The sequence below is a fragment of the Peromyscus leucopus genome, chromosome 7 (genome assembly GCF_004664715.2).
Source record: "Peromyscus leucopus breed LL Stock chromosome 7, UCI_PerLeu_2.1, whole genome shotgun sequence".
NCBI classification, from domain to species: domain Eukaryota; kingdom Metazoa; phylum Chordata; class Mammalia; order Rodentia; family Cricetidae; genus Peromyscus; species Peromyscus leucopus.
In genome coordinates, this window is record NC_051069.1 from 28,187,034 (window position 1) to 28,329,888 (window position 142,855).

Genomic DNA, 142,855 nt, shown 5'->3' on the forward strand with positions numbered 1-142,855 from the left:
GCTGTGGGGACAGAAAGGGCTTAAGAGCAGAGGTGGGGGATCTCTAGACCTGAGGGTACCTTGGAGACTGACACCCTTGGACTTCCCCCAAATGTAGCTAAGGAGCCAGGCTGCAAGGATCCTGGTTCTCCAACTGTTCGGTCCCACAAATCTGCTGGCCCCACCCCCAGAAACAGAAGTAAGGCAGCCTGCAAGCCACGAAGCTAAGCCTACCCAGAGCATCCTTCTGCTCAGTACATCCCTGCAAAGGCCCCACAAAGCTCAGAACTTAAGGACAGGAGGTTCTATGGACTGCTGACCGGGAAGGTCCCTCCAAAGCCTGGATGGGGGCAGACGTATGGACCTCAACTGCAGGGCCAATGACACTAGATGAGCATTGAAATGCTCACAAGGGGACCATCAGCTGGGGGAGCTGATGGGGCCCCTCCCAAGAGGAACAGCACCCAGCTCCCGGCTCTTGCACTTTCATATCGAGTCTAAAAGTACCTGGACCAGTGCCAGGCAAGGAGGAGGTGTGCAGAAAATATTAACACCACCCCCATGCTGTAGAGACTGAGAAATCTGAGGGAAAGAACTGATGGAGGTTTGTCCTGAGTTTACCTCCTATGCTGGTCATCCCAACCTCTCCAGCCCCTCCCTTGAAAGGGCTCCCACCTTCCAAGTCCCACCCCTGTCCCCCAAATGCTCTGAAACTAACTGGCTCTGTAAAGACCGCCCTCTCCAACCTGTCCCACCCCAGCAGTTGAATTTGAATGTCTGATTGACATCTCATCTAGAAAGATCCGGTCGAGCGGCAGAATCAGAGGTGTTTTCAGGCTGGTGCCAGCAGACAGGGAAAGGTGCAATGCGGTTTCCCCTGCATGCGCCCTGCAAGAGGCACCGGATGGGATTCGTGGGCCCTCTAGTGGCCGTAGAGGCCAACTGTCAAGTCCCATCAGCAAAGAAGAAGGGGGGGGGGGGCAAACTAAAGGAAGCCAGAGCTAGGGATCTACAAGCCTCTCAGGTTGTAGATCGACTGCCATCCTTTTATTGTGAGAAGGAGGACTAGGAGATGCTCCGAGAACAGGGACAAGCTGAGGCCAGGAACATGGCTCTCCCCTGCTAGTCTGAGATTCAGCCCGAGACCTCATGAGAATCTCAGTGGTTCCAGGCTGAGGCCTCAATCTCTCAGTCAGTTTAGTCCCTCACTAAATTCAGGAAAGCGTTGGCCAAGGTCAGAACTGACTGTTGATCCCAGTGCTTCTGGAAAGGATGGATCCAGGCCCACCAACAGGCCTTCCATCATAACGGCCCGGCAGTGGTGAGGCCATCTCCGCTTCCTCAACTGAGCACACACACCCGGCAAGAATGATCTACCGCCGGTCGCTTTCAGATGAAGAAATGAAGCACAAAGAAACTAAGTGGCTAGCCCAAGTTCACTGCCAGGAATCGAAACTAGAGCCTGATTCCAGGCAGGGCTGAGGTGAGGATTCAAGCTGTGTGGGGATGTCATTATCATTCCGAGGTGTCCTAATGAGTACACAGCAGCTCCAGTCCCCAGCTCCAGGCAGGCCCCCAGCAGACAGTGTTCTGTTAAGAAACTCCACAGTGGGAATCCATGGATTTCCTAATGTCCTCTTTGGGACCAGGTCTGAGGTCTAGGTCTTGTGATTTCCAACTCACTGAAAGGAGGAGGTGATGGGAAAGGGGGGTGTAAGGATGTGACAACCCAGGACCTGACCCAGTTGGGTTCTTCAAGCCCTGGCCCATCCTGCAGAGACACTAAACCTGGGCTATTTATCTGCCAAACACTGTCTCTCCTAAAGACTGGAAGTAAATTCCCTTTACTCCTCCTTCTAGCCCTAAAGCAGTCTATAAGTTTGTTTTATTCTTGAGGAAAAAAAGAAAGAAACAGAGGGGAGGAGGGAGGATGGGAAGGAGGAAGAGGAGGAGGAATCATCCTCTGGGGCAGCCCCCGCCTCCCAGGCAAATGAGGCATCTCACCCTACCTCCTCCCCTGCCTTTACACTCAGATCCTCCTGCCCAGGTCTCCTCCCCAAGCACCCAGCTGCACTCATGTTCCTACCTCCAAGACTCCAGTGGCTCCCTGCTGTTTTTAGGGCCAAGTTCTGGCACCCAGGTGCAGCTCCCAGATGACCCAGCTGCACACCACAGCCGCATTTCCTGCCGGCTCCATCCCTCCACGTGACTCCGGGGACTCCCAACACTGACGTTCCTCTTCCTTCCCCTGCACAGGGCCCTTGTTCACACTTGTGCTTTAGGTTGGGAAGTTTGCTCATCCCCCTCCCTGGAGTTCTTCCACAGAAACCTCAGACCCCATTCATAAGGCACAGCTCGGTTGACATCTACCCAGTGTCTGGTTCTTCCCCAACCAGGTTCCTATTTCTTCCAGTGACTTGGGGGCCCAGTGGTCAAGAGATCTTGGGACTCGAGAGATCTTGATATGATCTGAGGCAAGGTCATGAACCCTCCAATGCTGCAATGGCCTCGCCTGTAATTCGAAGGACACTAATGCTGCTGAGGCTATGGTGACAATTAAATGGCATGTGATGTGTACAAAGCTCAGCACAGTGTCTGTCCAGCACACAGCTACTAGCGAAAGATGAATTCTAGCCGGGCGGTGGTGGCTCGCGCCTTTAACCCCAGCACTCGGGAGGCAGAGCCAGGTGGATCTCTGTGAGTTCGAGGCCAGCCTGGTCTACAGAGCAAGCTCCAGGACAGGCACCAAAACAAAAAACAAAACAACAACAAAAAAGATGACTTCTAGCACTATCCCTATACCTAACATTCTTACAGTACATACAATGCTTAGTTGCTGTGGTTCATGTACCTTTGTCTCTCAAGAGGCCCTGGAAACTCCTTATTCATGTTGGTATCCCTGCATCCAGAAAGCCATGTAGCACCTAGTAAGTGCTCAATTAAATTTTGTTGCCGGGGGTTGGGGGTGGGAAGAGGCATTCTCCTCCACATCTAGGTCCCACCTTTAGCTACAAATACGTGTGGTCAGACCGATAGAGGACCATACTCCACTCTCTATGCTCCAATATAATCCAGACTTTGATGACCAGGGTAGCCGCTAAAGAACTGATGGTCTTGAGAAACACTGGAATTTCTGTCATGGGAATAGCTGTTTGCCACCTTTATAGCCATCCCCACATGCCCCTCCTAATATCTGTGACATCCCTCCATCCCAGTGATTCATGCCAGCCCAGCCACCCAAGTTCCATGGCAGAGGCATGCCTCCTCACAGCTTCAAGATCATGGTCTCACTCTCACAGGCCTGTTGAAATAGCCACTTCTTCCCACTGCCTCTTACAGCCCTGGCACACAGAGCTCTTCATCCATGGTACCATCTCTCCTAAGCCCAGGTTGGCTGGTCCTGTTGCCAGGGCCCCTGGACTTGTTCACTTAGATGTGGCTGGTGTAGGCAGCCATCTGGCATGAGGCTGTGGCTAACTTCTGAGAGGAGACTCTGGCCTCCAGCTCTGGTGTGTGTGTGTGTGTGTGTGTGTGTGTGTGTGTGTGTGTGTGTGTCACACAAGTGTGCAAACCTCTCAACCATCTCTTTGTAACCTGCACTCGAGAGTCTTACAATTAATGCTAACAGAGCAGTACCGTTTCCTGAACTTTGGGGGTGGCAGAACTCCATGTTAAAGAGAATGTGCTAAGTCAGTCATGTGGGAGTTCAAATCTCAGCTCCCTTATGCCTGTCACATGACCTGACTGGATGAGTTACTTAACTTCTCCATGCTTCTGGTTCCGCCCTGGAGCACGAACAGAATCATAGTGTTTACCTCTGATAACTGCTGTGAGGGCTAAACAAGGTGGGCCATGCCCAGGCTTGAGGAAGAACTCAGAAAGATTTGCCACTGTTGACCCCCTGCTCTCTGTCAAGTCACAAGTTCACCAAGCAAGAGACGTCTCCAGTCACCCATAGAGGTGATGCTCAGGGTGGGGAGCCTCTTGCCCATGGTTATGAAGTAAAGAACAAAGATAGCTTTAAACTTAGGTCCAGTTTCACAAGAAGGAAGAAGTTAGATCCTAATCTTGCAGGCTACGAGAGAGAGAGAGAGAGAGAGAGAGAGAGAGAGAGAGAGAGAGAGAGGGAGAGAGAGAGAGAGAGATTTGTAGTGGAGAATATCCCCATCTACAATCCTTGGACTTGACCCTCAGGCACTGCTGAGGGAGTTTTAAGATCAAGAATAAAACTGTCCAGAAAGCAGGTTTAGAGCCCAGCATGGTGGCACTTGTCTAGACTCCCAGCACCCAGGAGGAGACAGAGGCAGGAGAATCACCGAAAGTTCGAGGCCTGTCAGCGCTACACAGTGAGACCTTATCTCCTGGAGGGATGGGGGATGGGTGTAGAGGGAAGCAGGCTTATAAACAACCTAGCCCACCTGCCTGCCTGGCATGAAGTCTCTGAGTGTTCAAATGTGAAGTTGACTTTAGGACCATAGGACAGGGTGGTCTGAAAGGCTAGGACGGACTGTTCTGAGTCGGGTTTTAAAGGACCACACCTTGTTCATCCATAGGTGCCATTTATATTTTTCTCCTTTTCCCTGGATCCTGGACACCTGACCTCTCCATCCTGTCCACACCAGGGGTGCCCTGTTCCAGCAGCAGCTTCTCCGGTGTTTCTCCCTCCGCCAACCCAGAACCCATCCTCAAGCCTCATCCCAATTCCTCCCACATACCTCCCAACAAACTGGTGGGACAGGCTCAACTTTCTGCTCCCCCACCCCCCTCAACTCTCCAGAACACTCTCTCTCCTAACCCTTTAGATCCACCGGATTCCAGGGAACAGGGCTCACAGGAGACTTTAGATAAACCAGCAGCTCCTAGGAGCTCTCGTCAGAAGCAGCTAAAAATGAAAACTATACTAATAAAATAATAATAATAATAATAATAATAATAATAGGAAAAAGAAAAACCCCTGAAGAGACTGAAGAGCAGCCTAGCTCTGCCCCACCCCCCACATAGGTCCACTTCAGGGAAATCCAAAGGGGGAAAAAAAAACCACCTCTTGATTATTTTGATCATTCCCATCCCCAGGCAACACTCATCCCTAGTCAACATCTCCGTGACCAAGTCACCCAGCATCCTGCATCCCAGCCAAGCCCCAGATCCCCAGCGCGCCCCTTCCCACCCTTCCCAAGGACACAGAGGGACGCTCCCACTCTCCCCTCCCCCTGCCCCTCCTCCTTCGGCTGCAGCTGTGCTTCTGACCCTTAGGAGCATGCAGATGTGGTTCTAACTTACCCAAAGTGAAAAACAGACTGAGCCCCGTGAGACTGAAGGCAGGGCGAGGTAGCCAGGCATCCCTGTGCATTTTCAGAGACTGTGATGTTAGGCGGGTGGGCTATGGGAGAGGGTGATTGAGGGACCAAGGACCAGAAGGGAGGAATGGTTGGATGCTAAAAAGGAAAATGCACGGATGTACTTCAAAGACATGTACAACATTAAGGAAGCTTTATTTCCATCTCTCTAATATGGCCGACTTGTATGTGGCTGCTAAAAAGAGAGGGGGGTGGTGTGTAAGGGAAAGGGAGAAAAATGGGGAATGGAGTAAATATTGTGGTTGGTGGATTTCAAAAAGCAGGTGGGAGGGCACAAAAAAGGTATTTCTGGAAGAAATTAAGTTGCCGGAATTTTTTACCCTCTAAACTCAGAACTAAATCAAATCTTGCCTTTCGACTGCACTTGAAATAATTTTTAGATTTTGAAATTTCTTAGAGAAATGTAGGTGAGGAGGCACATGCCTGTAATCCTAGGGGTAGGGAAGTAGAGGCGGGATTGCCCTGAGTTTGAAACTAGCAGAGGCTTCAAAGCAACACCCTTCGGAGAGAAAGGAGAAGGGAAGAGGGTAAAAAGAAAGGAAGAGACTGTTGGAGCCGTCTATTTATTCCAAAGGCCTGTAAGGAAGTCCTTCTTACCATTTAAAACCACCACGAGGCCAGTGAGATGATTCGGGGGTGAAGGCGCGCAGCACGGCCGAACATGATGACCCCAGTGTGGTCCCCGGAATGCGCCTGGGGAAGGAGAGAGCTGCAGGTCGTCCTCTGACCTGAACACACGTGCCAGGCACCTGTGCACTCAGACGCTCTCTGGCTCTGGCTCTCTCTGGCTCTCTGTCTCTGTCTCTCTCTCTGTCTCTGTCTCTGTCTCTCTGTCTCTGTCTCTGTCTCTCTGTCTCTCTGTCTCTGTCTCTCTGTCTCTAGCTCTCTCTGTCTCTCTCTCTCTCTCTCTGGATGGTTGGTTGAATGGATGGATGGATGGACGGACGGACGGACGGACAGACAGACAGACAGATAGATAGATAGATAGATAGATAGATGCATACACATAGATAGATAGATAGATAGATAGATAGATAGATAGATAGACAGACAAACAGACACACACACACACACCAAGAGTTGCTTTGTATTATTTGAGCAGGGTTCAAGGAAGTGGGCAGGAGGCTCTGAGAAGTATGACTTCCTCGTCACTCCAGCATTTCAGCAGAAAGCAGACCATGCCACAGCAGGCTGACACACAAACACCTGAGAGGTTTGGTTGGTTGTTTGGTTTTGTTTTTTTACAAGGGAATAGAACATGACTTTGAGGGACCCTGACTCCAACAAATCAATGGAAAGGGACCTTTTTTGAGACAACAAGAGGAGAGTAAATATAAACTGTGCATTGATTATATCAACAGATAATTCTGATGTTGTCAGCTGCCATAAAAATCATGATTTTGCATGGCTGTGGTGGTACACTCCTATAATCCCAGCACTCGGGAGGCCGAAGCAGGTGGATCTCTGAGTTCGAGGCCAGCCTGATCTACAGAGTGAGTTCCAGGACAGTCAAGGCTACAACAGAGAAATCCTGTCTTGAACCCCTGCACCCAAAACAACAACAACAACAAACATCGTGGTTTTGTTTTAACAGCCTGACCTGTTAGAGATGCAGCTACAGGTGAAATGAAATAGTGCTGGAATAGACTCTTAAATAGTCCATAAAAACACAGAGGAAAAAAAAGTTCTGGGCGTCACCAGAGCGGGCAACGTCACTGATGGTCCTAGATGTTTGGTGATGTCTGAGGTACATTCTTTTGGCTTTGGTATATGTTTGAAACTTGTTATTTCAAAGGAGGGAAAACAGAGAGGCTTTTCACAAGTACAAGAGCTTGGGGTAGAGGCGGGCCTAAGCGAGAATTGGGCAGAGTCAAGTGATCGCAGGCAAGCGATCGCAGGTTCTTACACAGCAATCGCGTGCCTTATCTATGCACAGTCAGGGATCACAATCTGATTGCCCGATTTCTATGTGATAGTTCAGGGCCAGGATTCAAACCCAGCTCTTTGTAAGACACCGACCCCCCCCCCCCCACACACACACACACCAGTATTCCACGTGATTTAACACTGGTTAAGGAGGCACAGAGCCCGCTGAAGTTGATGCAGTCAAGAAGAAAGCTATGAAGGAGCAAGCTGAGCATTCTGCATAGTGCCTGGCTGAAACTTGATATTCACTAACCCAGAGGTGACTGACCATTCGGGGGTGGGACTGGAGGAATGAATGTATTTAGAGAGGAACCAGTGGGGGGGGGGGCAGGGGGAACGTGGGAGGGGAGAGGGAAGTCCAGCCAGGTCTCTGAATCTTTCCTAGGGGCACAAGACCCAAAGGCAAACGGAGCTTCAAGGCAGGGCTGTGAGAAGGCAGAGGAGTGACGTCCAGTTGGTGCACAGACCCTGTCCCCAGTGCCCCTGTCACACCAACACAGCCCCAGCACAGAGCCACAGTGCGGGAGTAGGAATTTCAGGGGCGTCTCCTCCAGTGCCCACCCCCGTCACCCTAAGGCCCTGAGCCCCCTTCCATGGTGCACAGATCACAGGTGTGCACCCAGAGGGCTAGACTGGCACCACTCAGGCCACCTGCTCTGCTCAGGCCCATCCAGCCAAGTCCTGGTCTGCAACACCAACCAGGCTGCCGCAGACACTTTTCAGCCTAGACCGGCTTGCCAGAAATTTTTAGTTTGACGTAGCCGGCCTCCTCCTTTTTTCTTAATGCACCGTAGGGTGCCTTGTGAGGCCCAGAAACGGAAGGCAAGTGCTTTGCTGTTTCACTTGACCCCATGCTAAGTCTGGAAGCTTCTATTTAATAGTCAGCTGAGGCAAGAAATAATCCTAAATTCTGCTTCTCCCTAGAATTGAATTTGGCTAAGGGTCACTAAGTACTCAGACTTTAAAGAGTTTTGGTCCGGCTCAGACCTCCAGAATCAAGGACCAGGAGATAGGGGCTATGTCAGAGCCTCCCATAGCCCACTGGGGCCCCAGTAATCATCTGCTGCAAGGGGACGAGCCTCCCCTCGGAGCCACGGGAGGCCAGGAAGCAGAAACTCAGAGGTGTTCTGCAGACAGATGACACTAGCAATCAAGACGGGCTTTTTTGGATGTAAAGCCCTGTGGTTTTGGCATTTCTGCCAGGTGCCATTTATCACTGAAGATTTCATTGGACAGCATTCAATTACCTACCCTGCTGGGAGAAGTCAGGTTAGAAATACTCCAAACGAAGGCAATTTCCTTTTTCCTTTAAAATGCGTAGTCCAGGCTACAGGCTCTTACCTGAGAGGCTCATTTCCCCAGGTAGGGTCCTCTCCTGGCCTCTTTGGTGCCACTTGGGAACTAGTTAGGAGACTAGAGTCCTAGCCCTCATGCTATCTCAAGAAGTCAGGATCTGCATGTTTCACAAGATCCTTCTAGGAGATTCTTAAGTGTATTAAAGTTTTCAACTTGACGGGTTTGCAAGCAGCAATGGGAAGCCAGATTTGGAAGAAGTTTCGAATCAATGCCTACATCAGTCGATCTGCAGGACACATGGCAGCTTGTGAAGTACAAGGTAGGGATTCGTTTTCTGAATCTCTCCTTTGCCCTATCCCTTCTCACCACAGTCCACATCAGGGGAGGTTTTTTGTTTGGGTTTGTTTTGTTGTTTTTGTTGTTGTTGTGGTGGTGGTTTTGTTTTGTTTTGTTTTGTTTTGTTTGTTGTTGTTGTTTTAACCCTGCACATCACTTACATCTCTGCCTTGGTAGTGTCTTAGGATAGCCCTTGCTCTCCCAAATACTCAGCAAATCCATTGACTCAAAAGTTGGCTCCAAAGCTGGAGCTGCAGCTGAGTGGCAGAGCAGATGCTTACATGCTCCATTCTCTGAGTTCAATCCACAGTGCATGTACACATTCATCTACACACACACACACACACACACACACACACACACACCTGTTCCAAAGCCATCTACTCCTGATCTTCTAATGACCTCTTCATTCTGTGCTCTGATGACTCTGGACACATTCACTAATTCAACACCACAGAAGATAAGACCCCCACTCCCACTCCTCCAGAACCAAACCACTTTGGTACCCATACAGAGAATCTAACAGAGCTAGCGAGTGAGTAATGAGGGGATGACTTGCATAATAAGATGGATACACTGGACAAAGGAAAATGGTACATGCCCAGCCTGGGAAGAAGCAGGAAAGTGCAAGATGTCATCCTGCAACTCGGCTTAAAATTTCTTAAATGGAAAGTTCCAGAAGCGAACAATTCATAGCTTCAGACCCCAGATGACCTGAAACCACAGGAAACAAAGCATGGTGCCGTGAGACAGCTGCTGCCTTTACTTAACGGCCCTATGTGCTAGTCAGTGGGTGTGAAACTGGAGCCCCAGAAATAAAGGAGATGCACATGCCTTTGAGAGCACCCGTTCTAGACAGGGAGACAAAGGTGCAAAGCCACAGTTGAACATGAGGAGTGAAGTCCCGTCTGCTTGGGGGCACAGGAGCAAAAGCACCCCTAATTTTTTTCCATCTCTGGGCTAACAGGAACATGGCCAGGAAGTATCCACACTGACCTCCCAGGTAGACCGTAGCACTTTTAAGTGTGTGCTGTTTCTCTGAGTACACCACGGGCCTCTGCTGATCCCTGAGCAGATGAGAAGTAGTGGATATCTATGGGTATATTTGTGGAAAGGGTGGAAATTCCACCAGCCTGACTATCCAGCCAGGTTCCCCGTGCAGATTCCTCCATTTCCTTGGCATTCTCGTCAGCAAAGACTTGACCCACAGGAGTTGAGGTGCAAGGGTCCCAGGAAAAGGCCTAAAGCAGGTTGCCTAAGAGCATCAGAGCTCTGGGAGAAGATAAAGCCTCCCATGAAAGAGAGGACAAGAAAAGGATCTGACCAAGTCTAAAGACATCTTGGAAGATTGGAGAACTAGACTGCCCAGGGGAGACTCAAGCAGAGCTTGGAGGGAATGTGGATTGGGCAGGAGGGAGTGTCCCAGGCAAGACCGCCAAAGGAGCGGGCTCAGGAGCTGCAGCGGATGAACGCAGCGGGTGCATGGCTGCTTGTTTGGTTTTTAAAGAGAGCGGCACTGTGGTACAGCATCCATGAGAAGAAAAGACAGGCAGAACCCAGAAGCCACAAACAAGCAGTGTGGAGTTCAGACAGGGGCCTTTCAAAGTCCCAGAACCTTCTGCTCCTATTCTGGAACAGGTACATCACCACTATTCTTGACATTATGACATGCTGGCTTTGTGGGAAAACACTAAGTTCCCTTAATATATATGTTTTTTTCTCAAAGAAGAAAGTTTCTGTGACTCTGATTTTACAGAAGTGGTCACAGATGGCCTGACCTCCCTTGAAGAAATTCTGACCACATCTGCAAACTAGCTGGCCAAGTCAGCAGCCCTGAGAACTGTCTGCCACGCTCAGGAAGGAGACTACCAGGTTGGGTTAGAATACAGCATGCTTAAAATCTAAGGCTCTTTGGCTCTAAGAAACTGGGGTGTCAGTGTTAGCATATCACCCCAAACACACACACACACACCCCACACACACCACACACATCACACACACACACACCACACACACACACACACACACACTCACACACACACACACACACCACACACACACACACACACACACACACACACACCACACACACACCACACACATCACACACATCACACACCACACACATCACACACACACACCACACACACACACCACACACACACACATACCACACACACACACACACACACCACACACACACACACACACACACACACCACACACACACACACACACACACCCCACACACACCACACACATCACACACACACACACACACACACACACACACCACACACACACACACCACACACCACACACACACACACACACACACACACACACACACACCACACACACACACACACACACACACACACACACCACACACACACACACACACCACACACACACACACACACACACACACACACACACCACACACACACCACACACATCACACACATCACACACCACACACATCACACACACACACCACACACACACACCACACACACACACATACCACACACACACACACACACACCACACACACACACACACACACACACACACACCACACACACACACACACACACCCCACACACACCACACACATCACACACACACACACACACACACACACACACACACCACACACACACCACACACACACACCACACACACACCACACACACACACCACACACATACACCACACACACCACACACATCACACACACACACCACACACACCACACACCACACACACACACACACACCCCACACACACCACACACATCACACACACACACACCACACACACACACCACACACACACACACACACACACACACACCACACACACACACACACACACACACACCACACACACACACACACCACACACACACACACCACACACACACACACACACCACACACACACACACCACACACACACACCCCACACACACACACACCACACATCCCACACACACACACCACACACACACACCACACACACACACACCACACACACCACACACACACACCACACACACACACCACACACACACACCCCACACACACCACACACATCACACACACACACCACACACACACACCACACACACTACACACACACCACACACACACACACACACTCACACACTCACACACACCACACACACACCACACACACACACACCACACGCACACACCACACACACACACCTAGCATTTTGGGAAAGATAACTGCTCATATAGATGCATGATCATACTAGCCTACACAAGGTCAGGGTAACCAAAGAAGAACAGAGAACGGAGTGTTGAAGACTTTATTTTTCTTTTTTCTTTTTGGTGATTTTCAAGACAGTGTTTCTCTGCATAGCCTTGGCTATCCTGAAACTCACTCTATAGACCAGGCTGACCTCAAATTCAGAGATCCACCTGCCTCTGCCTCCCAAGTGCTGGGATTAAAGTCATATGCCACTACTGCCTGGCTAGAGCTGGAGCCTTTAAAGGAGGTCCAGGAATTGCCTCCGATTTCAAGAGTAGCTTCTAGACTCACTATTGTCTCCATTATTCATTCACGGGCAGCCCCACCCCCTCAAACCTTGGGACTACTCTCTCGGCAAGGGCCTGGATGTTTCTGGAAGCCTTCAAACATGGTAGCATCTAGTGTTCTAAGGGCCAAAACTACTGAAAAGTCAAACAGAAAACCTGGTTGTTGAAGGATGAGGAGACCCAGCTCACTTGGTCTCCAGTAGCCTCGTGCCCTCCAGGATCATCTCCTCTCAGCTCCCCAAAGCCCTTGCCTGCTCTTGGTGCCCTTACATTCTCTTTCTTTGGATAGGAAGAGGAATTAAGGTGTCTGGTTAAACGGCTTTGTGCTCACAGAAATAAAAATTAACAAGAGATTGGGACCAGAAGACACTGCCATCTATTCCATTCCGTTTTTCTATTCAGACTGAATGTTAGGGGCCTGGAGAGATGGTTCAAAAGCTAAGAGCACTGGCTGCTCTTACAAAGGACCTGGGTTCAATTCCCAGCACCCACATGGCCGCTCACAACTGTCTGTAACTCCAGATCCCCCAGGATCCAATGCCCTCTTCTGGCCTCCATGGGTACTACACATATGTGGTACATAGGCAAAACATCTACACACATAAACATACAAAATAAACAATATTTTTTTAAAAGAAAGGGATATTTATTTTTAAAAAATGATTGAATGGCTAGCATCGCATAAAAAAACAAAAGAGTCAGTTGCTGGAGGAGAGAGAATTAAATTGGACAAACAAAACTTGACAAGGTTAGAAACCTCAACCCAGGCACAATTGCCTAAGCTGTTCATTTAGTCAGTGGTGAAAAATCCTGGGCTGGAGAGATAATGCACTGGGCAAAAGCACTTGTTACTCTGCCTGATAACCTGAGTCTCCTGGTTAAATTTTTACCAACGGGACCCACTGACATCACCTGGGAAGAGGAAACCTCAGTTGAGGGAGTACTTCCATCAGACTGGCCTGTGGGCATGTCTGCAGGGCATTTTCTTGATTAATGATTGATATGGGAGACCTAGCCCACTGTGGGCAGTGCTACCCCAGGACAGGTGGTCCCTTTGTACACAAAGGCACACAGAGCAAGCCAGTAAGCAGCACTCCTCTGTGGGCTCTGTTTCAGTTCCTGCTTCCAAGTTCCTGCCTTGGTTTCCCTGGATGACGGACTGTGAAGTAGAAATGTAAATCAAGTAAACCCGTTCCTTCCGCAAGTTTCTTTTGGTCATGGTGTTTACCACAGCAACAGAAAGCGAACTGGAACACGCGAGGACCTGCACAGTAGGAGAAAACCAACAGCTACAAATTGTCCTCTGACCCTACAGACACACAACATCAATTTTAAAAAATTAAACCCCATAAATCTCCACTTTTATATAAGAAAGCTTCAATTTAGCATGGCTTGCCATTTGATTTTGTTTTCCTATTTGGTGCTAATGTGAAAGCCATATGCACTCGCTAGAAGCTATACTGTGAGTTCTGAAATTTGATTTCATCTCAGGCTAGTGGCAGGTGATAATATCCTCTCTCTCAGTGCTGAGCAATGGCATGTCACCACTCCCAGGCAGCCACATGATCACATCAGCTAGGGAACACCCAAACCTGTATAGTGTGGTGTTGGTAAGTTGGAATGTTGTACAGGTTAGCTGTGTTCGATGAATTTTGAAATCTGGATTTTTTTACTTCGTGATGACTACAACCCTTTCTAAGCTAAGAGTATTTGTGTGGGAAAATTGTCCCAAAGCATCCACATAAACTTTTTGGTGTGAAAAGGGAAGAGGCAGGGTCAAAGCTTGAACACAGTCACTTAACTTCAAAGCCTTCTCCCTCCACTGTGTACCTGCTGCATTTTGCTGGACTAATAGTCAACCCTCTGTAGAAGGTGGCTCTGGGACTGCAAACAAGCAGGCTTCCCTGTGATCTCCTGAAGTCCTGTTTTGGTTTTTGACAACATTAGTGTTTGATAACTGTGGATCTACCTCAACTTTGAAACTCTGTGCCTGTATATAACGAAGGTTTGTGGGGAGCTGGGGCTGGGAGAGAGACGAGGGCTTGCTCTTCCTCTTCAGTTCTCGCTACTGAGCCCAGAATGGAAGCCAAATGGAATGGATCGAGTTCTATGCTTCTGCAGAGTGCTCTCTGAGGATTAAGAATACCACCCAATCTCAAGCTTCTTCCCCAATCAGTCTCAGGCCCAGAACAATAGATGTAAAGTCACCATCCATCCATCTGATTCTGTGTCCTGAAGGCCATTCCCCAATGCACACACTGTTTAAGGAAGTAGAAATGCACACCTCAGCCCAAGGGAGAATTTAAGCTAATAGGCCGTGAATGGAGCCCCTTCCTCTATGAATACTTCAGCTATGGGAAGTCCCCAACTCTGCTATGTCCCAGATAGGACGCTGCCTTCAACATATGCTGACACAATCCTTGTGTCCTAAACAGATGCTTTCTGTGGCCCCTAAGAACAAAGAGAAGCAATTGGCGACTCTTCTCCATGGTTAACCAGAGTAGATGGTAGAACGGAATAAACTTAGAGCAAGCATGTCGTTTTGGAGAGTTTGGGGAATCATTTACAAATGTAGCCCTACAAGAATGAATCAGAAATCAGAGATTCAAGCTCGTAGAGTGGATTTAATCCAGCACTCAAGGGCCTAGGCAAAAGGACTACCCATGAGTTCCAGGTTACCCTGGGCTACAGAGCAATACCCTTCATGTCCTCTTTTTAATTTTATTTTTTTTATTGTTTAAAACTTTTTATTTTATGTGTATGAGTTCTTTGTTTCCATGTATATCTGTGCGTCATGTGCATGCCTATGCTCGTGGAGGCCAGAAGGAGCCCTTAGAACTGGAGTTACAGATGGTTGTGAGCCATCATGTGGGTGCTAGGAATTGAACCCGGGTCTTCTGGAAGAGCCGCAAATGCTCTTAACCATTGGACTCTCTCTCCAGCCTGAACAACTAATGCTGTTCATGTACACATATACAATGTAGGTGTGCAGTCATCTAGTGGAGACATGGATGACCCATTAATGGCCACACTCTGAAGAAAATTGACTCTCCCAACAGTCATCAATAGCTCCTCAGATAGGGGCGGGACTTTATGAACTTTCCTCCCAATGGTGCTGGGATGTTGATTGGCTAGACCTCCTGTAGGGACCCACAGCTGTTTTCAAGTCCAGAAGACATTTTACAGCAGCTTTTCCATCCTCCGGCTCTCACTTTCTTTCTGCTCCTTTTGGCAATGTTCCCTGAGCCTTGGGGGCCTTGCTACAGAAGTCGGTCCCATGCAGCGCTCAGCACTCAGTAACCACTTATTTGCAGCACTTTGACCATTTATGGATCTCTGCATTAACTGTTGACCAACAGCAGCACTCACCTATCAGTAAAAACACAAATACACAGAAGGCGGTTTCACAACACAAACATCTACCAGAACAATAGTAGTAGGTTTCCCCCTAGAACCTACCACCGCCCCCCAACCCCAGCTACAGACTTCTGGCCAGGTTTACAATATCAGGCATGAATCCCCTCCTGTGGAGCAGACCTGCAATCCAATCAGAAAGTGGTTAGTTACCCCCATAACAGTCACATAACTACTCTACCAGAGGGTTCGATGTGCCTCAGTGCACGGTCCAGCACTGCGAGATCATTGGTGTCTCCTCCCTCCACGGTCTACACAGCACCTTCTGGCACTATGAAAGCTAGCTAACAAGGAGGAAGATTTCCAGTCAGTCCCAGATTGATTTCCCCATGTTTACCAAAGTGTGTGGTGTCTTCAGCCATAAGTCTTACCATCGAGTTATGGGCAACACCCTGTCTCAAGCCAAGAAATCAGTGACCCAGGGGCTAAGCCAGATGTGGCTCAATAATAGAGCATTTGCCTGGTATGAACAAGACTCCAATCCTCAGTACTTCAAAGAGAGGGAAGGGGGAAGGGGGAAAGGGGAAGAGGACTGTCTTAGAGAAGACTTACCCTGCCCCTGATTGGCTGAGTGAGGAGGAAGATGCAAAGAATGAGGAAAGGCCTGTGATAGTCAAGGAAAGGTAGCCAGAATTGGAGCCCCCAACTGACCCCAAGGAGCCATGTATCAAGTTTGAGAAAAACAAAGGATTTTAAAGATCAACCTTTCTATCTAGTTTTTATTTTTTGACATTTATTTTTATCTTATGTGTATGGGTGTTTTGCCTGTATGTATGTCCACACACCATGTGCACGTACTGACTACAGAGGCCAGGAGAAGGTTTCAGATCCTCTGGGTCTGGAGTTACAGTTACGAGCTGTCATGTGGGTGCTGGGAATAAAACCCGGGTCCTTTGCAAGAGCAGTCAGTTCTCTTAACTGCTGAGCCATTTCATGGCCATTTCACCAACGCTGCCGCCGCCACTGCCGCCACCACCACCACCACCACCAATTTTAAATAAGATCAACCCTTTTAAATCTCATGATTACAACCCAAAGTCTAGGAACCACACATTTCAGACCAAGAGTTCAGTCATCAGCTGTTGCTTTGGCAAGCCTGTTCAACACTTTTGAAAAAGACATGCCCAAATTCCATAGGCCTAGCTAGCAGCCACCAATGCAGATCCCCAGCATGAGGAAAACCACTAAGTTAAATCCCCCACTTCCAACACATCACCTCCTAACCTTCCCCAGAACCAATCCAGTCCCCATGTGCTGAGTCCTTTGTAGCTCTTCTCTAGGGACATCTCTCAGGAGTTCCACACTTCAAACTCCACCTCTCACCCTTCATCCAGGACATAAAAAAAAGGATGGTTCCCACAAACCAAATTTATTTGGGGATAATTCATCAAAAGAATTGTTTTTTTTGGTTGGTATCTCTGTGAGCCTCTTCGTAGCTCATTCACAAAAAACACTGTTCACATTAAAGATCCAGTCCAAGGGACGGCTTGAGACCATGGGTAGACCAGCCGGCTTCCCAGCCCCACCAGCCAGCACACCACTTCTGGGAGAAGCCTACGGTCTCGTTCCCCTCATCAGTGCCTGTTTATCTGGAGCAGTCCAGTCTTCCTGCCAGATTCCAAACCCTCCATCTTCAGGCCTCTGATGGAGGTCGAGACCAGCGAGAAAGCAGAAGTCTAAAATAGGCGACCCAGTGGCTCAGGGGCCACCAAAAATACAGTCTGTGCCGCTGCCGAGACGAGGTACCTCTCTTCTCTTCTCAGAGAGCTTGCTGTTTTGGGGAATTCCCGAAGCTGACTTTTTTTTTTTCCAACTGGATTATTTGGATCTGACTGGAGAGAGGACCAAACTGGGTGCTTTGGAGGGAGAAGGCCAAACTGGGTGCTGTGAGGAAGAACAGAAAAAACAAACACATCTGTAAGGAGTCAGGGGCTTGGGGTTGAGCTCAGCAGTGAAGTGTTTGACTAGCATGTGGAAAGTCCCAGGTTCAATCCCCATCACTGAAAAAATAAAGTCTATCTAAAAAGAATAGTAGCAGCCACTCACTGAAACGGTCCTCGTATGCTTGGCACAACACTGAACTCTATATGAATTGCCTCATTTGTCCTCACCCCCAGTGAGGCAAATATTACTTTTCCCCTTTTTTGAAACAGGATCTCGAGTAACCCATGCTGGCCTCAAACTTATTATATAACAGAGAATGGCCTCCAACCCTAAGATAAGAAAACAAGCTCATAGAGGCTGTTATCTACTTCTAAGTATCATCCACTAAGTTAGGGAGGCAGGAAATGGGTCCAGCTATCTAACGCCCAAGTCTGAGATCTGAACCACCATCCGAAGAACCTGAGAAAAGTGTTGTCGGTGGGAGATTGGGTCTAGGAATCCTGCAGATATCAAAATCCATGGATGTTCAAGGCCCTGGAAGTGGCTGGACATTTGTATATAACCTACACACATGCTTGTCTGTACTTAAAATCATCTCCCTGTTTCCTTTGGTAGAATGCGAATGCCATGTAACTAGGTGTTCTGATGTAATACCTAAGGAATAACAAGAAAATGCCTGCACACGTTCATTGTAGACATTTGACAAATATTTTCCATGTGTGGTTGGCTGAACCCATGGATTCTGGATGCAAAGTTACAGACTACGTTAAAGCAACCCAATCAAGTCAACAGCAATAAAATGACAGGCTCCTTATTGACATTTCTATCAAAGCATACCTCTGCTGTTAAGGTTTCCAACAAGAGCCTGGAACCTGGAGTTTGGCCACAAAGGTGTGTGTGTGTGTGTGTGTGTGTACATGCCTATACACATAGGGATCAGAAAAAGATATTGGCTTAGCCCTTGGAGCTGGATACAAGTGTGTGCAGGACTCCCACCTGTTACATCACACTAGGATCTGAACTCTGGTCCTCAGGACTGCAGAGCAAACACTCCCAGCTACTTAGCCACCTCCCAGCCTCCCACAGGTTCATTCATTTTGGCACACAGCGTTTCTTTTATCTATCTATCTATCTATCTATCTATCTATCTATCTATCATTTATCTATTTTGAGGCAGGGTTTCTCTATGAAGTCCTGGCTGTCCTGGAACTCACTCTGTAGCCCAGGCTGGCCTTAAACTCAGAGATCCACCTGCCTCTGCCTCCCAAGTACTGGGATTAAAGGCATGCACCACCACGCCTGGCACATCTTTCTTTTTTTTAAGAGATTTGCTTTTAAAAAAAAAAACTATGTAAATATGGGGGAGGTGTGCATATGAGTATAGGTTCCCACAGAGGCCAGAGGCATCAGGTCCCCCTGGAACTGGAGTTACAGACACTTAGGAGTTGCTTAACATGACCGTTGAGATCCAAACTCGGGTCCTCTGCAAGAACAGTATGCACTCTTAACTGCTGAGCGGTTTCTCCAGCCCAGCACGTAGTGTTTCTAAGTAACCTGGCCAGCCCCGAAGACCTCTGTGTTTATAGCCTGGGCCTTACCTCACCCACACTTCAGCAGACCTGAGGCATCAAGGGGACAGAGGCACTGTTTTCCTTGCACAGCATGTGGGTAGCTGTGAAGAGCACTGTGGCTCCAACAGATCTCCACTGCAAGACTTCCTACAGTGCTTGCAGGGGACACTCCCACCAGTAGTCATGTCGGCAGGTCTCTAAAAGCCGAGGTGAGGCCTGGTCCGTTGCTGGAGTATCACATGGCAATAACGGAAAACCGGATGTAGAAGAAAATGACTCTATTCATCCACAACTTCAGAAGGGCTAATGTTTTACTTGATGGAACGGGGCCAGATCTCTGATCTCACACTGCCTAGGCAGACCTTTCTCCACGGCCATCAGCTGGGAGTCATGTGTCTTCTGTACAGTAGGACAGGGACAAACACCCCAACATTCCACATGCTCTGGAGGCCTGCCTTGCTGAATTCAACAGAATACAGCTCCATCATGGGGTGAGGGCCATTAATTAGTCTATAAAATAACACAGTGCCACTGTCAGCCAATTCCTTCGTTCCCACCCCTACTCGGTGCACAGCAAGGAGCCCTTTCTGGGTGCCCTTCTTCCATGAGTTGCCTTGGTAGGGCGCAGACTCCATCCTGCCTTGTGAAATGCAGCCTGTAGCCTGCACGTCAGTTAGATTGTGAGAAGGTAATAACAAAGTTCAGAATAACCAAAGCCAATGGCCAAAGGGGATCCTGCTTTTACCTTTTCAAAGATTCTGTGTGTTTATGATGTGTGGGCATGCACGTGTGTATGCATGTGCATTTGTGTGCAGGTGTGCAGGTACATGCATACAGTGCTGTGCATCTGGAGGTCAGAAGACTTCCACCTCCTTTGAGACAGGATTTCTTTCTTGTTTGCTGTCGCCTACACCGGGCTCTGTTTCCACCTCTCATCTTGCCGTCTGAACTGGGATTACAGAGGGTCACGCTGACAGCTGGAGATTCACACTCAGTCCACACGCTTGTGCATCGAGCACTTTGCCAAGCCATTTCCCTAGCCCCACACCTTGTTTGGAGACAGGGTCTCACGTCAGTCAGGTTGGCCTTAAACTGGCTATGCAGCTGAGAATGACCCTGAATTGTTGTTGTTGTTGTTGTTGTTGTTGTTTGGTGTTTGTTTGTTTTTGTTTTTCGAGACAGGGTTTCTCTGTGTAGCCTTGGCTGTCCTGGAACTCACTCTGTAGACCAGGCTGGCCTCGAACTCACAGAGATCTGCCTGCCTCTGCCTCCCGAGTTCTGGGATTAAAGGCGTGCGCCACCACCGCCCAGCGACCCGGGAGGCCCCTGCCTCCACCTCTTTAGTGCTGGGATTACAGGCATGTATTACCACAACCAATTTACATGGTGCTGGGACTCAAGCCCAAGGCTTCAGGCAGGGAAGACATTACTCTCCAAACTGAACTGTATTCCTACTCCTCTACCTTCACCTTTTACTCTCCTGCAAGCCTCATCTGATGATCTAAGATGCTTTATTACATCTATTTAACCAGAGCTGGGCTAATGAGAAAAGCACCCCCCCCCTCCGCTGACTACTTTCTCTGCTAGTACTCGCTATCAGTGATTTTAATCCTAAACAGTTTATTCTCCCTGCTTCCTACTGCTTGGGGGGGGGGGGCAAATTTGTCCTCTGCAAACAACGTCTTCAGGTGGCCTCGTCACACCTGCCTCCCAGAGCCTGGGCTATCCTCCTCAACATATGCTCCCTCTCCAGAAACCTGGCCCAGCTAGGGGCCCAGAATAGTCCTCACCATGGTCATGTAGGTGGCCTCTGATTGTCCACTTGGTCCTTCATCCATCGCCTCCCATGTAGTTATTGAGGAGTAGACATGTTTCTGGGGGGTTGGGGAGAATACAAGATTCTTAAGGGTCATCCAGGAAAGAGACTGTTCACAGGAAATCAGCGACCAAAGCCATCAAGTTCGGGGGTTATGGAGAGCTAGAGAATTGTCATCAATGATGATAATTCCGACTTCAGTCTTCCTGAGTTAACTCACGGGAAAGGGTACCAGCCTCAAGAACCAACCTGTCTGCTTCAAGACCAAACATCATTGCATCTCTAAGCACTGACTTGGCAGTAGGGGACCCTCATCCTGCAGAATAACTTGTAGGCTGGCACTAATTATCAGCTGTTATCATCTAGCAGAGGGTTGATATGGCAAGGACAGCCTTCCCTGAACCTCACAGCTCTGAGGTCTGGGGACTGTGATTCCCCATCACGTCACTCTTAGGAAAATGACACATTCTCGGCTTCTGAGGATTGAACCAGGTTGAACGAAAATTCTCCTCTTGGGACAAAAGCAACCCAAAACTCAGGAAGCCGATCAAAGAGAAGTGTGTAAAAGTTAAAAGGGGAAAGGGAGAAGAAGAGAAGGAGGGGGAAGGAAGGGTAAGAATACAGGAGCTCGGGGAAATTCACCTCTCAGCTCCTGTTTATAACTCCACTTCAAAGCACTATGAAGGGGGAAGTCCTTGGTCCCCTCTAAAGGTTCCTGAATACACCTACTCTTAATCATTAACTCCTTAGCTCATGAAGGTAACAGAGTTCTCCGATTCCAGGTCCAGGGCTCTTTCCTGTACCTACCCCCAAGATCTGCTGCCCAGGCCTGATCCGACCCAGGCTACCCTGCCCCAGCCCATTCCTCTGCCACAGTGATAAAGGCTTTCTGAGTTACTGCTTTGCACAGAGCCCTGGCCTGTGGGCTGAGCTGAAACTAATGAGTAAGATACTGTTCCGAAGTGATGGCCCCCACCCTCCACCTCCCGGTACTTCCTGCTGGAGTGTGCGGCCACTCCTGTTCCCCCCAGCTGGCAGGCTGTCCTCTCACCTCTGGATTAGCTTTCTCTTTGCTCTCCAGGCTCTTCAAGGAAGGGGTAGAATTCACTGAACTGTAAGGCATGAAAAGTACATGAAATTAACACTCAGAACCTCACAAGGTACACGGATTCACGTATACCTAGAAAGGACCCTACACTAGATGGGTCTTTTGCATCCAGTGGTACACCCACATCACATAGGACCCTTGCATTACTTTATGGAGAGACCCTCGGGGGGAACTAAATACACACAGAACAGCTCCTCTGGTAGGAAATGGGAAGGTGCTCTGAGTTTAGGCTGAAACATGACTTCGCCTTCTCTGTTTTCCTCTAACAACCTCTGTCCCACAGTGGGAGGCAGAGTATAGCGGGGCAGAGTGGCATCTTGAAGTCCCAGCTAATCCTGAAGCATGAAGCCAGGACTTCAAGACCAGCCTTGGCAACATGTAGAGATCACATTTTAAATATACTATCATCATCATCATCATCATCATCATCGTGTGTGTGTGTGTGTGTGTGTGTGTGTGTGTGTGTGTGAATGTGAGCGTGCTCAAGTTACAACATGTATGGAGAGGTCAGAGGACAACTTTTCATAATCTGTTCTCTCTTTCCACCTCGTTGAGACAGAGTCTCTCTTGCTGCCCGCTCTGCATGTGCCAGGCTAGCTGACCAGCTGGCTTCCAGGTAGTTCTCCTGTCTTCATATCTCATCCCACCATAGGAGAGCTGGGGTTACAAATGCAAGCTATGGTATCTGACTTTTCATACGGGTTCTGGGAACTGACCTCAAGGCATCTCACTGGCCCAAGAGACCTCATTTTAACGAGAAGAGGGGAGAAGAGGGGAGGGGAGGGGAGGGAGGGAGGGGAGGGGAGGGAGGGGAGGGGAGGCGATGTGAACAGAGGAGGTAATATAATTTTAAATGACTGAACAGAGAGAGCCCACGGCATTTGACCTCACCATCTTGTTCTCAGTACTGAGAACTGGAACCGTCAATGAGCCGCGCACATCCAGCAAGACCACATTTCCCGGGTCTGTGACCTCCCCAGTGACCTCCCCAGTGACACCTGAGCCAAACGCCCCAACACCCCCCAGGCTGTGCGCTCTGACCCTTCCCTGACAGGCCCTTCCACTTTGCTCTCTCGGCCAGTTGCCTCATGCATTTGTCAGTAAATGTAACTTTTTTTTTTTTTCCTGTTTTGATCTAAGGCAGATCTTTTTTAAAAAAGGTATGGGCATAAAAATAAACCATGTTTGTCTCAAATGGAAATGTTTTTATCATATGATTGTAAAGTTGTATATTCTCACTGTTAAATGAATCAAACACTACAGAATTAGACAGTTGGAAGTTGAGTAGTCCCCTTAGGCAACAGGATCATTATCTTCAATGTCTGATAATGCCTCAGAACTATCCTTCAGGACCCCTGTCAATGACTGCTAAGTCAACTCCCAGACAAAACATATCCAGTGTACAGGCGCCTGCCACGAACACTGTAGTGCTTCTTTTCTATAAAATCGAGATCATACTGCGTATTTTCCCTCACAGCCTTCTTGGCTACCATCCCATGCCCTCACATGCTGGCTCGTATGTAATGGTAATTCAATAGAATGTCCATTCATCCAGTCATTGCCTTCCTGAGAGATGCTGTACTCACGATGACTCCAGATTTTTATTAGCAGCAAAGTGGCAGTGACTGTATTTATGTGGGAATCTCAGAATAGTAATATTTCTTTAGAATGACTTTCCATGACACGGAGGCCCAGAGTATGGACATAAATTGGGAGCGGAAGTCACACTGTCTGGCTCTTAGTCTTACGTTCAAATGCATGCCTGGAGCAATGACCCTTAGAGGTGCCAAGGAAGTTCAATGCCGAGTCACACAGCTCTGGGAGTAGTGGTGTACCTGAGCAGGCACAAATGCTTTCTTTAGAATCTACATATCCCCTGGGAAAAGTCACTCAGACATCAGTGTTGTGAGGCTAGAGGTGGTGTGACTTAGTGATAGAAAGCTTGTCTAGAATGTGCAAGATCCGGGGTCCAATCCCCAACACAGTAAAAGAGAAAAAAGCCAATACTCTTTGGTCTTTATGGGTCTTTCCCACTGCTGTGATTTCAACTGAGGTATTAGCTTAAACTGTCAACATGTTTCACTAATATTCTGTAAACAGAGACGCTCAGAGCTGCTGATAGTGAAATACTAGCATCTGTATCCTGGCATTTGGGCATTTCTAAGAGTCTGGGAGAGCTCCTGATGAAATCCAACCCTTTAACACATTTCAAGCCAGGCACAGTGGTACACACCTGTAATGCCAGCAAACGAGAGATTGAGACAGGGGGACCATGAGTTCAAAGCCTGCCTGGGTACATAGGGACTTCTGTCTCAGTCTCCTCCCCAGTTCATAACTTTTTTTAAGCAGTCCATGGGTACTATCACAGCCTTTACATGAGGTCTATATCTGAATTGTGTTCCACGTAAACCCCCATTTGTGAGGGAGCTGATAATCTTTGTATAACAGCAAGGAGAATGAGCATGGTACAGCAATGTCCAAGCCTTTCTGAAGTGTGGTGAGCAAGGGGGGCAGAGCCACCTATAATGACATCAAATATAACAATCAATGCACCATCACAGGGCACTGGCACTCTCTCCCTCTTTGGATTAGATGAGGTCAGGCTCACCTTAGGGTGGTATGGCTACTCTTCCACTTTCATTTAGAAACAGACTACACACTTGGCCTCCCAACTGAAAGGGTGGGTGCCGATGCTTTCTTGTAACACGATGGCCCTGGCAATTCTTCTCTGAACCAGCAGCAGTAAACCCTTCGTCCCAGGTAGCAGCATCACTGCAGTCACCAACATGATGAGAAGGAGCTGGCAACGTGGAGCAGTAGCCACTGCTTCCATGGTCCCAACACTGTTTGTGGCTCAGTCCAGGCCAAAGCTTCTCCCAAGCCTCCTAGGCCACCTCAAACTCGGGATCCTACTGCCTCTGTCTCCTTCAGCAAATCCTACCGGCGTGTGCCACCACAACCGCCTGAGTGTAGCTTGGGCCTGAGCTGGGGCTCACAAGGCCACAGGCAAACAGCTTTTTCATGAATTCGTAACACGAATGTTGGGGGCCAGATATAGCAGGAATCTTAAAAGTTCTTATTAATAAAATCAAATCCGGGGCCAATTATTGGGGTGAAATGCTGGAAGGTCAGAGAGACCCAACAAGCCACAGCTAACCTAACCTGGCCAACTTCTCAGCTGATCTTGTTTCCTCAGACAGGATGTTTCTGTGTCCTCATATCTGAATGGCTCTCTGCTGAATTAGTGCTCCAAAGCCTGAAGCTTAACCAGGCCAAATGCTTAACCAGCCAAAATGCTTCTAGTTTCTGGTCCTCACGCCTTATATATCTTTCTGCTTTCTACCACTACTCCCTGTTATTAAAGGCTGGCTTTCTGGGATTAAAGGCGTGTCACCATGCTTGGCTATTTCCAATGTGGCCTTGAACTCACAGAGATCCAGAGGGATTTCTATCTCTGGAATGCTAGGATTAAAGGTGTGAGTGCCACCATTTTCTAGCCTTTGTATTTAGTGGCTGTCTGTTCTCTGACCCCAGATAAATTTATTAGAGTACACAATATTTTGGGGAACACAATACCACCACAGGTGGGGATGGTCACATACCTCTTATTGCACTGGGTTTTCTTCACAATCAGTATCAAAACAGGGAGCAGCAAGAAGGTGGCACAGAGAATCCCCACAATTATCACCAGCTGATTCCCATCCAGGATCGTCAGCTGATCAGTCTTGGGTCGAGGAGTTGTTGAAATTGACACTTGGGAATGAAGAAAGCATTGAGGATCTCAGTATTCTAGAAGAGTGGGGAGCCCCCATAACCCCATGCTAAACAGCAGCAGCCAGGTCAGGAAGCAGGGAGAGAAGGCCAGGCTGCATCCCATATCAGGACACAGGGACACCATTCCCTTTAGATTAAGAGCCAGGCCAACCGCCTTGCTTAGCCCTAAAGTGTGGGTTAAACTTGGCAGAAGCGACTGCCTTCACCTATTCGAGATCACCCTTTTACATCAATAATTCTATGTTAAAACTTGCTTTACCGAATGACTAGATATAACAGGCATTTTCAAGGCCACTGACATTTTTATGGGCAATGATTGTCTCAGAAAGGGTATATGCTACAAGACCCAGATGCACAGTCACAATGCTAACTAGGGCCTCCGGGATATTTCCACTGGTATAATACCCGTCCCTCAGCTCATCTATTCACTCTAAAGACATATATCAGCATTTCTTTGGCACCAGAGATCTCTAGACACAGAGGATGCCTACAAAGACAACTGATGGCCACTTCTTGCCTCCGAAGAGGGAGACAAACATGACAACATAGACGTCAGTCTGTAGGGGGAACAGAATGGCACAGAGAATGGGGTGCGCAATTCTGTGAAGAGCATGGGAAGGAACTTCTGCTAGCAGGTGCTAAATTTTAATGTGAGTTTTTAAAGAAGCATTCCGTTTGATAGTTTGGAGAAAGGCCAAGAGGATGTCACGCCCAGGGTCTGGTGGCCTGACGGGGTGTTTTGAGGAAGTGGAACCAGCTCCACAGGTGCAGGTCAAAGGTTGAAGCTGAGGATGCGGAAGGAACTTAGGCTGGAGAAATAATGGGGTCCAAGTCAGGAAGGCGCGTCATCGCCTCGGCAAAGCGGTTGGCCTTTTTTTTTTTTTTTTTGGTACAAGTCCCGGAGAAGTCAATGTGAGGTGGAGTGCTCTAACTTGTGATTTAGAACGAAGGCCTTGGCTAAGAATGAGAGCAGAGGCTGGATAGAGGCCAAAGTCTAAAACAGAAGAGAAAATGGCCAGAAGTAAGCCTGGTGAAGGCCTGGAAGGACGGTGGCCTCAAAATCAGCCAAAGAAATGACACGACTTGTTAGGAAAGAGAAGACTCAAGGGCCACTCACTCCCTGGCCTCCAGTTACCTAACCGTATCCATGGTGGTGGCATTCCCCAATGTTGGGAAGATGGGATGAGGAAGAGCCATGCATATTTGAAGGATCTGTAGAAATTTGGTGGGAAGTTGAAATATATGCATGCGTATAATAACCCCGCTACACACACACACACACACACACACACACACACACACACAAAACCAGCCCTCATCTCCATGTGTTCTCATGCTTAGATCCAGCCAACTGCAGAATTGTTATCTGTGTTGAATATATGAAGACCTTTTTTTCTTGCCATTCCCTAAGCAATGTGAGGCAACAATTACTTATATTAGGTATTATCAGTAATGTAGAGGTGATTTTGAGTGTAAAAGAGGCTATGTGTCTGTAATAAATAAATACCTCTTTTTAATATAGCATTTTTATAGAAGGAGCTTACACACCCACAGATTTTGATGTTTTCAATGGAGGAATAAGTCCTGGAGCCAACCAAATTTCCTCAGATATCAGGGGACACATATGGCTGTTTATAAACATTTGTGCCAACCTAATTGTGACCAATACAGAATGTAGGTTAAACACAGCGTCTGAGATCACTGTGCTGAAGAAGGCTGGGGGTGGGCGACTCGCATGCCACCGGGGACATAAGCTAGAGTAGACCTGGCAGCACGAGCCTGAATTACAACAGAACCATGGGACGGGAGCTGGGGGGATGCCAGAGCACAGGTACAGATGCAGCCAGCGCAGGAAGGCGTTCAGCTGCCTCAAGATGGCATGCGGAGATAAGAATGGGGTGGGTGTAGACATGTCTGTGGGTAGGGTGGCCTCAGAAGGAGGTGAGCCCCTGCTCCCCACTTTGGTGTGTGTGTGTGTGTGTGTGTGTGTGTGTGTGTGTGTGTTTTCTGTGGAGTGGAAAGAAGGCTTGTGAGAAGGGAGCGCACACAGGGATGAAGAAACTTCTTGAAGAAATCCACCTCTCATGCTTCCCTCTTCAGCTGGGACCATTAGCACTGACAAGAAGGTGTCTCTGGCCTGAGACACTGAGGTACTTCCCTTTCCAGTCATCCCCCACCACCACCCTTCGCCAACCACAGCCAGCTCCTTCAGGCCCCAGTGAGAGGCGAAGTCCACAGGCCACATCCTGAGTGCTCACTGAGTTATGATTTAACCCTCACCTCACACTGCCTGCCTCAGACAACACAATTAACACTTTCTTCTCCTCGGTGCACACTGTTTGCACGGAGACCCCTCTGCTTCTCATTCTGGAACCCTCCTTTTTTCTCTCTGTTGCTTGCTCTCTCTCACGGCTTAGGATTAGTTTCCCTCCACAAGGATGTGCGACTCCCTCAAAGTCAATCAGGCGTGACACGGGACCTCCACTCCACCCCACTCCACCTCTGAGCTCCCATGCCTTTGCAGCAGTGGACCACAGCGGCCATGAGTGGGGTTTGGTGGAGACTCGGCGTTCGCCCTGTGGGCACCCTTTTCCATGCCTACCACCAAGCAGAACTAGGGCAGGGCGAGCCCAGGCATCTGGTGAGCCAGGTGGATGGCGGCATCATCACTCTCAGGGTAGTGCAAGTCCAAGACCAGCCCCTGGGAGCCCTGCCTCCTCCCCCTGGGCATGCCTGGAGCCTCCCTGACTCACTCCAGAAATTGTGCACGGCCCCTCCACCCTCTTCACCCAAATATTGGTTACTTTGAGATCTCTCCTGGACCACACGCAGCTCAATGGTTTTCCTGGACTCCAGGTTGCCCAGGTAGATGCGACAGGTGTAGACTCCCTGGTCAGACTCCTTCACTGTCTGAAGCATGATAGAGCCGTCGTTTCGGGAGATGTCGCCCATCAGGTTTACCCGGTTTCGGAAGCGGCCCTGGTTCTGGAAGAACCCACTACGCTCCTTGAAGTCATAGCTGTCGAAGTCATAGCGCCAGACAACCTCCTCCTAAGGGGAAAGGTCAAAAGCATGAGGTTTGGAGGACTGCAGGGTGTGTACTGGAGGAAACCTCAGAGCTGACAGGGCCCTGCCATGTGAGGGCAGGGAGAGTGTTAGATAACACAAAGTCTTGCTCGCATGCACGTGAACAAACAACACGTGTGTACTGGTGAGGAAGATACCAGACCACAAACAGCCGTTCTGTCGGAAGAAGTGGGTTTAAGGGGGGGTGGGGGGTGGCTCTGGCCTGTAATCCTAGCTACTCAGAGGCTGAGGCCAGAGGATAGCAAGTTCAAGGGAGTTATTTAGCCAGACTCTGTCTCTGAATAAGGAGTAACAAGACAGAAAAGTTATAATTCTGCAGCAGAATGCTTGCCTAGTACACATGAAATCCTGAGTTCAATGCCCAGCACCGGAGCTAAAGACAAGAGAGAGACAGAGACAGAGACAGAGAATATAAAGTAAAAGTAGTTCATTCTTTTCCAGAAAAGGAAAGGAAAGGAAGGAGGGAGGGAGGGAAGGAGGGGGGAAGGGAAGGAGGGAGGGCGAAGGGAGGGAGGAAAGGAGGGAGGAAGGAACATAGGGAGGGGAAGACAAAAGCACACTTTAGTGTCCCTGAACTTCCAGTTGGATTTCCAACAGGCAGATACAGCTTGTCTAAAACTGACTGTTGCCCCCTAAACCAGTTCCTTCCGGTCCATCCCACTTCAGTAACCGGCAATGTCTTCTTCCAGATGTTCAAGCTAAAGATCTTAGAGTCATCTTTAATTCCTCTTTCTTTTTTTAAAAAATTTATTTTATTTAATTAACATCTTTTCACTTATTTTACATACCGACCAGTTTGCCCTCCCTCCTAATCCCTCTTTCTTAAGCCACTTGTATCGAACTCTCCAGAAAATCTGTGCCCTCTCAGCCACCCTTCTGCTGCCAGGCCAGACCCAAGCCATGGCTCATCTCTACCAGGGGCATCTCTCCTGCAGGGGCCTTCTCACCCATCTCCCTGCCTGCCCTTCCCCACAGTCTACCCTCAGCGGATGAGCGGATTGAGAAACCCAAGATCCAGCATGTCATCCTCCGCTCCAACCTCCCCCGGCCCCTCATGTCTCCTGCAGGCCTTTACGATCTGCCCGGTCCCTTCCCTCTCTCACACCCATTTTCAGTTCCTTCACTAGCTGTAGTTACACAGACACCCAGCCTGAAGGCTGGTCTCAGGGCTACTGTTCTTGCTACTCCCGTGACTGGAACCCTCTGGTTCTCTCCGCTCACTGTCTTCACACCAATCCCTAAACACCGCCTTGATGAGGCTTTCCCGACTATCTACACAGAACGACAACCACAGAGCTCGGCTTCATGGTTCTGCCTGGCTCTTTACTTCTTGTTGTTTTAGATAGCCATCTTGTCGTTGTCTCGCTGTGACTCCCTCCTCCACCTTTACTGCTACTGCTCCATCAAGACAGGGGCTTTGTTTTGGTTGTTTTTGAGACAAGGTTTCCCTGTGAAGCCCTAGCCATCCTGGATCTCACTCTGTAGACCAGGCTGGCCTCAAACTCACAGAGATCCGCCTGCCTCTGCCTCCCGAGTGCTGGGATTAAAGGCGTGAGCCACCACAGCCAGGCCAGGACAAAGTCTTTAAATGAATGGATATTGAAATGTTTTACAAAGGTATGTGGTTATTTGGTGATGGTGGTCATGGTAGAGGTAGTGGAAAGGACTGAAACCATGGCCTTATGCATACAAGGCAAGGGTTCTTTCTACTAATGAGCTACATCTCTAGCCATATATATATTTTTTTTTTCAAAAAAGAAAAAAGCCACTGGGCAGAGCCAGGCAGATCTCTGTGAGTTTGAGGCCAGTCTGGTCTACAGAGTGAGATCCAGGACAGGCACCAAAACTACACAGAGAAACCCTGTCTCAAAAAAAAAAGAAAGAAAGAAAGAAAGAAAGAAAGAAAGAAAGAAAGAAAGAAAGAAAGAAAGAAAGAAAGAAAGAAAGAAAGGAAAGCCTTTGAGCAAAGGAAATGAGTTATAGGCAGAAACACAAATGTAGAGACTTGACCCCAGCTCCTCTTTCTGCCGTGAATCATTTGATGCATGACATACAAATGCATGACAATGGGGACTGGAGAGACGGAACCAGTGTTGAGGGCTGGACTGGTCCCAGGCTTTCCCTGAAGCCCTGATGTGTGGGGGAGGCACACAGCTCCTCTAAAACTAGGAGCTTGCCTGGCAGAGCCTGCAATGGCCAGGGGCCAGGGCCTTGGGTGAGCTGTGGCTTCAGATCCTGAGAACTCAACTCCTCCCACTCTAAGGGGCTATAGTTACCAACCCCAGGGCTGATGGTACTCAGTCTATAATGTCCCTGAGACACCCTGTGTCCCCTAGTGCAACACTGCCTGATCAGCTTCCTGCCCACTTTGCCCCATCCCATGATAGTTTCTGAGGACTGTCCCATCTCTCCCCTAGAAATGCTGTATAATGTGCTGTACTTCTTAACAAACCTGCTTGTGTGAGCCATGAGCGTGTGCAAGACATCCAAATGCCAGACTTCCTAGCCTTTTCTTTACCTTCATCTGAAGGCCACCTCCCGCTTAGGAGCCTGCCAATAAAGAACTATCCACTGGTCCAGTCAGCTCAGTAGTGAGAAGGACTTGTTCTTTCAGAGGGCCCAGGTTCAGTTCCCAGCACCCACACAATGGCTCACAACCATCTGTGACTCCAGTTCCAGGGAATTAGATACCCTCTCCCCACTCCATGGACATCAGGCGTGTATGTGGCGCATAGGCACATGTGAAAGTAAAACACTCACACACGGAAAACAAAGAACCAATCGATAAACAAAAACCTAAATGCATGACGAGCTCTTAGGAGCAAGCTTGGGGCTACGTACCATCCCCCACCCTCTACCATGATGCCACCCCTTCTGATGCCCTCAGATAGCATCCGAGAACCAGGTAAGTGTGAGTGACTTTGTTAGTGAGATGGCCTGGAACACATTTTAATTTATAAAACTGAAATCATCTATAAAACTTCTCACTTTAACTTCTATCAGTAAGTCAACTAAGATGTCGCTCACAACACAGTTTTTATTACATTTCTTTATGGAGGGGCAGCTGCATGGTGTGAATGTAAAAAGTCAGAGGACAGCCTGTAGAACTCTGTTCTCCCCTGCTATCATATGGGACCCAGGGGCTGAACTCAGCTCATCAAGCTTGGTAGCGAGGAAGGGCCATCTCACTAGCCCTCAGTACACATTTTGACCCCTAAATACCATGTCATCGTTGAGATCTGTTAGTCCAGTGAACTAGCTTGCTACCTGCTGCTTTACAGGTTACAGTTCCTATGAATTATCCTTCACTCTGGCTCCCAAGGGTCTACCAATCCCAAGCCCTGGAAAGTCTATGAAGATGTAAACAAACAAAAAACAAAAAAACAAATCTCATCACACAAAGTGAGTCACCGAGTACCAGGCAAAGCTCACAGAAATAGCACACATTAGGACAAGAATGTAATTGTGTTCTTAGGCCTGGCCCACTGCTTTCCTGGTTAGGCCACAAAAACCACCCTGCCTTGCTCTGACAAGGATTGTACAATGGAGAGGAGGTAAAGGGAGTCTCAAACGCAGTGGCCACATCATGTACAAAGTGCTTCCCGTGTCCCATTGCACATCAGGGTCTTAGAAACCTTAACATTTAGGCAATCAGCTCTTCTTCCCCCTCCTCCTTCCCCTTTCCCTCCCACACTTCCTCCTCCTCCTCTTTTTCTCCTCCTCCTCTCTTCACCCTCCTCCTCTTTCTCCTCCCCCTCCCCTCTCTTCCATCTTCTCCTCCCTCACTCCTTCCCCTTCTCTTCAGTAGAATCATATTTCCCACCAAAAAGCCAAAGTTGTCCAGACAAGGGGCTAAAGCAGGAGCCCAGGTCTGACAGACTCCCAGGCCTGGGCTTTTCCAGTGTCACCCACCACATGCCCACCACATGGTACCTGATACCTGATTCACCTCTCCCTGTCCTTCTCTGCCTCCAGCCAGGGGTCTCTACAGTGAGGGCTCTTCCCCCTTACCTTGTTATGCTTCCCAGAAGAAAACATCCAGTCCACCTTGGTAACATGTTTCTCTTTTGTGCTCTGGAAAAAACATCCCATCGGAACTGAATCGCCTACATGGACTGTGAGCTCTGGGGATAAAATGATAAATTGAGTCAGACTTAATATAATCAAATAGAGTTTCTAGACAATAAAGTCTGGGGGCTGGGGAGATGACTCAGTGGGTAAGAATGCTTATTCTGCAAGCCAAAGAACCTGAGTTCAAATCCCTAGCACCCACATTAAAAGCCAGGCACATCGCTTTGGAACCCCAACATTCGGGACCAGAGACAGGTGGACCTGAGAGCTCTCTGGCCAGTCACCCGAGCCAAAATGGTGGAGTTTCTGGTTTAGTGAGAGACCCTGTCTCAAGACAAAACAGTAGAGAAAGGTGGAGGAGGGTAAATATAACTGCACCCTTGAGTATATGAAGAGCACAGAAAAAAAAAAGAAAGAAAGAAAGAGAGAGAGAGAGAGAGAGAGAGAGAGAGAGATGGAGGGAGAGAAAGAGAGAGAGAGAAAGAAGGAAAGAAAGGAAGGAAGGAAGGAAGGAAGGAAGGAAGGAAGGAAGGAAGGAAGGAAGGAAGGTCTGGCTAAAGATCCTCCACAGTAAAAGGTCACTGTCACAACCAAACATGTGGACAAAATATTCAAGAGCCCTGTCTCTGAAAGCAACAGGGCATCCTAGCCTAAGAGAACACACTCACTCTCCACAGACGCCAAGTCTGGGGTTCCTGTTGTTTCTACACTGAGTAACCACTTTCTGCTTGCCTTTAACTCCTCTATCTTTCCCCCTTTCCAGAAATTCTCTCATATTTGAAGTCCAGATGAAGGACTGAGAGTCCTAAAGCCCTCGCTTCCTGTTCCTGGATACAGAGACCCTCATCAACACAGCACAGGCAGCGGACAGTCAGAAAACTCGTTCTCATATTTAACTTGCTGGTTCTTCTAACTGAGGGGAAAAGACGAACTGTGGATAACTTTCTTCAAATTCTTTTACTCGTTTTACAAGTTATTTTGGGATTTGCTTGGGACATAGTTCTGGCTTCCACACAGGTCATGGGACTCCTTGCAAACTCGGCCAAGGAAGCAGCTTTCCCTTGGACTGTTCCCCCTCTCTGTTTCAATCCTGGCCTCTCCAGAACCCTACCTCCCCAGCTGACACACCACCCCCCTGCCAGCTCTCCGGGCCTTCCACCTGGTAGGGTAGGAGCTTCCTCCCACTGGCCTGTGCAAGCAGCCGACCCCGCCATATTCCCTCTGAATAAGTCATTCTAAGAGATCCCTGAAAAGAAAGCAAGTGGAATAACATTGCTAATTTTTCCACTCTGCCCTCCACAAAGCATCCACGAAGTCCATTAAGAAAGCAAAGGCGGCATGGGGCACAGGGAGCCCGAGCCTAAGTCTTGAGTAGACAGAGGTCTTTCAAAAGAATGTCAAGCAAAGGTCCCAAATGAACAAATGCAGTGCATAAGCAGACCTTTCATCCAAGTTGCCTCCCTGGGAGAACTTGAACTTCCTGCCCAGTAAGAGAGCTAGCTACACAGTAGGAAGAAAGCAAAAGAAAATATTATGAACTTAAACTCAGGGGAGAGAATTCTTCTGCAGGCAGTGAAAACCAGCTCCAAAGGGCATCAGTAGGGAAGGAAACTCCCTCTCAATTACATCAGCCCGTTAAGAACGGAACACTAGCTTTTAAGTCAATAACAACTGAACAGTCTGAGTCCTTTTAATGCACTGAGCATGTGCCAGTCACCTTATAGGCAGCCTAGCAATTAGTCATTATAACATGCATGTTCAGTCCCTAAATCTGAGTCCATCCACTGCCTCATATATGTTAAGGACACACTCGACCATAGAACTATATTCCTAGCTGAAGTCATTATAATGTTTCTAGGTTCTTATTATATTGCTCTCCATTTCATATGGAAGAATAGAGAAAGGCACTCGAAGCACACAGGTGCTAATTAAGAGAAAAATCAGAATTCACAGCCAAGTCCAAGGGAAAACAAACCCCGAGCTTTCTGGTGTACTGTACCCTATCACGTCACGTGAGAAGAAAGAGGCCTGGTTCCAGAGCAAAAGGATGAGAAACGTGTTATTTTCACCTAAAATATTTAAGAACTATGGAAAAGGGCATTGACGCGGTGGAGTTGTAGGAGGATTATAAACTGGAGGGTATACCTTGCAACGAAAAGTCACAGATGGTTATCAACATGGAGTTTCCACATGAACAGAGACAACCTCTATAAACAAGTGGACCACAGTCCACTCAGCAAGGAGGCAAACTGTGGGGGCTTAGACCTGTTCCTGCTTTGGCTGGACAGGGAAGTGAATATGAGTTGCCTCTGACCACCCCGAATGTGATTCTAGCCCATTTCCCTGGCCTCTTCAGCCCTTGACATTGGCTCCTTCTTTGTATCCACAAGATGGGAAGGAGCAACCATCTTGTGGGCTGCACTTTGAGGAGGGTTTAGGTACGCCCAGCAGAGACTGGGGGTAGAAAGGGGACTCACAAGGAGAATCTTTGGGGGGAAGCAAACATCAGACTTCCTCCCTTTTCCTGGAGGGCCACAGCTTTGGAATTAAGGAAAAAAGATACAGGGAAAACGAGGAGAGGTGCCAGAGGCCACTCCTTATTACTCCATACTCACAAACTGAATTCACAAGGGACACTAGTTCGAGAATTTCATCCATTACACTAATGTGTATTGATTGCCTACACTCTACCAAGATCTATGCCAAAGGCTTGTCAGAGGCAAAGGGCCGAAACCCAGACAAGCAGGGAAGACACAGTACGTGGGTATGACTAGCATCATGAGAGAGAAAGGCCAGGTGCTGGGGGAGTTTGCTCAGTAGCTAAGGATGAAAGCTAGCAGGGGAGAGTAGAGGCCCTAGATGACGGCCCTCCACTGGCAGGCCAGCAGACCTGAGGCCATCTACTACCCCTTCATGCCATGCTCACTAAGGATTCATTTTCATTATTTTTTCATGATGAGTATGTATAGTGAGGGTGGCATGTGCAAGTGAGTGCAGGTGCCCAAAGAAGCCAGAGGAGTTGGATCTCCCTGGAGCTAGGGTTACAGGCCATTATAAGCTAGGAACCAAACCCCAGTCTTCTGAAAGAACAGTATGTGCTCTCAACCACTGAACCATCTCTCCGCCCCTATCCCACACTCTTGTTTTTTCATTGAAAAAGTTTTTTTCATGCAACACATTTTGATCATGTTTTCCCTCACCCCCAATTTCTCTCAGATCTTCCCCACCTCTCTACACACCCGACTTTATGTTCTTTTTTCTCTCTCCCTCTCTTAAAACAAAACCAATAAACCAACAAAAAACAGTCAACAATAAAAATAATAAACACCACACACACACACACAAACAAACCCCACAAAACCACAAAAATGAAAATCAAAACAAACAAGCAGAAGATTGATAAGACAAAAAAATGCTCAAACAAAGAAAAATGAGACAAAAAGTTTTCAAAAAATACCACTGGATTTGCTTTCTGTTGATCAAGTAGGGCATGTGGCCTGCCCTGAGGTGTGGCTGGATATACCCAGTAAGACTCCATTGGATAAAACTAATCTTTCCTTGGTAATAACTGGGAAATCTTCTTGGCTAGGGGTGAGAGCCCATGTCCACCTTCCCCTCTGAGCTCTGGGACCCTGACTGGCTTGAGCTTGTGCCGGCCTTGTGTGCTTCCACAGTCTCTGTGAGTTCAGATGGGCATCAGTCCTGTTGTGTCTGGAAGATGCTGTTCCCTTGGTGTTAGCATCCCTTCTGGCTCTTAGACTCTTTCTGCCTCCTCTTCCACAGGGTTCCCTGAGCCTTGAGAAGAGGGCTTAGAAGATGACATCCCATTTAAGACCGAGTGCTCCAAAGTCTCCCACTCTCTGGACATGGTGCATCTGTGGCTCTTTGTGTTAATTCCCATCATCCCACACTCTTAAAGAATGCCTGTATACTGTTTTCTTCTTGTTTTTTGAGGCAGGCTAGTCTCAGACTTTCTGTGAAGCTGAGAATGAACTTCAGCCTTTCAAGTGCTGGGATTACAGGCATGTGCCACCACACATGGCTAGGCATGAGATAGTTTTGTGGTTTTCTAATCGTTTTCATTTAACATTTTGTTTGGGAATGTTTATATGGATATGGTGAGCAAATTTTAGATGCTCTGGATGTGATTAGTTTGGATATCATTAATTTATTAGAAAAGAGAGATGTGGAAATTGTTCACACAACAAAAGATTTCAGAGCGTCCTTGGAGCGGGCAGCTTCCTGTGCCGCCATTTTTAGTTCAGTCTAACTGCAGTCTATGAATGTCACCGTCTCTAAGTAAAGAATGGTCTTTGCCATTTACAATTCCTTTGGTGCCCTCCATCTCCAGGGGACTTTCTTTCCAGCAGCTGCCTGACCCTCCAATCCTTTGCCTTCGAGACCAATCCAACACCCACCACCGCTGCATGTGAGACTTGTTCTGGAGAGTTCTCTGGAGTGTAACGCCTCTTTGGGTTACAGTCTTGGCTGCTAGCCTTTCAGCTTGGTCAGAGAGAAGAAAGAACTTTCTAATGTCTGGCCTGCCACAACTCCAGGTACCTCGGTTCAAACTGTCGCTTGCAAACTGTTTGAAAGCGGCAGAACCCTGCTGTAAACAAAGCCTGGCCTGACATTATGATGAACAGATCAGCAGCAAGGAAGATGACTTTGTTGGTAGAAAGTGGGGGGGTGGGAGGTGGGGGGGGTTGTCCCTCTGTGAGGGTGGTCTTCGGCCAGCCCCTGCCCTGTCCTCACATTCTGCCTGAGATTCCTGGAAGTTCGTGTTTCCACAAAAGGACAATCTTAAAACCACTCAGCAGGGCTGGGGCTACGGCTCAGTGAGAATGTGTTTATCTCACATGACTGAGACCCCGAGGTTCAATCCACAGTACTGTAAAACTAAAGCTACCAACCTACTGATGTCACTCCCTGCATTTACAGACAGGAAAGTGAGATGCAAAGAAGTAAGAGAAAGCTGCTCACCTCCACCAGCCCCAGAACTCCTGACATGGATGCTTACAAAACACAGACAAGGTGAGACATCCATGTGCCTAACTGCTAGGAAATAATCAGACACAGCAAAGAGAACACAGAAAAGGAAAGATTCCAGAGCTCAAGTGTCAGTTCTGTGGTTTATCAACAGGTGTCCTTAGACCCGTGGCTCAGCCTCATCAAGTCTCGGTAACCTCCTCCAAGATGGAAAGGACAATACAAGCTTCCCAGGGGTTCTGTGAAGAGGGAGTGTGCTCAGACTAATAGTTACTGCTTATTGAAGGGAAGCACTTAGCCTAAAGGCTGGCAGTGATCGGTTCCCCTCCCTCTTCCACCAGCAATCGGTTGGCTTCTCACCCCTCTTTGAGTAAGTGACCCCTTACCTTTAGGCTCCTCTGGCAGCACGCGCAGTTCCACAAACTTTTTAAACACCATGCTCTCACTTTTGCGGCGGATTTCACAAGTGTAGGTCCCCTGGTCGGCCTCTTGCACATTTTGGAGCAGGAGAGAACCGTCATTTCGTAAGATGTCCCCCACCAAATGGGAACGGTTCTGGAAGCGTCCCGTAGGCACGCTAAGGTTGGAGTAATAGTATAGCACGTATTCATTCTGAGAATAATAAACGTTGGAGAAAATCAAGAGAGGAGCCAGGCCTGAGAGTCTGGATTGAAAAGACCATTACGTGGAAACAGTGAAGTTATCATCATAATGATGACCAAAAAGTACTCGGCTAATAATATTAATAATGATAATGTACCAAGCAACTGCCTAGCTTGTACAAGACTCCATGACCAACTTCCTATACAGACAAATGAAACATAGTATCCATATTTTCATTTCTTACAACATAAGGAAAAATACAACACCTCCCATAATCACCCTGGGGGATTAGAACTCATAACTTTTTAAAAACCACTTCCTGTCTTATGACAGGGTCGGCGAGATGCCATTCAAATGTATGACCTAATCCCTTGGTATTGTGGGCTGGTGTTCCCAGCAGGGCAGGCAGGCTGCCGCTCCTCTCAACTCCGCCCTCCTCCAGCCAGCAGTATCATAAGGAGTCCTCAGCAGGAATGGTGGCAGGCTGGGAAGGGGAGCCCTGGGGAATTCTCAACTCCACTTCCACCACAGCGCTGCTGCTTTTAGAATAGCAAATAGAAGTGCAATTTTGAGTGAAAGTATAGCACTGCGGGGATAGCAGAGAATGCGCTCTGAGCTACAAAAGCAGCCATTGATCTGCAAACATAAGCATTTCTTTGCTAGCAGCAAACTACTTGGGCCATGTTTCACAGATGATCCAGACACCCACACATCTCCGTGGACTTTGTGATAGAAGCTGAAGACAGTTTCCCAGTCAGAGCTCAGGAGAGCAAGCCCCCTGCCTGGCTGCTAATCCCGACACTTCAAGCAAATGCAAAGAAGCAGCGTATGGTCCCCCAGAGTAGAATGCTTAAAGAATTGTCCCAACACAGAAAGACACCTGTACCATCATTCTTTTGCCTAGCTCATCTGTCTAGACTACAGGAAATGCCTCTCACGTCCATCTTTACTACCCTGTAGGGCAGAAGACAGTAGAAGCTAACTGAGAGAACTCCATGTCGCCCATCAGCCCTCAGCCAGTTAAGCACTGGTATCATTACGGTCGTGTTTCCTCTCCACAATGAAGCAAGGTTGGATAATCTGCCCTGCTGATGACACACAGCCAAATAGCTAAGCTAAGAGAAGACCCAGTGATGACTCCTTCTGAAGCTCTTGCAATACTACCTTGAGAACTCAATGACTGATTCTTCCACACCCAGGCTGTCCTGACACCATTAGCCAGAGGCTTGACTACACAGTCAGGCCACCTCCTTACCTCAGCATATTTCCCGTTTGAGAGTATCCAGTCTACTTTGACCACATGTTTCTCTTCTGTGCTCTGGACAACACATCCCATGAAAGCTGAATCACCCACATGCACGGTCAGCTCAGGGGAGACAGTCATGTCAGCCAGGCCCCAAGGATCACCTACAGGGGTTGAAGGATAGAAGACGTTACTTAGACAAGTAACTTCAACAAGAAAACTCAGCATCAATCTCTAGAGACCATGCATTTCCCCTCCATCCATGATCCAGCACTTAGAGGCCCCTCACTCAAACCAGCATGGCAAAGGAGAGCAATCCTCTGCTTATCTACATGATTCAAGTCTGAAGGATTCTGCAACCTTCAAACCGCAAGAAGAGTTAGCTAGCTGGTTCCCTTGGCCTCGCTGGTCCCTTCCTCTTTTCTAGAATTCCTCTGCCTTACCTTTCTAATGAAAGGAAATCCTGAAATCCACATCCACTCACTCACTTCTCCTAGCTCTGCGTACAGCGTTCTTAACGGTGAACTAAACAGGAAGTGGGCTCATTCTCGCTGCTCGTGAGCTCGCGGGTTCCCTGTCTGAATGATCTGAATGATCAGTTGCTTTCTTCCTCTTTTCCCTTTATTTAATCCCTCACGAAAAGTTTATCGCTGCATTTGCTGGCTGAGTCTCTACAGTTAAGTAGGCCAGAGTGGAGCACAGCTTTCTCTTTCAATTCCCTTTGTGTCTGCCCTCTCCCAGCCTCACGCCTCCCGAGTCCCCATCAACTCTGGCTTTTAGGAGGCCTCTGCAGGCATAGATTCCCCTCACTCCCTCATCGGCCTGTCACTCACAGGATTTCACTAAAAGAGAAAACTATGGCAAGGACATTTCTGTTTCCACAAGATATCCTCTGGCACAAAGACAGCAAAATCAAGAGACAAATTTAGATGCTGCCCAGTTCATATCGAAGAAGAGCCAAGTGAACACATATGGGAGTGAGCAGGAAAGGTGCCAGCCTTTTCATCCAAGCTGTCTCCTGAGAGAAGAGAGAACTTCCTGCCCAACAGCAGGCTCACACAGTAGGGAGCATGGAAAAGAACACAGGAACTCTCAACCCTTTGGACAGAGGTATTTTGAAAGAAACCATACTAGCTCCAGTGACTACTGGAATTTTCCTGTGAGAAAGAATTGAGTATACATATGCGTGTGTACGTGTGTGCGCGCGCGCGCGTGCGTGCGTGCGTGCGTGCGTGCGTGTGTATTCTATGTCACCTAGAATTGAGCAAAGGCAGCACTTTTGTTTATTTTGTTGAGTAATGGTTCACTGTCCTCAGCTCAAAAAAAAATAAATAAATAAAGAGAGCCAGTGAGATGCCACCAAGCCTGATGACCTCAGTTCAATCCCCAGACCACATGGTGCAAGAACCAATTCCTACAAGTTGTTCTCTGACCTCCATACTCGTACCCCACTTGAAAAGTACACTAATGAATAATAATAAAGAGGTGGGCGTGATAATGCATGTCTGTGATCCTAACACCCAGGAGGCAGAGAAAAAGGAGATACAGTGTTCAAGGCCACCGTGGGCTACATAGTGTCAAGTCCCAGAGAAACTCTGGACGAATGGCCAGCTGTGGTGCCTATTTAACATAGCAAAGCACACTCTGACCGCCAGGTCCTCTCAGCATTGCAAGTACCTGTTACAGAGTCCGGCTCCTCTCAGCACTTCTCACACACACACCCCTCACCGCCCTAAACCTCTCCAGGCCCTGAGCTCCCTTCCCTCAGCTTCTGATTCCTATAGAACCCTGGCATTTTGGCCACATGCTAGAACCTGGGCATTTTGGGCACACGCTTTAGAACCCAGGCATTTTGGCCACACGCTACAGAACCCAGGCATTTTTGGCCACATGCGGTCTTTGTCCTCTTTGTCCCCTTGTCCTCTCGATTCATCTCGCTCTTGGTTCCTCTCTTGATCCTCTGCTCTTGGCTCCTGGCCCCCTCTCTTGCCTCTCTCTCTCTCTCTTCTCTTCCTCTCTCACTCTCTCTCCCCTCATGGCCTGGTCTCCCCTGCCAGCCACATTCAGTCTGGACTCTTCCAGACGCCTCCGGCTGCACTCTCCCTCGTATCTACAATAAAAACTTCTCTTCGACCAGACCTAGGAGCAGTCATAGCCCCATTTTCATTCACATAGAAAGACCCTGACTACAAATTAAATTAGTAAATAAGAGAGCAAAGCATTAAATTAATTTCTTCTTTCCACAGGTCTGTTTCCACGGAATAAGGAACAGGATAGAGGCAGAGAAGAGAAAGAGAAAGGAAGGAAGTGGAGAGGAGCAGCAGGAAGCTGCCCTGGACACCCAGGCAAGGTCTGAACAGGAGATTCCCACCCAGTCTACTGAGGCCAAAGCAGGCTTCCCAGAAGGAAGTAAAACCCGGGGGAAGCTTGTGGAATCCAGAAGGCGTGAGCAAGCTTTTTGGGGTGAAGTGCCGGGGGGAGGGGTAAAAATGGGAGGAACCCAGAGTTCCAGGCAGAGAAAAAACTTCAATTAGGAAAGAGTTCCCTGTGTTTAGAAACCACAAAAGTATCTGCCTGACTGAGGCATAAAAGGTTCCTCCATTTCCCTTCCTATCTGAGACTAGCTGTAATTGACCGACCCCAGTGTCAAGCGTAGGGATGCCAAGAGAAACTTCCCTTCACACAATTATGTTCTAGAACACCCAAGATGGACCCAAAGACATTCTGTGCCCAGTAGAAACAGAAGGCGGCAAGAAGAACCAACTACCTGCTCCTGAAACAACCAGAACCGAGAAGTTCCAGCCCAGCATTTCCATATCTCACAAACCAAAGGGAATGAAACATACATAAAAATTGACTTTTAAAAACACACAAGACCAGGGCTAGCACAATGGCTCAGTGGGTAAAGGCACTTGCCACCAAGGCCGAAGACCTGAGTTCAAGTCTAGGAAACCACATGGAGGAAAGAACGGGCCAGCTTCTGCAATTTGTCTCTGACATACCCATGCCCTTCCCCCACAACACAAAATAAATAATGTCCAAATAATTGTGGGTACAAGCCTTCAGATACCGGCCTCAGTCTCTCGTTTCCACTTACCCAGAATCACTGGAATCACAATCAGTTTCAGGAGGCAAAGCATACTGCTTTCAAGTTTTCGATCTTAAGATAAAAGGAAAACCAGAAAATTATGAACAGAGAACATTGTTAGCGGAACAAACCAACAGTGAGCCCCAGTGTGGGCCAGCGCCCGTGTGGACCAGCGCCACTGTGGGCCATGTTCTGTCTGAGGCACCGGCACAGCACTGAACATGGGAGGCAGAGCTCTGGCGCAGCCACACTTGACATATGAGGAATAGCGGGGAGAAAGGAAGCACAGGAGTTTGTATGAACAAGACAGCATCAGGATGCTGAGGGGGGATAAGGCAAAACAAAACCAAGTGATGTTTGGAGAGACCCTTGGGGTCTGCTTCATGCCGGCCAGAAGGGAAGGTCAGATGAAAGTCACTTTTCCAAACAAAAAGGGCCAATGAGTCCTTGCGGAGCCCTTGAGACAACTACCCTAGATATTCTACAGCCTGGACGCTTCACATAAACCAAACACTACAGGGATCCGCAGCCTCAACTTTTTACCTGTCCCTCCAGCTCAATGGGAATGGCTGCCTTGATGAAGGCAAAGGACGTTCAGTCCATGTGGGAGAAGAACTATACAAAGAACAGAAACTGATTGATCAGTGATTTGCATTTGGACATTACACATGCCCAGCAATCGCTCCGCTAACAGAGTCACAGCCTCAGTTCACAAAGGGGAAATGTTAAGCCTAAAGGTTAACATTTAACATAATAAAGGTTAACATAATAAATGTTAATACTAAAGGTATTAGTTATCAAATTTAACATACAAAGATACCACAGGAAATACTTTTTTTTTTTTCAACCTTTAAAGGCAGGACAGTGTGGTTAGAATTAAGAACTGAGCTGAACATGTAAAACCATTTCTAGTGTCTTTGTTCAATGTCTGTGCTATTAATTTCACGACACCCTCCAGCTCTTGGAAAATGACTCACTATTCTATACCAAATCCCCCCCAAATATTCTTAGCCAAAGTGAAGAACCCTAACACTAAGAACTTACAACTCAGTCCATCTTGGGGAGCACACCATCTCCCATTACTATAACGATCTCAGCTGTGACCCCCAACACCTAATGGCTCAGCAACTAGAACCATTCTACCTCAGAAGTGCTAAGAAATGCCCCTTATTGCATTAATAGCAAGGGCTCAGGCTAGCTCTGCTGGGATATCTGGCACTGGTCATTTCCTTTCTAAAATGCAGTTGCCTGGAACTGGAGATATGGCGCAGCAGCTGAGGAGCATGTACTGTTCTTGCAGAGGATGAGTTTGCTTCTCAATCCCACTTCTAGTAGCTCACGGCTGCCTATAACTCTAGCTCCAGGGACATCTGGTGCCTTTGACCTCCAAGAGTACCTGCACTCATGTGCATATACCCACCCACAAACATACACACATACACAGAATTCTAAACATAAAATTAGAAATACATATTTTTAGGTGGCTGCCCAAAAAGATGCCTTACCTGTATTCCAGTCAACAAAATCCACTTGGAAAATGGAAACTACTCAAGGAGGTTCCTTCCCTGGGTCTTCCTCGACTCACTACACCTTAGCTATGCCTACAACACAGGATGACAAAGCAAGAATCAGATATGATCATATAGATAACAGTGTTTTCAAAAAGAGGAAACATTGCTAGACAGGATCCCATTTTCTAGAACCTAAGAGCCAGACAGAGAGCAACCTGTGACTTTAGAGACGTCAGGCTCTGAGTTTCTGCCTTTATAGGAACAGTAAGCTATCAATCAAAATGAACTAGAAGCTTTGACTACCACTGTTACTATGTAGACAATAATTACACTGTTCCATCTGTATCAGGAGTCGAATAGAAAATACAGATCTGCTCTATGCCGACCACCTCCCCCAACACAAACACAGTTGGTGGCCATAACAGGCTTCTCTTATAGCATGACTTTAGCTCATCACATTCAGACATCCAAGATCCATGTCACCTTCTCAAGGAGCTACTGAGTTCGTTTCTCTGCTCAGCGAAGAGTTCTCAGCTCTCACAGGATTCCCCAAGAGAGAAGAGCAGACAGAGGAGTGATGGCTAATTTGCATGTCTGTCGCCAATGCCTATTGAAGTCTGTGCAGTCCCAAGGACAAGACCACGTACGTCTTGCTTGTATTTGTGCTCCACCAATCCTTGTTCTACAGGATCTATAGATTGCTGGGAGCGTGCCAGCTAAATGCTTGTCACCAACAATGTGACCATTACCTTGAAATCAGCTTCGAGGCTTCCTGCAACCCCTTGACACTATTCTGTGAGGAAACGAGCAACTTGAAAAGGACTGACTGACTCGCACAGAGCCACACCCAGCCTCCTTCAAACCAATTCTAGGAAATGTATACTGTGATGGATAAAAAAATACCCACTTTCAGTCTTAAATACTCAAATACACTGATGGAGTTCTGTGTGAATTGGAGAGAAAAAAAAACAATATTTTTAGCAGAAAGAGCATTGAATTTTTTTTTTTAAGTTATTTTCCAGGCTCAACGTCTGGAACTCAGCTTTAACACTATAGCCTCAGACTTTTTTTTTTCTTTTTTCTAGTTGATAGGCAACTACACTAAAAATTAAGAATTGATATGCAATAAACAGAGAAAGCTTTAATGCCAGGGATTATCTGGGCCATTTACATTCTAACTCACTCAATCTTCACCACAGCCATGAGACTCTTTGCAGATGGGGAAACTGAGGCACAGGCCAGTGGTATGTTTTGCCCAAGAACACATAGCAGATTGGCACAGTCAGACAGGCATTCTGGATCTTTCAGCCCCAGCCTGTATCGTCACGTTGAGGTGTTTCTCCACATCTGTCAAAGCAGCTGATGTTTTAGTGTGTTTACTCCCTGAGTTTTATTTGAAGAAACAATATTAATCCCCCTACACACACACACACACACACACACACACACACACACACACACACACTGGTTGTTCTTCCGAACTTCATTGCACATACTTTCGCATACATGGCACATGCCCTTCACTCCTGTTGATCCATTCTTCAGATGGCAAGTTAAATGTCATTTCCTCAGGGAAACCGCTCCTCAACCACCCATCCTAGGCCAGACCACCCAGCTGCCCCTTCATGGTGCTCTGTATCTTTCTTTCAGGGCATTTGTCACAAGCGGTCATCATCTATCTGCTACGGTGCTCATCTGTAAATCCTTGTTCCTGGTCTCACTCCCCAAGACTCTCAGCTCCAAGAGGCTGAGAGGGCACCTAGGAATCTCTCTACAACTCCAGCGCCAGCATGGTGTAGGGGGCAGGCAATCCTCAGTTTACAGCTTCTCAAACAAGCTCATGACACCTTGGGAACTTACCAAAAATCCTCTAGTTAAGTTTCAATTTCCTGAGTAGGTGGCAAACATTCAGAAATTCTTTTTTATACACACATCATCATCATCATCATCACCACCACCACCACCACACATCACTTAGTGAGGGGGAATTATCATCAGGAAATTCCATTGTCTGAGCATCCCAGAGTGCACTTACACAAACTGAGATGGCTATAATGCCTCTAGGCTGTATGATCTTATAAGACCACTGTCTATGCATTATCAACTAAAATGTTATTTAGTACATGACACATACTTATCTATACATACACATACATTTTGAAACATATACAATAACCCCAATTCTGAATTCTAAACACACAGATCTTGATTTTTAAAATCCCAGCCAGCTGGCACATTCAGAAGCACCTTGCCAATGGGTCTTGTTTTTAAACTCTCCTCTCTACCCTGTTCCCTTCCACACACTGGCATAGCTCAGCTGTAGGTTGCCGGTTAATACCACACAGCCAGTTATTTCATGTGCTGGCCAAGCTTTCTGACCCGCACTCATGGCTTTCTCACGATAACTCCTGGCAAATATCTCCTGTGAGTCCTAGGGTGTGTGTGACCACCAGGGTTACAATATTTATTCACATATTATTACAATAGTGCAAGGCAGTGGAAGAACAGGGTCTTGCTGTCTCCTGGCCAGTTCGCCCCCGGTAATAACAAAGACCGCAGAAACACAGACAGCTGGACAGCCTTCCCGCTCTGCCTCACTCCACTGTGAGGCTAAGTTCCTTCAACTCCCCTGTCTGCTGCTGTACACCTTTGGACTCTCAGAAATGTGTACACATCCAAGTCCTCATGACCACTCGGCGACACCAACCTCTTAAAATATGCCCTTGCTTTTCCTTCTGAGACCATGAAATACAAATGGGGGCAGGGGATTGTGCTTCTGAAGCACAACCCAGATTACATGCTACTTAGATGGGACCTTGGGAACCATCTCCTGCTCCCTCCAGACTAGCAGGTAGCTAGTTCTAATTCAGCTTACGTCTGTCTTTCTGGAGGTCTGGGCTAAGCCAGGGTAGTCCAGCTCTCTTGGGAGACTTGGACTTGTTACCTCGGTGACATGTTGATTTATCCAGAACAGAGAGAAGACAAACGGAGGGAGGAGGGCTGCCATGAGCTCCAGGACGGCCAGTCGTAACTCTGTCTAAAGCCATAGGCAGCAGGAGAGTGGAAGCCCATGGATGACCTCGCTCACGCTTATTACGGCAAAGCTGACTTCTCTTTTCTCTGAGAACCTTGACGTAAAGTACACTACTAAAACTAAAGTTGCACCTACTTGTCTACCTCATGGCAGCCCCCGCTGTGGAGAGCGGGGGCTCTGTGCATGGCCTCCTCAGTCTACAGCAGCTGGACCAGCTTTCCTTTGAATGAAAACTAGCCACCTTCTCAGAACAGTTCAATGGCTCACAGCACTCCAAGTCACTGCTTACCCAAGATGACAGCGCCCAGGAAAAAGCAACGCTTCACGATCTCGCGCCACAGCATCCCCCACACCAACTGAGAGACGTCTGCCAGCCGAGTAAGGCGAGCTCAAAGCAATCAGATGTCTGCGTGCCTTCTGAGGTGGCTACAGAAACACAAACAGGAACCTCCAGATCAAGCTTCTCCTTTCAGTCACCGGTCTCACTACCCAATCTGCATTTACGTTTTCATTATTTTTTAATTAATTTTGGTCAATTTCACGAATGCTAGCCAATGTATTGGGATGGCCATATTCACCCCATTATCTTCTCTTATTCCCCATCTTATCCCTGCCGATCCCCCTTCTCTTCCCAACTAGTCCTATTCTTGTGTGTGTGTGTGTGTGTGTGTGTGTGTGTGTGTGTGTGTGTGTGTGTGTGTGTCTGCATGTACATGCGAGTGTGTGTGTGCATGCATACAGGTCTTATGCAGGTAGCCACAGCTTTCGTGTGCACATGATTACAATGGCCATGTCATATCCAGAAGCATAGTACTCCATTATCTTCTGGCTTTTATATCTTTTTCTGCCTCCTCTTCTGTGATGTCCCCTGAGCCTTAGAGGAGGTGGTACACATGTCCCTTTAGGGGCATTTGTATTTTTATTCTAAAATGAAGGACTGTATGCAGTTTAATAAGTTGAGCCTCATACCCTGGGTCCCTGCAGGTTTTACTTCCCCTTCTGGATTACAGACTCTGCAAGCAAGATCTCAAATGGGCCAGGTGGAGAGGTGTATGTCTGAAATCTCAGCACCCGGAAGGCTCAGGCAGGAGAGGACAGCCTGGGATGGACAGTGAGCCCCTGTCAAAATGAAGCAAAACAACAACAAAAATCTTGAAAAGTATGAGGCATTTGCTGAGTAATCAGCTTTATGTAAACAAAGCACAATTAATTTAAGATGAGTAAAAAACATTTGGCTGTGTTTCAGATACAGCGGCTTTTCTTCTTCTTCTTCTTCTTCTTCTTCTTCTTCTTCTTCTTCTTCTTCTTCTTCTTCTTCTTCTTCTTCCTTCTCCTTCTTCTTCCTTCTCCTTCTCCTTCTCCTTCTCCTTCTCCTTCTCCTTCTCCTTCTCCTCCTCCTCCTCCTCCCTCCTCCTCCTCCTCCTCCTCCTTCTCCTTCTCCTTCTTCTCCTTCTCCTCCTTCTTTCTCTTCCTCTTCTCCTCCTCCTCCTCCTTCCTCTTCCTCTTCTTCTTCTCTTATCACAGAGATATAGCCCGGCTAACCAATCATCCTTTAGCTGCTCCCAAAGATTCACCTGCTGGGTGCTCCAGCCCACCATGTTGCTGTGTAGGTTTCCTCTGACTGTGAGGGTTGCCAGCACACAGGGAGCAAGTTATTCTCCTAGCAAACACTTAGAGCAGCTTTGGCATCCTGGGGAACAACTTGGGGTTTCCTGACTGCAAGGTACCTTTCCATTTTAAGTCACCACTTCAAAGTTAGTGTTCTCACGCACACACATTCACCCTTAGCTCTACTGAATTGACCCAAGCCTGGGTATGCTCATCTTTTGGAATTTGTCCTGTCCTGAAAACTATTGACTGTTTTCTCACCTCAAGGACCATGCTGCACAGGCTGCATGTAAATATTTCCACTACAGTCTATTTCATGCCAACAGTTTGCCACTTGGCTCACAAAATTTCTAGAAATGCAACCCTCAGCTCCTGCTGCGTGAGCTGGTTCCATCGGGCCACTGGATCTAGTCAGTCTTACCGGCATACAGCTCAGACAGCTTTCTCAATGCTGAAAACCACAAGCCCCTCTTCCCCACAACACTTCTCATTTTAATGCAGACAAACATGAGAAGGGTAGCCACAGGTGCAAAGAAGTTTATTAACTACAGTGGAGTAAGGAGTCCACGAGTCACGATGTCTATGTGCACGTAGCATACATACATACTTACAGCTCATACCCTCCGACGAACAAAAAGTTAAAGTTTAAAAGTCGATGAGATACAGCAGGGAAGAGTTCAACACCGGAGTGGACTCTTCTGGCAGGAAAGTTTTGAACTGTGCAATTACACAAGAGTCTTGGTCCACTCTATGGATCTTCTTAGAGTCTCTCTTCAGAATGGGAACTCCGTGATACAATAGAACATTCTGGCTCAGGATTTGGCCTCCAGGTTTCACCCCCACCCCATCCCACCCCCACCCCCACCCCCACAACACAAACACATACACATGGGGGGTGCAACTTTCCATTCCCAAGCACCATTGCCTGACTCAGGAGCTGCAGACAGTTAAGATGTCCCCAAGTAGCCTGAAGTGACAGGTCACAGAGGAAAAATAAAGCACTTTATAAATTCACATTTTGTAACAGTTTTAAGAGCCCAATGCATAAAACTCAGGTGACAGAACCACAATGAAAGACTTACATCTCTTTCCAGACAATGCTATAATGCCATGTGGTTTGAGGCCACAGAGCGGCAAAAGGGGAGAAAAGAAGTATGAGAATGGCACCTTAGATGATATTAAAACAGGAAGTCAAACAAACAAACGCCTTTATCTTGCATTCATTCTTAAAGAAGGCAGGGTTCGGCAGACTGCCTTATCGTCCCTAGGATCAAAAAGCTATCAAAAGTTAGCAGCGCAAACCTCGGCAAAAGGGTGAAGAGGGACTAAGAGGGCAGCCTGAGCCTGGGATGCGACCACCAACCCACAGAGCAAATAAAATCACTGCCTCACTCCCTTACAATGAAGGACATCCATGGTCTGTCCTTTAAAAGAGAAAGGACCACTTCAAAACAGGGTACACAACAGTGTGTGTGTGTGTGTGTGTGTGTGTGTGTGTGTGTGTGTGTTCATCAGGCATCAGTCACCTAACTCATCAATGTCTGAGCTAGACAACGCCTCACAATACACTTGCAAGAAAATCCTAAGACACCAAAACTGGTCCCTCGTTTTCACGGGGTGATGGTTTAAATGGGTTCTTGTAACCCCTCTGTCAGAGGCCCACAGCATGCCCCCTCATAACTGGATCGCTCTCTTCAGATCTGCAAGAGCCCAGTTATTTGTGCCTGGTACCGGAATGCTTTCTGCTCTGTTGATCTGTCAGAAAGGGTCTCACTGGAGTGGCCACAGGCAGACCCCAAAGAACCATGGGGTCTAGCCACCAGAGATGTAAAAGGCCAGTTCTTCCTCTTCCACGGGCTTCCATGAGCAGAGCTAAATCACAGTGCTTATCAGCTCATCAGATTCATGAATCAGCAGGCTAGATTAACAAATCTTTAAAGCAGAGTTAATGATCCCAGTCTCAAAAACAAGATCTTGGTGGTAAGTAGAATGGCTTTTATAAGATACATAACCTATAACACTAATATGGAGCCCTCCCAAGCCACTTTAGGAAGAACCATGAAGAAGATCACCGTGTTGAAACAACCAGGGCTGGGGGAGGGGTCATTTGCGACTCTCACAATCGAAGTGGGCCCTATAACTCTATAGAGAGGGCTGTTTGCACACACGCTCTCAGTCAGTCCTTCCTGACACGTCAGGTACGTCTTAATGGTTTATAAAAAACCTATTATAAATTAAAATTTTACATAAGCTGCTCCAGGAGAGTAGAGGTGTGGGTTGCAAGAGAAGGGAGATGTCCTGTGCAACCTCACTTCCTCATCTCCGGGGCTGAGAAAAGCAGCTTGCAGACAGAACTGCATGCCCACCACTGGTGCAGCTTAGAACTAGCAAAGGTTCTGAACAACAACACAAGAAAAGTGACAAGACTTACAGCAAAGGACGACAAAACGTCTTTCAGAAGTCGCCCCTAGAAACCTTCTTCGTAAGAGGCATTTCTGGCCTCTGACTTGAAAAACCAAGGAGGAAACCACAAATTAGTCAGCTGTAGGAACGCAAAAGAGCAGACTCTTGGGCCCAAAGTGTACCTAGCAAGAAAAATGAGGAAGACTCTTCTACCTCAAAACTTGTTTCCTTAACTGTGAATGGACAGTAACACTTTAATACTTAAAAGACCCCGTCAAAGCAAGCCTACAACTTGTGAGCCTACTGAGTCTAAAGAAATTGGGGCCAAATACTCCAAGTCACCCAAACACAACTGACGACGACGACGACGACCATTAAACCACGTAGGGCACACTGAGTTCTCCCAACAGAAAACATGTGTGAAGAAGCAACGGTTACCCATCCCAAACAGGTGTGTTGTTCATTGGCACATCATCAGGAAGCTACAAGCTCCACATCATTAAAAGTACAATTTTGGCAGCCGGGCGTTGGTGGCGCACGCCTTTAATCCCAGCACTCGGGAGGCAGAGCCAGGCGGATCTCTGTGAGTTCGAGGCCAGCCTGGGCTACCAAGTGAGCTCCAGGAAAGGCGCAAAGCTACACAGAGAAACCCTGTCTCGAAAAACCAAAAAAAAAAAAAAAAAAAAGTACAATTTTGGCATCAGCAGAGAGACAGGCATTTAGTGTTCCCCTTCAGGCAACTGGAAGAAAACACGAGCTACATTCAAGAGCGAAGGGAAACCAAGGGGTGTGTTTCTGTTCAAGATGAGAACTTCTTTGTTCAATCAGAGTGTGTTAAGAAGGGAAGGCATGAGTCCCTTCTGGAAGTTTCTAAACAGTTTATAAATACAAAGCAAACACTTCTTCAATAAATAAATGGTCCTTAAAGTCTTCACCGATGACCTTGGGGATCTTCTGTCACTGCTTCCCCGCCAGTGGCACTCCTGGCCAGAGGAATGGGGTATTTCCTGTGGTTAGGTAACACTTCTTCCATCACACACACACTTCATCAGTACGTGTCTTCATAGTCCGAATCCTAAAGGGGCAAGAATAGCAGATGTTTGTGCACTACAATGCCACAGTCAGATGTAGGCAAAGACCATGTGTCTGGGGTCTCCAAATGAACCTACCTAGCTTGGGGTAACAATGGTGGGATATCCCTGACAGCACACCTAAGTTCCATGGAGCATCACAGGACCTCCATACAATGTGTCTAGTGGATTGATTACTGCTTTGAAGCCCTGATGGTTCTCTTTTCCTTTATGACTGTACTTTAGAACCTAAACACACCAGAAAAGATGCTTGCCTACTGCAGAACATGCAGGGCTGAGGTTAGGAGCTCGTTTACCTCCTTCCAACCTTTCTCGCTAAAGCACACTGAGACCTGCACAGTTATTTCATTTCTCTGTGACAGCTTCAGCATCTCTGAAATGGGGATAATAAAAACATACCTCCCAGAACTGCATGAGACAACAGTTTCTCAACACTCTTGACCAGCACTCCGGAACATACTTTTGAGTGCGGCTCTACTTCTTCTTCTCCTTTTTTGTTTTTGTTTTCTTGGTTTTTCGAGACAGGGTTTCTCTGTATAGCCTTGGCTGTCCTGGAACTCACTGTGTAGACCAGGCTGGCCTCCAACTTAGAGAGATCCACCTGCCTCTGCCTCCCAAGTACTGGAATTAAAGGTGTGCGCCACCACACCCAGCTTCCTCTACTGCCCGTACGCCTTCGTCTACAGCTATGTCCTCCTGTGACCCCTCCTAGATAAACTCAGCAATTCTCCCCTCTCTCTCTCTCTTGCAGCATCAATTTTCCTTCTCCTCTGGATCACCCACAACAGCATAGAAATGTGCTCTGTTTTGCCCAGCATAGAAAGCAACTCAGCACACAGCATCCTCTACCCACTGCCCTATTTCTCTGCATCCTGCCTTAGAAAAGCTGTCTGCACTCACTTCCTCCAATGTAACTTTGTGATGATTCTTGCCCCTTCCACAGTGCCTTTCACCCTCACTATCCCAGTGGAGCTACTTTTGCCGAGATCACCAGTAACCTCCACATCACCAAAACATCAACAGTGAACTCCCAGTTCCTTGAAAAATTCTTCCCCATCTCCCAAGATACCAAACTCTCTTGGTGGTCTTCCAACTTCAAAGGTCATCCCTTTTCGTCCTCTCTTGCTAATTCCTCTTTGCCTTTCTAATCTAGAAGCCTTGGAGAACTCCAGGCTCAGTCCTTTGATCTCTCCTGCATACATAAATCTATTTTCTTGATGGGTATATCTTCATCAGTCTCTATCTCCTAATAGCTTCTAGGTCATATCTCCAGACTAGGCCTCTGTTCTGAAAACATAACTGTCCACTGCACATCTCAAACTTAATATGTTCAAACTCAACTCCTGATTTTACTCTTAAATCTTGCTCCGGGGCTGGAGAGATGACTCAGTTGTTAAGAGCATCCTCTGCCCTTCCAGAAGACCTGGGTTTGATTCCCAGCACTCCCAGGGTGGCTCACAACCATCTGTAACTCAATTTTCAGGGTATCTTACGTCCTCTTCTGGCCTCTATGAGCACTGCACGGGCAGGGTCCACAGACACACATGCAGGCAGACACTCACACGTCTAAAACAAAAATCTTAAGGTTTAATTAAAACATTTTCAATCTTGCTCTAGAAAATGTGAATTCTATTCTACTAGTTGCCCAAGACCTCTGGAATGATCCTTGCTTCTTCTCATTTTTTTTTTTAAACAAATGCCAGTAAATTCTTCTGACTTTACTTTCAAGCCAGAATAGAGAATACAACCACTTCTCACCATCTCTACCACGGACTTCTCTCACTCGGATTCTGGCTGATGCCGACTGACTAGGCTCCCTGATCCTGCTGTGGTCCCTGACCACCATTCTCAACACACAAACTAGACTGACGCTCTGAAAACACGCATCAGTCCACAGTGCTTCTCTTCGAGTCCCCTCTAAAGCACTCCACTTCATTTAGAGTCCAGGGTGACCAAACCCTCTACAAGATCTAGATGCTGCATTAACCCTTTGACTCCAACAGCCTCCGTTCTTGCCCTCCTCTCTTGCCTTCCACACTCCCCCCTTGCTGCTCCTAGACAGGCAGGTCGTGCTCTCTCCTCTGAGCCTTTGCACCCACAATCTCTTCCAGAAGCCCACCCCCCCCCGAGAAAGCTGTGTGGCTAGCGGTTGACTTCTCTTAGGAGCGCTCTCAATGCCACCCTTCTGAGGCTGCTCGTAAGCATCCTATCGAACACCACAATCCTTTGGCCATCTGTCCTTTCTCTGCTTTGTTTCTGCAATATTTGCTGGAATTAAATATTGCCCGATATACTAAATAGTTTACTCATTTTCAAAAAATTGTCAATGTTTATGCCCCAATTTAAGACAAGATGCTATTTAAGCTGCATGTTAGAGAATGTGAGTGAGTTTTTCAGGGAGAGAACATTCTCCTTGAAGAGCAGGGATGTTTATCTTTTCACCTCTATTTTCTAAGTACCTAGAATGGTACACATGGCACACAGCAGATGCCAATAAATAATCATTAAACAAATTAATGCAAGAAATGTGGATAATAACTCTCTTCCTTTGTGTTATCAAAGTATTCAAACCCTGGAGAGTCGAGACGAGGTCCTTCTTCATAAACTAACAACTTTTTCTCATCTCTCATAAGAGCCTCAAGCTCACAGAAGTCACAGTAATGAGAGGCCCAGTGAGCGATGGGACTGCACTCATCTGGTGAAGTACTGGGTGGCAGTGAGGACAGAGAGGACTCAGGGACGGGTGCACTTCACACCCAATCACAAGCTGATTTGGAGGCGTCTCCAGCTGCACCACATCAGAGTCTTCCCCGCTCCTTAGATCCCAGGACAGCCACAGAGAAGCCTGAGTCATTGTGTGTGCTCAGAGAGGGACTTGGTCTTTAGAGATTTAAACCAAGATGAGGACCTGCCAATACAGTGTTTCTTGGTGATAAAAGACGTCAATCAAATCACCTAAAGGCTGTACATCCTGATTTCCCGTAAAATACTAGGGTTCATCAGAGAAGTTCAGTTCAGGGTTCTGAGTCGAGAAACTCGAAATCCCCTTATAAAAAATCAATAGGGCTTTTGGATTTTTTGTTTGTTTGTTTATCAGTCAGTAGCTTACACCGCCCCCTTTTCTACACCCATGAAACAGAGAATAAAATCACGGAGCGATGAGATGGCTCAGCGGGTACAGGAGCTTGCTGTCAAGCCTGATGACGTGAGTTGGATCCCTGGGACCCACATGGTAAAAGGAGAAAATCAACTCCCATAAGTTGTCCTTTGACCTCCATGCACGCACTGTAGCATAAATAAACAAATGTAATTTTTAAAATGAGGGCTGGAGAGATGGCTGAGCTGTTAAGAGCACTTGTTACTCTTACAGAGGACCTGGGTTTTGTTCCAAGCTCCCATATGGTAGGTCGCAACCATCTGTAAGTCTAGCTGCAGGCAGTCAAACACCCTCTTCTGACCTCTGCAGACATCAGGCATATTGGTGGTACACAGACATACATGCATGCATAACACTCTTATACTTAAAAAAAAAATCTAAATTTTATTTTTCAAAAAAAATCAAGTTGAGAATTGGCAGAGGTTCCCAGAGACCCTGGTTCATACTTTCCTGTGCTGGCTGGCATGTGTCTGTTTGTCTTGAGAGCAAAGGATCGTTCAAATAGGCAGGAAGAGGAGCAAACACCAAACAAAAGAAACAGGGCACCTACCAGACACTCGGCACAGCGGACACAAAGCCTTGTCATGCAGTCATTGTTGTCCTCCTGGTCAGTGCTGTGGAATGAACACAAAGCAAAACTCAGCTGTCACTGTTCTTAGCAGGAGACAATTCCAAGCTCAGGTACTGAAATCACATGATTGGTTTTATAGCCAACCCTGAAACAGAGTCCTTAGGAATAAGTAAGAAATAAATGTGCGTTAGACGTGTATCAGAACACCCAGCAAGTGCTAGAGAAATAGCAGCTAGTCACCATCATTCACTCAGAAAAGTGCCAAACACCAGCCATGGCTGGAGCACAAACAGAGGTAAAGAGGACCTGGTCTGTTGATGAGCTCCCAATGCCATGCCAGCGAGAACTGTGAGAACCAATGTGTACTGTAATACAATACCATAATGTTCTAACAGGGTGGAACTGCTACGCAGCACCGGGCAGGGAGGGACCAGCTGTCTGTTCAGGAGGAGTGTAAGAAAGCTTCCAGACAAATGAGAGAGGGAAGGGGTGATTCCAGGAATGTTGGGGTCAGGAGGAAAAAAAATGGATGGATGAATAGATGGACGGACAAGTGTGGCAGGCCACAGGAAAACGTCATGGAATCCAGCTACTATGGCAAAAGCTACTGCTTGGAAAGGTCAAAGACTTTTCCGAAGGTCAAGCCATGGCTGAAGAAGTCTTGGTGATATTTTTAGCTTTTGTATATATATTAGCTGGTTCCTACATGATTTTCTTATATGCTATGTGTGCTTCCAAGAACTCCTAACAGTGTATTTATCTAAAATACCTATCAAGCATCCAAGGCCAAATGATCTCCTGAACTAAGGTAACACCCTTATGGAAACAACGCCTGTCTCCTAGGTCAGGAGGATAGCTTTATTTCTTGTGCAATTTAAGCTGAGACCCTCCTTTCTTATACAGCCTTACTAACATTATGGACTCCTAACGTCTTACTTGACCACTTCTAGGGATGTAGACTGAGCACATAAATCCCCTCTTCTTGATATACTAACCGATCGTTAGCTCACAGTTGACCTCCTCCTTTACTACTCCCTTTTTGGGTTGTAAAAGAAAGCCTGATTTATTTCCCTAAGGAAAACTCTTATCTGCCTTTATGGCCCTGTAAGAATTCAATCCTGGTGACCTTGCTTGGCCAGAGGATTGCTATTGCTTGGTTTTATAACTGAATGACAGAGAGATGAGGGAGTGGAGAGGGATAAGGAAACTTAGAGGAGGATTTGGAGGAAAACTTGAGGACGAGACGGAGAAGAGAAAAGAGAATGGAAGAACTAGATGGGTAAGAACTGGAGAGGAATGAACTACATGGGAAGAACTAGATTGAAGGACTAGAAGAGAGTACTAGAGGAACAAGATGAAAGGTGAGGAAGAGCAAGATGGGGAGGAACAAGATTAGGAAAAACAAGATGAGAAAGGAGATGGGAGAGGAGCTAAGATGGGAAGGAACTAGATGGATGAGACCCTAGATGGGGCAGAACTAAAATGAGAGAATTAAGATAGAACTTAGAGAGGACAGCAGATAAATGTAGAGAGAACTAAGGCAAGAAAGGAGCTAGGCATGAGAGTGGAATAGAAGCTTATATAGAGAGAACTGACTCAGAAGAATAAAGTGTATGGATTAAGGCGTTCCGTGTACGTAGATTCATTTCCTATCATCAAATATTAATTATCAGCTGGTTGTAGATTCTTCCCAGACTCTGGGAGGGGACTATCAAGGGGTTGAACCCTTATAGTTCCAATTAGACAGGTAGAGACAGACAGACATGTACATATACACAACTTACTATAGTATATCTAGGAGAAAAAAAAACACAAGCTGACTATAGCTGGACTATAGAGTGAGTGAGAGCAAATGATAGAAACAATGTGACCTAGGAACAGACCACAAAGGGTTTTATATACCGTGCTTAGAAACAGACACTGGTATTTTTGCCAATAATTCTTTCCGTGTGTGTGTGTGTGTGTGTGTGTGTGTGTGTGTGTGTGTGTGTGTGTGTGAATGTGTGTGTGTGTGTTAGTTACAGATTCCTTGAAAATGGAAGTCTTTCTCCAGTAAATAAATAAACACACAGACAGAGAGAAAACTTTAGAACTTCCCAAGGTAAAACTCCCTAATCCATAGGTTTGTTTTGTTGAGACAGGGTCTCACTATGTATCCTTGGCTGGCCTAGAACTCATTATGTAAATCAGGCTGGACTTGAACTCACAGAAACCTGCCTGCTTCTGCCTCCTGAGTGCTGGGATCAAAGGTGTGCACCTCATGCTGGCTACAGAGCTTTAATGTACATTTTAGTTCCTTTTAAAAAGTAAATCTGTTCCTGGGAAACTACTGGATGGTGCTTGTCCACTGTCAGAATGGTGATTAATAAATGCTTTTGATAACTGTGGTGGTTTGAATAAGAATGAATATATGAATAAGGCTCATATATTTGAATGCTTAGTCACCAGAAAGTGGAACTCTTTGATAGGATTAGAAGGATTAGGAGGTGTGGCCTTATTGGCTGAAGTATGTCACTGGGATGGGATTTAAGGTTTCCAAAGCCCATGCTAGGGCCAGTGTCTCTGTCTCTCTCTCCAGATCAGGATGTAGCTCTCAGATCTTTCTCCAGCACCGTGCTTACTGCCATGTTCCTACCATGATAACAAAGGACCAAGCCTCTGAACCTGTAAACCAGCCCCCAGTGACATGATTTCTGTTACTAGAGTTGCCTTGGTCACGGTGTCTCGTCACGGCACCAGAACAGTGACCAAGGCAGTAACTACACCCATTTGGCCCTGTCAGAGCATCTGCTGACCATGCACAGGACATCTTATTTAAATTTCCTTTGCCCTGTTCTCAGGACTGTTCTCAAAGCCTCCTTCATTGTTCATGCATATTCTGTCAGGAGACATTAGCTCAGAGCCAAAAAAAAAAAAAAAGGAGAAAAGAAAAATCTGCCCCAGCTCAGAGCCGTGAGAAGGAAGTAGGCCCACGGTGGGACTTACTCGTCGGAGACTTCAATGGAAGACTTCTTATAGCCAGACCTGCTCCTCTTCTTCACCCCCGCTGCTTTCCTCCCCATCCTCACCAGCAGCAGGATGACCACCACTGCTGAGGGGATGAAGACGAGGATGGAGAGAAGGGCCACAGAGGATAGCATGGTGCCAAAACCTGTAGGAAACACAGAGAGAGGCTGTGCTCATGCAGTCTTACTTCAGATCAGGCCCAGGCTTCTTCAGCTCCATGCCTTCGCTCATGCTTCTAATCACAAAAGGAATAAATTCATCACAGAAAACATAAAGAAATGCAAGAAGCATAAACACATACACATAACTCCATCGCCTAGGAGTTCTTCTTTCCAGGAGTCTAAAAACACATATGGGGCAGGATGCATATTTCTAAGAGCAGAAGTCCTATTTTTCACACTATTTTGGCTTAACACATGATATAAATATATACATATTTTGATGTGATGATAAAGGTCCTGATTATAAAGGTCTTTTCAGCCAGAAGGCAAAGGCAAGCGATCTCCATGAGTTCAAGGCCAGCCTCATAGTTTACAAAGTAAGTTCTAGAAAAGCCAGAGCTACATAGTGAGACTCTGTCCAAACAAACAAACAAACAAAAATACAATACATAGTATTCTACCATACTGAATCAATTAGCAAATCAATCCTCTAACTTTGAACATTCAAGTTATTTCAAATTCTTTGACTCCACAAATCATATTAAAATGACCACTCCTAAATCCTGGTGTTTAGCTCTCTCTCTCTCTCTCTCTCTCTCTCTCTCTCTCTCTCTCTCTCTCTCTCTCTCTCTCTCTTTGGTTTTTCAAGACAGGGTTTCTCTGTGTAGCTTTGCACCTTTCCTGGAAGCCCAGGCTGGCCTCGAACTCACAGAGATCCAACCTGGCTCTGCCTCCTGAGTGCTGGGATTAAAGGCGTGCGCCACCACTGCCTGGCTAGCTCTGTCTCTTAAGATGAAATTTTAAAGTAGAATTGTAGGGACTATATTTTTAAGAGAATATAATTTTAGGAAATATGACTTCTACTACTAAACTGCCTTCTAGAAAAATGAACTCTACTCCTGCCAGGGGTATGATTATGTAAATGTGGAGTGAGTTATTGCCAAACCAGATAATGATTATGACAAAGAAAAAGGTGGGGGAGGGGAGGGGAAGAGGGGAGAAAATCAGGGCAGGCAGGCAAGAGGAGATAGAGGAGGAAGGGAAGCCCCAAGAAACGATAAGGCAGTTATAATGACTCAGAACGTGTCTCTGTGTCTTTGGTTCAAATTCAGTTTCAAGTGCAAATGAGCATGTATTAGTTCGCCAGAGGGACATTTTGAAAAAGGGCATTCACAACCTCATCTCCATAGGGGAAGGAAACTGCTGCTCTTCGTAGCCTAAAAGAAATGTAATGCTGCCCACTCTCAGAGCGAGCGCCTTTCCACGAACAGTCTCCTAACCGAAGCCTGAACCTGACCGGACAGCTGGAATGACTCCTCATCACTCCCAATCGCCCTTCATGAACCTGGGGGATTCTCAACATTCCACAACACATTCGGCCACCTGAAGACAACATGAAAGAGACAATGCAGAAACTTTGACAACGTTGGAAGAGAGTATTCCGTTTTCAAAATCAAAACTGAGAGAGCTCAGCCTACGGTAAAGGCTCTTCCCACCTACAAGTTGTCTTCTGACTTCCAGACACACACTGTAACATGCATGCCTACACACCAACACACATACAAAATAAATCAATGGTTTAAAATTTAATCTTAACAGGCATACGAAGACAACAACTTTGACACAGTGATCCAGATCCTCTAAGCCAACTGGTAAGTCCCAGAGGAGTCACAGCAGGGCAGGAGCCTGGCAGGGAGCAGCTTACCCCTTTCTGTGACCGTGAGCTCTGTCAGGGGGATATTGTGGTACACGTCTGGAGGGTTCTTCACAGCACAGCTGAATGTCCCATTGTCCTTCAGAGTGGGTTTGCTGATGCTGATGGATGCATCCCCTTTGTACACATTTCCAACCCAGGAAATCCGGTCTCGGAATGTGCCCGCTGTAGTTGGGTACTGGAAAGACTGATAGTGGAAGATCTAAGGAAGCAATGCCACGAGAGAAAAGGTTAACTTGGAAAACGCAATGAAAGGAAAAGCTGGGCAGATCCAAAGTTAAAAAGAATTGTTAATCAGGGTTTTCTTTTCCCCGGTCGGCGTTGTTTTTTGTTTTGTTTTTAATGCTTTTCTCGCCTCTCTCTTAATAAAACTGATCTGAAAAAGACCGAAGAGAGTCCTGGTATCTCAACCTTTAAATCTTTCCTATGGCTGAAGAGATGGCTCAGCGGCTCAGAGCACTGTCCTTCCAGAGGACCTGCAGTCAGTTCCCAGCACCCACATCAGGCTGCTCACAATCACCTGTAACTTCAGCTCCAGGGGATCCCACACTTCTGGCCTCTGAGGGCACCTTCGCATGTTACAACACACACACACACACACACACACACACACACACACACATATACACACACACCCATAAACATATGTACACACACAAACACACATACACACCCATACACATATGTACACACACATCCGTACATATACACATAAACACACACACACCCATACACATGTAAACACACACACACAAACATACACACACAAAGAGAGAGAGAGATCTAAACAAGAACTTTCTTCCAAATTCTCCCTAAAGCCCCCAGGTAATGACTCTCAAGCAGGGGCACCTTCAACTCTCCACAAAACATTTGACAATGCGGACAGATTCTTTTTCCCACCAAGTTTTAAACTGTATTTCTTTATTTCTAATTGACAAATAATAATTGTGCATAACATTTATGGAGCACAATGTGACTTTTCGTGTGGTGCTGAGACTTGCACTCTTGGCCTTGTGCCTGTTAAGCTCTACCACCAAGCTACATCTCCCAACTATTTTTGTTTTTGAGGAACTGCCATGCCATTTTCTAAATTAGCTGTATTATTTACATCAGTAAATTTCCATTTTCTTCAACCTGGAGCAATCCTTATCATCATTTGTCTTTTTAAGATTTATTTTTATTACTTTTTCATTACGTGTGTATCTGTGTGTGCTTGCATGTGTGTGCATGCACATGAGTGTAGGTACTCACAGAGGCCAGAGATGGCATCAAATCCCCTGGAGCTGGAGTTACAGGCCCCTGTGAGCCACCCAATATGGTACTGGGAACCACACTCAGGTCCTCAGCAAAAGCAGTGTACACGCTTAACCTCTGAGCCATCTCTCCAGCCCCATCTCATTTCAGTTTTATTTTTACTTCCTTTATAATTAGAGGCACTGAGATTTTTTCATATATCTGACCACTGATATTGCTTCCTTTGAGAAATGTCTGCTCAGGTCTTCTGCCTAAGCTTAATCGGGTTATTTGTTCCCTTGGTGTACTTTGGTTGTGGCAACTAGGGATGTGACTTCAGGCACCCAGTGGGTGGACGTCAAGGGCCCTGCTCAACTTCCCACGATGCATCAGACATCCCCGTAGGCTTAAATGTCAACAGTGCCGAAGTAGAGAAACCGTACTCTAAAGTGACACCCAATGTTTGTTTTTCATGGTTTGCAAATGACTTTCACTGTTTACTCACTTGGCCCTTATAACATCACCAAAGCATGTGAGGCAGGTGTAACTATTCTGAACTTACAGGAAGAGAAATGAGACCCAAATCAAAATATGAAGCAAGGTACTCAAAGGCACACAGTTAGCAAGGGACAAGAGGGAGATTTTCATTTTCCAAATCTCTGGGCAGGTGTAAGACAATCCAGTCTCTCTCGGGTTGTCTCCTGTGGCAGTTAATACAAGCTCACATCAAATGCCTGAGACGTGCACAGTGAGTATCTGCTGTATTAAGGCGACACTGCTTTGGACTTGGTGACCAGACACTTGGTCACCAAAAGCACATATTTATGCCTGAAGGTGTGGCAAGCAGGTAGGACAGTCAACATGACTCTTATGCAAGACAGAAGGCTTCCCTCTTCCTCTGTTTACTTGCTACCTTCCCATTTAGGACGGCAGGCGTTTCCAACCACCGAATTGCCTAATTGTGAAGAAGAAATTCCTCCAAGAAGATGCTGCGTCACTCACTGGTTAATTTCATCAAGAATTCCCTTCACAGACACTTAGCACACCTCCCATGTTCCAGGCGTGCGAAGGAACAGGATACAGTGAGCGCCACACAGGCATGGCCTCTGTTCTCATGGAGCTTACATGTTGGTAAATATAGACAGTAAGAACTAATGTATATGTGACGAGTGTTCCAGAGGGGGGGACAGAAGAGGCCTACCAAGCCAACATGATGGCGTGGGCCTGTACTCCCATACTCAGGAGGCAGAGGCAGGAGGGATGCTGTGAATATACTAACTGTATAGTATATGCTGGCTGATATACTAACTTCAAGAGCAGAGCAAAAGCCTGTCTCCAAAAAACAGGCCTCCCATCAATCAGCAGGATAAAAGCCTTAAAAATTCCTCGTTGAGCCGGGCAGTGGTGGTGCACGCCTTTAGTCCCAGCACTCGGGAGGCAGAGCCAGGCGTATCTCTGTGAGTTCGAGGTCAGCCTGGTCTACAGAGCGAGATCCAGGATAGGCACCAAAACTACATAGAGAAACCCTGTCTCAAAAAAACCAAAAAGAAAAAAAATAAAAAATAAAAATAAAATAAATTCCTCATTGACAAAACAAGGCCTGCTGTGTACCTTCCAGATTAATCTAATTCATGAATTACACGTTAAATTAGTGACCTCCCCAATCCTCGCTCCTTGGTAAGCCTGACAAACTAAGCACTTCTCCACACACAACCTTGAGCTACAAGAGTCTTAAATGCCACGGATTCCAACTCAGATGAGCTCGCTGCTTTCTGACTGGGTTCACAGAACAGTGCTCCAAGAGAAGCACCGTCTGCATATAGGGTTTCTGACCTAAGAAGCTCCCTACTGCTCACTCTGTCCTACTTTCGGACAAGGAAGCAGAGCCGAATAAGGTCAGCCACGGCCTCCTGACAAGTCAGAATAAAGTGAACTATTTTAAACCTAAAGCGACAGGAAGCTCGACTCCAGCCTTGTCTCCTTGGCCAGTTACCCGACCCACTCCACACCACGGCACCCAGGAACAGCTCCTGATGAACCAGGCAAAGCGGAGTCACTAAGATGAAAGGCAGTTTTCCTTCCAGTGGAGGAGAAGGGAGAAAAGAACACTCTCTAAAATCCAGTCTGGGGACAGCGAGACGGCTCAGTGTGTAAAGGCGCCTTGCCACGCAGCCTGAAGGCCTGAGCTCACCCCCAGAATCCAAGGGGTGGGAGGAGAGAACTAGATTCTGCAACTTGTCCTCTGTCCTTCACACACCCACAGTAGCACGCCCACAAAAATAAATAAATAAATAAAATGTAAAGAAAACAAATCCGATTTACAGATGGCTGTGACATTCACATTTTTAAAGATTTTTTAAAGACTAATTTATATGTATGGGTGTTTTTCCTGTATGTATGTATGTCTGTGCATTCGTGCATGCCTGGTACCCAGGGAGGTCATAACAGGGTTTCTGATTCCCCTTGGAACTGGAGTTACAGGAAGTTGTAAGCCAGCATGTGGGTGCTGGGAATTGAACCCAGGTCCTCTGGAAGAGCACTCAATGCTCTTAACCGCTGAGCCATCTCTTCAGTCCCAACATTCAAATATATTCTTAAATAGCACCCATCCTGAACTAAGGCCACGGATGGAACTATAAAGAGAAAGGGTTTTTACAGCATTGTAATCTCTAATTAAACATCCATAATGGGACTTGAACCATAAATGTGTTTTATATGTGTGACTAAAGTATATTGCTTCTAATATTGCATGACCATCTGTCACCGATGACATCTGTCACCAAGACAAGGTGCCACCGTTTCCTTCAAAGGCAGCTACATAAATCACTGCAGATATTTACATGACCAGAGGAGCAGCCAAGATAAATCTACAGACTGTGGGGTTCTCAGACAGGCACACCCACTGAAACAGCAGGATTGGAGCAGCTTTCAGAGAAAGGATGCAGTGACGTGAGTGGGGAATTCCTCTAGCCCACGTCCTGGAGATGCCCTTTTTAGTACATCAGATCTAAAACGAAGCTGTAACGCCACACCGAAGGAAACAACAAGGCAACCAAGTTAAACCACATTTCCTCTTGGTTTCTGATCATTTTTTTCCTTGAGATAATGTGCAAGAGTCTTACATGGCAGAGCAAAAGGTTCTGTGTGATTAAACAGATATCATACGGGGCAGAAGACTGACTCACTCCAAAGACCTATTTATTTTTATTGCTTTTTCTAAATTTAACTCTGAGTGTGTGTGTGTGTGTGTGTGTGTGTGTGTGTGTAGGGGTGTGTGGGATGTCCGTGTAGGAATTTTAGTGCTATGGTTCACACGTAGATATCAGAAGACAACTTTAGAGAGTTGACTCTCTCCTTCCCCCATGGGTTTCAGGAATCGAACTCAGGTCATCAGGCTTGCAGAACAGGAGCCTCTGTGTTCCCTGAACGAGGGCACGGGCTTGCTTTCTTTTCTTAAGGGTAGATCAAGCTGGCTTTGAGCCTGCTGTGCTGCTGAGGACGGCCTTGAATTCCTGATCTTCCATCCTCACCATCGCTGAAATGACAGGTGTGTGCCACCATGCCAGGCACTCAAAGAACCTTTCTAGAAAGTCTACACTTACGGATTCTGTGCGACTGCTGCTGGGGGGGCGGTACGTCCAGTCTATGGTCAGTTTGTCAGTGACATCGGAAGATGACTTGAAGGTGCATTTCAACTTGATATTTTCTCCAACATATCCTCGGACGTGGGCATCGGCACTGATCTCCAAAGAAAGGACGGTACGCGCACCTAACGGAGGCAAGCCCAAACACTTACAATGCAGTCTCAGTCGTTTTGTTGGATTATGCAAATGTGAGTGAGCACTATAGATGCTTTGTATCACTTTCAGGGATCTCTCCAAAAGCCAGGGTCCTCAATGTATTTTCAGACAAATCCATGAGGAACAAGGAGCTAAGTCCCATTAATCTTTAATAACATTTTATCATTTTATAGTCTCAAATCACAGTAAATAGTTGAGTAAAAATTAAAAACCTAATCACACTAGCATTTTTTCCAAACACAGGCTTGTGGTTAAATTAAATACAAACAAGGAAGGTTGCCCATAATAACTAAAAGGCAACACTACCCACTCCTTCTCATTCTGTGCCCTCCCCCAACACCCCCTCACACACACATGCTCCAGGAATACAGCAGCTTTTATGAGGTCTAAGAGACTCAAGCAGTGGTGACACATGTCTTTAATCCCAGCACTCTGTAGGCAGAGGCAGAGGCAATCAGATCTCTGTGAGTTCAAAGCCAGCCTGGTCTACAGAGGGAGTTCCAGGACAGCTAAGAACAGCTAAGGCTATACAGAGAAATTCTGTCTCGAAAAAAGAAAAACAAAACAAAAGAGAGAGAGAGAGACTCAACCAAACACAATATGATCACAGCACGATGAAGCTACTAGTGCTTCAACCAGTATCAAAACGAGGATAGAAAATACAAATAGGAAATTTATGTTTTAAACTATCTTAAAGGGTTATATCTAGTCTTCTCCTCCTCCCCCTCCTCTTTTTTAAAAATTATTTTTATTCTTTTTAATTGTGTGTGTGTGTGTGTGTGTGTGTGTTCATCCACACAAGTGTCAGTGCCAATGGAGACAAGAGGCCTTATCCCCTAGAGATGGAGTTTTGCGAGCCGTGTGATGTGGGTATGAGGAACTGAACTCTGGTCTTCTGGAAGAATAGTAAGTGCTCTAAACTGCTGATCCTTCTCTCTAACACCTCTTGCTCCTCCTCTTTTCCCTCTCCTTCCTCTCCTCCTCCTTTTTCTTGAGACAGGGCTTTGCTTTGTTGCCAAGTCTGGCCTAAATTCACCCTCCTCCTGACTAAGTCTTCTGAGACCTAGGATTACAGGCCTGTACCACCACACCCAGCTGTGCTTGCTCTCAAAGCTGGGTAGTGAATCACACACCTATTAAAAGTAAATTACGGAGGGCTGGCTGGAGGTGTAGTTCAAGGGCAGAGCACCTGCCTTAACTTGGAAGGCCCCAGGTTCTATACTTAGCATCCAAAAAAAAAAAAAAAAAAAAAAAAAAAAAAAAAAGAAAAAAGAAAAGAAAAAAGAAAAAGGATGTAAATTATGGAGAGGAAAAATATAATTGAATGTGTTCTACAATGTAAAAGTAAGATATCATTTTTAAAGCCTGCAGAGTGTGGTCTTTCTAAAACCATTCATTCCAACTTTGACACTCCATCTCTCCAAAAGAAAGGAAGGAAGGAAGGAAGGAAGGAAAGAAGGAAGGAAGGAAAAAAGGAAGAAAGGAAGACAAAAACCAAAAACCGGGCACTTTCTTCCAACCATGTGCTGTTGGGAAAGCAGTGAATAAAAATCTGTCTCCCGCCGGGCGGTGGTGGCGCACGCCTTTAGTCCCAGCACTCGGGAGGCAGAGCCAGGTGGATCTCTGTGAGTTCGAGGCCAGCCTGGTCTCCAAAGCGAGTTCCAGGAGAGGCGCAAAGCTACACAGAGAAACCCTGTCTCGAAAAACCAAAAAAAAAAAAAAAAAAAAAAAAAAAAAAAAAATCTGTCTCCCACTGGAGAGCACTGTTTTAGGAAGTTAAAACACTATCCTCTGGTTTTCCTGCTTCCTTCTCTACATCACTAATCCAAGGTTCTTCTGGTAGCCAAGGGCATAGAGCATAGCAAGATTTCAGAAAAGAGTAAATCCACACCCTGCCTCAAAATCTAATCTATCTGGCAAGGCAGGATGGTGTAATGATTGAACACAAAGATGCCTAAGCCAGAAGATCTGAGTTCAAACCCCAGCCCTAACGCTGGCTCTGAGCAGCTCAGCAAGTTACCTTACTCCTTCAGTTTGCTCATCCTGGCAGAAATGGGGCTTCCCTCTAGGTCCCTGTGAGGACTACATGGGTTAAAACACGTACACCACCCAGAAGGCCAACCTACCTCGAGCAAACGCCCCACGCCTGCTGATATCGCCTCCTCTTTCTCCCACAGACTCTCGACCTTTCCTACTGCTGGTGTATCTGAGTCACTGTCCCAGTACCTTTACCTCTGCCGGCTTTGAATCATTCTCTCACACCTCTCTGAACAATCTCGTCTGGTCACATTCCTCCTGAAAGGAGGAGACCAAGACAGAGCTTGCTAGTAAGGCCTTTAGTAAGAATCCGGCCCATCTCAAAGATGATGGCCATCTGGTTCCCTGAACAGCATCCTTTCTGATTGCCACACTAAACTTGCCATTTCTTGCATGCCTTTGTAAATGCTCATTCCTCTGCCAGAAAAAGCCTTCATTCTCAAGCCCTCACTCACTCCTGACCCATGAACTTGAAGAAAAATCCTATTCAGCACCGGAGAGTCAGGTCTAAAACCTGAAAGGTAGAATGAACCCACAAATTACACAGGTTCCTCATCCTATGTTTTTTGCCTAAAACCTAAGTACAATATAGAGCTCGAAGGGGTAATTTAGAGTTAACCAGAAATGCATCAAGCTCTAGCCCACCTGCCTTCGGGCTGTGAGGCCTAGGTCAAAGTTTCCTAACCTGCGCAGGCTTCAACTGTTCCATTGGTGAATGGAAAGAATAACCTCCTAGGATCACTGTGAACATCCAATACACTTTAAACACATACAGGCCTGGGTACAGCTCCGTGGTGGAGTGGGTGAGCCTGTGTTCTCTCCCTAGGACCACAATAAATAAGCAAGCAAACAAATACATAAATACACATAGGATGTTTCGTAGAGTCCTCAAGATAAAAACATTTAACAAATATCAACTATTATTATTAAAGTGGACACCACACATACTAAAAATTCTGGGCTGTGAATTAAAATCTAAACAGGAATAGTCTGTCTCAGACACCTGCCAACTACCCATCCTAACCCATTCACTATGTCTGGACTGACCAGTCATTTTCCAAAGATATTACGTCTTTTCATGTCTCTATGCTTTTCTTTAAATATATCTTTGTCTGGAAGGATCTCCCCATTCCCACCATCCTGCCAGAGTTGCTCCCCACCACACCCCAACATTCACAAACCTTCACCACCACTCAAATACCAGCCCATACCTCCACCACCAGCTCAAATACCAGCCCACACCTTCTCCACCACCTCGAATACCAGCCCATACCTCCACCACCAGCTCAAATACCAGCCCACACCTTCACCATCACCTCGAATACCAGCCCACTTTCTGATACCCAAATTCCCTGAAGTTCTTTGCTCTTCCTCTGAAGTTCCCATAATACAATACTACCCAAGCACATATGCCATGACCACACCTGATTTATAAAAGTCCTTTCCTCCACAAAATACAAGCACCATCAGGGCAAAGATTCTGAGGGAAGAAGGCAGACAGGGAGAAACTGGGAGATCACCATGATTACTAGTGTTAGAACATGTGTTCACTGCTCACTCACTCTCTCCCTATCACCTTCCTTATGGAATTCTCAACACCTCTGTCGATGCGTCTGACTGTATCCATTCAGGAAAAGATCAGTTCTTGCTAATCACTTCTAGATTGGGCTGGTGTACTAAAGGAGGAAAAAAGTATCACCCGAATGTATAGACAGTTCCCATAAGAAATTAGCATGAGAAGGAAGGAAGGGGTCAAGAATGACTCTCAGTTTCTACTTAGAAAAGCCACTCACTCAAAGAGGGAAAGTAGGCTTGGGCGGGGGGGGGGGGGGGGGGGGGGAGTTTGAATCTGATTCTGGGGAAGTTCAGATGTCTTTGATACCTAAGGGATAATGTCTAAAAAGAATCATACGTCAGGGGTCAGCAATCTACGACCCATGACTCAAGTGGGAGCAAATGGCTCTTGTGAGAAGGGAGCAAACTCCTAATAATTAGCAGTGACCCTGTTCTCAGCTCTGCAGGTAACCCAGATTGTCCAAACCAATCCATCTCCAGTGGTCTTCCAGCAAACAGCTAAAACATTTCAACATCTTCACGTAAACGGAGTTTTATTAAAATACAACCACATTAGTTTGTGGCTGCTTTTGCACACTTGGCATCTCCTGCAGGAGATGCAGGAGAGAGCAGGTGCGTGCACAGTCTGAAATGTTCACTCTCATTCCATTATTGGGAATGGTTACTAACACCTACTTTAGAGCAAAGACAAGGTCTGGTTAGAGTTAGAAATCAGAACCTCCATGCTTCCTCCAGCCAGCTCTCCAGAGTCCTAGTCTCTCTTCCTCTCTTCCTCCCCACTCTCTCCATCTCTTCCTTCCCTCTCCCTCCCTCCCTTTCTCCAACTCTTCCCTTCAGTCTTCTTCCCTCTCCATATTTCTATCAACTCCCCTCTTTAAAATCTTCCTAATCCTATGTTATATACATTCAAATCTCCCCATTTTAGCATAATATCCTTTCAGATTTAATTTTTGTTTTATTTGGTTTTTTTCTTGAGAACATGCTATGTAGCCAAAGCTAGACTGGTCTCTAACACCTGATCCTCCTGCCTCAGCATCTCAAGTGATGGGATCACCATGCTCTGATTTGATATTTATTTTGGCCAAATAAAAACCATAAAAAAAATTTAAAAACCAATTAATGGAGGTGAGAAAAGAAAATCACATTCTAACACAAATAATTTTACAGCTGGTAGAAATTAAACATGACAAAACATAGCCCCTAATTTTATACATCCCATTTTCCAAAATTTAAATCTCTCCATCTTGAATTTACATAGTACTTGCACTTACATGAAAAAGAGAAAAGTATAATACTGGGCTGGTTCTCTATCATTATTGCTTCCTCATCCTCCCGCTCCTTCTTCTCTTGTTTTTTTTTTTTTTCAGACAGGATCTCATGTTTCTCAGGTTAGATTCACATTCACTACATAGCTGAGGATGACTCTGAACTTCTTATCTTCCTTCCTTCACATTCCTAGTGCTAGGATTAGACATGTGCCACCATACCCTGTTTTTGCAATACTAGGGATTGAATCCAAGATTTCATCCAAGCTAGGCAAACACTCTACCAACTGAGCTACATCCCCAAGCCCCCAGTCTATCATTACTATATACTTAGCCAACTAAAATAAGCAGGATTAGACTTACAACTTCAGGCCAATTCAAACAAGATAACAATTTAAGGGGTTCTATCTTTGAAGAGGGATAGCAAATAAACACTTGTGGGGAAGCAAATTCTATCACCTAAGATTCAAAAGAGACACAGAAAACAAAAACAAACAAACAAAAAACAGATGACACACTGAAAGCATGCTAAGTGAAAACAGCTAGTCGCAAAGGGGCACACCTGGTTTACAGTGTATGAAATGCCCAGGACAGACAGAGGCATAAGTAAAGACAGTAAATTGGTGGTTTCCAGAGCCTGTGGGAAGGTAGGAATGGGTGTGGGATTTCTCTTTAGGGTAATGAAAATATTCTAAAATTGGTTGTAATGATTGCATAATTTAGTGCATACTAAAAATTATTAAACTGTATATTTAATGAATGAATAAGCATGTGAGTGAGCTACATACCAACAAATTTGTGCTTTTTTTTTAAACCTTTATTTTTATTTTATGTGTTTGAGTGTTTTGCCTGCATGTATGTCTGTGCAGAACTTGCATGTCTGGCATCCTTGGAGGCCAGAGAGGGCATCTGATTTCCTGGGATTGGAGTTATAAAGCACTGTGAGCCACCATCTGGATATTGGTAATCAAACCAGTCTGTGGAAGAGCAACAAGTGGCCTTAACTTCTGAACCATCTCCCCAGCCCCCTCGGTTGGATGGTTGGTTGGCTGACTGGTTTTTAAGGCAAAATATAAATCTATTCAAGAAGACTTGGAGGAGTGGCTGAGGAACACAAATCTATTCAAGAAGTAACCAGGGATCAATAACTTAAAAACTATTATTAGAGTGTGTGCACACATGTGGAGGTTAGATGCAATTCTGTTGAGCTGGATCTCTCCTTCTACCTGTATGTAGGTTCTGGAGATGGAACCAGGTCCTCAGGATTACGTGGCGAGCACCTTAACCCACCAGTTCATCTCACCAGCACCCCCCACAAATTAACTTACGTTGAACTGTTTGTTCAGCTAGATGTGACATCGGCTCTTCGAGGTTTACAGAAAGACCACCATTTCTAGAATTTTTTTCTTTTTATTTATTTATTTTTTTTTTTGGGGGGGGGTTTCGAGATAGGGTTTCTTCTCTGTATAGCTTTGCGCCTTTCCTGGAACTCACTTGGTAGCCCAGGCTGGCCTCGAACTCACAGAGATCGGCCTGGCTCTACCTCCCGAGTGCTGGGATTAAAGGCGTGCGCCACCACCGCCTGGCTAGAATTTTTTTTTTCTTAATGGGACAATATTTGAACATTTCTCCCCAACACCCATGTTGTGTGAAAACAAGAGAGAGAGAGAGAGAGAGAGAGAGAGAGAGAGGAGTTTATGGGAAGTGACAGTAAGACTCTATTGCAAAAAGAACTCAGATGAAAATCTGGACACTTATGATGACACAGGTAGCTGGGAGGGAGCAGGGAGTGTGCTGGCAGTGTGCAGATTAGTCACCAGATAAGTAAAAAACCTCCTCACCTTGCCTGATGAGACTCCGCCACCTAAATGTGTTCATATTTATACAACTACTGAAGATCCCCTTCAGAAATGACCACATTTCAGGGACATGTTACAACAACTCATTCTAATGCTACCTATCCTAGCACTTTATTTCTTAGGAAGACACAAACAGACACAGAAAAAATAATCAGGAACTATTTGCACCTCAAAGTGAAGTTAATTAGTTTGGATTCAATTTTAGAAATTTGGAATAGCACGAAAGCAAAATTATCCAAACTTCACAATATTGTCATTATGTCAACACTGTACTGCTGACAACAGTCAAAAACTAGACTTTCAAAAGAACTCCCGTGTCTTTTATACTTTAGAATGTTCATGAAGTGCTAAGGTAGCTGCCTTTTCTTCAACAATATGCCTGCTCTAAGAAAAATCACACTATAACGCTTCTCGAGAATGTTTTATTTCAGAGCCCCTGAAATAAAATTACCAAAGCACGATTTTCTTCTCCCTTCTCCCCTCCCCCCGCCCCTTTCTTTCTCTCTTCTTTTTTCCCCAGCCTCTAATCATGACTGTGTCTCTCAAAATAACTGGGACAAACAGAATCGCCCATCTCTGGCCAGGGTGCCACAGCAGTACAGAGTCCCGGCAGACAATCACTGACGATCTCGGACACGAACAGCGAGCGTCCGCAAAGCCTGAGCTCGCTCCGGTTTCATCCGGTCGTGGCATCACCCAGGGAGAGCCAAGTCCCACAGGTCAGGCTCGGAGAGCTCCGGACGGACCCGGGACCAACTCTCCGCAGTGGGTGGCACCAGCCGGGGAAAACCATCCTCCCACGTCCCCTCCCTCCCAGCAACCGAGCGGGGGGTTTCTGAGACCCCTCAACCCGGAACCGGAAGAGCGACCATCTTTCCTGACCCCCCCCCAGGCCGGAAGTGGAGCCCAGCCAGCTGGCGGACTCACCTTGGACAAACAGAATGCTCAGGAGTGGAAAGAGAGCGCAGCCACGGCCTCCTGCTGCTCCTCTTGGCTGCTGCATCCCGACAGCTCCTCCGACACTTGCACACCTTGTGTACAGCTCCCGGGGACCACGCAGGTGGTGCCGGAAGTGACGTCATCGCGGGAGACACCTTTGAAATGGCCATCCGGATTTACCTCAGGGGCACGGCTTGTTACCAGAATCTTACCTGGTTTCCCTGATCAGCAATTCTCAAGAAGGACTCTCAAGAAGGATCTTATTGCTCTCTTCTGCTTCAAATTGGCTACGGACTTTGGGGAAACAATTTCATTTTCCTGGAATTCTGCATGACCAGGCTTGATCCTCTGACTGTAATCCAGAAGTTCTGTCTCCATAGAGGGTCTAAATTGAACCTTCACAATAGATTCTCATATGAAGTTCAGGGAGGCATAGGCGAGTGTACAGGGTCAAATAAATAAATCTTTATTGGGCTCTGCGGTAAATACACGCAAGCCTCATCGTTCCTGTTCCTTTTAATGTAGCCATGACATCATCCAGAATTGGATGCTTATTAAATGACTGCAGTGACAGTGATGATGAAATCACTACAGCGTGTATTCGAGGTGAAGGGGAACTAGGGTATGTGTATCAATCGTTCCAAAAGTAAGGAAATGAGATGGTCCGACATCCTCTGAAAATAAACGGTCCAGGACCCTGCTTGACTGATGTAGTCACCCAATTCTCCTGGAACTGCTATGGTCAATGAAAGTGGAAGGGAAGCAAAAGCCTCAGCTTTTGGAAATATTTCCTAGCTGTGACATTCTCAACTGGTACACTTTACTAGACTTGAAAGTTGGTGGTTTTCTCTATGAAGAGAGTAAGCATAGAAAAACTAGTACCAGTGCCCCTGAAGTCCCCCAAACTAAGCCAGGCAGGGTGGCAAGTCTGTAGGCCCAGGATTTGCAACACTGAGGCAGGAGGACCAAGATCAACGTGCGCTTCATAGTAAGACCCTGGTAAGGTTTAGGATTAGACTCAAGAAATGAGTCTTCCAAATCTGTGGGATCATTTTGCCCATTTCCAGCTCTCCAAAGCAACATGAGAAACCTATAGAAATCATATATATCTACTAGAAATTAATTCCATCCATTATTGATTCTACTGTCTCTACTAAGAAAACTGCAGCAAAGATAAAACACATCCCTTTGTTTGCTATTAACTGCTATGTGAATTTGGCAGATTTGTACGTAAGCAAATAATAAAATCCATAACTCTTTATTACTAAGGGTTTATTTACACAATGCTTTAGACATAATAAAAAATAAGTTACAGTACAAAAGTGCTCGTAGGAAGGAGACACTGAACAAGGCTGTGATAGCCCATGAGTATTCAGACAAGACACAAGTTGCAAGTTCACTGGAGAGTTTTTAACTACTTCAGTACACCTATGGAACATACATGGGTCATTGTTTAAAGAAATATCCAGTTGTTGTATTCACAATGGTGAATTATGAAGAACAGGAGAAAACACAGATCTAACTTGTAGCTTCAAAACTAGGTATCAAAACATTTTTAGGCCAGGATATGGTGGCTCACGCCTTCAATCCCAGCACTAGGGAGGCAGAGGCAGTGGGGCTTTCTATGACTTCAAGGCAAGGCCAGCCTGGTCTACAGAGAGGTCCAGAGTAGCCAAGGCAACAAACAGATCCTGTCTTAATTAACAGAGAGAGAGAGAGAGAGAGAGAGAGAGAGAGAGAGAGAGAGAGAGAGAGAGAAACAACAACAAAAGAGAACATTTTAAAGGCAGTATGAAAAGCAAAATGAGATGTATGGAATGAATTTCAAGACCAAGGTTCACATGGAAATGATGTCAACTTGTTTTAAAGACTGGGTAAAATGTCAAGGTCCTGTGTCTAGAAATACAATCTATTGGAAATTCCAGTTTGTTAGAAGAAGTAATCTGTGCAGCAGTCTAATGAGGATTAAAACATCACATTGTAAAGATTCACTTTTAGATGTTCTCTGTTCTCCCAACAATGCTGTTGTGACTTGTGTGCACACACCAAGGAACCAGATGCAAAGGAGAAATCCATCCCTCTTCTTCCCATAGCCCACTTGAAAAACTTGCTTTATACTCAAATTAAGGCAAAAATAAAATTGATTCATTACCTTTAAGTAGTTTTGGTATTTCTTTGGTCCCTGCCAAATTCTCCTTAAAACAAGGTGAATTAAAACCAAAAGAACTTTAAAGAATTTCTTTCAGTTCTCACACTTACATAAGACTGTGCAAAATGGTCATTTGCTTGGGTTGGCCTTTTTCACACGTCCAAATTAATTTTAAGTTGTAATACAATGATATCACAAAGTCAGCAAATGAGCTGAGCTCTGCTGAGGGAGACAGAGCACAGTAAGCAAGCTGTACTCAGTACAAAGCTGCAGTGAGCTGGATGTGGTGGTGCACCTTCAACCCCAGCACTTGAGAGCTGAACTTTAAGGCCTGCTCCGCATAGCTAGTTCTAGACCAGCCAGTGATACATAGTGAGAACTTGTCTAAAAATAAATAAATATAAAAACGGCCATGAGCTATTCTTCTGGTAGCATCTGCTGGTGTACTGGTGTTCTCGTGACCTTCTGTAGTTACTGTGGTTAGACTTGTACTGTTACCTACAAGCCTTGGATTAACTGTCAAAAAATCTAGGATACTGAACAAATTCAGTCAAACAAGATGTGGCTACTTCTTAAGGACAACCATGAAAATCAGACTTCCAGTGTGAATTTGGGGTTTGCTATTCATCAAAAATGGCTGGGAGGAGGAGGTTTAGCTCACCTTTTTTATGATTTATTTTCATTTTACGTATGGGGGTTTTGCCTGCATGGATGTACATGTACTAGATGTATGCAGTGCCCCCAGACACTAGAAGAGGGTGTCACATGCCCTAGAACCGGAGTTATTGATGGTTGTGAGTCAACATGTGGGTGCTGAACTGGGGTCTTCCATAAGAGCAACCAGTGCTCCTAAAGGTTGAGCCACCTCTCCAGACCCCTTAGCACACTTCTGTGCTGTTCTAAAGAAACTCAAATGTGAGAAGAAATATCACCTGGCAGGCAGGCTAGCTGGCTTTTCTGCCCCTTGATGCCAATACACACGGGAGTACAGGAGTCACACCCCACAGGCATATGGAAGGACAAAACTGTAACTTCCCAGTTTACAAAAGCTAATACACACCCGCACTCTGGGATTAGGTAAAACCCTAGTAATGAAGGTACACAAGAGTCTAGCAGCATCTGCTCAGGAAGAGTCCTAAGCTGCTCGGCAGGGGCGTTGCTCATCTGGGCAGGTTTGTGCTGCAGAACTTGCAGGATGGCAGGTCATCACTAGAAAAGTTTCCATTGACTTCAAGAGGAACTAATGTCCTTGAAAATCCTCAGCTTCCTGGAATACAAAAGTTTAAAAGGATAATGTCCATGAGAAGAGTGTAAGAGGAATACCTGGCAGTGCCCATCACACACCCACAACATCCATAACCTGCTCCTCATGGAAAATATTCTTAAGCTTACTCTCCCACTAATTCGATTTTTAATTTCAAAGGACTTACTTCCTGCTCTGTGTTACATGGTTCTCAGATCCCGTGTCTTTTTTGTGCTGTGTTTTGTTTTCTTGAGATAGGATCTTACTATGTAGCCCTGGCTAGCCCGGCACTCACGGGTGTAGCTAGGACTGGCCTAGAACTCACAATAGTCCTCCTGCCTCAGCCTCCCAAGTGTTGGGATTATAAGCATGTGTCACCACGCTAGCAGTGTCTTTTCTAAGAGCCTTTCGTGGACACATGGGTAACTACAGGTCATTCACATGCTTACATCCCATGCCTTCTTCCCCCATTGATTAAATCAACATAAAGGAAAATAGATTAGTCAATGTGTAGAATTCATGCACTGCTTACCTTGAAAATTTTTCCTTTCTTTTTGGCATTGTTTATTATTTTGTTTTATGACAAGTTTTTTTTTAAATTATAGACTTACCTCTACATATTATAACATACATTTTTAAAACTTGTTTTCCTTTGTAACCATAATACCATTATATACTTACTAAGACCTAATAACTCCCTAATATCCACACTCATGTTCATATTCAAAATCTTAATTACAGCCTCCATTATTTTTTTTCAAACAAGGTCTCACTACGTAGCCCTGGCTGCCCTGGAACTCACTATGTAGCCCAGGCTGGCCTTGAACTCAGAAGTCCACCTGTCTCTTCCTCTTGAGTGCTGGAATTAAAATCAAGTACTATACCACCCTGCCAAGCCCAACCTCCTAACTTTTTATAATTTGTTTAGATTTGTATCTTCTATCAGAAACCACAGGCTACACTTGATGATGTTAGTTTGTTAAATTTCCTTTAAACTTTATTCAGATTTATTTATTTTACTTAATGAGTGTTTTGCCTGCATTTTTGTATGTGCACCACATGTTTGCTGTGCCCAAAGAGTTCAGAAGAGGATGTTGGATCCCCTGGACCTGGTTATGGATGGTTGTGAGCCACCATGTGGGTGCTAAGAACTGAACTCAGGACCTCTGCAAGAGCAGGAAGTGTTCTTACCCACTGAGCCATCTCTCTGATCCTTAGGTCACTTACCACCATGCCATAAATGACTTATAATAAAAACCAAACCATCAGATATAAATCTTTTCATTAAAAATGATTTATTGGGCTGGAGAGATAGTTCTGTTGGCAAAGTGCTTGCCATACAGGAATAAGGACAAGTTCTGTCACCAGAACCCATGTAAACAACCGGGCATGGTGGCACATGCTGAGAACCCAAGCACAGGTGGAGCAGAGAGAGGCTTTGGTGGCCACATAGCCTAGCTCAAACAGCAAGTGCCAGGCTGTCGAGAGATTGCCACACAGACACACACACAAGAAACCATCATCAACAACAACAACAACCCAAGGGAGATGGCACCAATTGTCATCTGATCTCCACATGCTTATGCACATGCGCGCGCGCGCGCGCGCGCGCGCGCGCACACACACACACACACACACACACACACACACACACTGATTTATTCACCTGTTGGAAGTTCATCATTGGTGGTGGTTAATATAACCCCCAAACCTCAAAATGTAGAGTTCTCTCATATGCACAAGCACCCTGAAAGGCGAAGTCATCTACGAAGCTAATAGGAGACCAATCTGCCTTCTAAACAGGAATGTCATCGGCCATGTACAGTGACCAGAGAGATCCATCCATGGGGGTGATGGGCTAAACAGCTGGGCAAGCTGAAGACAGAAGTCACCCACGTGTGACCCTTACCTCACAGTGCTAGTCTTCCAAATATACAGAGACCTTGTTCTCTTGTTGGAGTTTTTCCTCTTCTTTGCTGAAACAAAGGAATAGGAGCCAAACGTCAGGTGAGCAAGACAGGAAGCAAAGGTGGCAGGTCTCAGAGCAGCACCAGGTAAGGTGCCCGGCCCCAGGCCCCGTGCTTTAGGAAGAAGTACATACGCCTGGAGTCCGTTCAAGCTACAGAGAGCTGAACCGCCAGTGCTGTGTAAGGAATAATACTGATGCCCCCACGTGTCCTATGAGTCTGAACGCAGACACTTCAGAATGTGAGAGAAGTCCCCTGAGATCTAACATAGTACAGCGGAAGTTTAATGTGCACACCTGTACTTCACCATTGTGTCTTACTTCTAATGTCTACGCTCCTCTGCAAAAAGGGGAACTTGGTGGGTTTTTTTTTTTTTTGGGGGGGGGGGGGTTGGCTTAGAACTCCTCTTTATTGATTATATTCTCTTCAAACCAGACTGCCATCAATGGGTTCCTTAGATGCTTCCCAAAGAATTACATGTATTTCAGTAAATATTTACTAATTAAAAATAAATAAGTGATTCTGAGGTAATTATAAATCCATATGCAAAAGAATGGAGACTCTAAAATTATATCCAAAACTTAACTCAAAATACACCAAAGATATATGTAAGAATGTGACTGAAAATATAAAATTCTTAGAAGAGATGGACTTCATCAAAACGGACAACTTTTGTGTCTTAATGGATAATATTCAAGAAGGAGCAGAGAGCACAGAATGGGAGCAATTTCAGGTAACTGAAATTGTAACTGAAAGGGGACAGGCACCCTTATAGCTCAACAATAAGAAGACATCCATCTTAGTTTGAGGTTGGGCAGACTATCTGAACAGACACATTTCCAGAGACATTCTATAAACAGCCACTAAACACATGGGAGGAGGAGGCGGGCCATTAGTCATCACTAAGATGCAAATCAAAATCTCACTGAGACAACACCTCACATCCACTAGAGGGCAATAGTCAAAAGTGAATGCTGGTGAGAATGTAGAGAAATTCTAATGTCCATACATTGCTGATAGGAATGTATTGACTGTTACGGGAAAATGGTTAGTCAATTCCTCCAAAAATTCAATAGTTACCAGTGACTTGGCAATGTCCCTTCATTATTGGGAGAACTGAAAGTATTTGTACACAAAAATTGGTGTAGAGTATGTTCATTGTGATTGATATTAGTTTTAAGAGCCAAGAAGAAGAAGAAAAAAAAAAAAACTATATGTCCATCACCTGAAGAGAAAAATGATGTGATGTGCCCACTATAGTGGAACATCATACAGCCATAAAAAAGAATGAAGTAAGATGGGGAGACAGTTGAGTGTGTAAACTGCTTGCTGTTCAAGGATCTAAGTTCAGATCTCCTGGTGCCATGTAAAAAGCCTCAGGTGTGGCAGTGAACCCCTTTAGTCTTAGGTGGAGACAGAAGGATCCCAGAGGCTTGCTAGACAGCCAGTCTATCCAATCAGTGAGCCCCAAGCTCAGTGAGAGATCATGTCTCAAAGAACATAGAGAGCAATCGAGGAAGACACCCAATGTGTACCTCTGACCTCCACATGGGCACACACATGCACTTAGCACACACAAAAACTATGAAGTAGTGACTATTTTACAACATTGACAACTTTTGAGAACATACTGAATGAAAGAAGCTAGATACAAAAGGTCGCATATTTCAAGGTTCTACTTACGTTAAATGCTCAGGATAGACACAGCCCCACAGACAGAGAGCAGGTGAGTAGCTGTCGAGCCGGTGGGAGGAGCGAGGACTAGAAGATAGGGGTTTCTCTAGGGGCAAATGCTTAAAAGGTTCTAGAATTGGTGATTATTGCACAACTTTGTGTATATTTAAAAGGGTGCATTTTCTTTCTAAGGTTTATTTTTATTTTATTTGAGTGTTTCGCCTGTGAATATGTAAGTGCAGAACCCACAGAAACCAAAAGAGAGCATCAGATCCCCTGGATCTGGAGTCACAGGCAGTTTTGAGCCACCGAATGGAAGCTGGGAACCAAACCCAGGTCCTCTGCAAGAGCAGGCAGTGTTCTTAACCGTTACGCCGTCTCTTCTTCCCAGATGAGTGCATGTTATAGCTTCTAAACTTTATCTCATTTTAAAATGTGCAATGAACACTTACAGTCAGCACAGCAAACTTGCCCAGCCACCAATTCAGTGGCTGCTGAGTGTCTTGCCCTGCGGCTCTTACAAGCCCAGTTCCCTTCACAGAGGAGTCTTTTAAAGCTGCACATGTTCGCTTTTTTATGCCACCAAAAATCCCACATAATGAATGAATTTCTTTGGTGAGGTCTTTTGTAAAATTAAGAACCCTTTCGGATTTTGTTATTGTTGCTGTTTAAAGATTTATTTTGTTTTTAAGTTATGTGTATGTGTCTATCTGGATGCAGGTTTGTGCACATCAGTGCAGGTGATCACAGAGGCCAGAGGTGCTGCATCCTGGAGCCTGTGTCAAAGGCTGCTGTGAGCTGCCATGTGGGTGCTGGAAACCGAACATAGGTCCTCTGCAAGCGCACTCTATGCTCTTAACCACTGAGCCATCTCTCAAGCCCCATTAAGAAGCACTTTGTAAAGTTACTACCCATGTCCTAATTTATCTGTCCTGTGAAGTGGAACTTCTCACACATTTGGTCAAAAGCAAAAGCGACTGTTCAACAGCTGTTTGGCCCCGTTGAAAAAAATCCCAAGAGCCACCCCAAGAGTACGAGCAGGCACTCCCACCAGGGCTCTCTCAGCCTTACGATTTTATCCCCTCATCTTTCTCAGCCCTTTTCGCCCATCGCCTTTTCCGGAAGTGCTGGAAGAGGACCACGGCGATTACTATTATGATCATCACTGCGCACGCAGAGCCAATGGCCACAGCCAGGAAGAAGATCTCAGAGAAGGGCACTGTGGGGAGAAAAAGACAAGACAGAGCAGTGAGGTGAAATCTAAAGACAGTAACAGTGCAGCTCATCATCAACCAGACTCTCCCTTTCTCCTACTTTGGAGAATAAAATAGCACATCATGTTGTAGCCTTTGGCAGCAGGGGAAACCTGCTCAGACTACATCAGGGCTTCTCTAGTGTGATTCTAGAAGCAGTGACCTCACCACTGGAGAGCTTTGAAGGGAAATTCTCAGGCCCCACCCCAAACACGCTGGACTAGAAGCACTGGGGTAAATCCAGCCACCTGCGTTCGGACATGTCCTCCAGGTGCCGGTGACGACACCCAAGCACTGAGAACCACTGAGTCAGTTAAACTGCCCGGTAATTCAAGTTACTGCTAACCTAGTCAGAACTATGTCCAACTCAGTCCTGCATAACTCTACTCACCCCTTCATTCAGTCAGGCTTTAAAGCACCTACTGTGTTCCTGTCACTATGATAGAAATGAAAGGTCACAAGCATTATACCCACGGCACTGTGCAGGGGGTGTGTGTGTATGTGTGTGTGTGTGTGTGTGTGTGTGTGTGTGTGTGTGTGTGTTTTCCATCCCCCAGAAGACAGACAAGTAAAACAATAACCCTAAGAGCCAGAAAGGACATCAAGAGAATGTCTATGCCAGGAGTTTCCAGCCTAGAATCCATCAGGAAGGCTAAAAAAAGTTCCAGGGGATCCAGTGCCTTCTTCTGGCCTCTGTGGGCACCAGGCACACAAGCAGTGCACAGATATACATGCACCAACACACATATAATAGACAAATGGAGTCTCTGCAAGCGTACATCCATGTCTTGTTTTTTGTTTGTTTGTTTGTTTGTTTGTTTTTCCTTTTCCGGAGCTGAGGCCTGAACTCCAGGGCCTTGCATTTGCTAGGCAAGCGCTCTACCACTGAGCTAAATCCCCAACCCCCATCCATTTCTTAAAGTAGGGAAACAGGGCCATGGCTTTCTGTAGGCTCTCAAAAAAATATCGATTCTGACTTGTTAAACCACTGCTTTTTGTGTGTTGGTTTTGTTGTTATTGTTGTTTGCTTTCTGTTGTTTTTGTTTGTAGTTTGGGTTTTTTTGCCTAACCTATCAGAAAAAAGCAAAAACAACTGAGGTCTGAAGATATTGCATTGTGCTCAGATGATTCATGTAGACCACACAGCTGTCTCTTGGTAGAGCCTGGAAAGACGGCTTGAGGGTGATCTGGGTAATGGTGACAGGAAACAACCTTGACACACAAAGATGTTTTAAACAATGCTGTGTGTTAGTTAAGAACACACGCCTCCTCAGCTCTTAAGAAGCTGAGTTAGGAGGATCTCAAGTTTGAGGCCAGGCTAGGCTACATAGAGAGAGCTTTTCTCAAACACACACATGTGCATGAGAGCTAGCTCTATCTTATTAACTGTGTGACCTGGGTTATTTATTATTTATTTTTATTGAATCTCAGTTTCCTCCCATGTTAAGACATAACAATATCCATTTCTTGGATGCTTATATAAAAAATTAGCCAGGCAGTGGTGGCGCATGCCTTTAATCCCAGCACTCAGGAGGCAGAGACAGGTAGATCTGGGTGAGTTCAAGGCCAGCCTGGGCTACAGAGTGAGTTCCAGGACCAGCTCCAAAGCTATACAGAGAAATCCTGTCGGGGGGAGGGGGGTTTGGAGGGAGGAACCAATTTCTATAAATTGTGCCTGCCCATAATAAATGAGTCTGGAGAGATGACTCAGCAGTTAAGAGCACTGGTTGCTTTTTCAAAGGACCTGGGTTCGATTCCCAGCACCCACATGGCAGCTCACAACTGTAACTCCAATTCCAGGGGATCTGACACCCTCTTCTGGCCTCCATGGGCACCAGGCACTTAAATGGTGCACAGACATACATGCAAGCAAACCATCCATGCACATAAAATAATAATTTTAAAATTGTTGTTAAAAGAATAAATAAAATGCATCATGTAAAGCTCCTGACAGCCAGGAGCACAGAGTGAACACTGGTAACCATTATTGGTAGTGTGTCAGGATTAAATGAGATAATGTGTGCCAAGCACTTTGGCTTGTGCCTGGCACACAGGTACTCAATATGCATCTGGAATAAATGAGAGAATGAACTGACCTATTGTGAGTCTTTTTTATCAGAGTTCCTTCCTGTCCCTTTCAGGATCCCAAGGCCATTCTTGTCACAGATTCCTCAGATCTCTTTACTTTGTTTCCACGACCAAACAAAGCCTGTATTTTTTCACCCCAGGATCTCTCAGTCTCTGAAGTTCCCAGCCCTGAAGCCCTGGGCCCTCTCTCCCTTTCAACATCACAAAAGACGGCACTTTTTTTTTTTTAATTTACTTTTTTTTTTGTCAGCCCTCACTTCCTAAAACCTACCGGTGTGCACCACGCTGAGCCGGATGGACCCTACCAGACCATCGACGTCAGGTGGGTTCTTCACCTGGCAGGTATATGTCCCATTGTCATCGAACTGCAGCTTCCAGAGGATGATGGAGACATCATACCGCTCAGGGTTCCCATCCCAGACCACCCGGTCCTTGAACCGTCCGCTCATGGGTCTGAAGGGATCCATATGATAGTAGAACACCTACAGAGAAGAAAGGATGATCTCTCCCACTCTGTACGGGGCGGGAGGCTGAGATGGGGGGGGGTGGAAGAGAAGCCTCAGCAAGTCCCGGAACACTCTCTGGCTTCTCCTTTCTCGGATCTATCACTCTCTGTCCCAAGAACTGGTTCCCAACTTAACCCCAGGCATGTGGCCCACACAGTAAAGGCAAGGGGGAAAAAAAAAAGGATTGCGTTAATACAGTGGTTCTCAACCTTCCTAATGCTGAGACCCTTTAATACAGTTCCTCATGTTGTGGCGCCCCCCAGCCAAGCTACTTCAGAAGTGTAATTTTGGTCCTGTTATGAATCGTAGTGTAAATATCCATGTTTTCCTCCGATGGTCTTAGGCGACCCCTGTGAAAGAGTCCTACGATCTCGAGGTTGAGAGTCGCAGCCTGACTACATTCCTAGTCAAGGGTCTGCTGGAAGGTGACAAGAATGTACTTACAAACTGCTCACGGCCCCCATCTCGAGGGCGGAAATTCCATGTCACTGTTAGGGCATCGCCCACAGGGGCAAAGCTGGAGAAAGTGCATTTTAACCGCACGTCTGTCCCGTTGACTGCCTCCAGGGCCCCGGACGTGTAAATCTCCACAGCTGCTGTAGGGCGAAGGGCTGCAAGGAAGGAAGGAAAAGGTTAACAGCGGTGTAGCGTTGAAGAGAAAAAAAAAAAAAAAAAAAAAAAAAAAACAACCCCGCTGACACCTTCCAAATAAGCCAGCCTCCAAACTCACTTCACCTGAGGTCTGCATACACTCCTACCTACACACAACCTTGACCCTCCCATCCCGAGGGCCAATTAAAAGTTCTGCCCAGCAAACTACCTGGTGCGCTCACTTTCTTCAAAGCCTCACGGTACCAACTTCAGAACTATAACCACAAACTACAAAGATCAGCCAATAAGACGGAAAGCAGAAACAAAAAAATCCAAACGTTGGTCAGACATGGAGTATTAAGATCAAGCAATAAAGCATATGTTTTTTTTTTTTTTTTTCAAAAAAAAAAAATGTCTCCAGGCAGGTACGTTTCCCAGCCTGCAGACTTGGGACTGCTATGCTACTAGCCTGCAGGTTAATCCACCCCAGCAGCTGCGCTTGCCTGCACCCCTGGAACACTTACACCACGTGGAGAATTTACAAGTTCGGTGTGTGCATTGGGGCCGCTTCAAAACCACAGCGGGGCTCTCGCTCTGATAATCTATCTAGGTTTGCTCGGTGGTGCGGCAGACAAAATCCTCCCACAGAAATCCAAGGGGCAAATCTAGCCAGCAGACCGAGGCTGAGAGCCGCCACACAAAGATGGTGTGTAACCTGAGATCAGAAAGCCCTGTCTGTGCCTGAATCACGAGCGGCCAAACACACCTAAACCTGTTTGCCCAAAGCACTGCCCCAAAGCAACCCACCGAACTGAAGTTTCGGGGCAGTCTGGACTAGAACGAACTGCAGCCGGGTCTGGGGCTCCCCACAGCGCGTTTGAGACTTCTTCAAGCCATGAGCGCTATCTTTACACAGAGTGGGCGGTGGAGGAAAAAACTAGAAGCCCGCCAGTTCTTACCTGTGAGCTGTAAGCCCAGGAGAAGTGGAAGCACTCGCGCAGGGCTCTTTCCATACATCAGGGAAAGCCAGCCGTGGCCCCGGAGGCCAGACCCGGCAGACCCAGGGCTCCAGCACCCTGCCAAGGCCAAAGCCAGGACGAGCGGGCACCGCAGTTTTTCTCCCAGAGAGGTCCGAGTCCCTCACCTACGGGAAGGTGCACAGCACAGCCAGCCAGCCGTGACTCATCCCGCCCCGGCCGGTGCAGCGCTGGAATGAAAGGTGGGGCCTCCGCACCCAGCTCCCTCCTCCCGGTTCTCCCTTCCCGCCCTCCTCCACACTCCAGCCCTCTGCGCAAAGGTCTCAGACTCCCCGGTCCTCTCTTTACTTTTCCGTTCATCTGACCGAGGCCTGGCCTCCGGATGGCTTCAGAAGCAGCCAGAGGAGGTGGTGCCAATTTGAAATGTCCCAAGCTGCTCTGGGCTTGGCCACACACACCCTTTTAAAATAAGCTATAGTCTTGCCTAGGAAGTGAGCATAGAAAATAGCTTGCTGTGATTCTCGCCCTCGGGGCTACATAACCTAGGGCCTGGCTCAGCGCAACTCCCAGAAAGAATGGGAGTTCCTTCGGCCCCTCTGGGAACCCAGTCCCACCCATGACGCCGGCAGTCTTTCCTAAGATCTCAAGGCGGGATCCTTTCCCTGATCAGCACAGCTTGTCCACCTCAGCACAGTTTGCAAAGTACTTCCCTGGCTGTCCTTTCATCTCCACAGCCCTCTGGGAAGAGAGTAACAGCCCAGGAGGTAAGCAATTGCCTGGAGTCTTTTTGAGTTTTATTTTACAGTTTGAGACAGTCTCATGATGTAGCCCAGGCTGGGCCCTGAACTTGTCATGCCATTACCCAGCTTTGGCAATCAATACTCAGGGATTAAACCCATGACCTTGCGCTTACTAGGCTAGTGCTCTGGCACTGAGTGAGGTACACCCACAGCCCTATGGGACTCTTTCTACGGGCATGTGCTCCCTGCCCACAAAACAAAGTCTGACACGGGTGATCAGACAGTGAACTCTCAAGCAATTAGTCATTCAGAAGGAAAACCTTTCCTGTGCCCACTTTTAGGACAGCCACCTATGTGAGAGGGTCTAAGACACTGAGATAAAGGGCTTCCTCCTCTAAGAGTCCCAGATTCAGGACACAGCAGCAGGCTGACCAAAACAGAAGACCAAAGACAGCATGCAGTTAAAAAGTGGGCGGAGGCAGCTCTGTGAGTATTGGCGCCACCAAGCCAACAAACTGGCCACCTGAGCTCTCTCTGGAACCCACACGGTGGAAGGAGAGAATCAATACCTGAAAGCTGTCCTCCGACCTCCACATGGATGCTACGGTATGCAGGCGCACATGCACACACACACACACACACACACACACACACACACACACACACACACACAAGTTAAAATGTAATTAACATTTTTTTTAAAAAGTAGGCCAGACGGGGGATGGTGCCCTGAACACAATCGGGTTGCCCTTATCCTTGGATTAGCTATCTAGAAACTTTTTAGTGACTCATGGTCTTCTAGCTGAGTCCTGGAACAAAGGGTACTAGGAAGGGAAACAAGGGCCAGGCTGAGTAGAAAAATAAAGAACTATCAGGCTAGGGGTACACACAGTTCGAGGACAGAGCTTGTGCACAAGACCTGTCAAGTGGGCGATAAAATAAAAATGACGAAATTCCACCCAAACGAACGTACATACGAGGAAAAAAGGAAAGCAGGGGAGAGAGGTGGAACAAAATGAGTAGCCAGACACTCAAACCTACTCATTAACTTGAGGGGCCCAAGGGCCGCCCCAGAGGGAGGTCAGTTGCATGCTAGCGCCGATGTGTTACTGTAATGAGTGTTTCTGGAAGAGAACCTGGCTCCTTCACCAGCCTCTAGGTCTTTCTGAGCAGCCCAAACCGAAAACTCCCGGGATGCTGAGTGAGTGGCCTTTACATGGTGCTAAAATGCAGTCTTTCCTGTTTGTAGGTCAGAAGAAGTCAGCTCTCAGAATGTGCTGGAGAAAAAAAGTTAAAGGAAACTTCATCTTGGTCGACCGACGTTAAGCTTTGCAGAGAAACGCAGTTCCAGAAGGAGAGAGAGGAGCAGGCAGAGGTTAAGTTGACAGCAAATTGCAAAATTCAGTGGGAGGTGGAGTTAGCTGGAGGACACAGAAGCACAGCAGGTGAGGAATCAGGGCAGGGCCACTGAACAGAATGGAAAGCCTGTTGTCGGAGCAGAGGAATCTCCCCAGCCGCCAGATGCCCTGAGAGCTGGCAGCCAGCCCCCCGCTCTGAGGGGCACAGCTGCCCGGATCCCATTCCTCAGTTCAGGTCAAGTTCTTGGCGGTGTGCTTGGCAACACCCAGTTCCTTCCAGTCAACAGGAGAGGCTTCAAGTCACTCACCGTTCCCCACCCCTGGGTGAGGAAGGCGGCCAAGAGCTGAATCTGTTATGAGAAAACTACAAGTAAAAAGACCATGGCCCCTCAGTATTCCAGAGATACCGGCGTGCAGGGCTTCAATCCAAACTAGAGGCACCTGAGAACAGCTGAGGAATAGTTTGCGTCTTGGCAAATGAAACAACAAATGAAAGAAAGAAATTCTGAAGATTACAAGGAAATAGTCAAAGACCCTGCTTTTCCCCTTAAACTTTTCCAGAGAAGTCTTGATTGTCGTTAAAATGTGTACCATAACCTCAGGGTACCATCTGTCCCAACTGTCTACACAGGTAGCTGGAGGATATTAGACCTCCGCAGGCAGGAAACTCACCAGAGGCTCAGAAGACCTAAAGACACTGCTTGCACCAATTATTTGTAAAACTTGTATTTCCCAGCATCCTAGGGAAAAAAAAAACCCACAAACAAAAACACCTGCTATTTCCAACATTAGAAGTCAGCATTCTGTGCAGCAAGGAAAAACATATAATTTAGCTTTTAGGGTTGTTCAAACAAAGCTTTTGTTTACTCAAAAGTTTCTGCCAGGGTCCTCCTAAGGGGGAAAAATGTATTAGATGCTTTCTGTGGACTAGGAATGTAGCTCAGGAATGCACTCGCCTAGCATGCAGGATGGCCCTAGGCTCCATCCTCAGCACTGTGGAAAGCTGGGCATGGTAAGACACACCTGTAATCCCAGCTTTCAGGAGGTGAGGGCCAGAAAAGCAGGTCAAAGTCAGCCTCAGCTTTGTATTTGAGGCTAAGCATTTGAAGAGAACCTAGACTGTGTGAGAGCCTGTCCATACATAGAGAGGGAGGGCAAAGGGAGAGGGTAAAGGGAAGAGGGCATGTTAAAATGCTTCTCATATGCTGATCTAGACATGCAAAGTAGAATAAAACATTTGGATCTGGCACCATCTGAAGAGTATTCAGAGGGGCATCTGGATAGTCAATCACATTTGAATTTGATCCTTAAAAAATTAGGTAGGAATTCCGGGCTGGAGAGAGGGCTTAGCAGTGAAGAGCACTGACTGTTCTTCCAGAGGCCCCGGGTTCAATTCCTAGCACCCACATGGCAGCTCATAACTGTCTGTAACTCCAGTTCCACTGGACCCTCACACAGACATACACACAGGCAAAACACCAATGCACATAAAATAAAAATAAATCAATTATTTAAAAAAAAAAAAAGGTAAGAATTCTGGGAAGAAACAGGGTTTTCCTGTTGGGACAGATGGATAGGATGTGGCAGCTACAGAGATCAGTGGCCACCACCTCTCAATCCTTGACTGCTGGGAGGAGCAGTAGACCAGGCGAGAAGCTTAGACCTCCTTGGGCAGCATCCTCACTGGTCATCCAAGGAGTATGGGCTTGGTCCCAGCTGAAGGCTAACCTGTAACTTAATAGCACAGCCCAAGAGAACATGGGGGATCCCCAGGCCCTCCCATCCATCTTGCCATATGCATCTCTTCATTACATCCTTTGTAGCATCCTTCACACTAAAGCAGTAGGGTGTGTGTGTGTGTGTGTGTGTGTGTGTGTGTGTTAAGAAGAGTCTCTCTAGGGTGGAATTACATTGCTATTTCTCAGACCCATTAAAAATAAAAATATTTGGGGCTGGAGAGATGGCTCTGTAGTTAGGAGTGCTTGCTGCTCATCTAGAGGACTGGAATTCTGTTCCTAGCAGCCCCATCAAGTAGCTCACAACCAACTGCTTCTGCAGGGGTCCAACATCATCATCTTCTGGCTTCTGCAGGCACTGCACTCATGTGCACAAAACCACACACAGACATATGTAGACAGGTATAACATAATTTTAAAAGAAAAATTAAAAATCTTTAAAAAAAAATAATAAAAACCAGGCTTAGGCTGTAGCTCAGTGGTAAAGCGCATGCCTCACATGCTTGACATCTTGGGTTCCAACCTCAGCTTGCAGTGAAAAAGGAAGAAGAATGGGCTGAGGAGGGCAAGGAAGAAGGAAACTGAAATACCAGCCAACACTTAGTCTCCTGGCTTTCTCATGGATTCTGGCCTAGAAGCCAGGATGAAAGTATCTATTTTTAGAAGACTCGAAGATTCCCAGCCTTCCCAATAACTACCAGCTGCAGCATCCTTTTAACATTCCTCGGCTTTAGAGAGCATGTTCAAGGTAAGAAAGAGAGCGAAAGATGGCGACCTACCAACTGAGAGGTGGCCTCTGTGTCCCAAAGAAGAGTGTGTTCCCTTTCGTCCTCTACCTTGCCTTGGATGTCCTAGGCATAATCCAAATAGAGTCTGGGGCTGAGGATGGGCTCTCTGTGTCCATGGAAACCAGAGGATGAGAACTCTATCCTGTATCCTTGCTGCACATAGTTTATCCTCTCCGTAAAGCCTTGGGTTCCTCTTTTAATTTTAGAGGAGAGACAACATTCCCTCATTATCAGCCCAAGGAAGAGACTTGGAAGTTTAACCTTTCACTTACTCCTGAGGGAAGCCAGATGGATGCACAGGATGGAGAGAAAGGACATCTTTGAAGAGACTTGGAAGAGGCTCTCCGAGCACTTGTCCACATACTGACAGCCATCCATACAACATTGAAACGATGGAGAACAGTTTACTGTCATATTACAGCTTCACTATTCTCTCTGTTAGTTACTGTATTACAATTGGTTACTGTGATCAGCTTTCATTCTTAGGAAACCCATTCATTCAACTACTTTCCCCCCTTCTGAATTATGGGAGGCATGATCATCAAAGCTGGGGTCAAATGGAAGCTCAGTGATTTATTCACTGTGTGACTTCAAGCAGTCATTTCATTCTCTGTTCCTCATTTATCTCAGGTAGACAATGGGGAGAAAAAAAAAACAATATGTGCCCACATAGGCAGATCTAAGAATAAACTGATAAGTTCTATGCTCAGTGCACACAGAAAATATTCAGAAAATTTTAGCCATTTGTGGTTTTACTTAGGTAAGATGCTGAAAAACTATTTCACATGGCCTCTTTGGGGGAAACGCCTAACTATGTCTTTTATAGATCTGCAACTACCCTAGCAATTCTATCCCAAGGTATTTACCCAAGAGAAATGGAATCTTATACCAGAAGGAGATCTCCCAGGAGAATATTCATGGCAGCTTTGTTCATTAATATCCCAAGCCAGAAACACCCCAGGGAACCATCAACACAAGATAGCTAAGTATGTTATCAAATATTCCTACAATAAATACTATTCAGCAATAAAAATGGACAGACTGATGATACTACAACCATTTGGATGAATCTCAAAAATATGCTGAGCAAAATTAGCAAGATACACAGCAGTGTGTAACTCTTTGATTCCATTTATATGAGATTATAGAATAGTTCTAGAATCTTTGGTGAAAGTCAGAGTTGATGATAAGAGGTTTGTAACTCCAGCACATGGAAAACAGAAGCAGGAAGGTAACAAGTTAGAGGCCTGCTTGGACTATAGAGCATTCAAAGCCAACCTGGGTACATAGCAAGTTTAAGGCTAGACCAGATACATAGAAGAAGAAAAAGAAAAAAAAATGTTTTTGGTGGGGAAAATTGTATGTCAAATGTTTGTTCTTGGAGGAATAGGAGGTAAGGATTGATCAGAGAGGCAGGAAAGGCATAAGAACTTTCTAGAGTAATATTAATCTTCTATATTTTGATAAGCATTTGAGTTACTATACTGGCCACTTTTTATCACTTTTAGCGAACATCTGAGGAGAGCCAGGAAGATGGCTCATCCAGCAAAAGCACTTGCCACACAGCCTGATGACCTAAGTTCGAGCCCCAGAACCCACATAAGAAGCAGGATGCAGTAGTACAAATCTGTAATCCCAGAAAATCTGCAGTGACATTGAAGGCAAAGACATGGTCAGAAGCTCACAGGTAGTCTGGAGTATGCTATACAGCAGCAGAAACTGGAGAGGCGGCCGGGCAGTGGTGGCGCACACCCTTAATCCTAGCACTTGGGAGGCAGAGGCAGGCAGATCTCTGTGAGTTCGAGGCCAGCATGGTCTTACAGAGAGAGTTCACGAAAGGTGCCAAAGCTACACAGAGAAACCATGTCCAACAAAAAAAAAAAGAGAGAGAGAGAGAGAAAGAAAAAAGACTGCCTTTATCTTAGGTGGCCATTTAAAGGCCATGAGAAATATGTACAAGCTACATTAAATAAATTACAAACCACAAAGAAATTTTATCCAAAATACACACACACACACACACACACACCAAAAAAAAAAAAAAAAAACTCCTATCATTTGCAACAAAAGTGACTTTAAAATGGTCAGAGGACTGGAATAGACATTTCTCCAAATCAAATATAAAACAGCTAACAAGCATAGGAGATCATCAGAGAAATAAAAACCAAGGCCTCAATTAAAGACCACACCCATTTACAAGGCTGTTATTTTTAAAACAAAAAGCTGCTATTAACAAAAAGGTGGAGAAATTGGAATCCTTGTCCATATCTGATGAAAATGTAAAATCACTTCTGTCACTGTGGAAAGCAGTTTGGCAGTTCCTCAAAACAACAACAAGGTACACAGAGGTCTGGAGGTTCCGTTGGTAAGAGCCTGTCATGTCAACATGAAGACCTGAGCTTCAATTCTCAGTACCTCTATACAAAATGAGGTCCTGGGGTTGGGGATTTAGTTCAGTGGTAGAGCGCTTGCCTAGCAAGTGCAAGGTCCTGGGTTCGGTCCTCAGCTCCAGAAGGAAGGAAGGGAGGGAGGGAGGGAGGGAGGGAGGGAGGGAGGGAGGAGGGAGGGAGGAAGGAAGGAAGGAAGGAAGGAAGGAAGGAAGGAAGGAAGGAAGGAAGGAAGGAAGGAAGGAAGGAAGGAAAACGAGGTCCTATGGTGTTTGCCTGCGCTTGTACTCTGGGCAGAAACAGTCAGACCCCTGGAGTTCCTGACCAGCTCCTAACTCAGTTGTGAGCCCCACACTTAGCCAGAGTCCCTATCTAAAAAAAACAAAGGTGGAGTGTGCCTGAGGGAAACACCCAGTGTTGACCCCTGGCTTACACACACACACACACACACACACACACACACACACACACACACACACACGACCTGACCGTCTCAAAAGAACAGACTCTGTGTTTGATCCCACTTGCCAGGGAGGCACACCAAGAATAATCGAATTCACTGAGTAGATAGACTGAGGCCACCAGGAGCTGTGGTGGGAGGAAGGCGCACGGTACGTGTTTAATGCTTACAGAGCTTCCATTTAGGAATGTGAAACAGCCCAGAAAAGGTCAGAGTCTAGACAGTGACCGTTGCCAATGTAGTTATGTTTACTGCCATTTAAACTCCATGTTATGTGATGGTGATGGTTGTTGTTTACGTTTATTTACTTATTTGGGGGCCGTGAGGGTGAGGGCATACACATGCCATGGTGCCCACGTGGAGGTCAGAGGACAGCTTGCAGAAGTCAGTTCTCCTGGCCTAACTCGTGAGTCCCAGGTCATCAAGCTCTTTTACCTGCTGAGCCATGCTATGGATTTTTTTTTCACCTCCTCTTTAAAAAAGAAAGAAAGAAGAAGGAAGGAAGGAAGGAAGGAAGGAAGGAAAAAAGCAGACCAGGTAAAATCACCCCAACTCATGTGTAAAACAATGGCTGTGACTGCTCGGTGGGCCTCTGTGTCTTTTCAAGTATTAGTTAGAGTAATGAAGGCTTCCTATGGAGTAAGGACGCCAAAGGAGATCCATCATTCAGTCACTCGACACGTAGAACCAGAAATCAGTGCAGCTGTCACGGGGTCCAGTTCTGAAGACCTGCACAAGGGAAGCAGTGCAGGTGGGTGTGTGAGAAGGGGTCCCAGGTCGGGAACAGAATAGTTCCCGAGCCCAGGGAAGACCAGCAGCAGCTGAAAGGGTTGGATGTGGGTGGAGGAAAGGAGATAAAGGGAGTGGATGGAAATCAAATCGCGAGTTGACTCTAAAGGCCTCTGATAAAGTCCAGGAACTTGGGATGCACCGAAAATGTTTAAGGGTTCAGATTCATGCATTAAAAAGATCACTCAGCTGTGGTTGGAGAAAGGCATCGGAAAAAGGGAAGGGAAGGCAAGAGGCTGCTTCCAGCAGGCGGGGGATGATCCCACCTGTACCAGGGAAGCTAAGAAATTGCAAGATACGAGGGAGCAAGGGTGGAAGGGATTGGTACTCAATTACAGAAGAGCATACGGGAAAGCAAGTGATGGAGGCGAATCCCCGGGTTTCCAGCATAGGCAGAGGCTGATCCCCCAGTTCACAGCATAGGCCAAGGGTAACTGCCTGCTGAAATAAAGACTCTGAAGGGCAGCTGCATTTGATGTTCCCAAGGGACAGACAGACAGAGATGCTCGAACAAAGCTTACAGGAGGCCATTGCTTTGGACTAGTCTCCTCCACCAGGCCTGGTAGACCAGTAGACTAGACCAGACCAGAATGCAGCAGCCAACCTGGTAGACCAGTAGACTAGACCAGACCAGAATGCAGCAGCCAGGCCTGGTAGGCCAGTAGACTAGACCAGACAAGAATGGAACAGCCAGGCCTGGTAGACCAGTAGACTAGACCAGGCTAGAATGCAGCAGCCAGGCCTGGTAGACCAGTAGACTAGACCAGGCCAGAATGCAGCAGCCAGGCCTGGTAGACCAGTAGACTAGACCAGGCCAGAATGGAGCAGCCACCGCAAGCAGCATTTATCCAACCTCAGGTCTGCAATGGGCCAATTTAAACCATTGCAACAGCCAAGAGTCATCAGAACCAATTTGAAAGAAATGCAACCAACCTGAGTCAGAGGCACCAGGACATCCCCTTCATCCCTGCCCTACAAGGAAAGTACCTCTGAGTTGGATAGTCTGGCTTTCCTTTCCTATTTCTAGTTCCTTCCGCCACTTTCTGCTATAAAGCCCCCTTTTCTCTTTCATGTGTGAAAGCCTCCAAAAGTCGACCTCCACATTGTAGACTAGTGATTACGAGAGATGGGGTACAGAAGGTGTCCAGTAGATCTTTAAGGCTGTCCAGGCCATCTGCAGGCAGACTGGAAAAGGACCGGTCCCCCAGAGCAGCCCAGAGAGGGAGGTAGATGGAAGGGGACTTGAACTAGAAAAGCCTCTAGTTTGGGGCTTATTCTCCAGGAAACTGGAGAATGGGAGGATGACTGAGGATAGACAGAAAGAAAGTGGGGAGGAGTCGAGAGGAGAGAGAAAGGAACGGAGAGGAGAGAGGAGGGGAGGGGAGGAGAGGAGGAAAGGAAAGACAGGGATTTAGCTTGCTCAAATGTTCACCAGGAGAATCCAGCAGCAGGAGAAAATGTAACCCTTTCATTGAAAGCAGTAAAGACTGTTCTGGTTGCTTAGGCTGTCCCTGACCTATGATCCCACTGTGATGACTGACAGGAACCTCTGTCACAGAGCAGAACACAATTCAGATGGTCATTGTAGATGACAGAAAACCCCAGGATGGCTGTGAATATGGATAACTTAGAAAGCAGTGGTAGCTCACGCCTTTAATGCCAGCACTGGGGAGGCAGAGGCAGGTAAATCTCTGTAAGTTCGAGGCCAGTCTGGTCTACAAAGTGAGTTCCTGGATGGCCAGGACTGTTACACAGAGAAACCCTGTGTAATAGAGGGGAAAAAGAAGGAGAGAGAGAGAGAGAGAGAGAGAGAGAGAGAGAGAGAGAGAGAGAGAGAGAGAGAAGAAAAAAGATAGCAAGAAGACTGGGGGGAAAAAGTACATGTGCTCCTGTGTTTGGTGGAGAGGATGCATCCTCCTAATTTAAGAAGTTCTCATTTGGACCGGGCAGTGGTGGCGCACACCTTTAATCCCAGGGAGGCAGAGGCAGGCGGATCTCTGTGAGTTCGAGGCCAGCCTGGTCTACAGAATGAGATCCAGGACAGGCACCAAAACTACCCAGAGAAACCCTGTCTTGAAAAAACAAAAAACAAAAAAACAAAAAAACAAAAAAAAAAGAAGCTCTCATTTAATGATTTCTATTCTATTTGTCCTATTTGTATCACAGGGAAGAAAGGTCACTGTTCTCCAGTGAGGGAAGGAGACTGGGACAGAGACAAGCCTCTTCAGGACAGAGAGTCTAACACAGTTCGGAAGGTGAGCAGAAGCTGGCCAAAGTAGAAAACCTGGAGATCAAGTAGTGTAACCATGGTAACATAACTAATGACCCAGTCAGATTCAAAACCAGGTCTGCCTGACTGGCAAGTCAGCTCCTGAGCCAACTTCGCTGCCGTCTGCCACACCAATCTCCCTTCTCCTTAGAGTCCTGGGTGCCATGGAATTCCCCTCACCCCGCCCCCCACCTCCTCTGCTCTCTGGGGGACTCTTGATACAGAGCTAAGTGAAATAACATCAGGCTCCCCCTTCTTAACACCTCTCCCAAAAGAAAAAAAAGGCTTTAAGAAAACTCTTGGAAAACTTTTGTTCATTCCTCTTCCTGTTACAAAAAAAACAAGCAACAACAACAAACAGCTCCGGAGCAGCCGCCCGCCAGGTGTCCTGAACTCTCCTAGGAATTCAAGCAGGAAAATGATAAGATCTTAGCCCCCAAGGAGTTCTCAAGCCAAAAAACCCTGAGAAGCCACCTTTCCAGGTGCAGACAGTGCACAGGCAGGTGACAGCGCAAGAACTTTGAGAGACTCTCTGAAAAGGCTAGAGACCCCGGAATCCTGGGAAATAAGGACCCATGGGCCAAGGCCCGGGATTAGGTGAAGGCAGCCAGGCCCAGTGAGCGATCCCTGTAGCAGGTCCTGAGAATAGTTATAACTACCCACGTTACATAAATTCCCCTTCACTGTCTTCCCATCTCACAACCTTCGAAAGCACTTTATCAGTCTCCTCCTTCTGGGTTCCAAGATCTTTCCTCTACAGATGGAGCTCAAAGGTTAAAGACACAGCTCAGTGGTGGAGCGCAAAGCCCTGGGTTCAAACCCCGGCACTGCAAACACACAAATAAAACCAAGCCCGACAAATGTAAGATACGAGAGGCACATGGAAGGAGTCTCTGGCCCCACTGCGTTCAAAGCAAAGTCAAATTCTAGTCGTGTCGGGGACAGTCTACCAAGCAATGGGCATTTTAGGTGAGAGTGACTTATCAGAGAGGTAATGGACCATGGTGCTTTGTACACAGAGAAGGATTCAAGCAGAGCCAAGCAGCGCAACTCCATGGAGCATTCACTGAACCCAGACAGTAGGTGAGGTGGAGGAGGATGTGTTGGTGGATGTCAAGTTGGACTCTCCTTAAGCGCCTCACCCGGCTAGGCAAAGTGGAAGAAAAGATGTGCCTTCCAGTCTCTCGCTCCATAAACACCGCCGAGACGGCACAGCATTTACCTTTGAGAACAGACATCAGCTTTTGGAAGAAAGCTGGACTTGCAATTAGAGAGCTCACAGAATCACAAATCACAGCGCAAAGCGAGCCGGAGAAGCTCACGGCAAGTCGGGTCTTGCCCATCTCATCAGCAAGCTGATGTCAAGGTCTGCATCATCCTCCCCACCCCAGCCTCAGCCTCAGCAGCTCTCCGCCCAGGTCCCTAATATGCAGGATGATGATGATGGTAGTGTGTGTGTGTGTGTGTGTGTGTGTGTGTGTGTGTGTATTTCTTCCATGTAATCATTCCTGGAGAGGAGGGGATGCAGACACACTGGGTCACAAGTGTCACCAGCAAGTGGATCATGGGTGGGAGAAGTAGGTTTCTGTATCTCAAATGATAGGAAGAGGCCTCTTCCCAGGGCACAGTCAGGGGTCATGCCTACAAATTGCAGGAACCCTAGGAGACCTACTCTGCACTCTGAGGCATGAGTAGAGATTACAGGGAAGAAAACCTTAGCACCTTCACTGTGCTACCAGGAACCAGTTTCTTAACACCTTGCTGTAACCGGCCTGGCAGGAATGAAGGCATTCTGAAGAGACACTTGTGTCCCTCCCTCGGGCTACCCAGCTGTCTGACTAGTCCAACAATGGTCTCCAAGAACTAGAATTCCCCCAGGAATCTCCAGCGGGGAGAAGACTGAAGTCTGGTGCCAGCCAAAGTGGGAACTCATCCCCAGGAAAGAGACTGCACATATTGCTGACTACTTGTCAGTCCAATTTACAGGAGAGACGGGAGCCAAGAAAACACTGGGTCAGTCAGGCAGTGGTGGTGCACACTTTAGTCCCGGAAGAGGCAGAGGCAGGTGGATCTCTGAGTTTGGGGCCAGCCTGGTCTACAGAACAGCCAGGGGAACAGAGAAACCCCGGCTCGAAAAACAAAACAAACAAGCAAACCAAGGAGCTGGGGGAAGGCTCAGAGGATCCCGGGTCTCCCCCTCCTAAGCACTGGGAATACAGGCAAGCGCACACAGCAGCCACATCCAGGGAGTTGAACTCGGGGCTTCGTACTTGTGCCGTGTGTAAAAGCAAGTGCTTTACACACCCCCAGTTGTTGTTGTTGTATCTAGGTTTTGATTTTATTTCATTTTTAATGAGTGTTTTGCCTTCATGTAAGTCTATGTGCTACAGGCATGCTACAGTACACGTCCCATGTACCCACAGGGGCCAGAAGAGCCATCATATGGGATGCTGGGAATTGAAACCGGATCCTCTGGAAGAGCAACCAGTGCTCTTAACCATGTCTTCGGCCCTTAAAAGCTGGATTTTTATGTGAAATAGCCTCCACTACAAACATTGGCAATGAATTCACACGGTTGAAAATTCTTTATTACATTCATTATTTGTTTATTTGGAGGTGGAGGGTGGGGCGCGCCGTGGGACACACACGGAGGCCAGAGCACAACTTTCAGAAGCTGGTTCTTTCCCACCATGTGGGTTCTGAGGATAGAGGTGGGGGTGGGGGTGAGGGTGGGGGGTGGGTAGCCACAGCTCTGTTCACCAAGCACCAGCTTGCCTGAGAGACTGCAGGACTAGGAAGGCACATCTGGCTCATTGTCCAGAGCTTTTCTTAGCTTTCTCGGGCCCTATGTTTGGATAGTCAAACCTCCACATTGGATGCCATATGCAGTTGGATTTTTTCTTTGGGCCACCAGCTCACACGTAACAGGGAGACATTATTTATGAAAGCTCGGCCTATAGTTTAGGTTTGTTCCTAACTAGCTCTTATAACTTAAATAACTTAAATTAACCCATTTATATTAGCCTACATTCTATCACGTGCATTACCTCTCTTCCATCTTGCACCTCCTGTTTCCTCTCTGTGTTCCCTGACATCTCTCCAACGCCTCGATTCCTCCTCCTCTTCCTTTCTCTCAACAGAAATCCCACCTATACCTCCTGCCTAGCTTTTGGATGGTCAGCTTTTTATTACACCAATCACAACAATATATCTTCATACAGTGTATAAATATCTCACAACACCCTAGTGTTGGGTTTAAAGGTGTGCACCACCACTGCCCAGCTATTTTTATTATTTTAAATTATATATGTTTGTGTGTCAGGGGGAGGGATATGTGCACATGAGTGCAGGTGTCTTAGGAGGACAGAGGCATCAGATTTCCCTGAAGCAGGAGTTATAGGTGGTTATGAGCTTCTGATATGGGTGTTGGGAGCCAAACTCAGGTCCTCAGCAGAGCAGTATGTATTTTATGTGTATGGGTGTTTTGTTTGCATGCATGCCTGTGCACCGCGTACATGCTTGGTGCCCACAGAGGTCAGAAGAAGGCATCAGACCCCCTAGGACTGGAGTGACAGACGCTTGTGACCTGTGGGCCACCAGTTAGCTGCTGGGACTCAAACCTGGGTGCTAAGGAAGAGCAGGGGCCGCCAGAGCTCTTACTCTCTGAGCCATCTCTCCAACCCCAGGATGTGACTTTATTATAAAATATCTGAAATCATTCACGGAACCAGTTGGTGAGACGATGTAGTGGGTAGCTGTTCCAGCTTTGACCTGGAAATACCACCCTCTTTGAGGCTTCGGTAACTGTCACGCCTATAAGGTGGGGCCAAGAGAGGACCCCTGAAGACCCGAGATCCGGATAAGGGAGCTTTCTTGGTTTCTGGATCCTGGACGCTGGAAGTAGATCGAGCAGAGTTCTCCAGAGAACACCGCCAGACTGCGTTACACCTGTCCCAGACCCTGTAACCTATCCCTTCACTTATAAGTTACCCCACAAAATAAACCTCCCTTTTTACTATGTGGAGTTGCCTTAATATTTAAACCAATAAGACACCCTCTTCCTATGGACTGAACACCATACCTGACAGTGGTTAGTGTCCAGTGAGTGTCCATGCGGGAGGAAATTGAATCCCAGCCAGCAAAAGTGACAACTTTTAGGATCGCAGTGTGAGCACGTACTCGGGCTAAAAATCCCTTCACAAAGTCAATGGCTTCACTGAAAACCCGCTGCCATTTTGTTCTTCCTGGCTGTGCCTCCTCAGCATTTCCACATAAGTGATCTGCGACCATCTGTTCAGAACAGCCAGACAGAATTTAAGCATAGCACCACAAATTAATGGGAAAAAATTTTGTTTTAATCAACCAAGACTTTAAAATGTATTGCTTTCTATAGCAAAAACCTGTGAAGCAAAAAATGGAACCTAGAAACAGAATCATCAAAAAAGCAGTCTGGTGTGCGAGATCCGTCCTGGTGTTCATCGTTTTTTCATCTTTTCTCTGGTTCCTCCACTCCCCACTTCTCACAGATCCACTCTTTTTACTCCTTCTTTTCCTTAAGATATGGTACGAGTGATCATATAGGCTACTGTCCAGCCCAGGACACTTTGAAAAGTCAAGTAGCATTTCTGGTGTTTATACCGGAAAAATAAATGTGACCAGGGCTGTCTCAGGCACACTGGGGTGCAAATTAACCTCATGTAAACTCTTAGTCCTTGTTTCCATTTTTGTGACATAATGGGATTGAACCCAGGGACTTCTAAGAGCCTGTGGGTCCCTTATTTTCTAAGAGTCCATTGTTCTGATTAAAAGTGTGTCATAGACTGGGAACCCTTAAATTACCTATCATCCTTTTGAAAATGATTTTCAGTATTGGTTTATTTATTTATATTTATTGTGTATTTATGTATTGTGTGTGTGTGTGCCCACACGACACTGCACACATGTGGAGGTCAGAGGACCACTTGTGAGGGTTGGTTCTCTACTTCCATCATGTGGATCCCAGAGGTTGAACACAGGTCTTTGATTCAGCAACAGGCACTTACCCTCTGAGCCACCTCGCCTGCCCCCCCCCACACACACACACACACACTACCCTTAAAAGCCGGTCTTATTTGATGAGCTCTGCACTGCTTCGAGGTGGATCTGCTGAAGGCAGCAGGAAGTACCCGTGCTACCTCAGCCTTGCATTTTGGCCTGGCAGGCTCTCCTCCACTTCCCTTGGAGGCCTGGGAGCAAGCAGGTTGGATTGGTCAGCTCAGAAGTGCTTCTGTGTGGAAAGGGAGCCAGATGTTTGTCCAAGCAGAAGGGATGAGTCTTCACGGTGAATCAGGGCAAAGAGTGAAAGCCCTCCTGCCAGATCAGTCGGGAACCACCCAGAGGTTCGGGTCATCTCAGGAGTGTTACTCCTTCCTTCCCATCGATTCGGTGATGGTGACATATGCCCCTAGAGACTAGATGTGTGCTGAGCTATGCCAATGGTAACCAAGGGGCTCAGAGTCAAGTAAAGACATCTACTACCAAGCCTAAGGACCTGAGTTTGATGCCCAGGACCCTCCTAGGGAAGGCAAAACCCAACTCTCTAGAGTTGTCTTCTGATCTCCACACTCATGTGGACACACACACACACACACACACACACTAAATACAAATGAATTTGTAAACATTTTGTAAAGTGTCAGGGCTAAAATGTGTTATTTAAAGTGGCCATCTTGGGTCTATACTTCCATTCTTTTTGTTTTGGTTTTGTTTGGTTTTTCAGAGACAGGGTTTCTCTGTGAAGTTCCGGCTGTCCTGGAAATAGCCCTATAGACCAGACTGGCCTCGAACTCACAGAGCTCCATCTGCCTCTGCCTCTGAGTGCTGGGATTAAAGGCGTGCGCCACCACCGCCCGGCTCCATGCTTTCATTCTAACAATGCTGACATTATTTCAAACATTTCTAAAGTGACTCTGTTGGAATTGACTTAGAAGCTTGAATCACTTTTTTCTTTCTTTTTAATCTTTCACAACAGCAAATGCTTGTGTCTGTGTGGGGGGAGCTTGATTTGTGGGCATTTAAAGTTACACGGATCAAATCCAAAAGAGACAGAAAATGAGTGCTGGAACCAGGCACCGACTACAGAATCAGGACGAAGAAGACTTTGAAGGTCCCCAGGAGACCCTGTGAAAGATAAAGTCCCTCAAAGCTTTGCCAGACACAAGAACACATACCAATAAGCCCAGCACCTGAAATTCTGAGCCTGAAGGATTGCCATGAGTTTAAAGACAGCTTGAGCTATATCTTGAGAGCCTGTTTCAAAAGGGAAACACACACACACACACACACACACACACACACACACACACACATACACACACACACACACACACACACACACACACCTGACTAGGTGGGCAACTGTAAAGGCACCCTCCACCCCAGAGTGACTTGAGTGACTTGAAGACCTCTCACTGTAGTAAGTTGGACTCACCAGCTCTTTTTATTTTCAAGACTAAGCCTTTCATGCTGTGGCTCCAGCCTCTCCCAGCTTCTCCATGGGCTCCTTACGGCTTCTTTTCACAAAGTCAGACTACTTTCTTGTGCTTCCCTCCACTTGTCTGCACTTAGTGTTCTGTCTGATAAACCTTTATTCTCTTTCACAATGAAGTTCACATTCACTGGAGTCTTCCCTGACCCCTGGAGCCAGAGTTAATAGTCCCTTAGCACCCTGTGACACTTTATTACAGCCCTTGCTGACACTACATCGTCATTATTGTTTATATGTCGGCCTGCATGATAGGCTGGGTTCCTTAAGGACAGAGACCGTGTCTCATCCGTTTCTGTACCTCCAGCACCAAAAATTGTCAGCCACGGAGTAGGTATTTGCGCAGTGAAAGGTGTGTAGGCTCTGAATCCCGGCTGTTCCCCACCAAACGCCCACGGTGTAGAGCTCCCTCTGGTGGAACTTAGAAGAACTACATGGTGAAGACCTCAGCGCCTGATACTCACTGGCCTTGTCTCAAAGGCTGGGATATCCACATTGGACAAGAGTGCCCCATGTTCCTCTGTTTTCTGCCTAGGAGCAACCACTAAAGTAAGGACTAAGTAGAATCTATAAATTATATATATATATATATAATAAATCATTTCTGAACATGTTAACTAATTAAAATGCTAATAATATAGCATGTATTATTAATTAAATAACTGTTAGATAGCTAATAAGAATTAGATAGCTAATTAATAATTATTATTAATTAGATATCTATAATATAATAATTATTAATTAGATATTTCTTACTTTCATTCATTCGTTAAAATTTTAATTATTGAATGAATAATCAACAAGCCTCAAATTTGGGACATGCCCATTCATCTATGTAATAAATACTGTTTTAATTAGATAAGAAAACTGTGTCTAAACACTTAAAGAATACTCGTTACATGTTCAATGCTATACCAACTTTGTGTGTGTGTGTGTGTGTGTGTGTGTGTGTGTGTGTGTGTGTGTGTGTGGTTTTTTGAGACAGGGTTTCTCTGTGTAGTTTTGGAACCTGTCATGGATCTCGCTCTGTAGACCAGGCTGGTCTCAAACTCACAGAGATCCGCCTGGCTCTGCCTCCTGAGTGCTGGGATTAAAGGCATGCGCCACCACTGCCTGGCCTATACCAACTTTTTTTAAAATACCAAATTTGATTTTAAGGAACTCAAGTCTGAGTGTCAGAACCTTCTAACTGCAGAGAATCCGAATACATGGTGTCTTTTAGTCCTTGCAGAGGGGAAACAAGGGTGGTAGAGACAGCAGTTTACCCAGCTACCCCGCTCATTCCTGCCCAACCCCCTGATCCCACTTCTAAATCCAAAGCTATCCGCACGAATTCACACAGGCCCCACAAAGTGAGAGACAGCTCATTTTTAGCTTTTTACTATGGAAAATTATGAACATATGCAGAGATAGAACAGACATTGTTTTGCTCTGGTCCTCCCTGACCTCTGACTCCTAACAATCTTTCTGTGCCCCCTCCCCCTTTCTGCACTGGTCCCTGAGCTGCATGGAGGCAACATAGACATGTATTTATTATATACACAGTGTGTCTGGTTACTATTCTAGGCTGTGTCATCCATTGGCTGGGACATTTTGGTTCTGGAAGGACAAGGATTCAAACTGACGAAAGGCCTGGGAATAGAAATTTGAAAGACAGAAAAAGCAAGAGTAGTGTGTCTACATGTACATGCTAAAATAGGTGCGAATTCGGTTCATACTTACTGGGAAATTAGCACTGGTTTTCCTTTTCCTTTAAAATACTTGTCCTTATTTATATAAGTAATACATATTCATCGTGGAAATTTTTGAACATGTAGAAAAATATAGGATGAAAATTCAGATTGCTCTATTTATACCCAGGGACCATCTTTGTAGGCATTATGCTGGTTTTCCTCCAATCATTTTCCTAAATATGCATTCATATTTCACGTGGTAAAGATTATACTGTGAAATTCATCCTTTGAATGTTTATTTTTTTAACTTATGAGTCATGTCCATGTCTTAATTTCCTCTAGGTAATATTTTTTGCAGGATTATATTTTCAAAGAATCAGCCCTTAAAAACATATATAATCTTTAAAAAATAAAATCCAGCATCTAGGTTCTGAAAAGTGAATACCAGTTGGTACTCCCTGGTAGTCATCAAGCTCTCTCTTTCTTTGTCAGATTGAACTGGTTTGGGCATTTGTTTAGATTTAACTTGTAAATTCCCTTTGGTTTCGTAATGATATAAAAGGATAAACACAATAAACTCATGCCTGGTTTTATGTGTTTATCATTTTAAAAAGAATTCCTATGATGTCTCGTCCCTTCCAGAGCTAACCTCTGCTCTCCTTTCTGCCAAGACTTGTCAGAGGAGTGGCTTGCCTCCTCACTCTTACCTCTCACCCTTTTGTTATGCTTGTAGTCTTTAGTAAAGAAACAGACAGACAACGCTCTCTTTAGATTTATTTATTTTTATTTTATGTATGTGAATATTTGCCTACATATATGTGTGTAAGCCACATGCAAGCAAAACCCACAGAGACCAGAAGATGTTAGATCCCCTGAAACCGGAGTTACATACAGCAGTTAACGACTGTTTGGGGAGCTGGGAACCAAACCCAGGTCCTCTGCAAAAGCAGCAAGTGCCTTTAAGTGCTCTTCCTTCCAGTCCCAAAACCTCATTGTACGTGTGTGTGTGTGTGTGTGTGTGTGTGTGTGTGTGTGTGTGTGTGTGTTACAGATTCTTTGAAAATGGAAGTCTTTCTCCAGTAAATAAATAAACATATACAGAGAGAGAAAACTGTCTGATATAGGTGCTGGGAACTGAATCCAGGTCTTCCTTAGGAGTAGTAAGTGCTCTTAACTGCTGAGCCATGTCTCCAGCCCGAGGGCAGCTTTTAAAAACCAACTGATGAAAGCTGAGCATGAAAAACACAAAACAAATGAAAAGCCTGCCCTTTTCGTTCACTCTTTTACTTCACTATTGTTGGATAGTTTTACAGTCGTCTTCCTTTATATATATTTGTCTATGCTTGTACATTTCTTTCATGAAGTATATCTTACATAGAAAAAATGCACCCATTTCAACTATATTGTTTCTGGAATTTTGGCAAATGTGTACACTACCACAGTTAAGATGTTAGACATTCCCATTATCCTTAAAGTTCCCGCAAGACTCTTTGTGACCAGCCTTCCACCTTGCTCCAGCCCCAAGTGACTAGTAATCTCCTGCCTGCACTCTAAATGTTGCAGAATTCCACCTACAAAGAATCACAGAGCATATACTCTTGCGTCTGGCTTCTTTCTGCCTAAAACAGTCTTTGAGATTGATTCTTGTTGCATGCATCCATAGTTCCTTGCATTTTATTGCTTTGTGGTATTTCTATGTGAGTGTGCTATAATTTATTTATTCCTTAGTCTATTGCTGGACAGTTGGGTTTTTTTCAGGTTTAGGAAATAATGATAAGTGCTGAGCCAACTTCCCAGCTGTCATAGGGTTTCTGTTGCTGTGAAGAGACACCATGACCATGGCAAGTTTTATAAAGGAAAACCTTTCATTGGGGCTGGCTTACAGTCAGAGTTTTAGTCTATTATCTTCATGACAGGTGGCATGCAGGCAGACATGTGCTGGAGAAAGAGGTGATAGTTCTACATCTTGATCCACAAGCACCAGGGAGAGACTGTAACGCGAATTGCTAAATGGTCTTTTTATAAAAAACCTGGAGCCTGATATTGGGGTGAATGCTGAAAAATCATAGAGACAAAGGAACAAGCCATCTTTTACCTCTAAGACTCTTCAGCCTGAGAAAGCTTTCCTCAGCCGAAAGACTTTAGTTCCTATCTCCTCACGCCTTATATACCTTTCTCTGCCCACCCATATCATTTCCTGTCTCAACTTTCCTAATGCTAGGATTAAAGGCGTGTGACTCCCAGGTATTGGGATTAAAGGTGTGTGCCACCACTGCCTGGCTTCTCTGTTTAATCTAGTGGCTTGTTCTGTTCTCTGATCTTCAGGCAACTTTATTAGAATACACAATATATCACCACAAGTGACTGTCACACTGGGCATGGCTTGAGCATATATGAGAACTCAAAGCCAGCCTCCACAGTGACACACTTCCTCCAACAAGGTCACACTTCCTAATAGTGCCATTTCCTATGGGCCAAACATGCACATACTTGAGTCGATGGGGGCCATACCTATTTAAGTCACCACACCAGCCCTTTTTATTAAGTTTTAATAGTTCTATATTTAGGATATAAGTCCTTGGTCGTTTTTTTGTGTGTTATAGATCCTTTCTCCCATTCTGTGACTTACCTTTTTATTTTCATAGTCTTCCAAAAATGCTATAATTCTGATCAAGTCTAACTTATTCTTTGCTTTCACGTTACTATTTTTATCTCCTGAGATAACTTTGCCTACACCAATGTTACAGAGATGTTATCTTACGTTTTGTTCTGAAAGCTTCATAACTTTAGCTTCCACATTTATGTTTGACTCATCTCAAGCAAATTTTTACATAAGGTTTGAGAGATATATTTAGTATTTTTTAAAAGATTTATTTATTTTTGTTTTATGTCTATGAGTGTTTTCCCTACATGTATATCTGTGCATCACTTGCTATCAGGAGCCTGCAGAGGCCAGAAGATGGCGTGGATCTCTTGGAACTGAAGTTAAGAGAGTTGTGAACTGCCATGTAGGTGCTGGGAACTGAACCTGGGTCCTCTGCAAGAGGCAAGTGCTGGGATTAAAGGGGTGCACCACTGTGCCCAGCTTCTGTTTAGTGTCTCTGGGGCCATTTGTTAGGATGACTCTTCTTCTTCTGTATTGTCCTGACCCCTTCACCAAAAATCAGCTGACCCTGTGTTGGGGTGTATTTCTGAACCCTGCATTCTGTTCTACTGAATTAAACATCTTTTCTCATACTAACTCCAGCAATACATTTCAAAATATCCCATAGGTCAAAGACAAATCAGCAGAAACGACAATATATGGTAACTGAATAGGTAAAATATGGCAGGTTAAAATGCATGGAATGCAGCCAAAGGAGTATGTATTTATCAGTGCAAATGCACATACAGATGCCTCTCAACTCATGTTCCCATAAAGCTCACTCTAATTTAAAATACTATTCGTTAAACACACGTTTGAAAACATCTGAGCCACCGAATGTGCTGGCTTGCCCTCGCTGACCTTGAACGTGTTCAGAGCACTTACGTTCACCTGCCTACAGTTGGCCGTAATCATTTAACACGAAACCTCTGCTAAAATGGTGTGTTGGACATCTTGTATGCATGCACAGATGGGCATCTTGGGTGCATGATGGGATGTGAAAACAAACCAGTCTCCCAAAAACACTGACAGTCCCATCCACCGTAGACTATCAGTTCTTGACTTCCTTATCCTGGGGCTGGCACTGCCTACTCCTGGCTCAGGAAAGGATCAAAACTGAGAACTAAAGTGTGGTTTCCGCTAAATATGAATGGCTCTTGGTACCAGAGCAGTTCTTTGTGGTGATTCTCTGCCCGGAGGAAAGAGTCGCCAGCAGTCGAAGCGGGAGTGACTTGAGCACAACGAAACAAAGCCAGGGAGCAGAAAACTCCAGAGAGTGACAGAGCACGCTCATCCAAGGGGGTGTGGAAGTTCTGTGCTGTGGGTTAGGAAATTTTAATAAATATGCATGAGGTGGATGGCAGGGGGTAAGGTGACCCTTCTCCCCAAAGCATAGTGGACAAGATCACCCTCTTAGGCTGTTTCTTTCTATGATCCTCTTGAAATCCCATGAGGTCTGGGAGTGGGGGGTTCAAAACAGCGATACTGTAATGGAGCAGTGGGGGCTGGAGAGAAGGCTCAGTAACAAAGAGCACCTCAAGGCCATAGGTGGAACAGGTACCCACTACAGGGAAATGTTGAGGCTGTTAGGAGAAGAGAGAGGTTAATGTGCCAAGTACCGGCTGGAGCTAGGTGAGCATGCCTGTAGGTGAGCATGCCTGTAGGTGAGCATGCCTGTAGGTGAGCATGCCTGCAGGTGAGCATGCCTATAGGTGAGCATGCCTGTAGGTGAGCATGCCTGTAGGTGAGCATGCCTGTAGGTGAGCATGCCTGTAGGTGAGCATGCCTGTAGGTGAGCATGCCTGTAGGTGAGCATGCCTGTAAGTGAGCATGCCTGTAGGTGAACATGCCTGTAGGTGAACATGCCTATAGGTGAGCATGCCGGTAAGTGGCTCATGGATCCAGTGGGGTGGAAGGCAAGGCCAGGTAGAGGAAACTTGGTCACTTTGAGGCCATTGTCTCATGACCCAGGATTTAACACTTGGCATAGGCCCAAAGACATTTATATAATAGTTGCTAGAAAGGTTCTTGAAAGTTTGGTAATAGCAGTGGTCTAGCCGCTAGGCATGGTAGCACATGCCTGTAATATCAGCATCCTGAAGCCGGAGGCAGGAGGATTGCCTTATGTCCAGTGCCAACCTGGACTACATAATGAGTTCCAGGCCAGTCAAGGCTACATAATGAGACTTTGTCTCAAGGAAGGAATGATAAAAGTAGTCTATGTGGAAGAAAACACCAAGCATTGCTGTGGCAGGTGATAGACAAAGAGCTGAAGAAGCTCAGAAAATGAACATTCTAGAATGAATCTGACATATCATACTAGAAAAGCCACAAGCCAAAGTCCATTAGTAGGAGATTATCAGCCTTCATGTAGCTATGTGTTGTGAAATATCACTTTAACTATGTAAAGATGTGTTACACTTGTTTATGCTGCATTTGTTTAATTGTGTAAAGATGTATTGCTGTTTCACCTTGCCTGCCTAAGGCACCTGATTGGTCTAATAAAAAGCTGAATGTCCAATAGCTAGGCAGTAGAGGGATAGGCAGAGTTGGTGAGCAGAGAAAATAAGTAGGAGGAGAAATCTGGAAGAAAAGGGAGAAGAGAGAATGAGGGAGAAAAATAGGGCAACGCCTGGGGCCAGGCAGCCAGGCAGCTGCCAGCCAGCGAGACACAGAGTAGGACATACAGAATGAAAGAAACATAAAAAAAGCCCCAAGGCAAAACGTAGATGAAGAGGAACAGATTAATTTAAGTTATAAGAGATTGTGGAACAAGCATAAGCTAAGGCTGAGCATTCATAACTAATAAGAAATCTCTGTGTCGTGACTTGGGGGCTGGCAATTCAAGAAAGCCTGCTACAGCTATGACCACAATACCTGACAGAAACAACTTTCAGGAAGAGGTACCTGGACTCATGGTTTCAGCCCAGTATGGTGGACAGCAGCTTAGACACGTGTAGCTAGAGTTTTCCTGCCTTGCCCACAGTCAGGACAAATCTCTCTCACCCGCCAGTCCCACAGCTGCTCAGACCCAACCAAGTAAACACAGAGACTTATATTGCTTACAAACTGTATGGTCATGGCAGGCTTCTTGCTAACTGTTCTTATAGCCTAAATTAATCCATTTCCATAAATCTATACCTTGCCACGTGGCTCGAGGCTTACCGGCGTCTTCACATGCTGCTTGTCCTGGCGGCGGCTGGCAGTGACTCCTTCTGCCTTCCTGTTCCAATTCTCCTCTCTGTTAGTCCCGCCTATACTTCCTGCCTAGCCACTGGCCAATCAGTGTTTTATTCATTGACCACTCAGAAAAACACACTTGCCATACAGAACATTCCACAGCAGACACCATGGTGGGAGTGTGTGGTGATGGCTACTCCTATCGTGGTAAACCAAAAAGCAAAGATAGCATCACAGTAGCCAGGCACCATGTAGGAAGTTCAAAACCTTGCCATGGTGACCTCCTTCTGCCAGCTTGGCCACACCCCTCCAAAGCAGTATCACTAACACTGGGGACTGGACTTTCAAAGCATGAGGCTGCTGGAGCCATTGCAGTTTCAAACCATAACAATTTACTAGATAACCAAGATCAGTCTGCTAGATTTACCAAATAAAAATATAGGTGGGGACCGGGGGAGGGGGTGCGGTGTGGGGAGGTGGCTCAGTGGTTAGGGTGCTTGTTGCTATTGCAGAGAGCTTAGATTCAGTTCTCAGACTCACATGGTGGCTTACAACCATCCTCACCTCCACTTTCAGGGAATCCGGCCTCACCTTCTATCCTCTGCAGAATGTACACATGTAGTTGGGTTTTTTGTTTTGTTTTGTTTTGTTTAACTTTTTGGGGGCCACCACCCAGCTACCAAATAAATACATGGAGACTTATTCTTACTTATGAATGCCTGGATTTAACTTGGCTTATTTCTAGCCAGCTTTCCTTAACTCAAATTATTCTATCTGGGCTTTTACCTTTCTCTATTCCATATACCTTTCTTTCCTTCTTACTGTTTGGCTGTGTGGCTGGGTGGCTGGGTGGCTAGCCCCTGGAGTCCTCCTCTCCTCCTTTTCTCACTCCTCCCTCTTCTTTTCTTTTCTCTCCTCTCCTCTCCTCTTTTCTCTTCTCTTCTCTTCTCTTCTCTTCTCTTCTCTTCTCTTCTCTCAAGCCTAGATTTCTCCTCCTGAGGGATTTATTTTCTCTGTCTGGCAGCCCTGTCTACCCCTCTCTCCTGCCTCGCTATTGACCGTTCAGCTCTTTATTAGATCAGTCCGTGTTTAGACAGGCAAAGTAGCACAGCTTCACAGTTAAATAAATGCAACATAAAATAATGCAACACATCTTTGCATCATTAAACAAATGTTCCGCAGCATAAACAAATGTAACACATCTTAAACTAATATTCCACAACACACACATACACACACACACACACACACACACATGCCCCCGTGCGCACGCGCGGCGGGGGGGGGGGCAGGCAAACCACTCACAGACATAAAATAAAAATAAAAATGCTTTAGACACAGATATAGTCTGGACTGGGATAAGGCATAGTGGATGCCTTACATGAGCAAGACTCTCTGTTCAGTCTCTAGAATTGAAAAGGACAGAAAGATGTTGCCTGGTTAAAGTTTAATTTCAAATGAGCAACAAATAAATTTTTTGTATAAGTGTGTCCTGTATATATCTGGCAATGTGTGTTTGTGTTGCTCCAAAACAGAACCAAGATTATGGGCTGGAGAGATGACTCAGAAATTAAGAGTACTGGCTGCTCTTCCAGAGGACCAAAGTTCAACTGCAAACACCCATATTGGGCAGTTCACACCACCTGTAACTTCATCTCTGGGGAGTCTGACACTTTCTTCTGGTCTCTGGGGACACTTGCATTTATGCACACTCGTGCACAGGCACACACACACACACACACACACACACACACACACACACACACACAAATAAAAATAAATTATAAGAAAGGAGAGCCAAGACTAAATGAGAAGATGGCTGAGTGAGTTTCCCAGTGGAAAGTCATAGTTCCCTGCTGAGCTTCCAGAACTGACTGAGCCAAACCTTGTTAGCTGAAAGATCAGATGTCTATACAAAAGGTCATCACAACAATATGGCCTATGTATAAAATACAGTAGTAACTCCCACAGTCCTTCCACGCCGAGACCTCACAGTAAACACACTGGTAGAGGCTGAGTGTCTTACTACAGGCTGTCACTTGATATAAACAACCATCAGACGCTCCGAGTCACAAGGTTGAGGGGTGCAGCAATAATCCATTGTGAGACAGAATGAATGAAATCTAGATGGGGTATGAATGAACGCAAGGATGCAAGCCTCAGCTACCAGAGTTCCTAGCCCAGACTCCCAAGGCATCTCTCACTTCTTCACCCTCTGCTCAGCCCGTGGCTGGCTACATGACGGGCTACTCCTTGAGCAATGGCTGACAGAGGAGAATGAAGCCTGAGCTTTGTTGTCAAATGTCATCTGAGCATGTAAGTGAAAGTCAAAAATGAAGAGCTACGACTGTGCAACCCCACGCATGGGCAGCCTTGAAGACACCATTGAGGGAAGCTGGCAGTAAACATGATCATTCACTTTATATGGAAAGAGAAGCGGCCTAAGGTCAGACCAGGCAGAGGTTCGTGGGCAGTCGTAAATGACTTGATGTATTGGCCAAGGGCCTAGAACAAGTGACAACAGAAGACTGGGGACAGAGAAGTCTGGGGGAGGGGTGTGTGTATGGCAAAGCACACACCACAAAGCAGGAAAAAATGACTTGGCCAGTTAATGTCAGCTGGCTCTGCTTGGGGCCGTCTCAATACTGGAACACTGAGGCTATGAAGGAACCGTGTCGACAGTGGTGGAGCTGTACCTGGGCACAGCAGTGTGGTCTCTTACTCATCAACTCCACCATAGCCCCTGCCATCAGTGAGAGTCCCCGTGCCGAGCCCTGAGTTGGTGTCACCCTGGAGCAAACGAACCCGTCTGTCCTTAGCACATGGAGCATCTTTCCAGGCCAAGGCTGGAAAAGACTTGTCATTGATGTTGTCCTTGTTGTTGCAGCCATTGGTTTGAGACGGGATCTCACTCTGTACCCCAGAATAAAACTCAGACTCACTTCAGACTTGTGGCGCTCCTCCTGCCTCAGTCTCACAAGTGCTGAAACTGTAGCCGTCAGCCACCACACCCTGGTTCAGGGTTTGACTTTCTGGCATGCAGTACCTCAGCTAGACCTGCCATCTAAGCATTCCTGTATTATCTGATCCATCGCCATTGTACCTTACACAGCATCACAACTGTAAACATCGCAGCTCTGATGGAAAAGTATCCTGCAAGTCAAGTCGGGAGCCAAGAAATATCACAAAGTCACTGTGAGCACAGCAGCTTAACTGTCTGCTCCCCGGAAAGGTCTCCCCAGTGCAACAACTCTGCTCGGCCAGGGGAAGGTTTCCCCAGGGGAGGGTTTCCCCAGCCAACGTGTTACAGTTCTGCTCAGCTCTGAGCTGCTCATGTTCTGGTGAAAAGTTGTTAGTTCTCTGCTCCACCTCCCTTCTGGTGAAAGAAGGTCTCACCCAAACCTGGTTCAAGAGATTTATTAGGAGGGAAGAATCCAGGAAGGTGGCGGCCTCTGCCGTGATGGAAAAAGGCAACAGCAAATTGAATGGGCACAGGGCTTATATAGGGCTTCTTAGGAGTTTTTTCCAGGGTGAAGATTTTCAGGGTGGGAGTTGGTCAGATTTCAATCCCTGAGTTTCGACAAACTGAGACATTAGCTGGATTTTGTGCTCAGGAATTGGTTGGTTTTGTGCTCAGGGATTGGTTGTTTTTTTTCTATTGAGTTGGTCAGGAGCAGAGTGTGGTTCTTTGGCTTCAGGGCCAAAGTGTTTCCTTCACTGGCCCTGGTTTCAGGGTCAGGGTGTGTTTCGTTGGCTGGCCCCTTTACCCTACACAGATGAACATGGGTCCCACTGGTCCTATCACATGCCATATCACTCTAAAGCTGCCAGCCTGATGGATCAAGCAAGCATCCTCTGCTCCTTACCTCCAAACCCCTATCCAAGGCTCAGGGAACGTTGCAGAAGAATGGGCAGGAAGAACGTAAGAGCTGGAGGGTGGGAGGAGAGCTGTGAACTGCTGTCTTCTGGAATGGCATTACTGATGTGCACGTCAGCTCAAAGCAGCTGTGGTTACCTGCGTGAGAGCTGCATAAGATCAGGCCAGTCAAAATCCCAACGTGGAGGGGTGGGATTCCAGAGACCCCTCTCCTAGTTAAGGAGCTATTGACAGTTAGTGGCTGCTGAGAGAGGAAGACTCACTTTTCTTTGGGGTGTGCCTGCCGGGAGGTTGGCCTTGCCCCAGTGGGTGGCCTTATACTCACTCATACACTTGCTCACACATGATTAGGACTTATTGGGCTCAGAGGACCAATAATAATAATAATAATAATAACAACAACAACAACAACGACATGAAGTCCTGAGCAGGTTAGTGGACCCCAGGAGCTTGGGGAGGCAGTAGGAGTAGATAAAATAAAAACACGTTGAATACGTGTTTGAAATTTTCAAAGAGAAAATATTTTTTTTTAAAAGAAAACATCTTGTTGGAGAGATGTGTGGTAATTTGAATGTAATTGGCCTCCACAATCTCATAGGGAGTGGCAGTGTTAGGAGTGGCCCTGTTGAAGTAGATGTGACCTCAGTGGAGGAAGTGTGGCACTGTGGGGGTGGGCTTTGAGGTCTCCTATGCTCAAGATATCGCCCAGGGTCACAGTCCATTTCCTGTTGCCTTCTGGTCAAGATGTAACCATCACCACGTCTGCCTGCATGCAGCCATGCTCCCTGCTATAATGGACTGAGCCTCTGAAACTGTAAGTGAGCCACCCCAATTAAATGGTTTCCTGTCTTCTTTATAAGAGTTGCCATGGTCATGGTGTCTCTTCACAGCAATAGAAACCCTAACTGAGACAAAACATCTTGTTGGAGAGATGGCTCAGAGGTTAAGAGCACTTGATGCTCACGTGGAGGACCGGAGTTCAGTTCCCAGCACCCACATGGCAGCTCACAACAGTCTGGAACTCCAGTTTCAAGGATCTGATGCCCTGTTCTGGCTTCCTTGGGTACGGCACACACATGCACTGGCATGCATGCTAGCAAAACATTCACGAATATAAAATAAATCTTTTTTCAAAAGAAAGAGATCAACCAGGGCCCTGAAAAGGCTGCTTGAGGGTGCGGCAAAGCAGAAACATGGAGCAGTGCAGCAGTGAGCTGTGTGGACCCGGGTGACACCATCCTGGAACCCCCTTCAGGACCGCTCTCACCCCCAGCTGACAGGATTAATGGCCCCTGAGAGGCACGGCAGCCCAGCCCTAGGAGAACCCGCTGCCTCACCCAAGTCCACACCCCTCCTAGGAACAGCTTATGTTCACACTGGGTGATGTGCCCTTGGCCTTATTCAAGACGACACTGGGCTCCTATGGAGAGAACACCGGGGAGTTGACTGAGGCTGCCTCTCTGAAGTCGACCTTCTCTCTCCTTCATGCGGCTTCCCTCCCTGCCTCGCAGGTGTCCTGCATTCCCATGAGCCACCTGTGCACAGATCTCCACCTCAAGGCTTGTTTCCCAGGGAACTCAAAGGATGGCAGTGCACATTTAGAGATATGAAGATAAGCCCAGAGGGAAGGGGTCCGTTATCATGGCCCCACCCCTCGGGGAAAGGCAGAGGGGTTGGGGGGGGATGGTGCTCTTGTTTTATAGCCCTCCTGTGCTCCTCATTGTTTTTAATATGCACGTGTATTACTTCCGTAATTAAACCTTTTCATATAAAAATCTTAAAGACTTGGGTTGGGGAGATGGCTCAGTAGAAAAAAGGAACCTGCCACCAAGCCTCACAACGTAAATTCAACTCCCCCAGGACCCAGGGAACGTCGAGGAAGAGCGGTCAGAAAGAATGTAGGAGCCACAGATAGGGAGGTATGCTGTGAGATGCTGGGTCCTGGGCTCCGCACAGCCACTGCACTCATGAACTCACTGCAGCTCTGGTTACCTGCACAAGGCAAAGCCAGCAAGCACAGATAGCATCCCAACAGGCAGCGTTAATCAGACTCAGTGAGTTACAGGGGCCGACAAAGCGGGGAGAGGTGAATTGGAGGTGTCTGAAGGGGGCAGAAGGGGGAAATCGAGGTGGACATGATCAAGACAGATTGATTGTATACATGTATGAAATGGTCAAAGAATGAATAAAAGGTCATCTTTTTGGGAAAAGGAGCAAGAGCCAGAGAGTGAGACAGCAAGGTGGTAAGGGGGTGGGGGAGATCCTGACTGAGAAAGAAAACTCAGCATCAACCTCTGGCCTCCACAAGCACCTCCACACATGTCCCCACACTCAGACTCATACACACACACACACACACACACACACACACACACGAAAAGAATTTTTAAAGAAACTGATACTATTACTTATGTGGGGCAGGCGGTGGACAAAAATAACGTAAGGGTAGGAAAACAGGGAGGAGGGCTGTGAAATGCTGTCCTCTGGCCCTGGCACAGCCCACGCAGTCATGACCTTATATTGCAGTAGCTGTGGCTGCCAGCACTTGATCTACATGTGACCGGGCCTATCAACAACCATGGACTGGGGAGGTAACTTATGGGGCCCTCAGCCTTCCCGCTGAACAGTGGGCTGCTGGTGGATTCTGGAAGAGGGGCCATCGTTTTCCTTAGTCCTGTACCAACTGAGGAGCTCATCAGGCGCCGGTGGACTGCTCCAAACCTACTGTCACACCGTGATAATCCTGGTTAAACTCAGCAGATAGCATTAAAAAAAAAAAAAAAGCCAGAGAGATACCTCAACAGATAAACTTTTTTGTGGTTAAAAACCTAAAGACCTGAATTGAAACCTGGGACTCACATGGTGGAAAGAGAGGACTGAGTCCCTCAAGTTGTCCTCTGACTTCCACACACATGTGGCATGCATATGGCCACCCACATACACATACAACAGATAAATAAGTAAATAAATAATGTAAAAAATTAATAAAGAACATGAATTTAGGAAGCCTTATTGAGAAAGGGAAATCAATAATCAGAAGGCATGTTGTCCATGTATGAAACTATCAAAGAGCAGGCTCAATAAAAGCTTGTTTTCAAAGAAAGAGATCATTGTTTATAACTCAGAAAGCGCCTTTGCTAGATTTTAAATAATAATAATAATAATAATAGCAGCTACCTTAGTGGGTGTATGAGCAAAGCCCTTAACATGATGTCAGGGCACAGAGAGGAAGCTGTGCAGTACTCATGTTCAGTACCGGCTCAGCATGCGCCATGAAGGGCCAGGAAGAGCTGTATGGCAAAATCCTGTCTCGAAGAAAGAAAGAAAAACTAAGGCCCTCACAGGTCTTGTTACTAAGATGGCTCCATCCTGCTGCTCAGAGCCAAGGGCACCATAAAAGAAGACGGAGTCTGAGCGTTTCCACGTCTTCCTGCCTCAGCTGGTGGGGTTATGCGTAAGGAAGGCGCCCTCAGTGTGAAGCCTCTTTGCACAGGGCACACACATAGGCATTTTTCACAGAACCCAGAGGACGCGCCCGAGTCCCCTCGCTCATCCTCGTGGGGAGGCTGCGAGGCCCAGATTTCCTCAGACAGCCGAGGCGGATCGGGCCTTCTACCTGGAACATTTCGAACATTGCCAAGTGACGTGGAGCAGCAGGCGGGCCCCGCGGCCCCTCTACACTTCCTGTGTGGGGTCCCAGACACCTGCCTCCCCTGCCTGCTTCTGGTGCTTCTTCAGAAATGGTAAGTCTCTCCTGGTAAAGCGCCCTGCTTTCCATCCTGTGATTGCAAGCAGTGACCCGGCGTCTTTACAGGCAGCCAGCACGCTGAGAACTTCCTCTGGCTTCCTTTTCAGAAGTAATGAGCAGGCTGTCTCCGCCATCTTGGTAGAGTGTGCGTTCTGAGAAGGATGCAGTGGAACGCTTTCTGCAGAATACTGCTCCTCGGCCTCCTCCTAGGTGAGTAGGCAGGAATGAAGAAGGGTGGTGCTTTTTCCCGGCCATTGCAAGGCTCACAGCCTTGCCTGGGGCGGCTGGTGCTTCGCGCAGACTAAAAGGTTCAAGGAACTGTTGGTGATTGCCATTAGGGAGGGGGGACAAGGGCTGGAGGGGAAAAAAAAATGTGGCCCAGGTGCCCTGGAGATGGTTCAGAAGACAGGCAAAGGAAACCAGTTGGGTTGATCATATCTACTGAGGGAAGGGGTCTGTCTGTCATGAGAATGAACCCATCTGTCTGTAAACTCAGCAGTGCTTAAGGGAAGGAGCAGGGGTAGCCCCGCTTGGTTTGGGGGAGAGGTGGGAGGTAGACCCGGGCTCTGCCCTGCTTAGTGTCTTTGAGGCAAACCCTTTGTGATTTCTGGTCTTTTGAAAGTGACCGTGAGATTCCAATTAGTGTAGTCCTTTTTCGGAAGCAAGGTGGGATATAAGTGGATAAACAGCTGAGCGCTCTCGTGTGAGAGATATATAGTGGGAGCGCGGGCAGAAAAGCCGTTTGCGAAGCGTGTGTGCACTGCGTGAAGAAGACCTCACGCGGGTTAACCCATTTGATTCTTACTTCTTCCTTGGAAGAAAGGTGGTCCAGCCCCTGACTTAGAGATGAAGTTGTCACTGCAGGATTGAATAAGTTATTCAATGATAAATAGTCAGTAAACCCAGCAGCTGATCTGGGAAACCAGGGATGTCTGTCTAAGAGGCCTGTGCTCGGAAGGGTTGCACTTTGTGAGCCAAAATGGCTCATGAGAGTTTTATGCCAAAGACCTAGAAAATACTGTGTTGCCAGAGCTGGGCTCCTCTCTCAGCCACAGCCACTGTGCCTCCATTTCCTGCTTCACCTTGGGTTTCTCAAGCATGAGTACACACGCATCTTCACTGGGGGTGCTGGGTGAGGTGGCTGGCTGCTGCTAACACAGAGGCTCATGATGCAGCCTAGGTTGGCTCTTCTTAAACTCAACATCCTTCTGCCTTAGCCTCTCGAGTTCTGGGATTACAAGCTTGCGTCATCATCTCCCTCAACATTCCATGTTTCTAAAAAGCTTTTATGTGTATTAATCTGTGACTGGTTCAGTGAACACACTTTAAGTCTCAAGGGGCAGAATATGACTCTTGCATGGAACAGCCAGGCCTTTTCTTAGAGGTCTATGGTATAAATTATTGTACTCTCTGTTAAATTAAAAAGATGATAGCTATAGATAGATAGATAGATAGATAAAAAGATAAAAACACATAAATTAAAAAAGAAAAGAGGAAAGCCTCTGAGAAGGTTCAGTGGGTGAAGGTGTCTCCCACCAAGGCTGACAACCTGGGTTTCATCCCTAGGTCCCACATGTGAAAGGCAAAAACTAATTCTTATATGCTGTCCTCTGACCTCCACACATGTGCCGTAACATGCATATGCTCACATACCTACACACAAAATAAGTAAATGTAAACAAATATAATAAAAAGAAGAATAAAGAGAAAGGGGGATGTAAGGAGACTACTAAAGACTTAAGCACCCTAGTAACGCGCCTTGTCTGCTCTGGGGATGGGAGAACACCTCACCCTACACAGAGGCTGTTCATAAACAAAACGCTCAGGCAGTGCAGGGGAAACTGGTCACCGTAACAGACCCAAGTCAGTGTTGAGCGAGGGGACCCAGGAGAGCCTGGATGTACAGGCTCTAGCTGAGGAGTAGTCGGGTTTAAAATATTGCCACCCTTGTCTCAAGCAGAAAACAAATGGAAAATGTGAGCTGTCCGGCTCTCAGGAGCCAGAGGCAGAACGAGTCCCAACACCTGAGGCCGCCAAGGGCTTGTTTTTCTTCTGAAGTCGGAGAACAGTTTTCACAGTGGAGAGTCTGCTGCCACACTCATTTGTTGTCTCCTGGGCAACCCAGAAAGGAGCCTCAGCGTGCTCGACTTCTGCTTGTCAGGGCCGCGCACCTGTGTCTCATGCTGGTTGTCTCCCTGTTCAGCGTCCTCCCGAATTGACTGGGAACCCCTGCCCAATACCCTGCAATAAACATCCTTTACTGGTGTACAGAAACGGCTGATCTGAGGTGGGGTGGAAAGGACTTTAGGTGCCAGTGACAGGAAGACAGGAACACAACTTTTTTGTTTAGCATTTCAGGCATTCACAGCCCTTACTAACTCATTTTTTTTTTATTGTTTGTTTTCTAGTTGGCACTCGGCAGGACGGTAAGATATGATTCCTTTCTTTGCTATGAAATCATGCCAGTATTCTTGGTTCAGCTGTCACGCTAAATAACAATGTTCCAGTCTATAACTGATGGGCGATGTATACAACAGTAGACCCATGTGATTATAATGGGACTGGGTTACTGTATCCTTTCTGTGTGTACATACACAGATATGTACCATTGTGTTGTGATTGCCTGTTCAGTGTGTTTACATGCTGCAGAGGTTTGTAGGCTAGGCACAACACTCTACAGTATATAGTCTAGCTGAACAATGATCACAACACTCTACAGTATATCGTCTAGGTGAACAATGATCACAACACTCTACAGTATATAGTCTAGCTGAACAGTGATCACAACACCCTACAGTATATCGTCTAGGTGAACAATGATCACAACACTCTACAGTATATCGTCTAGGTGAACAGTGATCACAACACCCTACAGTATATAGTCTAGCTGAACAGTGATCACAACACCCTACAGTATATCGTCTAGGTGAACAATGATCACAACACTCTACAGTATATAGTCTAGCTGAACAGTGATCACAACACTCTACAGTATATAGTCTAGGTGAACAATGATCACAACACTCTACAGTATATAGTCTAACTGAACAGTGGGCACAACAATCTACAGTATATAGTCTAGCTGAACAGTGGGCACAACACTCTACAGTATATAGTCTAGGTGAACAGTGATCACAACACCCTACAGTATATAGTCTAGCTGAACAGTGATCACAACACCCTACAGTATATCGTCTAGGTGAACAATGATCACAACACTCTACAGTATATAGTCTAGCTGAACAGTGATCACAACACTCTACAGTATATAGTCTAGGTGAACAATGATCACAACACTCTACAGTATATAGTCTAACTGAACAGTGGGCACAACAATCTACAGTATATAGTCTAGCTGAACAGTGGACACAACACTCTACAGTATATAGTCTAGGTGAACAATGATCACAACACTCTACAGTATATCGTCTAACTGAACAGTGGGCACAACAATCTACAGTATATAGTCTAGCTGAACAGTGGGCACAACACTCTACAGTATATAGTCTAGGTGAACAGTGATCACAACACTCTACAGTATATCGTCTAGGTGAACAATGATCACAACACTCTACAGTATATAGTCTAGGTGAACAGTGATCACAACACTCTACAGTATATCGTCTAGGTGAACAATGATCACAACATGCTACACTATAGCCTCGTTGAGGAGTGGGCTCTGCTGTCCTGCTTTGTGTACATGTGTGCTATGACATTCATTCAGTGACCAAGTCACTTAGGAATGCATTTCTCAGAATTAGCTGTGTTTAGAGTGCAATTTTCTCAAGGCTTCCTTCCCATAGACAAACCGCGGGCAACAGCGAAAGAGATTTTTCTCCTCCCTTGCCTCATAGATGTACCCCAGTTTAGGGAACAAAGACTGCAGAAAATGATGAACAACTTAAAACAGTTGAACAGTTTACAGTAGAGCTGGGAAGGTGACTCAGTTGGTAAAATGTTTGCCTGACAAGAATGAGGACCTGAGTTTGAGTCCCAAAACACACATAAAAAAGCCAAGCACGCTGGGCAGTGGTGGCGGCGCACGCCTTTAATCCCAGCACTCGGGAGGCAGAGGCCAGCCTGGTGTACAGAGCGAGATCCAGGACAGGCACCAAAACTACACAGAGAAACCTTGTCTCGAAAAACAAACAAACAAACAAAAAGCTAAGTTCAGTGAGACACCTTGTCTCAAAAGCAATGAGATGGAGAGCTATGGCAGAAGGCACCCAATGTCTGCCTCTACACACACACACACACACACACACACACACACACACACACACACACACACACAGGAACACTAACATACACACATACACAAAAAGTTAAAGGTACCAATGGTTTTCATTTTTCTGCTTTTCCTATTTGATATGGGGTTGGGAGAGGTTGGCCAGAATGCATGTATAGGGTGACCCTGGTTAAGTTTTGGAGTGGCATTTGGGTGCACATTCCTAATCATGGGCTTGGATAGTCTGAATGGGGGTGTCTATGTGTGCACTAGCGGGAACTTTACTTTCTCAGAGCAGTTGAGTCAAGACTGTCCCAATCCTGTTTAGTCAGTGCCTCCAAACTGAGAGAAGCAACTTTGTATTCAAAAGCAACAACTGTGCCAGGCTCCATACCCTTCAGTGTATAGCCAGTGTCCATGGCAGCCATTTCGTGCATAGCCAACAGATACAGAATGCAGAATGTAAGACTCCAAACAGCTTGTCATACACAGCCAAAGAAACTTCAAGTCCGGTTGTGCTCTTAAGACTGAGGGGAGGGTCCTCACCCACGGGAGCAGGCTGGATCTTAGTCGCTAAGAATATAACTAACAGCTCTTATTGCTTCCTTTTCAGATCCCGAGAACTCTGGTAAGAGGATTCACTCTACAGTGCCTCTTCTCAGAGGTTGAACAAACTGATCAGATGACGCCATGGGAGTCGTAGTAACAATGGGAACCAGAGCTAGTACAGGGAGACTGGGGTCATCTGTCTGAGATGTGTCTGGCTTGGCTACTAGCTTCCATGTCTGCTTAGAGCTATGCAGGGATGCTTCCCTGGGCTCGGGAAAGGCGCACAGGTGGTTGTGGGACCCTCCATTGGTTTTTGTGTGAGCCGTAGTTCCTTGAAGGCCGAGGCTGAATTTCATTTACCTGTCCTCGGTGCCTGGCCCATAGTGGGTGCTCAATGAAGTGTGTTTGAGTGAATAGATGAACAGAATGTTAATATTTTGCTAGTTCTTTGTCCTCAAGAAGCCAGTTGTCTTTAAGAGACTCAAATAGCTGATGCTACAGTGTGCTGCATGCGATGGGTGTGTGCAAAGAAAACATGAAGTATGAAAAGAATGGCAAACTCCGCAAAGAACAGCTGAGGAAGGCTGGGGGGCTGGTTCCTGAGCTGAGTTTTCAAAGGGTTTCACTTGTACTTTAGCACAGAGGATGCTTGAGGCAGAGGAGACAAAATCTAATCCTGAGACTTGTTTAAATCCTGATTCAGTTCCCTACTTGGGTGTTAATGGATAACTTCTTAATACCTCTGCTATGTGATCAGTGTGTGTAAAATGGAAACAACCTGTAGCGTTGATGTGTAGACTTCATGATTGATTCGTTTAAGATGCTCACAACAGTACCCGCCGGTCAGAAGCCAGCAGGTGGCATTTAGCTGTTCCATAGAAACTCATTGTTTTTAGAGAGTAAACGTGGAAGGTTTGGGGTGGAGGTAGAGCCATGTCTCGGCAGTTAAGACCACTTGCTACTCTTTAAGAGGACCAAAGTTCAGTTCCCAGCACCCAGTTCCAGGGCATCTAGCCTTCTCTTCTGGCCTCTGTGAGCACCCACACGTATATGTGCATACTAACAAGCAAACATACACATAGAGTTTCTTTTAAATCTTTTTAAAAGGGATTAAATGAGTGTGGTGGCATGCACCTTTAATCCCAGCACTCTGGAGGCAGAGGCAGATGGAGCTCTGTGAATTGGAAGCCAGCCTGGTCTACATAGCAAGTTTCAGGTCAGCCAAGGCTACATATAGAGTGAGACCCTGCCTCAGGGAGAGAGAGGTTGGGGAGATATATATCTTGGAAAGTAGACACAGACAGACCTGGCTAGTACTTGAATAGAAGAATAAATGTTAAAGTTTTTTGAGCATAGCTGTTGCCCTGAATTGGGGGAGAAAGGCTTAGAAACAAATAGTCTAATCAATGAGGGATAAACAATTTATAGGAAACTCAATTTCTTAACCATTGTGAAATGCCATGGATATGTGTAAGAATGGATGTGTACAAACTCTTCATGAACACATCTGTCTCTAAACATGGACATCCAGCCCCTGTAAATCAACATTCTGATGTTGAATTTAGACCAATAATGTTGTAAGCAATTTTTTACATGTTTTCAGACAAACCTCCTAAACACAGTATAATGTCTGTTTACTTTTAGTTTATCTTATTTATGATTTCTGATTCACATAAACTTTCTAGGAGACATCAACGGTAAAAAATTATTAAGTCAAAGCAGCCCTCTGTTACGATTATACCCAGCTCCCGGCTGCTGCCTGGGGAGCAGGTCACGTGAAGTCCCAGCCAGATGTCTGGTGAGCAGCTGGGTCAGAGCTCAGCGGTTTTCTATGGTAGCAGGATCTCAGGAAGAAAGGGCGGGAAGAAGGCAGCATCTTTCACAAGCATCTGCTATGTGCATCCACGTTCACCTTCAGGATCCTTTTGACTCTTTCAAATACCCTCTGAAGAGGCCATTTTATCTCCATTTCCCTGATGAAGAGGCTTGAGTCTGGGAGCCCTGGGGCATGCCTGTAATCCCAGCAGTCAAGAGACTGAGGTTGGAAATGTGAGGCCAGACCAGGTGACCTAGCAAGACTTTGTCTTAAATAATAAAGACTTTTAAGAAAGAGGAACACTGGGGCTCGGAGAAGTTAAAGACTTGTTCCTGCTCATACAGCCTGGTCATCCATGTCTTTCCCCAGGAACACCTGTGTCTCAGCACTAGCCACCACCATTTTCTCTCTTCCAGCTCAGATTCTGTCATGTCAGGGCTCTGGCATATCCCAGTAGCATCCAGGATACAGCCACGAGTTTTCAAGAGGGGCCACCAGCCCACCTCTTAGGGCAACGATGTCTGTTATAGGGAGTGTGGGTTTTATGAGCGGATTTCTGCCCACAGCATGTATGTTCTAGCTGTTGCCCTGAATCGGGGGAGAAAGGCTTAGAAACAAATAGTCTAATCAATGAGGGATAAACAATTTATAGGAAACTCAATTTCTTAACCATTGTGAAATGCCACGGATATGTGTAAGAATGGATGTGTACAAACTCTTTGTGAACACATCTGTCTCTAAACATGGACATCCAGCCCTCCAACCAAACAACAGAGAGTTCCTTATACTCAGAGATAATCTAAAGCCAAGTCACTCCTTACAGAAAGAGCCAGCATCCTCTTAATGTGTGCAGAGAGTCTTGGGTCACTCAGAGGCGATACGGAGGAAAGTGTGTTGAGTAGGACATTTGATCTTGATTACAAGCAGCTCCACTAGCTTTAAGGGAGAACATCAGAGGCTGAGGATCTGGCTTAGTTGGCAGAGTGCCTGCCTGGCATGCACGAAGCCCTGGATTCAATCCCCAGCACCACATTAACAGTCCATGGCGGTGTGTACCTAGAATCCCAGAGCTCAGGAGTTAGAGGCAGGAGGATCAGAAGTTGAAGATCACCCTCAACTTCATAACAAATTATGTGGCCAGCCTTAACTGCACAAGACTTGTCTCAAAACAAAAAGAGAAAAATCATGGGAAATATATAGGCCAAGAGTCAGTCATTCAAATGCGTGGAGGTCTTTATCACTAGGACCCTGTGACAGCTAGCCGTAAGATGATTCTGGCTGAATGAGGAGAACAGCCCAAGAGTTTTCTGTCCTTTGACTAACACTCCAGTGTCTAGAGTTCTGGCTTGGGAGCACATGTGCCCGTATTTTGAATTTGAAGTATCTGGATTATGCACAAGCATATTTTGGGGGCTTAATCCAGACCTCACCTCTAGGTTTTACAGGTCTTGGGGTGTTGGTACTTACAACTGCTAGAATATTTTTATCTTAAATGGAAGTGTAAACCAGGATTATTTTCTTACTATTCTTTCCTTTTTTTTTCTTTGCAGATAATGAGGCACAAAAATGTGAGTCTACAGTGCTTTATTTATGCCCCGTCAGAAGACACAGGCAGTGGGTGGAGGGCAGGAGACAGATTGAGAGAGAACAGCACCAAGAACTGAGAGCCTCCTATTATGTTCCCAGTGTCTGTTTTAGAAAGATATCAAATGAGGACTTTTGTGGGCTTTTCTTTACTTCTGACTTTCCCGTTCCAGCTCCCTATGTGACTGCCTCCACTCTGAAGCCACCTTCCAGAAGGTTCTCTGCCCCTCCATCTATACACACACACACACACACACACACACACACACACACACACACCCTCTCCCAATTTATCTAGTCAGGATACCTCCCTCTGCCAAGCAAACCTCAACCCCAATGATAAAAATCTCCTGTACCTGGCTGCCTCTTACAGTACCAACTTGCCATTTGTGAAATTATCTTGTATTTCCCTTCCAACCTCCTTCCCTTTTCCCCTTTTCCACAGATTATAAAGTCTCCATCTCAGGAACCAGGATAGAACTGACATGCCCCCTAGAGAATGAAGACATTTCTTGGACTAAAAATGATCAAAAATTACCTAATGAGAATAATAAGCGTCTGGTGCTGGAGGACTTTTCGGAAGTCCAGGACAGTGACTACTATGCCTGCCAAGCAGAAACCCCACCAAACGCTTACCTCTACCTGAAAGCAAGAGGTAACTCGGGCTCCTCTCCAAACAGCTTTCTCAAGAACCCCCCAAGCCTGCCACAGTCCCTGTCATCCTAAATCCCCTCCTGCACTCTGTCCCTGGCTCCCGGGGCCACACAGTATCAGTATTTTCTGAAAAACAGATTAAACAGTGGCCTGGGATTGCCTGGGTAACTTCAGTTCGTACCAGGTATAAAATAGCAAGTTCCCTCAGAGGCAGGCTTGGGTCACTTGCCTTGTAACAGACTCAGAATCAAGGTTCATCAGCACCAGAGACACATTTCATTAGGAGAACTTGCAAAGAGATTCAATGCCACTACCTAAAAGTCCTAAACCAAGGCACCACAATAGAAAATAATAAGAGCTGCATTTATCTAGTACTGTTTTTGGTCTGGGGTGGGGGTGGGGGGGCTGTTGTTCATTGTTTTGGTTTTGTTGTTGTTGTTTATACTTGTTTGTTTTTGTTTTTCTGAGACAGGGTTTCTCTGTGTTGCCCTGGCTGTCCTGGAACTCACTCTGTAGACCAGGCTAGCCTTGTACTCACAGAGATCGACCTGCCTCTGCCTCCTGGGTGGTGAGATTAAAGGCATGTGCTATCACTACCCAGCTAAGTAGTGTATTTCTAATCCCAACACGTGCCTCAATTATCCAAGGGCCTGGGGCACACTAGGCAAGCTCTATACCACTGAACTCTGCCCCCAAGGTCCATACCATGGGATTCTTTCCTGCTATCCCCACATCAGCCATATAGGTTAAGCACAATTTTTAATTCCCATTTAGTTGATGAGAAAACAAAGTGGGCTGACAATCCCCACAACTGGTGAGTGATGGAGCTGAGACTGTTTGTCTCCAGAGCCTCTGGCTGTGATCAGCCATGTTGCCTGTCGTTCTCACTGGACACTTTTGCCGCCAGGACTCTGACGCCGGCAGGCATGCAGGTGTTGAAGGAAGACTTGTCTTCTTCCTTTGTTTCTTCCTCTTCTCCCGAGGCCAGCTGTTTTCCTTTTGGGGTCACGTCTCTCCCTCCCCCACCCCTGCCCCCTGCAGTGTGTGAGAACTGCATGGAGGTGGACCTGACAGCAGTGGCCATCATCATCGTCATTGACGTCTGCATCACCCTGGGCTTGCTGATGGTGGTTTATTACTGGAGCAAGAATAGGAAGGCCAAGGCCAAGCCCGTGACCCGAGGAACTGGTGCTGCGGGCAGGCCCCGAGGTAAAGCCATAGAGCTGGGTCAGGGGAGATTGGGCCTGGAACCAGGATGGCCAAGTCTACAGCAGATTCCAAACAGCTTCTCTAGCACATTCTCTGTGATACCAAGATCCCTTCAGAGGGCTCCCGATTCAAGATCATTACTCCCTTCCACCCTAAAAAAAAAAAACTCTGAAAACCAACGCCGACCAACCACTGCGGTGGGCTTCCTCAGATGCCCAGCAGTACTCTGCAGGAAGCAGATTCGACCTCCAAACTGTGGGCAGAGAGATCTCAGGATGTTAGTCCCCACCTCTTCTTCTCCCTTCCTCCTGCAGAAAGAATGGGAGGGCCTGAGCGAGAGCAAAGTCACAAATGAAGAGACCAGTGTGGAGGCCTTAGGGATGGGGTGAAGGAAAGAAAAAAAAAGGAAGGGTTGCTGGATGGGAAAGGGAGATTAGAAGAAAGGACAGAGAGGATTGCCCTCTCTTAGGGTGGCTCCCCTGGCAGCCATCTTTACTGCAAGACTGGTGTTCAACTTGGAAACAATGTTTTCCCCCTCCCGCCTCTGCAGGGCAAAACAAGGAGCGGCCACCACCTGTTCCCAACCCAGACTATGAGGTAATGGGATAGAGTGGGTGGGAAGTTGGAGGGGCTCCTTCTGGAGAGAAGGAGACTGCATGGGACTGCCCATCTCATCCGCCGGACACTTCAAGCTGCTCATTGGGTCTCCCAGGACAGGCTACCCGTGTGTCTTCTCTGCCTTCTTCATGTTATAACAGGACTATCTCAAAGGCTGGCTTGGCTTCCACAACCATGTAGAGGCAGGGGACCGGAGGAAGGGAGATCCAGCTTTTTCTCTCACTTGTTGGTTGACTGAGATTCTATGCAAATGCTAACCTGATAGATAAGAAGGGTGTTCCAGCAGCATGCCAGTGCAGTCAACCAGTCATCAAAATAGGACAGTGCTTGATTAGTAAATAGGCCCTAGTTTTCCTCCATCATGCACACTCACACACACATGCACATACACCACACACACACACACACACACACACACACACACACACACACCCCACATGCATGCACAGTCGGGCACCACAGCTCCCCTCCCATCAGGCTGCCATTTGATTTCCCAACCGAAGAGTTAAAACCTGGCACCAGGCCTGCCTTCATTGTGACCATGCACTAAGAATTATTAAAGATGTTCTCTATCACACAGGACAAATTGAGCAAAATCTGAGCATCAAGAATGGGGGATCTAGTGTTCCCTCGGTAACTCCAGCTAACCTTGACAAAAGTGCTAGAGGCAAATCTTTCCAGTCTCCCTTGCTGGGTTAGGGAAGCTGAGGCTTCCAGAAGGAGGTAACTGGCTCACATCTGTGCCAAGTCACAACTGGACTCCTCCTGACTCCAAGCCCAGAGGTCTCACCCTGAACTGCAGCCAACTCTCCAATGCCTTTCTTCCTTCATAGCTCCTTCCTCCCACCCTCCTAACCACCTTCCTGTTCCACCCTTAGCCCATCCGCAAAGGCCAGCGGGACCTGTATTCTGGCCTGAACCAGAGAGCAGTCTGACAGATGGGAGAGACACTGGCCCCCGTGGACCCAGATCCAGCCCCCTGAGCACCGTGCTGTTCCTTATTCTCTGGACACATTGTGGACCCCACAGGATTGTTCTTCAGTCTTCTGGTGAACACACCTCCTGGAACCTTGCCTCTGCTTCCTCTCCTGCCGCCTCTGCTAGTATCCAGTACTAGAACGTTGCTGCCTCAATATCCTGAGGCATCATGAATGGTCGGGCCCTCAGCCAGCCATCTTGTTGGGATGCTTATTCCAGCCACTCACTCCCTGCCAGCTCCTTCCCTCTGCACAGATGTTATCTTTGCTGTCAATCTCCACCCCCTTCCCTGCACATAAATTGGCCCTCTTCCCCAGCCCTTTCCTATAGCTTTCTGTTTTCCCACCTCTGTATTTCACACCCTTCCCTGGGGATGGGCTCAGTGATCATTGGCAGAGGTCCTGGCCCGGCACCTGCCGCGAGTTCCTCTCCACGTTTCATCTTAAATCCTTGGATAGTCATCTGCATCTCCGTGAATAGACCAGACTCCTCTCTGCTAATGGAAAAGCAATAAAGTGTATTGGCTAGAAAAGTTACTGTCTCTTTTTTTCTGGAAGGTCCTCAGAAGCAGCCTGTGTCCTAAGGCAATTCAGCCTCTCTCCAGGGACTCAACGCAGCACTTGCCTATTGGAGGGGGTGGGCACTAGCAGCCCTCACATGCATCAAATCATCAAAGGTGCTGAGTGACGGGTGGTCCCTGATGGAGTGGTCGGTCCATAAAATGAATGAGACAGACGGGACCCGAAAGGCAGGTGATGATACCAGAGAGGAAGGGAGGGAGCAGAGGGGGTTGGGACTGAGACAAGGCTTCCACCAGCTGCCAGGAAACTGCTGAACAGAACAGAGGGACGCGGAAAAAAGCCTCACAGCGCAGCTCACTCCTGCCTGGGAGGCAGCTGCCTGGAGCCCCAGATGTGGTGGTTTTGCAGCAGGATGTGGGCTGTGCTGGGAGTGAGGGCGAGAGAGAGACAGTGGCGACCAGAAACCAGACATGGGAGGCCATCGGTGGGAGGGTTTGGTTCTCTGTCTCCCACACACTCAACTTGCAGGAGAGAGGAATCCAGAGCCCAAGCAAGCTGTCCTAAGCCAACTTAAACCAGCAGGCTCTCTTCTGTCCCTTTCTGCCCTCAGACACATCCCTGCGACATACTGTTCACGCTCAGCCTCAGACTTGTGGCTACAGCTACTATTTGTTGGTCTCTACTGATATGTCACTTTTTTCTCTCTGGGCATCAAGTTTATGTTAAAAGGAGCCTTGGGGATTTTGCCCATCACCAATGGCTATTAAGCAGGCTGGCTCGGAGATGGCAGATTTGTCCAGCATATATTTGATTGTGTCCAGTCACGGACAGTCATAGCTCAGCATGGCATAAGCATTAGCAGTTGGTGTTTACTGAGTATTTACTATGCTCCACAAATTGTTATTAGCCCTGTATGCGTTATCTCCCTTAATCCTCATAGAGACTCCACAAGATAGACAGATGTTTTCATCTTCCATCTACATGGGCTCAGAGAGGTTAGGTCATCTGTCCTCACACTCACAGAGACCCTCGTGCCTCGGCCTCCCAAGTGCTGGGATTAAAAGTGTGCACTGCCAGCCAGGTGATGGTGGTGCACGCCTTTAGTCCCAGCACTCAGGAGGCACAGGAAGATGGATCTCGTGAGTTTGAGGCTAGCCTGGTCTACAGAGTGAATTCCAGGATAGCTAGCACAGAGGATTACACAGAGAAACCCTGTCTTGAAAAACAAAGGCAAAAACAAACAAAAAAAAAATGTGTCCTGCTTCTAACTCCAGCTCTCTGACACCTACCCACTATGACTGTGACCACGAGCGATGCTCTTTCTCCTACTATATGTCTCTGGAAAGACGGAAGAGATGGAGATGGAGCTGAAATCCAGAGTCCATTTTCTACCTGGGGTGGAGGCAAAGTATTATAGGATGGAGGCAGATGCTGTGTCAAGGAAGACAGGAGCTTTTTATTCTGGAGCCTGCAAGATGGCCCAGCAGGTAAAGGTGATTGCCACCAAGCCTGAAGATCTGAGTTTGATCCCCAGGACCTAAAAGGTAGAAGGAGAAAACCAACTTACATAAATTGTCCTCTCACTGTTAATCTCATTGGGTGAGAAAAAGATCACTGCCACAATTTTTGAGCCAAATTTAAAGCAAGCGTTATTAAATACTGACCAGGTCTGTGGATACTGGCCAGGTCTATACCCAGGATTATACGGCCCCAAATTACATTAGTCAGGGGCTTATAAAGGCAAAGCCCATAAGGATACATACTTCCCAACTTCATCTAATCAAGGGCAAGCATACGTCCTGACATACTTCCTGCTTATGTACCTCTTGCCTGCATGTCATCAAGCACATAGTATGCAGTTGGGGCAGCCAAGCTTGTTTACAGAAGCAAAAACACAGGGATTGTTATCTTACATGAGCAACATCCCCCAGCATTCCAGGAAGTCATCTGTCCTTGGGCAAGAGGGGCTCACAGGCTAGAGGCACTTTTGCTTTATAGATATCTTAAGTAGAGTCATTTAAACTTAAAGCATAACATGAGCCCTCACATCCCATGCTTGAGTTGTATCCTGAGTCAAATCCCTGACTCTGTGGTAGGTACCTGTTCATATTAGGATCTAGTAACCATCAGTTTAATGGCACCCAGATGGGGATTTACATATCTAGTTGTCTTAGGTAGGGTTTCTATTACTACAAAGAGACACCATGACCACTGCAACTCTCATTAAAGAAAACATTTAATTGGGGCTTGTTTACACTTCAGGGGTTTAGTCCATTATCATCATGGTGGGAATCATGGCAGCATACAGGCAGACATGAGGCTAGAGGAGGAGCTGAGGGAGCTACATCTTGATCCACAGGCAACAGGAAGTGAACTATATACCACACTGAACATAGCTTGAGCAAAGGAGACCTCAAAGCCCACCTCCACATTGACACACTTCCTCCAACAAGGCCACACCTCCTGACAGTGCCACTCCATTTTCTTTCAAACTGCCACACTAGTTAAGGCATTAATGAAGCAAGATTATTAATAATTAGCAGAAACAGGAGAGCCAAGGGATCTTATGCAATGACTGACCTCAGAGTTACTATCTAGGAGAAACCTGAAAATGAGAATGGAAACCAGTCATTTATCTCATCTTGGGTCATTTTTTGTCAGTAATTTTTTTATTCAGTACAGCTTGATTACCTCTAATGATTCCCAAGTGGTTCATGTAGAAACAACATTTTTTTTTTGTTAAGGCCATACACTAACCTCCTTATTTTACATAGAGCAGGTCAAGTGCCCTATCATATTGTGGGACTGTTTCACCTAATTAAGGTACCTGTTGATAGATCTGGGTCTATTTGGTTTTAACAGGTACCTTTCCTGGTATGCCATTAGGCACTATAGGTAGCCATTTTGTCCCTATGCCAGGGAGTTTCCTTTTGAACAAACACTCTAGCCTTTTATAGAGGATAAGGGACGACATACTCTCTTCTGTAACTACTTCCTGCTGATTAGGACAACATTGCCAGGGCCCAGGAAGCCTGGAATGTTGGTCAAAGGCTGGGAGGGGCTTCAGACAATGGAGCAATCATCAGAAGCATCTGGTTCACTGACCCAGCTGAAGAGACAGGGAGCAATCATATCGGCTATACTGGTTCACATAGTCCAGGGCTCATAGCCATTTGGAGTAGTTTGTAGTCCACAGCTGATTCCTGGATGGTGTCTGTCAGCTGAGTGGAAATCTGATGGGACAGATATAGAGTAGGGACAGAAGTTTCCTACTGATCATAATCTGTACTAAAATCCACATTGTAGGAAAAAACAGCTAACAGGTGTCTGTAAAACAGCTAGAGTAGACTCATGCCTTCAAGTCATAGCAAAAACTATGGCTTTGGGTTAAGAAACATCAACATTCTTTTCTCTGTCCAGGGGACTAGACGTATAGATTGGATAGAGATGCTTTTAGCCTGAGGAGAAACACATTTACATTTATAGTTAGAAGACAACCAAAGGAAATTTAAAATCTTGAGCTTGTGACTGATGATGGCAATCAGTGCTTTACAAGCTTATCAGAACTCCATTGATCAACGTTAAAACTCTGAACTTCTGAGATCTCAGTATAACAATAGCACAGGGAGAGGAAAAGAAATCTGAAACATTTCTCATTTTTTTCATATACCTTAAATCACTTTCTTAGACCTTCAAAACTTATTTAAGCTTGAAATCTTTCTTTCTGCCTAATCATTTACCATGAGGGCAATAATTGCAAAGCAAGTTCTTTTATATAAAGGAATAATAAAAAGTTAGATCTGATTGCCGGGCGGTGGTGGCGCATGCCTGTAATCCCAGCACTCGGGAGGCAGAGGCAGGTGGATCTCTGTGAGTTCAAGGCCAGCCTGGTCTATAGAGCTAGGCCAGGCCAGGTTCCAAAGCTACAGAGAAACCCTGTCTCAAAATACCAAAAAAAAAAAAAAAAAAGTTACATCTGGCAGGGCAGTTGTGGTGCACGCCTTTAATTCCAGCACTTGAGAGGCAGAGGCAGGCGGATCTCTGTGAATTCGAGACCAGCCTGGTCTACAGAGCAAGGTCCAGGGCAGCCAAGGCTACACTAAGAAACCGTCTTGAAAAACAAACAAAAGAGAGTTACATCTGAAACCTGGTTATCCTTTACTATGAAACCTGGTAGCAGGCAAACCCGGGAGTTCTAAAGAGAGCAAGACCTTTTATATATGGAATGAACTAACAAGGTAGCTGCACCCTTGAGGGAGGAGCTGGTTGCCTGTTGCTGCCAAACTGACAATACTACAGTTAGCCACCAACGCCATCAGAGATCTGAGAAGGATAAATTACAGCAGAGAGTATGGCACCCGTATCCATTAAAATGACAGAGACTTACAAGCTACCTGGACGATTACCCTAGTAGGCTTCCATAGTCTCGATAGCTTCATTGGGGGACAGAAGCTAGTCTTTGGCTAGCACATAGAACAGCATTATATATTCAGCTGCTGGCACAGGACAGCATAGGCCTTCGGCTGCCAGACACAGAATGTCTGGGAGATTTTCCTGTAGATGAGGAACTTGGGAAAATTGTCCTACCTTGACTTAGGCAGAGTAGGGTAGTCAACCGAGTGCTGTCCACGGTTTGTGCAGGGCCCTGGAAACAGGTGAGGCATGGGACAGTTTCGTCCAGTGGTTAGTGTCAGCACAATCCAGGTCTGTGCCCCATCTGTCTTCCTTGGAGATCTTAGGGTCACTGCTAGGAGCTAGCATTTCTGTCCACCACAGGAAGCTTTTTCCATTAAACATTTTAGATGCCATATTCAGCAGATCTCTGAAGAGTGTGAGGACCATTAAGTATTTTAAACAAACTTTCCTTGTTTTTAGTTGTTTGCTTTAGGCTTAACCTTGAAAACATATATAGGAGGCTAATGCAATTAATTATATTAGTACTTAGCGTGACTACAAATATACTTCTGAATACATGAAAGAATTTGATCATTTATAAGGTGACTGAGTATTAACTTATATGTCTTAATCATCTCTAATAGTTTATAATAAGTTAATAGCTTTTGTAACTAGATCTGCATTTTTATCCTGGTTAGGGGAGATGCGACGTCTCACTTTTTGCCCTGGATGGGAGAGTATTTGGGTCCCATAGAATCCCTTCTTATCCCAAACTGGGATCCCGACAGAACCAGATGTCACAGAATGTTGCTATGACCTACCAGGGGAGGCCTCCGTAGATCCTTGCTGCTTTTCTCAGCGTGGCAGTTCGTGACGATAGTCTGTAAAACCAAAAGCACACCTCAGAGCCTTGGAATGTCTCAAGGTGCTCACTTTCTGAGGTGGCCCTTCAGCCCTGGAGTCCCAGAGTAAGGGTCCAGCTTTAGCATTTGGATGGGCGGTTTGATCTCACTGGGGCTTCAAGAAAATGTTAATCCCACTGGGTGAAAATAAAACCACTACCATAATTTTTGAGCCTAATTTGAAGCAAGTTTTACTAAATACTGGCCAGGTCCATACTCAGGATTCCTAGAATGTGGCCCCAAATTACATTAGTCAGGGGCTTATAATGCAAAACTCACATACATACTTCCTACTCTCATCCAATCAAGGGCAAGCATACATCCTGACTATTTCCTGTCTATGTACCTCCTACCTACGTGTAATCAAGTACATCTTGTGCAGCTGGGCAACCATGCTTGTTTACAGAAGCAAAAACACAGGACTTGATATCTTGCATGAACAACAACCCCCAGCATTCTAGGAAGTTATCTGTCCTAGGGCAAATAGGACTTACAGGTTGGACGCATTTTTGTTTTATAGGTCTCATAAGCACAGTAATTTAAACTTACAACATAATGCTAGCCCTCACATGACCCCCACATGTGTACCATGAAGTGCATGCATACACACACACACACACACACACACACACACACACACACACACACACACGCACACACACACACACACACACACAAAATTTCTTAAAATGGAAAGGAAAAAAAGGAGAGGACCTGGAGAGACAGCTCAGTCGTAAAGAGTACTTGCTGCTCTATCAGGGTATCTGAAGCCTATCCCAGCATCCTGTGAAGTCTCTCACAACCATCTGAAACTTGCTCCAAAGGATCTGAAACCCCCTTCTGCCTCCTTGGGCACCTACACAATGCAGCATACACACCCATTTCCGGGGCCCTGCACAAACTGTTCACACTGTTGGGGTGACTGCCCTACTCTGCCTAAGTCAAGGTAGGCCAATTTTTCCAAGTTCCCCATTCACAGGAAAATCTCTCAGACTTCCTTTAAAATAAAAATAAAAGAGAAATCACTTATCCTGATCCAAATATGAGTGCCTCACCTGCGAACCCTGATCCAGGTTGCCCTGCACATCATGTTCCACTCTGGAAACTGTGGGCAGGTGGGTATGTGCATTCATGGCATGAAGGCCAGAGCAGGATATCAAGTGTCTTCCTCTCTCACCCACCACCTAATTGCCTTAAGAGAGGCTGGCCAGACAGCTCTTGGGGTCCACCTGTCTCTGTCATAGCCATGCTCAGCTTTTCAAACTGATGCTAGGGATTTGAACTCAGGTTCTCAGGCTTGCAGAGCAAGCAAGACCTCTTAACCACCATCTCCCCAAACCCTGGTAGTTGTTATTATTCCTTTGTAGTAACAAAACAAAAAAGTCATAAATGAATGCACTTACCAAATGCATTGGTGGGAACAGCAGGTAAGCAAGCTACAACAAAGGAATTTCTAGATTTCTGACCCAATCTGATGACATTCTTAGCTTTGGGGTTGGAGGAAGCTAGTGTGTGTGTGTGTGTGTGTGTGTGTGTGTGTGTGTGTGTGTGTTACCATTTATTAGAGGTGAAAGATGAGGGTCTGGAGAGATGAGTCAGTGATTAACAACACTTACTGCTTTTACAGAGAAACTAAGTTTGGCTCCCAGCACCCTCTTCAAGCAACCCATTACTGCATTCATGCACACAAATCCCTATACCGACACACACACACACACACACACACACACACACACACACACACACACACTTAAAAATTAAGGTGTCTTTATCTTAAGATGAAAGATGAATATGCTTGTTTATTTCTAAATAAAGAACTAAATCTTAGTTGAACATTTTTTTTTTTTCCGAGACAGGGTTTCTCTGCGTAGCTTTGTGCCTTTCCTAGAACTCACTTTGTAGCCCAGGCTGGCCTTGAACTCGCAGAGATCCACCTGGTTCTGCCTCCTGGGTGCTGGGATTAAAGGCAAGCACCACCACCGCCCAGCTTTGGCTGAATATTTTATATCAAAGGACATAGAGTATTGTCAGTGTGTTTTAGAGTTGATCAGTATTTTTATTTTTCAGGGCTGGCCATGTAGCTCAGTTAGTAGAGTACTTGCCTAGATGCATGAGGCCCTGTGTTTGATCCACACCACTGCAAAAACCAGATGTGGTGGTGTGTGCCTATGACCCCAACGCTTGAGAAGAGAAAGCTGCAGGTCACCGTTAGCTACATCATAGGTTTGAGACTACCCTGGGCTACATGAAACTCAATCTCCAATTTTTAAAAATGTTATTATTGTCAATGCTGAGAACACCACTTTACATACATATGTACTATAAACTAGCAAAATATGCTTAGGGTCATTCCAAAATTTGTTGGAAATTCTGTCCTGATCTCAAGCCAAAATTCATTTACCTTGTCTTTTTGAAACTCAACCAGCAGCTCAAACAACTTGAAAATTAAGCATTCTAACCCAGTACTCATTTGATAGTTACATGCTGAGAGATGACAGTGGGAAAATATTAGAAGTGTTTGTTTCCATATGAGACCACCATGTTTCTACAATGGCAGGAAGCTGTATGCACAATAAGAACAGTGCATTCATAACATATAAGAGTCTCCCACTTGAGCCAACGAGTTTTAGGAAATGTTTATTGGTTCTGAGTAGTCTGAGAGTGGACCAATGCTTAGTGCAAACGTTGTGTGTTCAGGACCAGAGCTGAATGAATTTGCACAGCACAAGACAGGCAAACACTGCCAGACATAACTTGGATGTATTTTGTTCTTTATTTTGAATTAATTCGGGGTTGCAGGTCTGGTAAGATAGCTCAGCAGTTAAAGGTGCTTGCCTGATAGCACTCGCTCGCTCGCCCCCCCCTTGCTCGCTCGCGCGCGCGCGCGCGCACGCACACACTTACACACATACACACACACACCCTCAGAGTCCCAGTACTCTTTGGTGTTCTGCCACCACCCCCATTCACAATGTCATGGAAACTTTTGTGGCTCAGCTTCTAAACACAGCAGCCTGCCCTCAGCTGTGGTAAGGCAGCAAAACCCCAAAGAGTTGTTATGATAGGGACTGGAACCAACATGCAGCTGAAGAAGCGTGGCTAGGCTGACCCTCCCCACAGGAAACCCTCAGGGTTAGAAACACCAGTGGGCCAGGATGGACCGGAAGCTGTCCAGCACACTGCCTGTGTGGGACTGAGGAAAGGAAACGCTGAAGGGAGACCACAGGTAGGCAAGATCCCAGGCAAGCGAGGACAACTGCCAACCCATGTCTTGTAAAACACAGACGCCTGCTGACTGAAAGAACACACCTTTATTGGCTGAGGGAAGATACAGAGGGAAGGTACACTTGATAATGACACTCGGAGAAGCCCCAGTCTCGGGATCATTTGTTCCGGGGCCAGTTCCCTCCAAGACGACTGTACTGGGCATCGTCACGATCTCGGAGAGGCTGGAATGAGAAGCATGACACCAAGTCAGCATCTGAGGTCTTCTCAGCACCCACGCCTGACTTCTCCAGACATCCAAGGATGAGCTACTGCCCTCCCCACCACCCAGGACTCTCCACACATCTCACACCCATCCTGTCAGGTCCCTTAGTTCTCACCCCCTTCTCCCATTCTTGACTCCTCCCTCAGGGTTTACCTGATACAGCTGCTCATTCTTCAACAGGGCTTGAATGTCAGAAACTAGAAGCAAGGAAAGAGAGTCATTGCGAGCTGGGGAAGATGAGACAATGAGACCTTTGAACACTGCAGGCGGGGGAGGGGGGGACGACACTGAAGCCAGTCACACACTCCCTCATTCTCAGAAGTCTGCATGAGCATCATGGGCATACATGTTCTTTCAGCACCCTATGGTACCAGTCCCTAGGGACTAGATGAAGCCAACCCTACTATCGTTACCATCTTTCAACCAGTTCATGAACTCATACAGAGAGAGAGAGAGAGAGAGAGAGAGAGAGAGAGAGAGAGAGAGAGAGAGAGAGAGCCCTTCCACTAACCCCCAGAGAGCCTTCCAGTCTCGTGTCCTGCAAAGCAGTAGACTCCCAAAGCCAGGAGCAGAGTGGCAATGAGGTCAGTGATGATGACGCCAGCCACAGTGGCTGAGTCCAGCTCCACACAGTTCTGGCACACTGTGGGGGAGAAGAGAAAGAAAGGTTTCAAGGTCAGGGAACCGTCGCCGATCCTAGAAAGACCCTAGGTTTTCCATTCCAAGACTCACGCTTCAGTGAGATGGTGGTGACCTTGCTACTTCCATCCCCACCCTCATCCCGAGGAATTGCTGAAGAGAAACATGACATAAGTTCAACTTGATGGGGCTTTACCTGAGGAAAGGACTAAGCCCCTCTCCCAGCCAGCCCCTGCCTCCTGTCTGTCTTAGTCAAACCCTCTCCCATTCTAAAGCACTCCCTGACAAATCTGGTCCATACCACCGTGAGTGCCCTTGGTTTGTTTAGAGAATAAATCGGTTCACCACAGTCTGCTTTTAGACAGAATGTTCTCACATCCAGAGGGCCCATGATCTCATCCCAGTGGGTCCAGGAGGCACATACTTCGGTAATATACTTGTAAGGTAGACAGCTCCCCTGTCCCATTGCACTTATATATCCCTCGTGGGTCCAGGATGCCTTTTCCCAAGTTCAGTGTTGTATTTTTTGCAAGCCACGCTTCCGCCGATCCCTCTAGATGCATGATGCTGGTATTGCAACTCACAAATACTTGATCCTCATATTCGGTCACTGATACCTTGAAGGAGCTCCCTAAGAGGGAAAACACCATAATCAGAGGCAGCTCTGCTGTGTAGCCAACCCATCATTCAACTGAAGTGAATACTTATGGACTGACCAAGTGTGTAGTAAGGGATACGATTCCTAGTGAAAGGAAGGGGCAGAAGAGACTAGAGGAAGACTTCAGGAAGTTATCCAGAAACTGCAGAGCCATGAAGGACATGACGCTGTAGTCCAAGCAGAAGACAGATTGTCCAAATTGGCTTTAACTGCCAGCTTAACTCAGCCTAGAGCCACCTGAAAAGAGAGTCTCTAATTGATGGATCGCCTACATCAAATTGGCCCTGTGCACATGTCTAGTATAAGGGATTGTCCCGATTGCCTTACTGATGCAGGAGAGTCCAGACCACTGTGGGTGGCACCATTCCCTGGGCAGGCGGGTCTGGGCTGTATAAGAAAGCTAGCTGTACAAGCAAAGGAGCCAGAAAGAGCGATCTTCAATGGCTTCAACTTTGAGCTCCTGCTTGAGTTTCTGCCCTGACTTCCCTTAAAGATAGACTGACCTGGACTTGCAACCCAAGTAAATCCTTCCCTCCCTTAAGTTGCTTTTGGTCAAAGAATTTTATTACATTAGAATTCAAACTAGGACACGGATCCTGAGTGACTTGGGGCAAAAGAGAAAACCATGAAGCTGGAGTGATCCAAGAACCTTCCTGAAAATTAAGTTCAGACCACCGATTAGACCGCTGGGGTTCCCCAAGAGACCTGGGAATGCAGAAGGATGTTCTTAGCCTGGAGACTGTGCCTTTTATACTAAAGACTTCTAATTCCTCTTCCTAGCCAATAACCCTCTCACTTCAACTTATTCTTTTCCTCCTCTGCTATCTCCACTCCAGTGTCTGCCAGGGTACTGAGAGGCTCAGTATGAAAGCCTTTTCCAAGGCCATTAACCTCTGGGACAGAGAGGAGCTGTGAACTACCAGCCCAGTGATCCAGATTTCCCAGGGCAAAGCCCATGTAAGAACATTCCCTGGGAACATAGCTCAATGGCAGAGGCATGTGCAATACCCTAGATTCGATCTCCAGTACTGCCAATATATACTCTGGCACAGTGACTTGAATCTGTAATCTCAACACTTGGAAAGCTGAGAAAGGAGAAAGCCTGAGACAGCAAGGCCAGCCTGGGCTACAGAGTAAATGAGATCCTATGAAAACAAAAACAAAAACAAAAACAAAAACAAAAAACCGTAGTTCTATTAGTGTGTTAGTGGTACTGGGACACAGACATAGGCACTGTCCTCTGCAGCAGCCAGAGGAGTTCCTTTAATCTTGAAGGACATTTAACTCAAGTAAAATCCAAATCTTCTCCTCCTTCAACAGAAAATTTTTAGGATGAACCAATAATGAAGCAATTTGGGGTTTATCTTAATATAATTTCCTTATGTTAATATAAGGGCATTTTAATATAGATCTTAAACATGCATGTTAAGAGAAAGAGAGGCACCCCAGAAGGTTTCCCAGAGAGAGACGAGCCGTGTCTTTGCAACAGACGTGTACACCATTCGGGTGGGTTTTGAAGTTCTTATCCACAGAGTTGCTAAGAAACCTAAACGAGTTCACAGAGTGGTTGGTACGGGCATCTGACAGGATTACAACTGATTAAATAAAAGTCTAGATTTGGGGATGCCAGAAGGCACCTCACTATAAACAAAGTAAACAGTCTTATTTGTGAGGGTCCTAGAAAATGTTCCAGAGAGAAATGAGGCCCTACCCCCAAAGTCATATACATGCAGGCATTAATCCTGTCTTGTTGCTTACAAACACCTGTATGGGAAAAGACTAGCACATGGGTAACTTTCACAGCAAGTGTTAAGTGTGCCGAAATTCTCAAGTCTCAGCTCGAGAGGCTTCAACTAGCTTCTGGGGGTGAGAGGGACCTTTCCCTTCTGTGTTCCGTAATTTTTCCTTTCTTTCTAGCCT

At 46.4% G+C, this 142,855-nt stretch overlaps 6 protein-coding genes across 11 annotated transcripts in view; 1 reads left to right on the forward strand and 5 right to left on the reverse strand.

The window, feature by feature from the left end:
- The window catches only part of Scn2b (sodium voltage-gated channel beta subunit 2), a 12,924-nt gene extending 7,390 nt beyond the window's left edge, over positions 1-5,534 (reverse strand). The window contains exon 1 of the mRNA XM_028866425.2: positions 5,260-5,534. Coding sequence (XP_028722258.1) covers positions 5,260-5,329 — 70 coding nt within the window. The 5' untranslated portion in view covers positions 5,330-5,534. The remainder of the gene's footprint in view (positions 1-5,259) is intronic.
- A 12,116-nt stretch (positions 5,535-17,650) lies between these two features.
- On the reverse strand, positions 17,651-52,145 carry Jaml (junction adhesion molecule like). Of its 5 annotated transcripts, XM_037207544.1 has the most exons (14): positions 51,695-52,145; positions 48,625-48,774; positions 47,945-48,081; positions 45,105-45,322; positions 44,616-44,711; positions 43,120-43,182; positions 40,035-40,186; positions 38,563-38,788; positions 33,128-33,240; positions 28,834-29,080; positions 25,858-26,008; positions 22,199-22,259; positions 21,122-21,205; positions 17,651-17,760 (listed from the first exon to the last, which is right to left on the reverse strand). In XM_037207544.1, exons 6-14 carry the CDS (start codon positions 43,160-43,162, stop codon positions 17,695-17,697), a joined length of 1,143 nt encoding a protein of 380 aa, XP_037063439.1. In that variant the 5' UTR covers positions 43,163-43,182; positions 44,616-44,711; positions 45,105-45,322; positions 47,945-48,081; positions 48,625-48,774; positions 51,695-52,145; the 3' UTR covers positions 17,651-17,694. The 5 variants fall into 5 exon arrangements, with proteins under 5 accessions (XP_037063439.1, XP_028722255.1, XP_037063440.1 ...); XM_028866422.2 differs by lacking the exon at positions 45,105-45,322; XM_037207545.1 differs by lacking the exons at positions 45,105-45,322; positions 47,945-48,081; positions 48,625-48,774; positions 51,695-52,145 and adding an exon at positions 47,566-47,718.
- Positions 52,146-52,652: 507 nt separating this feature from the next.
- On the reverse strand, positions 52,653-74,668 carry Mpzl3 (myelin protein zero like 3). Its single transcript, XM_028866421.2, has 6 exons — positions 74,063-74,668; positions 66,202-66,368; positions 61,358-61,568; positions 59,471-59,636; positions 56,465-56,528; positions 52,653-52,741 (listed from the first exon to the last, which is right to left on the reverse strand). Exons 1-6 carry the CDS (start codon positions 74,136-74,138, stop codon positions 52,715-52,717), a joined length of 711 nt encoding a protein of 236 aa, XP_028722254.1. The 5' UTR covers positions 74,139-74,668; the 3' UTR covers positions 52,653-52,714.
- A 648-nt stretch (positions 74,669-75,316) lies between these two features.
- On the reverse strand, positions 75,317-86,840 carry Mpzl2 (myelin protein zero like 2). The gene is made up of 6 exons (XM_028866419.2): positions 86,505-86,840; positions 85,399-85,565; positions 84,720-84,930; positions 82,179-82,326; positions 79,376-79,442; positions 75,317-77,490 (listed from the first exon to the last, which is right to left on the reverse strand). The coding sequence occupies exons 1-5, from the start codon at positions 86,560-86,562 to the stop codon at positions 79,385-79,387; spliced, it is 642 nt and encodes a 213-aa protein (XP_028722252.1). The 5' UTR covers positions 86,563-86,840; the 3' UTR covers positions 75,317-77,490; positions 79,376-79,384.
- Positions 86,841-118,251: 31,411 nt separating this feature from the next.
- Positions 118,252-130,862, forward strand: Cd3e (CD3e molecule). 2 transcript variants are annotated; one of them, XM_037207549.1, is made up of 9 exons: positions 118,252-118,689; positions 118,805-118,904; positions 121,103-121,120; positions 123,536-123,550; positions 126,838-126,855; positions 127,317-127,526; positions 128,567-128,734; positions 129,285-129,331; positions 130,231-130,862. In XM_037207549.1, the coding sequence occupies exons 2-9, from the start codon at positions 118,856-118,858 to the stop codon at positions 130,285-130,287; spliced, it is 582 nt and encodes a 193-aa protein (XP_037063444.1). In that variant the 5' UTR covers positions 118,252-118,689; positions 118,805-118,855; the 3' UTR covers positions 130,288-130,862. The 2 variants fall into 2 exon arrangements, with proteins under 2 accessions (XP_037063444.1, XP_037063443.1); XM_037207548.1 differs by having other exon boundaries at positions 118,254-118,689; positions 118,802-118,904.
- Positions 130,863-139,440: 8,578 nt separating this feature from the next.
- Positions 139,441-142,855, reverse strand: part of Cd3d (CD3d molecule) — a 4,580-nt gene continuing 1,165 nt past the window's right edge. The window contains exons 2-5 of the mRNA XM_028866556.2: positions 140,702-140,908; positions 140,150-140,281; positions 139,792-139,835; positions 139,441-139,597 (exon numbers count right to left, since the gene is read on the reverse strand). Of these exons, the coding sequence (XP_028722389.2) occupies positions 139,532-139,597; positions 139,792-139,835; positions 140,150-140,281; positions 140,702-140,908 (449 nt within the window). The 3' untranslated portion in view covers positions 139,441-139,531. The remainder of the gene's footprint in view (positions 139,598-139,791; positions 139,836-140,149; positions 140,282-140,701; positions 140,909-142,855) is intronic.

Bases quoted from the DNA above. Each gene is read 5' to 3' on its own strand.
- Jaml (XM_028866422.2), bottom strand. From the start codon at position 43,162: ATGCTTTGCCTCCTGAAACTGATTGTGATTCCAGTGATTCTGG. The intron at 33,241-38,562 runs GTAAGGGGTCAC...TTTTATCCCCAG, and splicing joins GCTGCCAGAGGAGCCTAAAG to AGCTCACAGTCCATGTAGGC. The intron at 26,009-28,833 runs GTAACCAATATT...TTCATTCCCAAG, and splicing joins GGTCCAGGAGAGATCTCAAA to TGTCAATTTCAACAACTCCT.
- Mpzl3 (XM_028866421.2), bottom strand. From the start codon at position 74,138: ATGCAGCAGCCAAGAGGAGCAGCAGGAGGCCGTGGCTGCGCTCTCTTT. The intron at 66,369-74,062 runs GTGAGTCCGCCA...TGCCTCCGTTAG, and splicing joins GAGCATTCTGTTTGTCCAAG to GTGCGCGTACCGTCCTTTCT. The intron at 56,529-59,470 runs GTAAGTCCCACC...TTCATTCCACAG, and splicing joins TCCATTGAAGTCTCCGACGA to CACTGACCAGGAGGACAACA.
- Mpzl2 (XM_028866419.2), bottom strand. From the start codon at position 86,562: ATGTATGGAAAGAGCCCTGCGCGAGTGCTTCCACTTCTCCTGGGCTTA. The intron at 85,566-86,504 runs GTAAGAACTGGC...CCTTCCTTGCAG, and splicing joins CCTGGGCTTACAGCTCACAG to CCCTTCGCCCTACAGCAGCT. The intron at 84,931-85,398 runs GTAAGTACATTC...TCTTCTCTGTAG, and splicing joins ATGGGGGCCGTGAGCAGTTT to GTGTTCTACTATCATATGGA.
- Cd3e (XM_037207549.1), top strand. From the start codon at position 118,856: ATGCAGTGGAACGCTTTCTGCAGAATACTGCTCCTCGGCCTCCTCCTA. The intron at 127,527-128,566 runs GTAACTCGGGCT...TGCCCCCTGCAG, and splicing joins CCTCTACCTGAAAGCAAGAG to TGTGTGAGAACTGCATGGAG. The intron at 128,735-129,284 runs GTAAAGCCATAG...CCGCCTCTGCAG, and splicing joins TGCTGCGGGCAGGCCCCGAG to GGCAAAACAAGGAGCGGCCA.